A 144,179-nucleotide genomic window follows, 5' to 3' on the forward strand; every position below is an offset into this window, starting at 1 on the left:
ACCATGAGAGGCATCATGAACATTTCTTTCTTACGTTTTTTTGAGATGGAGTTTCACTCTTGTTGCCCAGGCTGGAGTGCAATGGCACAATCTTGGCTGACTGCAACCTCCACCTCCCAGGTTCAAGCGATTCTCCTGCCTCAGTAGCTGGAATTACAGGGGTGTACCACCAAGCCCAGCTAATTTTTTTATTTAGTACACATGGGGTTTCATCACGTTGGTCAAGCTGGTCTCAAATTCCTGACCTCAGGTGATCCACCCGCCTCAGCCTCCCAAAGTGCTGGGATACACGGATGAGCCACTGCACTCAGCCAATACTGTATGTTTCTAAATGATTCTAGATCTAAGTTTATATTTCCCTTTGAGTTTCTTTTTTTTTTTTTTTTTTTGAGATGGAGTCTTTCTCTGTCATCCAGGCTAGATACTGCAGTGGTGCAATTTCAGCTCACTGCAGCCTCTCTCTCCTGGATTCAAGCAATTCTCCTGTCTCAGCCTCTGGAGTAGCTGGGATTACAGGCATGCCACCATGCCTGGCTAATTTTTGTATTTTTAGCAGAGATGGGGTTTCGCCAGGTTGGCCAGGCTGGTCTCGAACTCCTGACCTCAGGTGATCTGCCTACCTTGGCCTCCCAACATGCTGGGATTATAGGCATGAGCAAGGAGGCTTGAGACACTGCCCTGGCCTTCTGTTTTTTTTTTTTTGTGTGTGTGTGTGATATGTCTCTCACCAGGCTGGAGTGAAATGGCATAATCTTGGCTCACTGCAACCTTCGTCTCCCAGGTTCAAGCGATTCTCCAGCCTCAGCCTCTCTACTAGCTGGGATTACAGGTGCCCAACAGGACACCCAGCTATTTTTTTTTTTTTTTTTTTTTTAGTAGAGATCGGTTTTTGCCATGTTGGCCAGACTGGCCTCAAGTGATCCACCAACCACTGCCTCCCAAAATTCTGGGATTACAGGCGAGGGCCACCGCTGCACCTGGCAGGCATGGAAGAGGTTCCCTTGGGTCCTGCTCAGAGGAGTCACGCTGGGGAAAGCAAGTGGAGGTGCTCCTTGAAGAAAATAGGGAATCTCACATCTCAGCAGTTCTGTCCTGGCCTGCCGCCCTGGATCGTCCAGCCTGGGTCGGGGTGGAAGACCTCGCCCTTCTTGACTGGGGTTGAGTGTGAGGGTCCCATTTCGCCAAAGGTCTAGCCCTGGATTCCCAGTCCCTGGCACTACCCAGCAGCTCCCGGCTCCCCCTCCCCTCCAGACCTGGCACTCGCCCTCAACCAACATGGCGCCGATGGCCTCAGTACGTCAAGCGACGTGCCCGCCGGCCTCCTCCCGCGCTTCCTGCGGAAGCCGAGCAGCAGAGCGGAAAGCCTGGCTTCCGGGCCGGAGGTGGCCTAGGCAGCGCCAGGGTGGTTGATGTGTGGCTGCGCCGTGGCGAGGCAGGCCGGGATGCGGTACCCCCGGGAGAGCCCGTCACGGAAGCGCAAGGAGCTGGACGACCTCTGGAGCTTCCGCGCCGACTTCTCCGACGACCGGCGCCGGGGCTTCCAGGAGCGGTGGTAGCGGCCGCTGCTGCGGTACTTCGGGAAGGGCCGGGAGGCACACAGAAGCCGGGCGGAGGGAGTAGGGGAGCCCGGGCCGCCTCGCAGACTCTTTCCCCTGGTCGCCCGGGGGTTGGGGGCCCACAGGAGGTTAAAGGTCAGTGGGCTTGGGAGCGCTGGGTTGGGGGAGTGGGGCAGGGAGGGGGCCCAGGAGGACCGCTGCGGAGGAGGTGGGAGGAGGAGGAAGCGCCCCTGCCGGGCCCCCTCCCCCGGCGAAGGCTGAGCCCGGGCAGTGTCCTTTTTTTTAATGTTTGTTTTTAATTTTTAAAATATTTTTTGAGACTGGGCTTGGCCCTGTTGCCCAGGCTGGAGCGCAGTGGCGCAATCCTAACTTCTGAGCTCAAGCGATCCTCCTGCCACAGCCTTGCAAGTCAGCTGGGGGCTCCACGCCTGGCTAATTAAAAAAAATTTTCTTTTAGATATAGGGTCTCACTACTTTGCCCAGGCTGGTTTCGAACTCCTGGCCTCAAGCCATCGTTTTATGTTGACCTTCCAAAGCACTGATTACCGGCATGAGCCACGCAAACACTCCTCCCAGTAGTCGGGCCAGAGCGTCTTGGGCTGCACAGAGCTGGACGTGAGGATGGGGAGGTGGAGACAGTTTAAACATCCTGAGGTCAGCTCTGCAAAGAAGGCAGGAATGTACCTTGGTCCCAGATCTGTTTGGGGGCCTAGGAGCTGAGCACCGCCCTTCTCTCCACAGTCTGGCCCCACCCTGGACATGCAGGTTCTCTCCAGCTTCAAGAACATCTGCCAGGACTGGCGGCTATCGCATTTTGTCAGCTGGGTGTGGCACAAATGGGAAGTGACCTTGCCAGAGTGGTGGACCCAGGACCTGCAGAGAAGAGTGGTGCTGAGGATTGGCAGTGCCCACTCCTATGCCATTCTGGTGAGTGCAGCCAGGAGCACGTAGGGCAGGTGGGTGGGTGTGGCTGCTGTACCGCATGGGAGTCCCAGGTGCCACCCACAGCCTGTCTCCTGGGATGGAACGGTGAGGGGCCCTTCCTTGCTCTGCCCTGGAGGCTGTGCCCTGTGTAGGGGGATAGGTGACCTCCTCTACCCCATTGGGATGCCATTCTTCCCATCTGGCTGGCAGGCCTCAGCTCTATGCTGCAAGTTATGAGGGAGTGCCCGATAACAGGGCCCCTCCTCATGCACTGAGCTGCTGCCCCCTCCCCATATCTCCAGTGTCTGCAGTGGGTGAATGGGGTCGATGCGCTAGAGCATGGGGGGTTTACCTCTCCTTCAAGGCCAACATCAGCAGCCTGGTCCAGGTGGGGCCCCTGCCCTCCCTCCTTCCTGTCACTATTGCCATCAACAACACACTCCCTCCATCCAACCACCGGGGATCATCTGCTACATGACTGACACCTGCAAGTCGCTACCATCCTGCCTCCACCACACGCCCCCACCTCCCCGCCCCACCCCATAGTCTTCCTGCTAGGGACAGATTTGCCTTCACAGAGTGGAGGGGCCTGGATCTGGGGAGGCCACAGACATGTGGGCTGAGGTTAAACAACCCACAGCAGGGGTCCAGCAAACCACAGTTCTCCCACCCTGGATATCCCAAGGGTTACTTTGTCCACAACACAGACTTTGACTTCAGCTCGGCGGGACTGCAGCGGTCTGTGCTTCTGTTCACGACACTCACCACCTGCATTGATGACATCACCATCACCGTCACCACCAGCGTGGAGCAAGACAGTGGTGAGAGCTTCCAGTAGGATCCTTTCTCAGCGGGGCCCAGGGTGGCTCTGTTTGTTCCCTGTTTGGAAAGCTCTCCCAGGAAAAAGGTTCTCCCAGCATCTCTAAACCCTCCCAGGTTCCCATCCACCTACAAAGCTCAAATCCAGACTGTCTGAGCGGGCACCGGCTCCCAAAATCACCTGTGTGGTTGACCTCATTTGGAGAAGAGGGGTCTTCTTGCCTATGGTCACACAGCTCAGGGTGGCAATCCTGTCCCTTTCCCATGGAGCTACCCTCACTCCAGCTCCCCTTGGTACACATTGTGCTCAAGGAACAGGCAGCTTACCAGGTACTCCCTGTGGCCTGAGGCCCCTCCCTGTGGCCCCAGGCTCCCACCAAATCCCTGAGCAAATAGTGCAGTGTTGCCAGTGTGTGGTTTCATGTTGAACTAATTAAATACTCAAGTGCTGCTTAACTGCATGCCTTGATGAGTGCCTCTCTCCATCCTTTAACGACCCCGATGCCCACATGGCTCATGAGTGAAGGTGTCCCCACCCGAGATGCCCCATCCCAGGGTGTGCTTTCAGGAGTCAGCTCCTAGACAGGGACAGTCAGCCATTAGGGATAGGGTGGGACCAGGGCAGGGGCTCTCCTGACTCCTGATATCTGTTCACTTGCCCCCCAGCATTGCTGCCACCTGCTATAGGTGACTGAGAAGTGAGCGTGGGGCACCTTCAGACTCAACCCCAATGATGAGGACATCCACACAGCCAGCGAGCGCCACCTGAAGGTAAGACCCCTGCAGCCCCACCGCTTTCCTGGCCTCCTGTCTCCACCTGGCCCTGGGCCACTTGGAGCATTAGCACCATTTTTCCATTTACTTCACCATTGGCAGACAGCAGTGGAGACCTCAGGACATGGCCAGTTGCAGTGGCTCATGCCTATAATCCTAGCACTTTGGGAGGCTGAGGTGGAAGGATCACTTGAGGCCAAGACTTTGAGACGAGCGTGGGCAACATAACAAGGTTTCATAACTACAGAAAATTGAAAGGAAAAAAAAATAAAGAACAGCAGGGCTAAGCAGAATTGGTGAGAGATTTGGGCAAGACCTGGGGTCCTTGGGTAGAGAGGGAGGTTGGCAGGGCTGATAAAAGCTGCCTTGCCTGGATTGACTCCTCTGGGCATCTAGACTGTGACCCTGGACCTCCCTTCACTTCCAAGAGCTCATTGGCAAAACTGCTGGGAAGCTGCTCACGGGATGCAGCCGGAATAACCAGGTGCCTCTAGCCCCTCCACCCCCCTGCTTTTTGCTGTCCCAACCTTGGGGAGCCCAGGGGGCAGTTAGAGCTCAGCAGGGTCCTGGCTCCCCAGGGAAGCAGCTCATCAGCCTCCCTGAGCATCACCTCCTGCTTGCACAGGTGGTCATGGAGCTTAGACTATGGATTCGGCAGACCTGCTCGATGCTCTCCGGCCTCCTGTGGGAGCCCATCAGGACCATGGTGGATCCCACAGAGGTGTGAGTTCCCAAGGGATACCCAGGGGTTAGAGAGAGGTGTGATGGCATCCTGAACAGCAGACTAGGTGGCAGGGACAAACAGGGTGGAGATGCCAGGCCCTGGGGGACGGGTATTACAGAACGCCGAGATTGAGGCAGAACAGCCAGGAGTGGGGCATTTCCTGCAGTCCCCAATACTCCCATGGCAGTCTAGCTTATCAGGCAGGGAAGAGTCACCCTTCGTGGGGCCTGGTGTGGTGGCTCCTGACTGTAATTCCAGCACTTTGGGAGGCAGAGGCCGGTGGATCACCTGAGGTCAGGAGTTGACAACCAGCCTGGCTAACATGGTGAAACCCTGTCTCTACTAAAAATACAAAAATTAGCCAGATGTGGTGGTGTGCACCTGTAATCAGAGCTACTTGGGGGGCTGAGGCAGGAGAATCCCTTGAACCCAAAAGGCGGAGATTGCAGTGAGCTTCGATCGCATCACTGCACTTCAGCCTAGGAGACAGAGTGAGACTCCACCTCAAAAACTAAAAAATAAAAGGGAAGAGAACTCACCCTTTGCAGATTTGAGGGAAGGAAACTAAGGCACTAGCTTGGCTGTGCCTGGAGCAGCAAGAGTCTCTCCCCACTCTGCCTGTGTCCCACGTCTCCCGCATTATGTGTCCCCACCCAGCCCATCTGGTGAAAGGCAGAGGCAAAGGCTGCCTCCTGCTGGCCTCATCCCAGGCTTTGGCTTCTGGGACCTGGTGTCTTTGGGTCTGGATTTGTTCCTTGCAGACCTGGAGGAGGAGCTGCTGGGGAGTCTCCACGTGTTGTCAGAGACCCCTCCTCTTGGTCAACTCCCTGTGACCCCTGTTTCTCAGACTTGGAGGGAAATAAGGGCACACAAATTGTGACCATGGAGGTGGCGCAAGGCTGCTAGGAGGAACAGGGAGTGTCTGCTACAGAGTTCAGGGTTTCTTTAATTTACTTTTTTTTTTTTTTTTGAGACAGGGACTTGCTCTGTCACCTAGTCTGGAGTGCAGTGGTGCAATCTCTCCTACCTGCAAACTTTGCCTCCCTGGTTCAAGTGATTCATCTACCTCAGCCTCCCAAGTAGCTGGGATTACAGGTATGTGCACCACATGCAGCTAATTTTTGTATTTTTTTTCAGTAGAGATGGATTTTACCATGTTGCCCAGGCTGATCTCTTGAACTCCTGAGCTCAGGTGATCTGCCCACCTCAGCCTGCCAGAGTGCTGGGATTATAGGCATAAGCCACTGCGCCCAGCCTAATTTTAAAATTCTTAACTTTTTTTTTTTTTTTAGACAGAGTTTTGCTCTTGTCACCCAGGCTGAAGTGCAGTGGCACTCGGCTCAGTGCAACCTCTGCCTCCCAGATTCAAGCAATTCTCCTGCCTCAGTCTCCACAGTAGCTGGAACTACTGCCTCCCAGATTCAAGCAATTCTCCTGCCTCAGTCTCCGCAGTAGCTGGAACTACAGGTATGTGCCACACCCAGCTAATTTTTGTATTTTTTAGTAGAGACAAAGTATTACCATGTTGGCCAGGATGTTCTCAATCTCCTGATCTTGTGGTCCACCCATGTTGGCCTCCCAAAGTGCTGGCATTACAGGTGTGAGCAACCACACCCGGCCAAATTTTTTCTGTTTAATTGTCTTTAGAGACAAGCCCTTGCTCTGTCACCTAGGCTGGAGTGCAGTGGCTCAGTGATAGCTCACTGCAGCCTCAAACTCCTGGACTCAAATGATCTTCCCACCTCAGCTTTCTGAGTAGGTAAGACCGCAGGTGTGCACCACACCCTGCAAAGATTTTACATTTTTTTGTAGTAACGGGTTTTCACTATGTGGCGTGGTCTGGTTGAACTCCCAGCCTCAAGTGATCCTACCATCTTGGCCTCCCAAAGTGCTGGAATTACAGGCTTGAGCCACCGTACCTGGTCTTGAGTACAGAATTTCCTTAGGGGGTGACGAAAATGCTCTAAAATCGGTGATGGGTGTGCACTAAAGTGTGAGTGATATCTCAGCAAAGTTGGTTTATTTAAAACAGCAACAGGCTGGACGAAGTGGCTCATGCCTGTAATCCCAGCACTTTAGGAGGCCAAGGTGGGTGGATAATCTGAGGTCAAGAGTTTGAGACCAGCCTGGCCAACATGGTGAAACCCTGTTTCTATTAAAAGTACAAAAAATTAGTAACTTGAATGAGGGGCAGGGTATCCCACCTGCTCCGAGCAGCTCTTTATGAGCCCCATTTATTTCTGGGGTCCTCAAATGAAACCTCCCAAGTCATACCCAACATGGGCCTCCTCCCCTTTTCTAGCCCCCTTCTGGGAGATGCTGCGTGACAGAGGCTCAGGCTTTGGGTATTCCTGGCAAAGCCTCACCCCAGGAGCCCCACAGCTCAGGCCCAGTCCATGGTTCACATGGCCCCATTTCATCCTCTTTTTCCCTTGAGAGCAATTAGTCCCTGGGAGATCCTGGATCCCTCGTTCAGGTGCAGTGCTGTAGGGCAACACTTCTTCCTGGGATGACCCAGGCCTGCAGTGTCCCAGTGTCACTGGCAGGCCTTGACCTGGCCTCCACCTGAGTCCCTGCTCCTCCTTTCCCACAGGGAACATAACATCCTCTTCCCAGGGTACACCCACCTGCAGAGGGCCCAGCCCCTTCACTGGAGCCACTGGATCCTGAGGTGAGCTGGGTGAGGTACTGGGGCTGTACTGGATGGGAGGACCCTGGCTGCCCTGACTCTCCTGCCCTTGGCTTCTCACAACGGTGCCATGGTGCTGACCCTAGACTCTGAGCGGCTGCTGGAGGTGCAAAAGCTGATTGGTGTCCTGCCCCTGGGGAGGTGGGTGAAACTCCAGTGCCCTAAGGGCCTGGTGGGGGTGGCTGCTGCATAGCCTAGGGATTCACACATGAGCTGGGAAGGGCAGAGAGGGCTAGAAAATCAGGTTGTCTGCTCAGAGGGGTCCCTGCATGGAGCCCCAGCTATTGCTAAGGTGGGGATGTCCAAGCCAGTGAATGTGTCTGAGCAGGGCTGGAGCTCTTCAGTGAGGCTCTAGTGAGTCCAGCCCACTGCCCTCAGCCTGACATATGGGGACATGTGTCAGGAGACAAGGGTTCTGCACCCATGGTTTCTCGGTGCCTGGGGATAAGCATTCAGGAGACATTAGGGGACAAGGGAAAAGGTTGAGCTCCAGACAGTTGCCCTGGCAACTAGGACTTCATTCTGTTTGTGTGTGTGTGTGTTTTTCTGTCTGTCAGGGCTGCCTGCCAGGAGCCCTGGTCACCATGAATCCCTGTCCCTGCAGCGGGGCCATTTTGGGCAATCCTGTGGGTATAGACAGAGAGCTGCTCTGAGCAGGTGAGATACCCTGCCCCTCCTCCCTAGGGAGAGTCACCCTCAGCACTGGCCAGGAGATGCAGACACACCAGAGGGCAGGAGCCGGTGGCCCCTGGTGAAACCATCATTCATTGCCTATGGGCACTGAGCTTATCTAGGCCAAGGGTCACCCATGGCACGGGTGCCTGGTACTGAGAGACTCAGGGCTCCTACCTCCCTCCTGAGACTGTGGAAAAGATGCCTTCCCCCAGCTCCCACCCCACCCACCCTAATCCTCTTTCCTGATCCTCTTTCCAGGGGGAGGGGGCCAGGCAACCAGCTTAGGGGAGAGGAGGCCACACTCCCTGTTCTCCAGCCCAGCCCTGCTTCCTCCCAACCCCCAGAACTCAACTTTGGTGCCATCACTCTTAACAGCATGGATGCCACCAGTGAGCGTGACTTCATGGGTGAGTGTTGGGGAGCCAGTCCCCTGCCCTGTGCCTCACTTCTGTTCCTCAGCCCAGCTTCTCTTCAGTCTTCTCCTACTCCTGTATGTTCAGACTGTTTGTGGTGGTGATTGTACACTAAAGTGTAAACTTTAAATGAGTAAATTGGGCAGGGCACAGTGGCTCATGCCTGTATTCCCAGCACTGGCCAACATGGTGAAACCCCATTTCTACTAAGAATACAAAATTTAGCCAGGTGTGATGGTGGGCACCTATAGCTACTTGGGAAGCTGAGGCAGGAGAATCGCTTGAACCCAGGAGGCCAAGGCTGCAGTGAGCTGAGATCACACCAGTATACTCCAGCCTGGGCAACAAGAGTGAAACTTTATCTCAAAAAATAAAATAAAATGAAAATAAATAAATGGGTAGATTTATGTGAACAACACATCGGTAAAGCTGGTTTATCTTATTTTTTTGTTTTGTTTTGCTCTGTTGCCAGAGGCGGTGGGGGGGAGCTGGCTAAATTTTCATTTTTTTTCCAGACAGAGTCTGTTCTGTTGCCAGACTTGAGTGCAGTGGCACGATCTCGACTCACTGCAACCTTCACCTCCTGGGTTCAAGTGATTCTCCTGGCTCAGCCTCCCAAGTAGCTGGGATTACAGTTGCATGCCACCACACCCGGGTAATATTTTTGTATTTTTAGTAAAGACGGGGTTTCACTGTGTTGGCCAAGATGTTCTGGATCTCCTGACCTCATGATCTGCCCACCTTGGCCTCCCAAAGTGCTGGGATTACAGGAGTGAGCCACCACACCCAGCCAAAGCTGGTTTATTTAGAACAACAAAAATAACAAAAAACAGGCTAGGTGCAGTGGCTCACATTTGTAATTCCAGCACTTTGGGAGGCCTAGGCAGGAAGATTACTTGAGCCCAGGTGTTTTAGACCAGCATGGGCAACATAGCAAGACTTCATCTTTACTCAAAATGAAAATTTAGGTCAGGCACAGTGGCTCACACCTCTAATCAAGAACTTTGGGAGACCAAGCCAGGTGGATCATGAGGTCAAGAGATCGAGACTACCCTGGCCAACATGGTGAAATCCTGTCTCTAATAAAAATAGAAAAATTAGCTGGCCATGGTGCCAGCTACTCAGGAGGATGAAGCAGGAGAATTGCTAGAACCTAGGAGGTGGAGACTGCAGTGAGCCAAGATCTCACCACTGCACTCCAGCCTGGCAACAGAACAGGCTCTGTCTGGAAAAAAAAATGAAAATGTAGCCAGGTCCCTTCCACTGTCTAACTTCCTCTTTCTCTCTGTATGGTCAGGCTGGGTGAGTACCAGAGAGGCTTGGTGACTGGGAATCTTCTTTCTCCCAGCTGAGTTCCTGTTCTAGGCTTCATTCTGCATGACCTATCTCAGCAGGATGGCCAGGGACCTCATCTATGGCACCAAGGAATTCAGCTTCATGTAGCTCTCAGATGCCTACAGGTAAGCGCTGAACTGCCACTTCCACCTGCCCCTCTCAGCCTCTGCATTCCCCATGCCCCTTAGGCATGGCTTTCTTCCTCCCTGCCCTCCACCAGACCTGGCCAGTGAGCTGCTGGACCAGCCAATGGCCCAGCCCCTTCAGTGCCTGCATCTCTGTCCACAGCACCAGAAGCAGCCTAATGCCCCAGAAGAAAAACCCTGACAGCTTGGAGCTGATCTGGAGCAAAGCAGGGTGTGTGATTGGGCAGGTGAGCATGGCAGGGAGAAAGGAAGGGTGGATGTGAGGTCCCCAGGGAGGGGGCAGAATTCTTGGTCAAACCCCGTGCCTCCCTCTTCTTGCAACATGCTGTGCTCCTGATGACCCTCAAGGAACTTGCCAGCACCTGCAACAAAGACCTACAGTTGTGAGGCTTGGGATGGTGGCTTGGGGAGGTCTGCCTGCCTACACACCATGTGCCAGTTCTCGGGGTTCTGGCATACCCAGACAGGGACCCTCAAGATTGCCGGACCTACTCCAATCCTGTGTAGTCAGCCCCATCTGTGGCTGCTTTTGGAGCTCTCGGCCCTTCCTTTGGGTACTGAGTATTCTTCCCATGGAAGGCAGCAGGGATGCCTCAGTGTGGGGTGTGGCTGTGGGGACCCTGGGTGCCAAGAGGAACATCTTCTGCCATGTTCCTCCCAGGAGGACAGGAAAGCTTTGTTTGAAGTGTCAGACACCATGAGTGCTGTGCTTCAGGTGGCCACTGGCATCATCTCTACACTGCAGGCAAGACCACACCCACCTGCCTCTCCTCCCCTAGATCCCAGGCACTGGGGTGGGCTTGCCAGGAGAGTGGCCTTGGGGGGAGGCAAGGTGGGGCCGGAGGACCTGCGCAGGGAAGGAGATGTGTGCTCAATCCTGTTCCTGGGGAACAGGGAAGGGACAGAAGCTGCTGCCATGCAATGGAAGTAAATGAGACTCAAGGGACCTGGGGCCTGTCAACTGACCCAACCAGAACCCTTTTAAAAAAGAAAATTTATATAAAAGATTGTCATGGTGGCTCACGCCTGGAATCTCACACTTTGGGAGGCTGAGGCAGGTGGAGCACTTGAGTTTAGGATTTTGAGACCAGCCTGGCCAACATGGCGTAATCATGTCTCTTAATAAAAATGCAAAAATTAGTTGGGTGTGGTGGTCCACACCTGTAATCCCAGCTATTTAGGAGGCTCAGGTAGGAGAATTGCTTGAACCTGGGAGATGTAGTGAGCCGAGATGATGCCACTGCATTACAGCCTGGATGACAGAGTGAAACTCCATCTTCATATATGTAAATTAATGAAATATCTTTAAAAAATTATTTTTTAGAGACAGGGTCTCTTTTTGTCACCCAGGCCAGAGTGCAATGGTGCAGTTATAGCTCACTGCAGCCTCAAACTCCTGAGCTCAAATGGTCCTCCCACTTTAGCCTCCAAAGTAGCTGGGACTACAGGTGTGCACCACCACGCCTGGCTAATTTTTTGAATTTTTTGTAGAGACAGGGTCTTCCTGTGTTGCCCAGGCTGGTCTCAAACTCCTGGCCCCAGGCCATCCTTCCACTTTCATCTCCCAAAGTGCAGGAATTATAGGCATGAGCCACTTTGCCTGGCTAATTTCTTTTAAAATCAATTATTATGGGAATTTCTGTCTATAACAGCTAGAGAATGCATAATGAACCCTATGTACTGACACCCAGCTTCAACAATAATCAGCTCACGAACATTCTGGCTCCAGCTGTCTTTACACACTGCCCCACACTGTGGGTATTGGGTAATCCCAGCACTTTAAGAGGCCAAGGCAGGTAGATCACCTAAGGTCAGGAGTTTGAGGCCAGCCTGACCAACATGGTAAAGCCCCATCTCTACTAAAATGCAAAAAAATTATCTGGGCGTGGTGGTGCATGCCTGTAGTCCCAGCTACTTGGGAGGATTGAATCATTTGAGAATCACTTGAACCCAGGAGGTGGAAGTTGCCGTGGGCCAAGATTGCACTATTGCACTCCAGCCTGGGCAATAAGAGCTAAACTCTGTCTTAATAATAATACTAAGGCTGGGCACAGTGTCATGCCTGTAATCCTAGCACTTTGGGAGGGCAAAGTCACACAGCTTGCGGTAGGACCTCCAGTCATTAAAGGTACCTGGTATAACAGAGACTACTGAGTTACTCACCGATGACCAGAAGTGAAATGTGGAGCCCAGACCTGCAAAAGGCTGGGATGGCACTTAAAGAAAAAAGAGGGGGCGGGGCACGGTGGTTCGTGCCTATAATCCCAGCACTTTGGGAGGCCGAGGCGGGTGGATCATGAGGTCAAGAGATTGAGACCATCCTGGTCAACATGGTGAAACCCTGTCTCTACTAAAAATACAAAAAATTAGCTGGACATGGTGGCACGCGCCTGTAGTCTCAGCAACTCAGGAGGCTGAGGCAGGAAAATTGCTTGAACCCAGAAGGCGGAGGTTGCAGTGAGCGGAGATCATGCCATTGCACTTCAGCCTGGGTAACAACAGGGAAACTCCGTCTCAAAAAAAAAAAAAGAAAAAAAAAGAGGGATAGCATATGCTATAGACTGAATGTCTGCCTCAAAGTTCATGTTGAATCCTAATCCCCAATGTAACGATATCAGAGGTGAGGACTTTGTGAGGTGATTGCAGCTATTGAGGGAGGAGTCCTCATTAATCAAATTAGTGCCTGGTAAAAGAGGCCCTGGAGTGCTCTGTTACATCTTCTACCACCTGAGAACACAGCAAACAGGCACCATCTAGGAATCAGGGCTTCCCCAGACAACAAACCTCCTTCCTCCACCCTGACCTTGGGCTTTCAGCCTTCACAAATGTGAGAAATAAATTTCTGTGGTTTATAAGCCACCCAGTCTATGGTATTCTGTTATATCAGCCCAAACAGACTAGGATAGTACAGTAGCTTTCGAGGGCAACTGGAACAAGGGGAAGGAGGACTGACTTTATTTGTTAAAGATGTGAGCAACTGGCCGGGTATGGTGACTCATGCCTATAATCCCAGCACTTTGAAAAGCCAAGGGGAGCAGATCACCTGAGGTCAGGAGTTGAGACCACCCTGACCAACATGGTGACAACAAAAAAATTAGCTGGTTGTGGTTGTGCACACCTGTAATCCTGGGCACTCGGGAGGCTGTGGTAGGAGAATCACTTGAACCTGGGAGGTGGAGGTTGAAGTGAGTGGAGGTTGTTGCAGTGAGGCGAGATCGTGTTCACTGCACTCCAACCTGGGTGATAGTGACTCCATCTCAAAATAAAAAAGATGTCAGCAACTTAAGTATTTTTAACGGCTGGGCAGAGGGGACCAATGAAAAAGAGTAGGACATCGTGATCTGAGGGGAGGGTTTGGCTCAGGAAGGAGGAAGTACACCTCTTCCTTGGATACTGGAAGGGAAGGTGTTGCTGATGAAAACTCCAAAGGAAGAAAAGGTCCATGGAGGATACTTCATCACTGGGTTTAAGTTTTTTAACAAAATTGGTGAGGAAGACATCTGCACAGAATCTAAAAAATAATGAATGCAGCCATGGTACCTTAGGGCGCTGGAAAAGGCAATGCACCTGACCTCTGGGGAAGCTGAACTGAGAGGCACACGGGACGTCTTGGTGTGGGGAATCTGTGTGGAGATACGTCTGGAGACAGTGAGTCATACTTCCTGACCTTATAACCATGCAGCTCAGCAGTCTCTGCGAGAGTCGGCTCCCTGCAATTTGTGTTCCAGGTACTGCTCTCGTTCGTTAAGACTTCTACAATGGGGAGGGTAAAAGAAATACATTTTAATTTGTAAGAAAATGAAGCATTCAAAAATAAAATTACCTGCTCTATTCAGGGTATATTTGCTTTCCAGCCTATCTTAGCAGTTACAGAGGATAACTGCTAAGTACACTTGACTCGTTCATTTGAACATCATGTGAGCACAATTGACAACCCATCTTAAAAAAAAAATCTTGAGAAAAAAGTATTTCATTTCTTGACTAAATTTAGCTTTCAGAAGGGATCAGTGATTCTGTTGATGGTGATTGAGACGGTTAATATGTAGATGTTTTCTTCTTGGCATGTGAGAGACATGTTTGTTTTAGTGGGAGCAGCAGGTGTGTATAGAAGGAGACCTGGAGTCCCAGGCCACCACACTACTTGGGCTGGTAACATGTATTTTTCAAGTTCTGCTCTACCAGTCTGAGTACCATGTGTTGATAACTGACATCTGTGCTTCTATCAAATTAAACCTGAAGTGCCTTTCTCTTTTCATTTCAAATAACTTTGCTCTTTCTTTGCTTATGCCATTTAAAGTGAGATTTGTACCAAAGTGTTAAAATGTATTTAGTGTATTCCTTAATAACATGAATATATACATTACAATCTTTGATTTAATCATATCTTAAGTCTTTAGTAACAGTGTACTCTTGCACTGGAAATCTTTCAGCTGACTATCTTTAATCTTTATCAAGTTTTCAGTTTATTAGTCTGTTTAATCTCTTATGCCACTTTTACACTTATGCCATTTAGACTATCAATTAATAAACATTGAGAAAAATAATTATTATAATTGTTACATTGAATTCAGAAGAGTGACACATGTTTAATATTACATTCTATAAAAAATCCTAAGCTTAATTTCAGGAAAGATTCAGTTTTATTCTTATAAGTATTTACAATTAGTCAAAACTCCCCCTACCCAATCCCTTATCAAAATCAATGTTCATAAACCAACAGGTGAGGTTTTTGTGTGCCCACTAGATACTTATATGTCCATGGGCAGGAATGATCACAGGAATTAACGCATCCATCCAGCTGGACTGTGGAGATGTTTCTAATGTTTGATAGAGATCCTGTTATTCACGTAACTGTGGAGTGACTTGGCTAACTGACATATTTTCTTTAGGATCCATGGAGCACGTAACACATCCTGATGCTGTTCTCAGCCTTCTATGGCCTCTTGGTCACCGTTTCCTACCATCTGAGCTGGCAGAGCAGTGACCCATCTGTGTTCATGTGAGTGATCTACACCTGTGCTGTCATCACTGAGCAGGGGGTGCGGTTCCCACAGCGTTTTGCCCTGACTGAGGTGGGGAGATGGCAAATCACTGCCTATTGTAATTTGACTCTCATTATTAAACTAGCTGGTCATTCACCAGAGGAGGGCAGGAGAAATACAGGACCAGCCAGAAATTAGTAACAGTTAAAAGTGAACATCCAGCAAACATTTTGGCTTTGCTCCTTTGATTTTGGAGTAAAATGCACAGTGGCAGGAACAGATGGCCAATAGCACCCAAGCCCTGTTGTTACTTTCCCTTGGGTGAGTTGGGTGAGAAGCTACCACCTCAACAATACTTTCTCTAGATCCATTAAACTGCATCCCTGCATTGAGGCAGTTACCTGTGGAGACTAAACCAGCACCTCTGAAAGGAAACGTTTTTGTTCTATTTTGTTGTGATGGTGTTGGTTCTCAATCTGGCCAATGCCCTCTGGATTTAAAGTGAGATTTGCACCAAAGTGTTAAAATGTATTTAATGTGACCCTTGGTAACGTGAATGTATACATTACAATCTTCCCTTTCATCATATCTTTTAAGCCTTTGGTCACATGTACTCTGGCACTGGAAGTCTTTCAAGTGATGCCAGAGTGAGTTTCAGATACTGACAGTAGCATCTTATGTAATGTGTTTAAATTTATGAAAAACTTTGATTTAAGATAACCATACTCTTGGAGGACCAGAGACAGCATAATTTTAGGCTATTAGATGCGGCAGTATCAAAGGCATGAAAAATGGAAAAAAGAAAAGTTAAATGGTTCTCACACTTTTTAGTGTCAGTTGTATTACTTCAGTGTTCACTTTCTGCTGCTAATTGTTTGTGAAGATGAAGCTCTAGTGGGCTGTCAGAGATGGAGGACCGTTCCTTTGTCCCACTGCTGACAGTAGAGGGTGATGCTGCTGCTGAGGTACTTGACTGCTCTCAGTAGGGTGAAATTTAGAATTATGATCACTTGAACAAGTACCTCTTTTTAGATTTTAAATGAAGAGAGCGCTGCTTTTGTCATGTGTGGGTGTGAGATTTAAGGTGAAGTTATTTACCAAAAACACTGCCCCAGGGACGTCATTGATAAAGTAAAACCTATGTGTTTTTCCACTTTCAGGTCCTTCATTCAATGCAGACTGTTTCCTAAGTTTTTACATCAAAATCTGGAAGACTCAGCTGCTGATCCTCTCCCCAAGAAGATGAAAGATTCTGTGCTGAGACATTTGTGTTGTGTAACATAGTATAGGAGGGCCTCACCTTTTCAGCAGAGCTCGGGCTCTCAATGGGCCTCTAGGCAGGTGGACATGAGAAGGGCTAGGACAGAAAGAGACACCTCAGCATGTCTCTGGCACACTGAACTGTTGAACTGCCTGCCAGGGTACAGCCCTTCAGAGCATCTTGATGGCGGCCGTTATGCACACATGGCATGGGTGGTTAGGTGGCCTTCAGTTGGTTGCAGTTTGCCAGGATAGTCACATGAATCACAGTGAGTCAGTTTTGTCTATTGCTGGTACCAAATAGCAGGTGGGATCTGCACAAATGAAAGCTTTTCAGATAAATGTTTAGCCAACCTGCCTTCCTGATGTGGTCCACATACAACTCTTCTCCATATCTTCTTCCTGCAGCTCCACACTGAGTTCAGAGCACTCTTTCAAAGTTGATGTCTGCACAGCCATTACTTGGGGCACGTGGGCTTTAGACTTAGGGCTGGGTCACAGAGAAGTGGGTAACCACACTGGGGAGCACAGGAGAAGAATAGGAAGAAGGAGAGGGAGACAGGAAGAAGAGAATCCTACAGCTATAAAATAATGATGCCGTTTCCTTGTTCATCAGGAAAATGGCTCTGGATAGCTTCAAACTTTTTTCTTTTTCTTTTTTTTTTTTGAGATAGTCTTGCTCTGTTGCCAGGTGCCAGGCTGGAATGCAGTGGTGCGATCTCAGCTCACTGCAACCTCTGCCTCCTGGGTTCAAGCAATTCTGCCTCAGCCTCCTGGGTAGGTGGGACCACAGGCGTGTGCCACCATGCCCAGCTAATATTTTTGTTTTTTTAATAGAGATGGGGTTTCATCATGTTGGCCAAGATGGTCTCAATCTCTTGACCTTGTGATCAGCCCACCCTGGCCTCCCAAAGTGCTGGGTTTAGAGGCTTGAGCCACCGCACCTGGCTCAAGCACTCTTTTAGCAAATGTAGTTTCTTTGGTATCAACTTACAAACATTCATATGTTAAAAGCCAATGCTCCTTAATTGTGTAAGCTCACATACATCTGAGTATTGAACTTGGAGCTGTCTAATGTCCTTGACTCACACTTTTCCTGGTTTTCTTAGGAATAAGATATAAAAGGAAAAGGGAATAATCTATTGATCCAACAAGGACTGTGTCTCATTTGTCCTGATATCCACAGAGCCAGTGCATGGTGTTCTAGTGGGTGCTCAGTACAGTTCATGGAATTTAGACGAGTTTAATTGCAGTCTGCCATTTCAAGGCAATGTATGGACTCACAGCCAACATGAAAGCCTTTAAAAGAAATTCATACTCAGCTTTTGTGCCTTTAAATGTGATCACAATTCAAGCTAATGTATAAAGGCTTTTTTTCCACCATAAGGGAATCAAAGGACAAATCACTTAATATCAGTAAGGGCATAGTTCATGAATTTTAAGAGCAGCGATACATTTAAAAGCAAGTTAGAAGTCAAAGCAGTTGGCCCTGATGAGATGGCAGCCCAAAAAAAAATATTTGACATAAGCCTCGCATCCTCAACCTGACTGCTAATATTTATACCTGGAGACTTACAGGGAGAAGGTCAAACTAACATTCCCACAATACTTTTTGTACAAGCTGTAGGGTAGCCCAGAGTCTACCCAAAAGTCTCCCCATGAATATCTGAAAAACTATGCCCTTCTGTCTTCCTTGATTTCATGACTAATGAAGATGCATCTCTACTTTCTGATTTATTGTAGCTTTTTAAAAGTTTTTAACCTACACATGGAAGTAAGGAACCAGCAGAAACAAGTCTATAACTACTTCAGTTGTTGGAGGTATCAGACACAGATTTTAAAACAACTATTCTTATTCTTGAAGTAAAAGGCAAATTTAAAAATTTATAGGCCATAGAAAATATTTAAAACAATCCAGCAGTTTTGAAAGCCAAATAGAATTTTTGAAACAAGTAAACAAGTGAATCAATTGAATTATACACCACCACCCCACCCCACACATGGGAGATTAGATACATCTGAAGAGAGAATTCGTAAACTGAAAAATAGAGAAGAAAATATTCAGAACATAACACCAATTGACAAAAAAATAATCAAAAAATATGAAAGAGAAATGAAGGATAGATTGAGAAGATTTAAAATATATCTAATCAGAATTCCTAGAAAGGCTGAAGCATAATTAATACTTGGTGAGATAATATCTCAAAGTTTACCAGAATTGATAAAAGATACTTATCTTGAGATTCAGGAATTTCAGTGAATCACAAGTAGGGTAAATTGAAGAGAAAGAATCCACACCAGCCAAGCCATAGAAACTGCAGCATGCCAAGCACATATACCAACTTAAAGCAAGTAAACAGAATGAACAGATTACATTCAAATGAATGACTGCAAGCTCCCTTATTGAGAGCCATCATGGAAGCCAGAAGATAGTTTTTTGATGTACTTAATGATGTGTAAAGAAAGTAACTACCAAGCTAGAACTTTACTCCTGCTGAAAGTATCCTTTAAGGATAAAGGCAAAATAAAGTTTAGAAAAAGAAAAGCTCAAAAATCCTCATTACATGTAATCTGAAGATATTTTCAGTAGTAGAAAGTGATCTTGTGGTAAAAGTTTCAGGAGAAAAGACAAAAAGGAAAAGTGATCTTGGCTGGAAGTTCTGATTTGCAAGTGAACAAAAAAAGTGGCAGGTACATTGGCAAATCTGAATAAATATTAGCTGCATAAAACCATGATAAATCTGTATAATTGGCTTTAAAATATAAAGTAGAGTAGCTGGGCATGGTGGCACATGCCTGTGGTTTCAGCTACTTGCGAAGCTGAGGCAGAAGAATCCTTTGAACCCAGGTGGCGGAGGTTGCAGTGAGCTGAGATTGTACCACTGCACTCCAGCCTGGTGACAGAGTAAGACTCTATCTCAAAGTATGTAAATAAAGTAAAATTAAAATACATGACTATAATAACATACAAGTTTGGACGAGAAGAGAAATGAACTTCAAGTTGTCAGAGGTCTTAGTAATGTCCAAGAGAAGAATAAAGATATAGATTGAATGTCCCTAATCCAAAAATGCTTCAAAATCTAGAACATTTTGAGCACCAATGTGACACGCAAGGGGAGTATTTTGGATTTCGATTTTCGGATGAGGGCTTCTCAGCCTGTATAGTGAACTTCAGCTTGTGATAAATTAGATATGCATGTTGGAATGTTTTGTGCAACTACTAAAGGAATAGAAACAAAGCATGTAGGTTCCAATTTCAAACAGAAGGAAAAAATAGAAAACTAAAAATAGAAGTTATTCATAAATAAGAAAATGAAATTGGGCTACTATGTCATACTGTACTTAAAAGCAATTTCAGGTAAATTATAAGCCTAAATATGAGAAAATAAAACCTGAAAGCACTTAGGGTCACAATAATGGAAACTTCTTTCATGATATTAGTGTAGGAAATAAGTTTTTAAAAGAACACAAAAGATTTAAATTAAATTATGACTTGATTTATTATTTTAAATTATACAGAAAAGCTACTAGTGTCTAGATGAATATAAAATTTCTCTAAATCAATGAGAAAACCATATCTCTCCATTGAAAATAGTTGCAGAAGAATTGCACATACACTTCACAATTGAGGAAATATAAATGGCTAAAAGGCGTGAATATATGGTCAACTTCATTAATTATCAGAAAACTCCAAATTGAAATCACACTGACTTACTGTTTCAGAACTACCATACCAAGAAAAGTAAAGTGCTCACAATATTAAGTGGTGAGAAGTGTAGAGCAAGGTAATTCTCATGTATTGCTGGTGGGAGTGTGAACTAGTATACACATATTGGAAAAAAGTTTGGTTATATAAAAGTTTAAGATATGAGTAGACTGCAGCCAGCAGTTCTACTCCCAAGTACTTTTCTGGAGCAAATCTTGCACATTTGCACTAAAATACACGTATAAAGTTGTTCATAATAGCACTTGTTCATGGAAATGCCAAATGAGTAGTCCGTAGCAAAGGAAATGAACTTACAGCTAAATGCAATTCATGGGTAATCTTAACCACATAATGGTGAGCAAAGGAAACATAACACAAAATAATGCATATAGTATGGTACAATATTTTGGGTAAACATGGACAAAATTAAATCGGTTACAGTTGAATATTTAAGTCCTAAGTAGTGAAATCATTTTTTTTTAAGCAAGAAAATGATTTTCACCAGTCAGGTTTGTTTATGGGAACCTCCAGGAGGGGAAAGAAGGATTGTGATCAGACAGCCACATGCAAAAAGCATCTAGAATGCTGGAAATGTTAGATATATTGAATTAGTTGGTGGTTACAGAGGTGTTCACTTTATAATTATTAAATTGTGCATACTTATATATACTTTATGGTTACCTGTGTCACATTTTAAAAATATAAAAAATTTAAAAAAAAAATTAAAATCAAACATTTATCCAAAATATATAGAGAAATGAGTTTTTCAGGCTTAGGATTCATAAAATAAGTAACACATATACAATACCCCGAGTTAGATTTAAGAATGTAAAAATATTAAACTTGTATTAAAAAAGGTAATAAATAACTTGGTACAATACTTATGGCAAACTTAGCAAAATTAAATATCTCTCTAATATCAACAATCCTTACGATTTGATTTTTAAAACCCTATAGGCAAATTATATGTGTATCATTTTTATATAACTATATAAAAATATATATCTGAGCTCCAAAATGAAGCCATTTGAAATTTTATATAAAATTGAGGAACAAATTAAGTAAATGTATAAAATAATTATCCTTTTTATAAATTAATGCAAATTAAAACTACTTGGCATTTTTTTGTACACACCATTAGCACTGGGAAAATTAGTGATGGTGCCAATTGTGTCAAGATGCAATCCTGTAGACGTCATTAGTATTTATGTAAATTATCATCTGGAAAAGCATAATTTATCAAGGATCATAAAATGTTTACAACCTATGATAGAGTAAATCTATTTGTTAGAGTTTTTCTAGGAAATCAATTCAAATTATGAAAAAAGTTTTAGGTACATAAAGATAATGATTTCAGCATAATTCATCATGATAAACAATGGAAGGCAACCTAATAGTAACAGTCAAGGGATATTTGCAATAACTATATATTTCATTAAATTTCATTCACTAAATTAATGTTTTGAGCAATCACATGGCATCATATGTGTGTATATGTGTATGACATCACAAGATAGAAAATTATTTAGTCACTAAATATTAGTGAGTCTATACAATTTTATCTATATATGTATGCATGTGTGTGTTATATATATATTAGATAGTATGGTAGAAAAGATAGAAAATTGTTTGCACACTAAGATTAGACCCTTATGAAATATGCATAGAAATACTCATATACATAAGGATTATAGCTAGAGCCATGGTTTAACATCCACAGAAAAATACAGGCTTGGGAAACACAAAAATGCAAATACTGTTAATGTCAGGCTATAATCATTGTGAATGATTTTTCCCTCATATATGTTTTAGGGTGCTGCAGTGTTATTGTTATTCTATAATAGAAAATTAACAATAAAAATTACAAAGATCTAAATTTGCGATTTTGTTCCATCTTGCAGAACATTCCCTTTCACATTCATTTTTGTAAGACCTAACAGTACAATTTACTATTAAGACATAGGGCATTTGTTTGTTTGTTTGTTTATCTTAGAGGGGGTCTTGTTCTGTCACCAGGCTGGAGTGTACTGGCCCAATCTTGGCTTCCTGCAACCTCCAACTCCTGAGTTCAAGTGATTCTTCCTCCTCAGCCTCTGGAGTATCTGGGACCCCAGGCAAGTGCCACCGAGCTTGGCTAATATTTTTATATTTTTAGTAGAGACGAGGTTTCACCGTGTTGGCCAGGGTGGTCTTGATCTCTTGACCTCGTGATCCATCGGTCTTGGCCTCCCAAAGTGCTGGGATTACAGGACTGAGCCAGCTCACCCAGCCTTTATTTACTTATTTACAAAGTTTCTGATTTATTTACTTAGAGACAGGAAGGCCAGCTTGCATTTATTTATTTATGTTTTAATTAATTTATTTAATTATTTTTACCTTTTTTTAAAAAAAATAGACACAAGGATTGTTTCACCATCTTGGCCAGGCTGGTCTCAATGTCCTAACCTCAGGTGATACAGCCAGCTCAGGCTCCCAGTGGGTGGGGTATTAAAAACATAAGCCACCAAGTGGGGCTGCTTATTTATTGATTTATTTATCTATTGATTTATTTGGAGGCAGACTTGCAGTTATTTATTTATTTATTTGCTGGCGTAGTAATGGAGAAGCAGGCCGAATTTATTTATTTATATATTTATTTAAGTATTTGGAGGCAGACTTGGATTTATGTATTTGTCTAGCTTGCTAGCTGATTATTTAGAGGCAGGCTCACATTTACTAATTTATTTTATTTAGACCCAGGCTCACAACATTATTTTTATACTTATGTATTTGTGTGCAGGCTTGCATTTATTCATTTTCTTAACTATCTGTATAATGATTTAGAGGCAGTCTTGCATGTATTTACTTATTTATTTATTATTTACTTTTCTTTCTTTTTTTCATTTAAAGGTGGGGTTTCACCATATTTGTCAGGTGGGTCATGAACTCTCGCCCTCAGGTGATCCGCCCGCCTTTGCCTCCAAAGTGCTTGGATTACAGGCGTGAGCCACTATGACTGGCTGATTTGTTTATTTATTTTAGACAGATTCCGGCTTTGTCACCAGGCTGGAGTGCGCTGGCCCAATCTTGGCTTACTGCAGCCTCCACCTCCTGGGTTCAAGCGACTCTTCCTCCTCAGCCTCCAGAGTATCTGGGACCACAGGTAAGTGCCATTGTGCCTGCCTAATATTTTTCTATTTTTAGTAGAGGTGAGGTTTCACCATGTTGGCCAGGATGGTCTTGATCTCTTGACCTTGTGATCTGCCCGTCTCTGCCTCCCAAGGTGCTGGGATTATAGGCTCCCGCCATGATGCCTGGCTAATTTGTTGTATTTTTAGTACAGATGGGGTTTCATCATGTTGTCCGGGCTGGTCTGAAAGTTGTGACCTTAGGTGATCCACCCATCTCGGCCTTTGAACATGCTAGGATTACAGGCATGAGCCAGGCAGTTTTCTAAGTTGTAAAATTATACTATTTACCCCTAGCACCAAGATTGTAGTCTCAATATAGTCTCAAAATACCATTGCCCAATGAAAGAAAAGAAGCCTTCTTGGAGAAAGTGCTGATTTTAGGTCTAGGCCAGAAATGTGTAAGGAGCCTGGAACATATTGTCACTCTGGATAGCAAAGAATCCATCAAAGATTATTAGGATGATTTCAACATGTCTGAAGGGCCAATCTGAAGGGACTCCTAACCAAAGATAGGACATTTTATACATTAATAAGGATAATAGTTGCAGTGAATTGAGATATATCAGATACATTTGAATATCTGCATTCATAATGATCCTTTTGAAAAAATAAAAGTGGACTGGCACAGTTCCTCATGCCTGTAATTTCAACACTCCAGGAGGCTGAGTTAGGAGGATCACTTCATCCAGCAGTTCAAGACCAGCCTGTGCAACATAGGGGGACTCTGTCTCTACAAAACATTTTTTAAATTACTCAAGTATGAGGGCATGTGTCTTTGGTCCCAGCTACTCAGAAAGCTGAGATGGGAGGGTCACCTGAGCCTAGAAGTTTGAGGCTATAGTGGCATGACTGCTTCTCTGCATACCAGCCCAGGCAACAGAGCTAGACCCTCCCTGTCTATAGATAAATACAAGTGGTCACCATTGAAGGATATAAATGAAACAGCCCATCATTTTGAAAAATGGTTAAGCAGAAGAAATCAAGCCATGAACTGGCGTTTTCTATATAAGTTGTACAAGTGAGTAACACAGTTTATTAGAAGCAGCATCTCTTTTTTACATCTGCTTCATTTTTTTCTTCATGTAAGACCCTTCAGGTAGCAGTATCTCTTTCTGGAAGTATGGCAGCTCATAAATGAAGAAGGAATGATACAACAATACCTTCATTGTTCAATCCATAATTGATCAATGGCCATTAACATCACCAATTAAAAAAAAAGATGTCCAGAAACTACACAACTCCTCCCAGAAGAAACTAGCACAGTCTTTGCCCTGACCCTCAAGTCCAACCTGAATCTCACCATGTCTTTAGATAAAACTACTAATTTATCAAAGCTAGAACAAAGTGAAGAGCAAGTTAACCAACATCACAAGATACAATTAGCAAAATTCACAGTATGAGAAACAGCATAATAAGAACACACTTAGCGTAATCCAAACTATGGGGAAATGACCTGATTTATTCAATAAATGGACTGCAAGGGACAGCACAGAGATCAAAGTGGGAAGTTGTCAGGATCAAGAAAACCCTAAGAGGTGACTCAAACAATCCCAAGGAGAGACTTTATTTGGATCCTGATTCATACAATAAATACATGAAATGACTAGAAATTTGGAGCTAGGAGGAGAGTTGACTGTGATAAGGAGCAATGGTGTGAGATGGTTGGTTGATGATGGTATTGGGATTATTATATTTTTTAAAGAGTTCTTGTCTCTGGGCATGGTGCTTCACACCTATAATCTTAGTAGTGTGGGAGGTCAAGATGGGAAGATCCTTTGAATCCAGGAATTCTAGACCAGCCTGGGCAACATAGCAAGACCCTGTCTCTACTAAAATACAAATAAAAAAATTAGCTTGGCATGGTGGTGTGAGTCTGTAGTTGCAGCTACTCAGGAAGCTGAGGCAGGAGAGGCCACAGTGAACCAAGATCATGCCACTGAACTCCACCCTGGTTGAGAGAGACCTTGTCTTGAAAGAACAAACAAGAATCATATCTTTTACAGACATATACCAAGAGAGTCAGGGAGGAAATTATATGATGTGTGGGATTTGCTATAAAATCATGAGAGGGAGAGGAGAAGCATGTAGGAGTATACATGTAACGAGATTGGCCATCAGATAACAAGTATCTGAATCTGCTGCCGAGTAGGTGAAAGTCACCACACTAGCCTCTTGTTCCAAAAAGCTTGAATAGAAAGTTTGCGTAAAAATCCACTTCATGGATTTGTAACAAGCATTGAATAAGATCCTGTATACAGAGTGTTTTATCACCATGGCTTGCAGGTAGTCAGCACACAAACATTGTTTTTAGTTTTGTATAGTCCCTGTCCATTAATCACACCCACAAAAGGTATGTTGTTCACACCAAGAGCTCTGGCCCATGGACCTTTGTCCACTTGGTGGTAATTTATTGGAATTTGAGGTTTAGAATGAGGAAATACCAGCCTTCAAAGCCCCAGGCCTACTATGAAATAGCAAAGCCAATGGTCCCAGATGCCTTCGTAGCACACCTAGTAAGTAGGACCATTTTTCTCTCACCTTGTAGGCACACTTGAGTTCATTCACTCATTTTTCATTCATTTCTCATATGCCATGTATTCGGTACTAGGGATCCGTAATACAGTTGGCCCCTAATTGAATGGAAGCATCACTTTCAAAGCATCACTGCAGGATGAGTATTTTGTGTCAAGTGGATTCAAGGGACAGTGCAAAGGATCCATGGCCTCAGTCGTGAAGACCCTCCCAAGAGCCAACCGTCCTGGGCACATATAAATGAGTGGAGACATGGAACTCACCCTTACAAGGCCTAGAACCTGACAGAGCATACAAGACTGAAGCCCAAATAACCAAGAACAGGAAGCTGAAGGTGAGTGGTGGGCCCCAAAGGATTCTGTGAAAATCCTGTGTGTTTGTGGATTTATCATGCCGAACAAAACCTTTGTTTTTATTCACAGGTTAGATACACTCTCTATATAGAATCTATGAAGGGACATTTCTGGGTTTTCTGAGGCCTATGGTGAAAAATGGAGTATCTCAGGCCACTCAGGATGAATAATGCAGTCACCAAGAGGGGCAGGGTGGCCACAGGTGGCCAGCAGCAGGAATGGGCATTGTGAGCCTTTGGGTGGGGTTGTAGGAAGTGGCATTGTGAGCCACTGGCCTGACTTTGTTGTTTCCTGGTAACCAGGTGACATAGGAGGCTTTGTGGGTAACAGGCATCAGCCAGGGCCAGCAGCCTTCAGTCAGAAGCTGGTAGTGGGAGGAGGAGGAGCTCTGACTACTCTAACGGAAGTGTTTGTGCCCTTGTGGCTTGCTCTGTTGCTTTGCTTTTTCTTTCTTTGCCTTTTTTTATTTTGTGTGTTGCTTGGTTTTTTTTTGTTGTTGTTGTTTATTTTGTTTGTTGCTTTGTTTTTTTTCTTTTTCTTTTTCATTTTCGTATTGTGGTTACATGTGAAGAACATGCAAGGTTGTTGAATAGGTACACACGTGGCAGTGTGATGTGCTGTCTTCCTCCCCATCACCTATATCTGGCATTTCTCCCCATGCTATCTTTCCCCAACTCCCCAACCCCTGCTGTCCCTCCCCTATTTCCCCACAACAGACCCCAGTGTGTAGTGCTCCCCTCCCTGTGTCCACGTGTTCTCATTGTTCTTTTTTGTGTTTTTTTTTTTTCTGATTTTGTGCATTGCTTTGTTTTGAAAGTCCCCTTATAGGTCACCTATGGGGAATTGCCTAGGCCCCAGGGCTGGCCTCATTTGTGCCTGGTGCCGGGAGGCAGTGGCGTCATGTTGTGGGACTCAGTCTGTGGCAGCTACACCACCAGAATCCACGACTGCAGAGCCTGCCATTTTACATCCCGGAGTGGTGGAGGTCCAGCACGTGCAGCCCAAGTCAAAGCGGCGCAAAGGTAAAGAAGCCACAGGTGCCATTTTCTTTCTGGCCGCCACCTCCCCCACCTCCTTCCCATCCCCTCACCCCAGAGACATCCTCAGCTCTCAGCTCCCTCCTGCCTATAGCCAGCTTTCCCAGGGCTGGGCATGGGGGACAAAGGCTAGTCCTGCCTCTTGTCTTTGTTGTTGAGCCTTCTTGCTTGAGGCATTTGGGGTCTAGTCTTTCCCTGTCCCCAGTGAAAATTCAGATACTCCAGTTTTGGAGTCTCCATCCCATTCTCTAGCCTTACCTATCCAGCTACTATGGTACCTCAGTGAAGGAGCCGGTTAAAGGCCCAATCATTTCTTTTCTCCTATTCGATAAGGAAGCTAATAATTGGGAAAATTCAGACTCAAATATTTGGAAAGTTCTTAAATTTAAAATAGAGCTATGGAAGAGATTATATGGTGTTCTTAAGAGATGGTTTGAAGTCACCTTGACAGAAGCAGCTTTATTTCTTCCAATTGTAATTTGAAAACCAAAGGAAAAATTGAGGGACATGCTTAAAATGACTGCAAAAGGTATGAAATATTACTGCCAGAGCTGTAGAAAAGTTGTTTTTGCTGTGGTTTTACCCAAAGTTTAGCCCTGGAGCTCTGATTACTTAAAAATTCCCACTATGATGTGAATGTCTCTTTGGCACTACTCCAGTAACTTCATGGGCTTTACCTCCTTACCTTCTGAAAGACAGGTAGAGCTAGCTCATGGTTACAGGTTCCAAAAGAGATGAAATGACTTTCGACTTGAATTTGTAAGGTAAAGACTTGAGAGTTAGAAGGCCAGACTCTGCCTGTGGAAAAGAATTGTTTCCATGGCTCCCCTTCCTATAGGATGGGAAAGGGGAGGATAGAGGAAGCATTTCATTTTTTTGATGTGGTCAAATTGAAGACAAAAACTAACACTTGTAAGACAGGAGAGGAGCATTTAATTACAAAATCAGTCAAACATTTGTGTATCACTACATTTGTTGAGCAAATGAAAGCTACCAGACTCAGAAAACCAGAGATGCTAATGGAACTGACATTAGTAACCAGGGTTTTCTACTGAGTTCAGCACCCAGGGTGACTTCCAATAACAACCACCCTTCCCTCCACAGACTTTTCTCATGATTGGAAAGCTCAGGCAGCCCAGGATGAATAATGCAGTCACATGGGGGGAATGGTGACCATAGGTGGGCAGCAGCAGGGATGGGCATTGTGAGCCATTGGGTGGGGCTGTGGGGCAGGGCATTGTGAGCCATTGGGTGGGGCTCTGGGGCAGGGCATTGAGAGCCAGTAGCCTGACTTGGTTGTTTCCTGGTAACCAGGTGACATAGGCTTTTTGGGTGACAGGCATCAGCTAGGGCCAGCAGCCTTCAGTCTAAAATCCTTTCTATATTTTAGAAATAGATGAATCTAGCAAAGATAATTCTGGGTAACCAGTTCCTTGAACAAACACTAAGTCCACTGAAATAGAAAACATTATATCATAAAGACATAAAAATATGATCAGCTCATTTCTTTCATTTTAATGGCAGAGATTTTATTAGTATGGAGAAAATGTCTTACAGGTCTTGTGTTTAAACTTCAGTTTGGCTTTTACCTTATTTCACAGAATAATTAAGCCCCATGATGGGTGTGCCTTTGTAACAAGGAAGTGCTGTACTCCCTTTTCAGAGTATTGAAAAATTGTGTAAGAATAAATAATTATGAGACTTAATAGATTGTACCTTATACACAAAGCATGCAAGTACCTGTGGAAACTCCTTGCTTGGTGATGTATGGCAAGCCTCTGTGTGATATTCTGTCTGATTTGGCAGATGAGGTAGTGAGAGAACAAAGTGAGCCTTTTCCTTATTCTTTAGGATGTAAAACATGTTTTCATGTATATCTTACTGGAAGCTTCCAAATACAAATAAGGCCTGTGTATATTCTAGCTATGTTGCTGATGCAGAAGGGAAGGCTTAGAGATCTGAAGGGACTGTGTGAGACGGCTGCTGAACAGGACTGAGGTTCTAAGTCATCAAAGTAGACATTGGAGGTCGTAGTGATGCCAAACTCAGTTCTTAAAGAACTTGACAGACTCCAGAATGTCTTATATTTTAAGGTCTACCCATAACATAGACCTCTCTTAGAACTTACTTTCATCTTGATTAGTTCCTTTTGCATCTTATTTTACACATTTACCTCTCCATTTTTCCTCCTAAAGAGATGGGTCCTCACTGTGGGCACAGAGCCCAGGCTTCTGACTCCTGGCCTGGGCTCAAGCACTCCTGCTGCCTCAGCCTGTAGGAAAGCTGACAATACAGGCATGTGCCATCTCTCCTGGCTCTACCTTCTGTCCGTACATTTATTAAAATGGATAAGGACAAAAGTAGGGGTGACAAAATGGCCTACATTTACCAGTCAAATCAACAGTTTAATAAATGTGGAAGGGTTTCATCTGCTAACTGATTTGAAGCTGAGAATGCCCTGGTCAGGAGAAAGGAGAAGCTGGCAGGAGGGCAAGCAAGGCCCCGAGTAAGAAGTGTTAAGTCAGAGCAGTTGAAGAAAAAATAGTTTGTGAGCACAGAATTTACCATTTTATGTGTACGTGCATGACAGTAAGTTTCTATATGTCTCTTCAAACGTGTTTTTGTTGTATTCAGTAAAGGGATAACAGAAACCTCAATTTCAGTGTTCATTCTTTGGCCAGGCACGGTGGCTCATGCCTGTCATCCCAGCATTTTGGGAGGCCGAGGTGGGCGGATTACCTGAGGTCAGGAGTTTGGGACCAGCCTGGCCAACATGATGAAACCCCTTCTCTACTAAGTATACAAAAAATTAGCCAGGCATGGTGGCACATACCTATAATCCCAGCTACCTGGGAGGCTGAGGCAGGAGAATCACTTGAATCTGGGAGTTGCAGGTTGCAGTGAGCCGAGATCGTGCCAGTACACTCCAGCCTGGCTGGGCAAATAAAATGAAAGAAACATGTTCAGAACACAATATAAAGTATAGACACATTCAGAGTTTGTTGTTAATATCTTTATTTCAGAAAATTGTGTATCACTTTTCTTGGAAAATGATAAATTCCTAGTTAGATGTGAAACATTTTAGCCTTTCTATAATGACGAGTTGAATTCTTTTGGTAACCTAGACAAGTATCACAGCAACCAGTGCTCCAACCATTCTGTGGCACACTAAGCAGTCATTTAAAGGCATCAGGCAGAGCAGGGCGCACTGCTGTAGAAAGACATCCTGGAGTGCTCTCTAGGTGGCAAGTCCTGTTTCAGGAACTTATGCCATAAATAATGCTCTGCTTCATTGTTCTCTTCTGAAATATTTCAAAAGAACATTGTGTCTTGAAGCCATTTCAACGAGAAGCTCTAAGAACCCAGTTTAGATCTCAGACTCAAACATATTTTGTCCTATCATGCCTTTATTTAGCAGTATATCTAATAAGACTAGGGGTAATATAAGTAACAGATTAAGATAGTAGGAGCTCATTATCCAATTTTATCACTACCCATCGACTTTTCATGCAGCCTTTTGTGTTCTTACCATAGGAACGCTGCTGGTTTGTTGGCTCTCTCAAGTGAGGGGTCAGGGAAGGGAAAGCATGGGCATATGATGTAGAGACCTCTGAGCAGCAGGTCTTTCAGCTTTCTAGTACCTATTTTGAACCCTCCTTTTAAAATAACTATCAGTATGTTTCATGTAAAAGATGTAGAAAATAAAGAAAAGTTATTTATTACACTCAGAATACCCATAGATCACTTGTGTTACAGTTTGAGCACTGTTTTTCTGGAAATTATTGCTATGCATTTGAATATAATATTTTATTTCACAAACTTTTTTGTAAAATAAAACTTTCTGATTATTTTGTATGTGCTGCCTTGTAACTTTTACTTAAAGCAGTGAGATAATGGCGTAAGTTTCTCAAACAGTACTTGACACCCAGAGAGCACTCCAGGATGTCTTTGCCTGCCAGGGCACCCTGCTCTACCTGATGACTTTGAATAACTGCTTAGTGTACTACGGACTGGTTAAAGCACTATTTATTTACCTACCCCTTTGCGATTGGCTGTCTTTTTTCGTAAAGTCAGAAACAGTCCTGTCATGTTTGATTCAGAACACACATAAAGCACATTTTGATGACAGGTGCGTGATATCTTGTTATAAAATTCAGATAATATATTTTGTCTAGTGACATAATTAAACTGATGAAATGAGTCACTTTGTATTTAAGGTATTTTAGTTTTAAATATACTTGTGTCAAACTGCAGTTACCATTGACTTTTAGACATTAACATTCTTCATTTATATTTTTGTGGATCTTGATAGCGTGTGTCTTTAATTCTAAATAGCTACCAGTTTTAAAAATCTGATGCTGTCTTAGATGATAAAACAAAAGACAACTTTAGCAGATCTGGGAGAATTGGGAGAAACTTAACTAGTTTGGGGTAAAATGAAATATATGTATTGAGCAGTTTTAAATGGCCAACAGTGGAACACAACAGAGAGCCCCATTCTAAGACTGACCCTTACATTCAATAGGGAAGTAAGGGCAACCAGCACTTGAATACTCAAGAATGGCAGGTGGTGACATGCTGGGAAGAAAGTAAAGCAGGGTAATGGATTAAAGAGGAGGGCAGTTTGATGGAGGGTTGGCGCTAAGAGCAGGATGTTCTCTTTAAGTGACATGTGAACAGTCTTAAAAGTGAAATGGGCTGGGTATAGTTGCCCCCACCTTTAATCCCAGTACTTTGGAAAGCCAGAATGAGGGGATTCCTTGAGGCTGGAAGTTTAAGACCAGCCTGGCCAACACAGAGACACCCCATCTTATTTAGTTTTAAAAATAAAAAAGTGAGGGGAACCCTGCGAGCATGATGGGAGAGGGCTTCCAGAGAGGGATATCTGCTTTGGAATTCCTGAAATTGAAACAAAGTTTTGATTTGAAACTTTGAAACAAAGTTTTAGGCAAAGGAGGGAAAGACACAATGGTGGCTGCAGCAGAGTAAAAGGATGCTGGGATGAATAAGGTGGGTGAAGGCCTTGTACATGTAGTGAGCACTCACAGAAAAGATGGACTTCAGTTGAGATGGAAAACCACTGGAGGATTATAGCCCAGGATTACTGTTAATTCTCTAAGAAAAAGACTGAGCAGCAGCTCTGTGAATATGCTGTAATAAAGGCAAGGGTGGAAGCAGGAAGAGCAGCTAGGAGACTGGTGGAGTGGTTCAGGTGAGAGCCGACAGTGAAGAGAAAAACAACAATGACCTGAAAGAGGCGGACTTGAGAAAAATCAAGTGACACTAAAAGTGGATAATAAAGTGGTAAATAGACAAGTCACAGAAAAAGAAATACAGGTGATTTTTAAACACATCTTCACTCATAAAAGAAAGGCAAATGACAGCTCTACTGCAGGGTCTCTCCTATTGAGGAAAATCCCAAAACCATGGCAGAACATTCCTTGGTGTGGCTGTGAGGAAAGTTGCATTCATGTATTGCTGGTAGAAATGCAAAAAGACTCAACTCCATGAAGGGGAATTTGGCACAATCTCACAACCGTGAAAATGCATTTGAACCAGACATTCTACTTTGAGGAATTTTATTCTGAAGTTATGCTCCATAAATATAAAACAAACTATTTGCAAAGTTCTTGTTGCATTATTTTCAATAGTTAAATATTGGAAATAACTGACATGCCTAGTAAGGGACTAGTAAAATAAGCTGGTACTTGTACATAAAGGAGAAGTATGGAGCTGTGAAAAAGGGTAAGATGTCTTTTTATTGCTGTGGAGTGATTCCCAAGATAGGGTATGCAGAAAAGCCAAAAGGAGAACATGCGGTAATATACATGAAAGAAAGCAGGAGAAATAATGTGTATTTCATTATTTAAAAGTAAAAGACAACGTTGGGGAAGTCTTGATGACCTGTGACAGTTTTCTCCTAACTTCACTGGGTAGCCAAAGTGCATAGTTTCTCAAAACATTATTTTGCTATGGGTTCTGCAAAGGATGTTAAGTGTGCACTTTTCACCTTTGAGTTAGAGAAAGCTTTGGTTTGTAATCTATTGTGCCTTGTGTAGTATACAGACTGCTCTTTGATTTTATGGCATATAAAACTAGAATCTATAAAAAGGCATGCATATGGCCTGCTGTAAATACTACCTTGTCTAAAAAACTTTCTTTTAGCTTACTAAAGCAATTAAGCCTCAGGATGAAAACAGCAATATTAGTTAATGAGAAACAAAATGGGGATACTTGTAACACAGTAATGCTTTTTATTTTGAAGAGACAGGGTCTTGCTTTGTTACCCCGGCTGGAGTGCAGTGGTGTGATCATAGCTCACTGCAGCCTCAATCTTCTAGGCTCAGATGATCTTCCCACAACAGGTTTCCATGTAGCTAGGGATACAAGGGCTCACCACCACATCTGATGACATTTAGAAGCTTTTTGTAGAATTGAGGTCTCACTGTGTTGCCCAGGTTGGTCTTAAACTTCTGACCTTAAACTAATCCTCCTGCCTCAGCCTCTAAAAATGTCAGGATTATAGCCGTGGGCCAGCACACCTAGCCCAGAAATGTTCCTAAAAAGTCTGAAAAAAATAAGTTAAATATTATTAAGAAATATATAAAAAGATAAACATATAGTATGGTATATGAAATGTCACAGTTCAGTCATGGTCACTACAACAATGATTAAAATATCCAACAGTTGAGGCAAGTCTGAGAACTGAGAGGGACATACAGGATTGGTTTGGAAGCCAGAATTAGGATTGTCAGAGCTGGGAAAGCAGAAGCAAGGCAAGAATGTGCCCAGGATTGGGGTATGGAGCAGCCCCGTGGTATGCCACGTGCACAGGAGCGTGGCACACAGCAGCTCCATAGTATGCCATGTTCACAGGAGCGTGGCACGCAGCAGCTCCGTAGTATGCCATGTTCACCAGAGTGGGGCACGCAGCAGCTCCATGGTATGCCGTGTGTTATTTTTTACATCAGGCCAGCTCTAGCCCAGCAGATGAGAATCACCTGATGGGTAGAAAGAGTGGACTTAGGTAAAATCTCTGACCATGCATAACTGAGAGACTTAAAATGTTTGCCTTATGGGTCATAAACTAATAAAAGTGACAACATGGGGATAATAGAGTAGGTCAGTAAATGCGGTAAGCCACCTGCCACCTCTCCAGAGCTTCAACCATCCCACAGAAATGTTGGGGCAGCAGGATTTGACAAAGCTTGTGAGAAGAGCTCTCAGTCCAGGGTTCAGGGCATGATCTAGAGGACTCAGGTGTTCCAGGATCTCTATCCCCGGGGAACCAACTACATTATTACCTCAGATCTATCACTCCTCACTGTGGTGACTCTGGGCAAGTCACTCAAAATGTCTGAGTTTTAATACACTGAATTGGAAAATATGGGTTGTAGCCCCTTCCCTGCCTGTCCCTTGGGGCTGATGTGGGGATCAGGGCAATCACAGATCTCTGTCATGAGCTGGAAATCATGTGTCCATGGAAACTCTGAAGTCACTTTCCATCCTACCCTGCACAGGAGACATGCAGGCTTCCTCTCTGTATTCAACCACTACCAAGTATCTGGATTATCCTTCTCGACATTGAATGATTGAACATTTTAGGGCATTTACAAAAGAAAAGAGTCTTTTTAAGTCTTTATCTGCATTTCATTCTTTTAGGTGCTATAGACCTTAGTAGGTCTATAGCATAGATCTACTAATGTTTCTACATCTCAGAATAGGGAAGAGAGGCACAGATGGGTTCATATCCCTCTCCCAGGTATGCGCAGATTCTAAGTAGTATTTGAACCCAGCCTATTCTTGGTAACTTGGGTCTTCTGCTTTTCTATTGTCTCATCTGAATAAAGGTATCTGCCTGGACAAACAAATCTTCCTAGAACCCAGATCTAATTCAGGTAGCATTGAAAAGCAGTCGATGAAAACTAGGATCAAAAGTTTAAACTGAATAAGTTTTTACTAATTTCTCTGTGGTCTTCTGCCAGCAAGATGTCAAGAATTGTCTTTATTATAATACATTTCTACCTTGCAGGTTTGGCTGGCCGTGTGAGGAGCTGGGTACAAAAACGGAGGCGTAAAAAAAATTGCCCCACTGAAAATGAAGGTAGGGTGGAAATTATATCATTAAGTTGATTGAAGCAAATAATTCCAGTTTACTCATCCAGTGTCCCAGAGAAACTCAGTAAATGCTATGTGATGTTCTTCATTTATTTCATTTGTGCCCATTTAAATGCATTAAATTAATGGGTGATGCAACTACACAAGTAAAGTTACATTGGCAGCTTAGAGGTTGGTTCTTTTTGTTTCTTTGTTTTTGTGAAAAGGTCTCATTTTGTCACCCAGGAGTGCACTGGTGCAATCACAGCTCATTGCAATCTTGACCTCCACGTGTTCAGATGATCCTTCTACCTCAGCCTCCCAAGCAGATGGCTATAATGCACATGCTTTATACCAAGCTCTTTTTTTAAATTTTATTTTTTTTTTTTGTAGAGACGGGGTTTCACAGTGTTGCCCAGGCTTGGTTCACTTTTGATAGTAAAGGACATCTCAAATGTTTAGACATTTGCTTTCAGTTTGGGCAATTATGAATACAGCAATTACAAACCTTCTTGTGTCTTGTTTGGAAACATAATTTTAAAATGTAAGGAAATACTAAAATTATGGTTACTTGCTTGTACGGTAAGACTACGTTTCTTTGTAAGAATTTTGGTAAAATTTACTGGTGAAATCATCTGAAGGTAGTGTTTTTGTTCTTTTGAGAAGATACTAATTATTGATTCAATTTCTAATATAAATATAGGCCTATTCAGATGATTCATTTATCATGAGAAGATGTTTAACCTTCTGAAACAGATCCAAAAAGTTAGCTCATTTCATATAATGTTTCCAAGTGTGAGCACAGATGTGTTCACAACATTCCTTTATTATTATTTTTTGATTCAACTCGTCTTGAACTGATATTATTAGTACATTGTGACTTCCTTCTTTTCCTTTGAGGTTAGAAAAGGTAGAGGTTTATCAGTGTTATTGATCTTTCCAAAGAACTGTTTTTGTTGTTGTTGATTTTCTCTGATGATTTCCTGTTTTTTATTCCATTAATTTCTGCAGTCGTTATTTATTTTTCCTCTATTCGAGATTATACTGCTGTTTTTCTTTCAATGCCCAAGGCGGAAGCTAGATTATGAATTTAGATTTGATTTTTCTCATTTTTGACACAGCATCATGAATGTTACTCACTAAATATATCATTGAAATGCACAATAATTAAAATAATAAATATGTAAGCTTTTAAATTTAAAAAATACAACAGGACAGATGATAAATGTAGCAGCAGGATATGTAGATCCACAGAAGTTAAATAATCCTGTAACGTTTCATAAAATGTTGGGATTTGCCTACACCTTCACATGGGCAGCAGGTGTGATGAGATGCTCTCACTGAGCCATACAGTGCCATTCTGTATTAACCGGTTCTCAGACTATTTCACACTGATGAGGTTGCCCTAGCTAGAAAGCCAAGGCTCTTTCATTTCTTTCTTCCCCTCTCCTATGCCTTCCTTCAGCACCAAGGAGAGTGGCCGAGCAGGAGCTCAGTTCATGCTTGTCAACAGCCCCCCTCCATACACTGCAGCTTCTGTCCACATCCCCCAAGACTTCTTGTGGGATTCCTCAGCATCACCAGTGTACTTACTGTCTCTCTGTGTTCTCCTAGCTCCTCTTCAAGACCCAAAGGAGTTTACACGTGAAAACCTTAAGGAGACATCACCTGACATAGTAAGATGCATTTCTTTGTCTTGAAGACAAATGTCTTTTTTGGGGGCTTCTAGAATATCAAGTGAGTATCATTTCTGACTGCCATTGTGAATCAGGCCTCAGCTGTCATAAACTCTAGCTACCAGTCACTGGAATGTATGACAAACTGAAGCCTGATTGATGATGTCAATCAGAAGATGACATCACTGAAAACCTAGTAGTGAGCGTATTTCTCAGTAGCAACATATTCTTCCTGAAAAATAATTTTGTATTTTTCAGCCAGCATAGATACCTGCTAAGTATTCCAAACCCACTGCATTTTCTGCAAGCATCCCCTGTTCTCCATTGGAGCCTGTGACTTCATCACTGTTAGACATCTGGTTTTTTGTTTAGTTTAGTTTTGTTTTTGAGACAGAGTCTCTCTGCCACCAGGCTACAGTGCAGTGGTGTGATCTCAGATCACTGCAGCGTCCTCCTACTGCATTCAAGCAATTCTCCTGCCTCAGCCTCCCGAGTAGCTGGGACTGAAGGTTCTCGCCACCACCATGCCGGGTTTCTTGTAGTTTTTAGTAGAGACGGGGTTTCACCATGCTGGCCAGGATGGTCTCAATCTCTTGCCCTCATGATCTGCCCGCCTCAGCCTCCCAAGGTGCTGGGATTACGTGTGTGAGCCACCACGCCCAGTCTGCCGTCTGGTTTCCTAATGTCACCAAGTAAATACAAGACCTGTGCCAATGGGACCCAGCATGATATAATCCTCATGGTGTTTCTTTTTCTCTTATTGCAGGAGAAGCCTGCAGCCCAGTATCACCACTGTACGTACTCTTTTCCTTTTAAACAGTTACCGAGACATAGTTGACATGCAAACTAATTCACCCATTTAAATTAGGTGATTCAGTGTTTTCACTCTATTTACCGGGTTGTGCAACCATTGTTAGAATCTAATTTTAGAAGCTCTTGGTTTCCAATCAGAAAACCCCCTTAGTAGTGACTCCTCTGTTTCCCCCAACCCCCCCACACCCCTGGTTCTAGGCAGCCCTAATCTACTTTCTGTTTCTATAGTACACTGCCTTTCTGTATTAACCGATTCTTCAAATGAGGATTTCACGTTGATGAGGTTGCCCTAGCTAGGAAGCCAAGGCTCTTTCATTTCTTTCTGCCCCTCTCATTTTCCTTCCCTCAGCACCAAGGAGAATGGTCCAGCAGCAGCTGGGTCCCTGCTTCTCATCGCCCAGCTCCATACATTCTAGCCCGGTCCACATTTCCCAAAGCTCCTTGTGAGATTCCTGAGAAGCACCAATGCACTGACTGTCACTCTGTGTTGCCTTAGGTGGTGTTCAGGTCTCAGAGGACCTCATTTTGCAAGACATGGAAGACCATGAGCTACCCCGTGATGTGGTAAGATGCATTTCTTTGTCTCGAAGAGAAATATTTATTTCTGGGGCCTCTGGAATATCAAGTGAATATCCTTTTTGACTGCCATTGTGAATCAGACCTCAGTCGTCATAAACTCTAGTGACCAGTCAGTGGAGATTCTGACCAACTGAGGCCTGATTGACGATGTCAGTCAAAAGATGGCATAACTTAGAATCTGGTCTTGTGCATATTTCTCAGTAGCCACATTTTCTCCTTGAAAAATAATTTTGTACTTTTCAGCCAGCATAGATACCTGCTAAGTATTCCAAACCCACTGCATTTTCTGCAAGCATCCCGTGCTCTATTTGGGGCCTGTGACTTCATCACTGTTTGACATTTGGTTTTTTGCTTAGTTTAGTTTTGTTTTTGAGACAGAGTCTCTCTGTCACCAGGCTACAGTGCAGCGGTGTGATCTCAGATCACTGCAGCATCCTCCTACTGCATTAAGCAATTCTCCTGCCTCAGCCTCCCGAGTAGCTGGGACTGAAGGTTCTCGCAACCACCATGCCAGGTTTTTTGTAGTTTGTAGTAGAGATGGCGTTTCACCATGCCGGATTTTTTGAAGTTTTTAGTACAGACAGGGTTTCACCATGTTGGCCAGGATGCCCTCAACCTCTTGCCCTCATGATCTGCCCGCCTCAGCCTTGTCACATGCTGGATTACATGCGTGAACCACCGCGCCCAGCCTGCCATCTGGTTATCTAACGTCACCAAGTGAACATTAGACCTGTGCCAGCGGGACCCAGCATGATGTCATCCTCATGGTGTTTCTTTTTCTCTTATTGCAGGAGAAGCCCACCGCTTGGTGTCACCGCCGTACGTATTCTTTTTCTTTTAAACAGTTACCGAGACGTAGTGCGTATGCAAACAAATTCACTTATTTAAAGTAGGTGATTCCGTGTTTTTACTCTATTTATAGGGTTGTGCAACCATTGTTAGAGTCAAATTTTAGAAGCTGTTTTTCCCCCTCAGAAAACCCGCTTAGTAGTGACTCCTCTGTTTTCCACAACCGCCCATGCCCCTGGTCCTAGGCAGCCCTAATCTACTTCCTGTTTCTGTGGTACACTGCCTTTCTGTATTAACCGGTTCTTCAAATGACGATCTCACATTGATGAGGTTGCCCTGGCTAGGAAGCCAGGCTCTTTCATTTCTTTCTGCCCCTCTCCTTTTCCTTCCTTCAGCACCCAGGAGAATGGTCCAGCAGCAGCTGGGTCCGTGCTTTTCAAACGCCCCGCTCCATAGCCTCCAGCCCGGTCCACATTTCCCAAAGCTCCTGGTGAGATTCCTGAGCAGCACCAATGCACTGACTGTCACTCTGTGTTCTCTTAGGTCCCGTTGAGGTCCCACAGGACCTCATATTAGAAGACATTGAGGATGATGAGCTACCCCGTGATGTGGTAAGATGCATTTCTTTGTCTCCAAGAGAAATTTTTCTTTCTGGGGACTCTGAAATATCAGGTGAACATCCTTTTTGACTGCCATTGTGAATCGGACCTCAGGTGTCATGGAGTCTAGCAACGAGTCAGTGGAGTTTCTCACCAATGAGGCCTGATTGACGAAGTCAGTCAAAAGATGGCATAACTTAGAATCTGGTCTTGTGCATATTTCTCAGTAGCCACATTTTCTCCTTGAAAAATAATTTTGTATTTTTCAGCCAGCATAGATACCTGCTAAGTATTCCAAAGCCACTGCATTTTCTGCAAGCACCCCCTATGCACCATTTGGGGCCTGTGACTTCATCACTGTTTGACATCTGGTTTTTTGTTTAGTTTAGTTTTGCTTTTGAGACAGAGTCTCTCGGTCTCCAGGCTACAGTGCAGTGGTGTGATCTCAGATCGCTGCAGCATCCTCTTCCTGCATTCATGCAATTCTCCAGCTTCAGCCTCTCGAAAGCTGGGACTGAAGTTTCTCGCCACCACCACGCCGGATTTTTTGAAGTTTTTAGTACAGACAGGGTTTCACCATGTTGGCCAGGATGGCCTCAACCTCTTGCCCTCATGATCTGCCCGCCTCAGCCTCGCCACATGCTGGATTACATGCATGAACCATCACGCCCAGCCTGCCATCTGGTTATCTAACGTCACCAAGTGAATATTAGACCTGTTCCAGCGGGACCCAGCATGATGTCATCCCCATGGTGTTTCTTTTTCTCTTATTGCAGGAGAAGCCCGCCACTTGGTGTCACCGCCGTACGTATTCTTTTTCTTTTAAACAGTTACCGAGACATAGTGTGTATGCAAACAAATTCACTTATTTAAAGTAGGTGATTCCGTGTTTTTACTCTATTTATAGGGTTGTGCAACCATTGTTAGAGTCTAATTTTAGAAGCTGTTTTTCCCCCTCAGAAAACCTGCTTAGTAGTGACTCCTCTGTTCTCCCCAACCCCCCACGCCCCTGGTCCTAGGCAGCCCTAATCTACTTCCTGTTTCTGTAGTACACTTTCTTGCTGTATTAACTGGTTCTTCAAATGACGATTTCACGTTGATGAGGTTGTCCTGGCTAGGAAGCCAGGCTCTTTCATTTCTTTCTGCCCCTCTCCTTTTCCTTCCTTCAGCACCCAGGAGAATGGTCCAGCAGCAGCTGGGTCCGTGCTTGTCAAATGCCCCGCTCCATACCCTCCAGCCCGGTCCACATTTCCCAAAGATCCTAGTGAGATTCCTGAGCAGCACCAATGCACTGTCACTCTGTGTTCTCTTAGGTCCCGTTGAGGTCCCGCAGGACCTCATACTAGAAGACATTGAGGATGATGAGCTACCCCGTGTCGAGGTAAGATGCATTTCTTTGTCTTGAAGAGAAATTTTTCTTTCTGGGGCCTCTGGAATATCAAGTGAATATCCTTTTAGACTGCCATTGTGAATCAGACCTCAGGTGTCGTGGAGTCCAGCGACCAGTCAGTGGAGTTTCTCACCAACTGAGGCCTGATTGACAATGTCAATCAAAAGATGGCATAGCTAACAATTTGGTTTGGGGCATATTTCTCAGTTGCAATGTTTTCTCCTTGAAATACAATTTCGTATTTTTCAGCAGGCATAGATACCTGCTAAGTATTCCAAAGCCACTGCATTTCCTGCAAGCGCCTCCTGTGCTCCATCTGGGGCCTGTGACTTCAACACTGTTGGACATCTGGCTTTTTGCTTAGTTTAGTTTTGTTTTTGAGACAGAGTCTCTCTGTCTCCAGGCTACAGTGCAGTGTTGTGATCTCAGATCACTGAAACGTCCTACTGCATTCAAGAAATTCTCCTGCCTCAGCCTCCCGAGTAGCTGAGACTGAAGGTTCTGGACACCACGATGCCGGGTTTCTTGTAGTTTGTAGTAGAGATGGCGTTTGGCCATGCCGGGTTTTTGAAGTTTTTAGTACAGACAAGGTTTCACCATGTTGGCCAGGATGGCCTCAACCTCTTGCCCTCATGATCTGCCCGGCTCAGCCTCGCCACATGCTGGATTACATGCGAGAAACACTGCGCCCAGCCTGCCATCTGGTTATCTAACATCACCAAGTGAATATTAGACCTGTGCCGGCGGGACCCAGCATGATGTCATCCTCATGGTGTTTCTTTTTCTCTTATTGCAGGAGAAGCCCGCCGCTTGGTGTCACCGCCGTACGTATTCTTTTTCTTTTAAACAGTTACCGAGACGTAGTGTGTATGCAAACAAATTCACTTATTTAAAGTAGGTGATTCCGTGCTTATACTCTATTTATAGGGTTGTGCGACCATTGTTAGAGTCTAATTTTAGAAGCTGTTTTCCCCCTCAGAAAACCCACTTAGTAGTGACTCCTCTGTTCTCCCCAACCCCCCACGCCCCTGGTCCTAGGCAGCCCTAATCTACTTCCTGTTTCTGTAGTACACTGCCTTTCTGTATTAACCGGTTCTTCAAATGACGATTTCACGTTGATGAGGTTGCTCTGGCTAGAAAGCCAGGCTCTTTCATTTCTTTCTGCCCCTCTCCTTTTCATTCCTTCAGGACCCAGGAGAATGGTCCAGCAGCAGCTGGGTCCGTGCTTGTCAAACGCCCCGCTCCATACCCTCCAGCCCGGTCCACATTTCCCAAAGCTCCTGGTGAGATTCCTCAGCAGCACCAATGCACTGACTGTCACTCTGTGTTCTCTTAGGTCCCGTTGAGGTCCCGCAGAAACTCATACTAGAAGACATTGAGGATGATGAGCTACCTCGTGACGAGGTAAGATGCATTTCTTTGTCTCCAAGAGAAATTTTTCTTTCTGGGGCCTCTGGAATATCAAGTGAATATCCTTTTTGACTGCCATTGTGAATCGGACCTCAGGTATCGTGGAGTCCAGCGACAAGTCAGTGGAGTTTCTCACCAACTGAGGCCTGATTGACGATGTCAATCAAAAGATGGCATAGATAACAATTTGGTTTGGGGCATATTTCTCAGTTGCAACGTTTTCTCCTTGAAATACCATTTTGTATTTTTCAGCCAGCATAGATACCTGCTAAGCATTCCAAAGCCACTGCATTTTCTGCAAGCGCCCCCTGTGCTCCATCTGGGGCCTGTGACTTCAACACTGTTGGACATCTGGCTTTTTGCTTAGTTTAGTTTTGCTTTTGAGACAGAGTCTCTCTGTCTCCAGGCTACAGTGCAGTGTTGTGATCTCAGATCACTGCAGCGTCCTCCTACTGCATTCAAGCAATTCTCCTGCCTCAGCCTCCCGAGTAGCTGGGACTGAAGGTTCTGGCCACCACGATGCCAGGTTTCTTGTAGTTTCTAGTAGAGATGGCGTTTGGCCATGCCGGGTTTTTTGAAGTTTTTAGTACAGACAGGGTTTCACCATGTTGGCCAGGATGGCCTCAAACTCTTGCCCTCATGATATGCCTGGCTCAGCCTCGCCACATGCTGGATTACATGTGTGAACCACCGCGCCCAGCCTGCCATCTGGTTATCTAACGTCACCAAGTGAATATTAGACCTGTGCCAGCAGGACCCAGCATGATGTCATCCTCATGGTGTTTCTTTTTCTCTTATTTCAGGAGAAGCCCGCCGCTTGGTGTCACCGCCGTACGTATTCTTTTTCTTTTAAACAGTTACCGAGACGTAGTGCGTATGCAAACAAATTCACTTAAAGTAGGTGATTCCGTGTTTTTACTCTATTTATAGGGTTGTGCAACCATTGTTAGAGTCTAATTTTAGAAGCTGTTTTTCCCCCTCAGAAAACCCGCTTAGTAGTGACTCCTCTGTTCTCCCCAACCCCCCACGCCCCTGGTCCTAGGCAGCCCTAATCTACTTCCTGTTTCTGTAGTACACTGCCTTTCTGTATTAACCCGTTCTTCAAATGACGATTTCACGTTGATGAGGTTACCCTGGCTAGGAAGCCAGGCTCTTTCATTTCTTTCTGCCCCTCTCCTTTTCCTTCCTTCAGCACCCAGGAGAATGGTCCAGCAGCAGCTGTGTCAGTGCTTGTCAAACACCCTGCTCCATACCCTCCAGCCTGGTCCACATTTCCTAAAGCTCATGATGAGATTGCTGAGCTGCACCAATGCACTGACTGTCACTCTGTGTTCTCTTAGGTCCCGTTGAGGTCCCGCAGGACCTCATACTAGAAGACATTGAGGATGATGAGCTACCCCGTGACGAGGTAAGATGCATTTCTTAGTCTCGAAGAGAAATTTTTCTTTCTGGGGCCTCTGGAATATCAAGTGAATATCCTTTTAGACTGCCATTGTGAATCGGACCTCAGGTGTCGTGGAGTCCAGCGACCAGTCAGTGAAGTTTCTCACCAACTGAGGCCTGATTGACGATGCCAATCAAAAGATGACATAGCTAAAAATTTGGTTTGGGGCATATTTCTCAGTTGCAACGTTTTCTTCTTGAAATACAATTTCGTATTTTTCAGCTAGCATAGATATTGGCTAAGTATTCCAAACCCACTGCATTTTCTGCAAGCATCCCCTGTTCTCCATTGGAGCCTGTGACTTCATCACTGTTAGACATCTGGTTTTTTTGTTTAGTTTAGTTTTGTTTTTGAGACAGAGTCTCTCTGCCACCAGGCTACAGTGCAGTGGTGTGATCTCAGATCACTGCAGCGTCCTCCTACTGCATTCAAGCAATTCTCCTGCCTCAGCCTCCCGAGTAGCTGGGACTGAAGGTTCTCGCCACCACCATGCCGGGTTTCTTGTAGTTTTTAGTAGAGACGGGGTTTCACCATGCTGGCCAGGATGGTCTCAATCTCTTGCCCTCATGATCTGCCCGCCTCAGCCTCCCAAGGTGCTGGGATTACATGCATGAGCCACCGTGCCCTGTCTGCCATCTGGTTTACTAATGTCACCAAGTGAATACAAGACCTGTGCCAACGGGACCCAGCATGATATAATCCTCATGGTGTTTTTCTCTTATTGCAGGAGAAGCCTGCAGCCCAGTATCGCCACTGTATGTACTCTTTTCCTTTTAAACAGTTACCGAGACGTAGTTGATATGCAAACTAATTCACCCATTTAAATTAGGTGATTCAGTGTTTTCACTCTATTTACCGGGTTGTGCAACCATTGTTAGAATCTAATTTTAGAAGCTCTTGGTTTCCAATCAGAAAACCCCCTTAGTAGTGACTCCTCTGTTTCCCCCAACCCCCCCCACACCCCTGGTTCTAGGCAGCCCTAATCTACTTTCTGTTTCTATAGTACACTGCCTTTCTGTATTAACCGATTCTTCAAATGAGGATTTCACGTTGATGAGGTTGCCCTAGCTAGGAAGCCAAGGCTCTTTCATTTCTTTCTGCCCCTCTCATTTTCCTTCCCTCAGCACCAAGGAGAATGGTCCAGCAGCAGCTGGGTCCCTGCTTCTCATCGCCCAGCTCCATACATTCTAGCCCGGTCCACATTTCCCAAAGCTCCTTGTGAGATTCCTGAGAAGCACCAATGCACTGACCGTCACCCTGTGTTGTCTTAGGTGCTGTTCAGGTCCCAGAGGACCTCATTTTGCAAGACATGGAAGACCATGAGCTACCCCGTGATGTGGTAAGATGCATTTCTTTGTCTCGAAGAGAAATATTTATTTCTGGGGCCTCTGGAATATCAAGTGAATATCCTTTTTGACTGCCATTGTGAATCAGACTTCAGTCTTCATGAACTCTAGTGACCAGTCAGTAAAGATTCTGACCAACTGAGGCCTGAATGATGATGTCAGTCAAAAGATGGCATAACTTAGAATCTGGTCTGTGCATATTTCTGAGTAGCCACATTTTCTCCTTGAAAAATAATTTTGTACTTTTCAGCCAGCATAGATACCTGCTAAGTATTCCAAACCCACTGCATTTTCTGCAAGCATCCCGTGCCCTATTTGGGGCCTGTGACTTCATCACTGTTTGACATTTGGTTTTTTGCTTAGTTTAGTTTTGTTTTTGAGACAGAGTCTCTCTGTCACCAGGCTACAGTGCAGTGGTGTGATCTCAGAGCACTGCAGCGTCCTCCTACTGCATTAAGCAATTCTCCTGCCTCAGCCTCCTGAGTAGCTGCGACTGAAGGTTTTCACCACCACCATGCCAGGTTTTTTGTAGTGTGTAGTAGAGATGGCGTTTCACCATGCCGGATTTTTTGAAGTTTTTAGTACAGACAGGGTTTCACCATGTTGGTCAGGATGGCCTCAACCTCTTGCCCTCATGATCTGCCCACCTCAGCCTCACCACATCCTGGATTACATGCGTGAACCACCGCGCCCAGCCTGCCATCTGGTTATCTAACATCACCAAGTGAAGATTAGACCTATGCCAGCGGGACCCAGCATGATGTCATCCTCATGGTGTTTCTTTTTCTCTTATTGCAGGAGAAGCCCGCCGCTTGGTGTCACCGCCGTACGTATTCTTTTTCTTTTAAACAGTTACCGAGACGTAGTGCGTATGCAAACAAATTCACTTATTTAAAGTAGGTGATTCCGTGTTTTTACTCTATTTATAGGGTTGTGCAACCATTGTTAGAGTCTAATTTTAGAAGCTGTTTTTCCCCCTCAGAAAACCGGCTTAGTAGTGACTCCTCAGTTCCCCCCAACTCCCCACGCCCCTGGTGTTAGGCAGCCCTAATCTACTTCCTGTTTCTGTAGTACACTGCCTTTCTGTATTAACCGGTTCTTCAAATGACGATCTCACATTTATGAGGTTGCCCTGGCTAGGCAGCCAGGCTCTTTCATTTCTTTCTGCCCCTCTCCTTTTCCTTCCTTCAGCACCCAGGAGAATGGTTCTGCAGCAGCTGTGTTTGTGCTTGTCAATGCCAAGCTCCATACCCTCCAGCCCGGTCCACATTTCCCAAAGCCCCTGGTGAGATTCCTGAGCAGCACCAATGCACTGACTGTCACTCTGTGTTCTCTTAGGTCCCGTTGAGGTCCCACAGGACCTCATATTAGAAGACATTGAGGATGATGAGCTACCCCGTGATGTGGTAAGATGCATTTCTTTGTCTCGAAGAGAAATTTTTATTTCTGGGGCCTCTGGAATAACAAGTGAATATCCTTTTTGACTGCCATTGTGAATCGGACCTCAGGTGTCATGGAATCTACCAACCAGTCAGTGGAGTTTCTCACCAATGAGGCCTGATTGACGATGTCAGTCAAAAGATGGCATAACTTAGAATCTGGTCTTGTGCATATTTCTCAGTAGCCACATTTTCTCCTTGAAAAATAATTTTGTATTTTTCAGCCAGCATAGATACCTGCTAAGTATTCCAAACCCACTGCATTTTCTGCAAGTGCCCACTGTGCTCCATTTGGGGCCTGTAACTTCAACACTGTTTGACATCTGGTTTTTTGCTTAGTTTAGTTTTGTTTTTGAGACAGAGTCTCTCTGTCTCCAGGCTGCAGTGCAGAGGTGTGATCTCAGATCACTGCAGCATCCTCCTACTGCATTCAAGCAATTCTTCTGCTTCAGCCTCTCGAATAGCTGGGACTGAAATTTCTCACCACCACCACGCGGGAATTTTTGAAGTGTTTAGTACAGACAGGGTTTCACCATGTTGGCCAGGATGACCTCAACCTCTTGCCCTCATGATCTGCCCGCCTCAGCCTCACCACATGCTGGATTACATGCATAAACCACTGCGCCCAGCCTGCCATCTGGTTATCTAACATCACCAAGTGAATATTAGACCTGTGCCAGCGGGACCCAGCATGATGTCATCCTCATGGTGTTTCTTTTTCTCTTATTGCAGGAGAAGCCCGCCGCTTGGTGTCACCGCCGTACGTATTCTTTTTCTTTTAAACAGTTACCGAGACGTAGTGCGTATGCAAACAAATTCACTTATTTAAAGTAGGTGATTCCGTGTTTTTACTCTATTTATAGGGTTGTGCAACCATTGTTAGTCTAATTTTAGAAGCTGTTTTTCCCCCTCAGAAAACCCGCTTAGTAGTGACTCCTCTGTTCTCCCCAACCCCCCACACCCCTGGTCCTAGGCAGCCCTAATCTACTTCCTGTTTCTGTAGTACACTGCCTTTCTGTATTAACCGGTTCTTCAAATGACGATTTCACGTTGATGAGGTTGCCCTGGCTAGGAAGCCAGGCTCTTTCATTTCTTTCTGCCCCTCTCCTTTTCCTTCCTTCAGCACCCAGGAGAATGGTCCAGCAGCAGCTGGGTCCGTGCTTGTCAAACGCCCCGCTCCATAGCCTCCAGCCCGGTCCACATTTCCCAAAGCTCCTGATGAGATTCCTGAGCAGCACCAATGCACTGACTGTCACTCTGTGTTCTCTTAGGTACTGTTGAGGTCCCGCAGGACCTCATACTAGAAGACATTGAGGATGATGAGCTACCTCGTGACGAGGTAAGATGAATTTCTTTGTCTTGAAGAGAAATTTTTCTTTCTGGGGCCTCTGGAATATCAAGTGAATATCCTTTTAGACTGCCATTGTGAATCGGACCTCAGGTGTCGTGGAGTCCAGCTACCAGCAAGTGGAGTTTCTCACCAACTGAGGCCTGATTGATGATGTCAATCAAAAGATGGCATAGCTAACAATTTGGTTTGGGGCATATTTCTCAGTTGCAACGTTTTCTCCTTGAAATACAATTTTGTATTTTACATCCAGCTTAGATACCGGCTAAGTATTCCAAAGCCACTGCATTTCCTGCAAGCGCCCCCTGTGCTCCATCTGGGGCCTGTGACTTCAACACTGTTGGACATCTGGCTTTTTGCTTAGTTTAGTTCTGTTTTTGAGACAGAGTCTCTCTGTCACCAGGCGAGGGTGCAGTGTTGTGATCTCAGATTACTGCAGCGTCCTCTTACTGCATTCAAGCAATTCTCCTTCCTCAGCCTCCCGAGTAGCTGGGACTGAATGTTCTCACCACCACCATGCTGGGTTTCTTGTAGCTTGTAGTAGAGATGGCATTTGGCCATGCTGGGTTTTTTGAACTTTTTAGTACAGACAGGGTTTCACCATGTTGGCCAGGATGGCCTCAATCTCTTGCCCTCATGATCTGCCGCCTCAGCCTCGCCACATGCTGGATTACATGCATGAACCCCCGCGCCCAGCCTGCCGTCAGGTTATGTAACGTCACCAAGTGAATATTAGACCTGTGCCAGCGGGACCCAGCATGATGTCGTCCTCATGGTGTTTCTTTTTCTCTTATTGCAGGAGAAGCCCGCCGCTTGGTGTCAGCACCGTACGTATTCTTTTTCTTTTAAACAGTTACCGAGACGTAGTGCGTATGCAAACAAATTCACTTATTTAAAGTAGGTGATTCCGTATTTTTACTCTATTTATAGGGTTGTGCAATCATTGTTAGAGTCTAATTTTAGAAGCTGTTTTTCCCTGTCAGAAAACCTGCTTAGTAGTGACTCCTCTGTTCTCCCCCACCCCCCACGCCCCTGGTCCTAGGCAGCCCTCATCTACTTCCTGTTTCTGTAGTACACTGCCTTTCTGTATTAACCGGTTCTTCAAATGACGATTTCACGTTGATGAGGTTGCCCTGGCTAGGAAGCCAGGCTCTTTCATTTCTTTCTGCCCCTCTCCTTTTCCTTCCTTCAGCAACAAGGAGAATGGTCCAGCAGCAGCTGGGTATGTGCTTGTCAAACGCCCCGCTCCATACCCTCCAGCCCGGTCCACATTTCCCAAAGCTCCTGGTGAGATTCCTGAGCAGCACCAATGCACTGACTGTCACTCTGTGTTCTCTTAGGTCCCGTTGAGGTCCCGCAGGACCTCATACTAGAAGACATTGAGGATGATGAGCTACCCCGTGATGAGGTAAGATGCATTCTTCTGTCTCGAAGATAAATTTTTCTTTCTGGGGCCTCTGGAATATCAAGTGAATATCCTTTTAGACTGCCATTGTGAATCGGACCTCAGGTGTCGTGGAGTCCAGCTACCAGCAAGTGGAGTTTCTCACCAACTGAGGCCTGATTGACGATGTCAATCAAAAGATGGCATAGCTAACAATTTGGTTTGGGGCATATTTCTCAGTTGCAACGTTTTCTCCTTGAAATACAATTTTGTATTTTTCAGGCAGCTTAGATACCGGCTAAGTATTCCAAAGCCACTGCATTTCCTGCAAGTGCCCCCTGTGCTCCATCTGGGGCCTGTGACTTCAACACTGTTGGACATCTGGCTTTTTGCTTATTTTGGTTCTCTTTTGAGACAGAGTCTCTCTGTCACCAGGCTAGGGTGCAGTGTTGTGATCTCAGATCACTGCAGCGTCCTCCTACTGCATTCAAGCAATTCTCCTCCCTCAGCCTCCCGAGTAGCTCGGACTGAAGTTTATCACCACCACCACGCCGGGTTTTTTGTAGTTTTCTGTACAGATGGCATTTCACCATGTTGGCCAGGATGGCCTCTACATCTTGCCCTTATGATCTGCCTGCCTCAGTGTCCCCACATGCTGGATTACATGCGTGAACCACCGCGCCCAGCCTGCCATCTGGTTTTCTAACCTCACCAAGTGAATATGAGACCTGTGCCAATGATACTTAGCATGATGTAATCCTCATGGTGTTTCTTTTTTTCTTATTGCAGGAGAAGCCTGCGTCCCACTATCATCGCCGTACGTATTCTTTTTCTTTTAAATAGTTACCCAGACGTAGTGCATATGCAAACAAATTCACGCATTTAAAATAGGTGATTTCATGTTTTTACTCTATTTATAGGGTTGTGCAACCATTGTTAGAGTCTAATTTTAGAAGCTGTTTTTCCCTTTCAGAAAACCCACTTAGTAGTGACTCCTCTGTTCTCCCCCTTCCCCCATGCCCCTGGTTCTAGGCAGCCCTAATTTACTTCCTGTTTCTGTAGTACACTTTCTTGCTGTATTAACCGGTTCTTCAAATGACGATTTCACGTTGATGAGGTTGCCCTGGCTAGGACGCCAGGCTTTTTCATTTCTTTCTACCCCTCTCCTTTTCCTTCCTTCAGCAACAAGGAGAATGGTCCAGCAGCAGCTGGGTCCGTGCTTGTCAAACACCCAGCTCCATACCCTCCAGCCCGGTCCACATTTCCGAAAGCTCCTGGTGAGATTCCTCAGCAGCACCAATGCACTGACTGTCACTCTGTGTTCTCTTAGGTCCCGTTGAGGTCCCGCAGGACCTCATACTAGAAGACATTGAGGATGATGAGCTACCCCGTGATGAGGTAAGATGCATTTCTTAGTCTCGAAGATAAATTTTTCTTTCTGGGGTCTCTGGAATGTCAAGTGAATATCCTTTTTGACTGCCATTGTGAATCGGACCTCAGGTGTCGTGGAGTCCAGCGACCAGTCAGTGGAGTTTCTCACCAACTGAGGCCTGATTGACGATGTCAATCAAAAGATGGCATAGCTAACAATTTGGTTTGGGGCATATTTCTCAGTTGCAACGTTTTCTCCTTGAAATACAATTTTGTATTTTTCAGCCAGCATAGATACCTGCTAAGCATTCCAAAGCCACTGCATTTTCTGCAAGCGCCCCCTGTGCTCCATCTGGGGCCTGTGACTTCAACACTGTTGGACATCTGGCTTTTTGCTTAGTTTAGTTTTGTTTTTGAGACAGAGTCTTTCTGTCTCCAGGCTACAGTGCAGTGTTGTGATCTCAGATAACTGCAGCATCCTCTTACTGCATTCAAGCAATTCTCCTGCCTAAGCCTCCCGAGTAGCTGGGACTGAAGGTTCTGGACACCACCATGCTGGGTTTCTTGTAGTTTGTAGTAGAGATGGCGTTTGGGCATGCCTGGTTTTTTGAAGTTTTTAGTAGAGACAGGGTTTCACCATGTTGGCCAGGATGGCCTCAACCTCTTGCCCTCATGATCTGCTCGCCTCAGCCTCACCACATGCTGGATTACATGCATAAACCACTGCGCCCAGCCTGCCATCTGGTTATCTAACGTCACCAAGTGAACATTAGACCTATGCCAGCGGGACCCAGCATGATGTCATCCTCATGGTGTTTCTTTTTTTCTTATTGCAGGAGAAGCCCGCCGCTTGGTGTCACCACCGTACGTATTCTTTTTCTTTTAAACAGTTACCGAGACATAGTGCATATGCAAACAAATTCACTTATTTAAAGTAGGTGATTCCGTATTTTTACTCTATTTATAGGGTTGTGCAACCATTGTTAGAGTGCAATTTTAGAAGCTGTTTTTCCCCCTCAGAAAACCCACTTAGTAGTGACTCTTCTGTTCTCCCCAACCCCTCACGCCCCTGGATTTAGGCAGCCCTAATCTACTTCCTGTTTCTGTAGTACACTGCCTTTCTGTATTAACCGGTTCTTCAAATGACGATTTCACGTTGATGAGGTTGCCCTGGCTAGGAAGCCAGGCTCTTTCATTTCTTTCTGCCCCTCTCCTTTTCCTTCCTTCAGCACCCAGGAGAATGGTCCAGCAGCAGCTGGGTCTGTGCTTTTCAAACGCCCAGCTCCATATCCTCCAGCCCGGTCCACATTTCCCAAAGCTCCTGGTGAGATTCCTGAGCAGCACCAATGCACTGACTGTTACTCTGTGTTCTCTTAGGTCCCGTTGAGGTCCCGCAGGACCTCATACTAGAAGACATTGAGGATGATGAGCTACCCCGTGACGAGGTAAGATGCATTCTTCTGTCTCGAAGAGAAATTTTTCTTTCTGTGGCCTCTGGTATATCAAGTGAATATCCTTTTTGACTGCCATTGTGAATCGGACCTCAGGTGTCGTGGAGTCCAGCAACCAGTCAGTGGAGTTTCTCACCAACTGAGGCCTGATTGACGACGTCAATCAAAAGATGGCATAGCTAACAATATGGTTTGGGGCATATTTCTCAGTTGCAACGTTTTCTTCTTGAGATACAATTTCGTATTTTTCAGCCAGCATAGATACCTGCCAAGTATTCCAAAGCCACTGCATTTTCTGCAAGTGCCCCCTGTGCTCCACCTGGGGCCTGTGACTTCAACACTGTTGGACATCTGGCTTTTCACTTAGTTTAGTTTTGTTTTTGAGACAGAGTCTCTCTGTCACCAGGCTACAGTGCAGTGTTGTGATCTCAGATTACTGCAGCGTCCTCCTACTGCATTCAAGCAATTCTCCTGCCTCAGCCTCCCGAGTAGCTCGGACTGAAGTTTCTTGCCACCACCACGCCGGGTTTTTTGTAGTTTTTAGTACAGACGGCGTTTCACCATGTTGGCCAGGATGGCCTCTACCTCTTGCCCTCATGATCTGCCTGCCTCAGCGTCCCCACATGCTGGATTACATGCGTGAACCACCGCACCCAGCCTGCCATCTGGTTTTCTAACCTCACCAAGTGAATACGAGACCTGTGCCAACGGTACTTAGCATGATGTAATCCTCATGGTGTTTCTTTTTTTCTTATTGCAGGAGAAGCCTGCGTCCCACAATCACCGCCGTATGTATTCTTTTTCTTTTAAATAGTTACCCAGACATAGTGCATATGCAACCAAATTCACTCATTTAAAATAGGTGATTTCGTGTTTTTACTCTATTTATAGGGTTGTGCAACCATTGTTAGAGTCTAATTGTAGAAGCTGTTTTTTTCTTTCAGAAAACCCGCTTAGTAGTGACTCCTTCTTTCTCTCCCACCCCCCACGCCCCAGGTTCTTGGCAGCCCTAATTTACTTCCTGTTTCTGTAGTACACTTTCTTGCTGTATTAACCGGTTCTTCAAATGACGATTTCACGTTGATGAGGTTGCCCTGGCTAGGAAGCCAGGCTCTTTCATTTCTTTCTGCCCCTCTCCTTTTCCTTCCTTCAGCACCCAGGAGAATGGTCCAGCAGCAGCTGGGTCCGTGCTTTTCAAACGCCCAGCTCCATACCCTCCAGCCTGGTCCACATTTCCCAAAGCTCCTGGTGAGATTCCTGAGCAGCACCAATGCACTGACTGTCACTCTGTGTTCTCTTAGGTCCCATTGAGGTCCCGGAGGACCTCATACTAGAAGACATTGAGGATGATGAGCTACCCCGTGACGAGGTAAGATGCATTCTTTTGTCTCGAAGAGAAATTTTTCTTTCTGTGGCCTCTGGTATATCAAGTGAATATCCTTTTTGACTGCCATTGTGAATCGGACCTCAGGTATCGTGGAGTCCAGCGACCAGTCAGTGGAGTTTCTCACCAACTGAGGCCTGATTGACAATGTCAATCAAAAGATGGCATAGCTAACAATTTGGTTTGGGGCATATTTCTCAGTTGCAACGTTTTCTCCTTGAGATACCATTTCGTATTTTTCAGCCAGCATAGATACCTGCTAAGTATTCCAAAGCCACTGCATTTTCTGCAAGTGTCCACTGTGCTCCATCTGGGGCCTGTGACTTCAAAACTGTTGGACATCTGGCTTTTCGCTTAGTTTAGTTTTGTTTTTGAGACAGAGTCTCTCTGTCACCAGGCTAGGGTGCAGTGTTTTGATCTCAGATCACTGCAGCGTCCTCCTACTGCATTCAAGCAATTCTCCTGCCTCAGCCTCCCAAGTAGCTCGGACTGAATTTCTCGCCACCACCACGCCGGGTTTTTTGTAGTTTTTAGTACAGACGGCGTTTCTCCATGTTGGCAAGGATGGCCTGTACCTCTTGCCCTCATGATCTGCCTGCCTCAGCGTCCCCACATGCTGGATTACATGCGTGAACCACCGCGCCCAGCCTGCCATCTGGTTTTCTAACCTCACCAAGTGAATACGAGACCTGTGCCAACGGTACTTAGCATGATGTAATCCTCATGGTGTTTCTTTTTTTCTTATTGCAGGAGAAGCCTGCGTCCCACAATCACCGCCGTACGTATTCTTTTTCTTTTAAATAGTTACCCAGACGTAGTGCATATGCAACCAAATTCACTCATTTAAAATAGGTGATTTCATGTTTTTACTCTATTTATAGGGTTGTGCAACCATTGTTAGAGTCTAATTGTAGAAGCTGTTTTTTTCTTTCAGAAAACCCGCTTAGTAGTGACTCCTCCTTTCTCTCCCACCCCCCACACCCCAGGTTCTTGGCAGCCCTAATTTACTTCCTGTTTCTGTAGTACACTTTCTTGCTGTATTAACCGGTTCTTCAAATGATGATTTCACGTTGATGAGTTTGCCCTGGCTAGGAAGCCAGGCTCTTTCATTTCTTTCTGCCCCTCTCCTTTTCCTTCCTTCAGCAACAAGGAGAATGGTCCAGCAGCAGCTGGGTCCGTGCTTGTCAAACGCCCCGCTCCATACCCTCCAGCCTGGTCCACATTTCCCAAAGCTCCTGATGAGATTCCTGAGCAGCACCAATGCACTGAGTGTCACTCTGTGTTCTCTTAGGTCCCGTTGAGTTCCGGCAGGACCTCATACTAGAAGACATTGAGGATGGTGAGCTACCCCGTGATGAGGTAAGATGCATTTCTTTGTCTCGAAGAGAAATTTTTCTTTCTGGGTCCTCTGGAATATCAAGTGAATATCCTTTTTGACTGCCATTGTGAATCTGATCTCAGTTGTCGTGGAGTCTAGCGACCAGTCAGTGGAGTTTCTCACCAACTGAGGCCTGATTGATGATGTCAATCAAAAGATGGCATAGCTAACAATTTGGTTTTGGGCATATTTCTCAGTTGCAACGTTTTCTTCTTGAAATACAATTTCGTATTTTTAAGCCAGCATAGATACCTGCCAAGTATTCCAAAGCTACTGCATTTTCTGCAAGCGCCCCCTGTGCTCCATCTGGGGCCTGTGACTTCAACACTGTTGGACATCTGGCTTTTTGTTTAGTTTAGTTTTGTTTTTAAGACAGAGTCTCTCTGTCACCAGGCTACAGTGCAGTGTTGTGATCTCAGATCACTGCAGCGTCCTCCTACTGCATTCAAGCAATTCTCCTGCCTCAGCCTCCCGAATAGCTGGGACTGAAGTTTCTCGCCACCACCATGCCGGGTTTTTTGTAGTTTTTATTACAGAAGGCGTTTCTCCATGTTGGCCAGGATGGCCTCTACCTCTTGCCCTCATGATCTGCCTGCCTCAGCATCCCCACATGCTGGATTACATGCGTGAACCACCGCCCCCAGCCTGCCATCTGGTTTTCCAACCTCACCAAATGAATATGAGACCTGTGCCAATGGTACTTAGCATGATGTAATCCTCATGGTGTTTCTTTTTTTCTTATTGCAGGAGAAGCCTGCGTCCCACTATCACCGCCGTACGTATTCTTTTTCTTTTAAATAGTAACCCAGACCTAGTGCATATGCAAACATATTCACTCATTTAAAATAGGTGATTTTGTGTTTTTACTCTATTTATAGGGTTGTGCAACCATTGTTAGAGTCTAATTTTAGAAGCTGTTTTTCCCTTTCAGAAAACCCGCTTAGTAGTGACTCCTCTGTTCTCCCCAACCCCCCACGCCCCAGGTTCTAGGCAGCCCTAATTTACTTCCTGTTTCTGTAGTACACTTTCTTGCTGTATTAACCAGTTCTTCAAATGACGATTTCACGTTGATGAGGTTGCCCTGGCTAGGAAGCCAGGCTCTTTCATTTCTTTCTGCCCCTCTCCTTTTCCTTCCTTCAGCAACAAGGAGAATGGTCCAGCAGCAGCTGGGTCCGTGCTTGTCAAACGCCCCGCTCCATACCCTCCAGCCTGGTCCACATTTCCCAAAGCTCCTGATGAGATTCCTGAGCAGCACCAATGCACTGACTGTCACTCTGTGTTCTCTTAGGTCCCGTTGAGTTCCGGCAGGACCTCATACTAGAAGACATTGAGGATGGTGAGCTACCCCGTGATGAGGTAAGATGCATTTCTTTGTCTCGAAGAGAAATTCTTCTTTCTGTGGCCTCTGGAATATCAAGTGAATATCCTTTTTGACTGCCATTGTGAATCTGATCTCAGTTGTCGTGGAGTCCAGCGACCAGTCAGTGGAGTTTCTCACCAACTGAGGCCTGATTGATGATGTCAATCAAAAGATGGCATAGCTAACAATTTGGTTTTGGGCATATTTCTCAGTTGCAACGTTTTCTTCTTGAAATACAATTTCGTATTTTTAAGCCAGCATAGATACCTGCCAAGTATTCCAAAGCTACTGCATTTTCTGCAAGCGCCCCCTGTGCTCCATCTGGGGCCTGTGACTTCAACACTGTTGGACATCTGGCTTTTTGTTTAGTTTAGTTTTGTTTTTAAGACAGAGTCTCTCTGTCACCAGGCTACAGTGCAGTGTTGTGATCTCAGATCACTGCAGCGTCCTCCTACTGCATTCAAGCAATTCTCCTGCCTCAGCCTCCCAAATAGCTGGGACTGAAGTTTCTCGCCACCACCATGCCGGGTTTTTTGTAGTTTTTATTACAGAAGGCGTTTCTCCATGTTGGCCAGGATGGCCTCTACCTCTTGCCCTCATGATCTGCCTGCCTCAGCATCCCCACATGCTGGATTACATGGGTGAACCACCGCCCCCAGCCTGCCATCTGGTTTTCCAACCTCACCAAATGAATACGAGACCTGTGCCAATGGTACTTAGCATGATGTAATCCTCATGGTGTTTCTTTTTTTCTTATTGCAGGAGAAGCCTGCGTCCCACTATCACCGCCGTACGTATTCTTTTTCTTTTAAATAGTAACCCAGACCTAGTGCATATGCAAACATATTCACTCATTTAAAATAGGTGATTTTGTGTTTTTACTCTATTTATAGGGTTGTGCAACCATTGTTAGAGTCTAATTTTAGAAGCTGTTTTTCCCTTTCAGAAAACCCGCTTAGTAGTGACTCCTCTGTTCTCCCCAACCCCCCACGCCCCAGGTTCTAGGCAGCCCTAATTTACTTCCTGTTTCTGTAGTACACTTTCTTGCTGTATTAACCAGTTCTTCAAATGACGATTTCACGTTGATGAGGTTGCCCTGGCTAGGAAGCCAGGCTCTTTCATTTCTTTCTGCCCCTCTCCTTTTCCTTCCTTCAGCACCCAGGAGAATGGTCCAGCAGCAGCTGGGTCCGTGCTTGTCAAACGCCCCGCTCCATACCCTCCAGCCTGGTCCACATTTCCCAAAGCTCCTGATGAGATTCCTGAGCAGCACCAATGCACTGAGTGTCACTCTGTGTTCTCTTAGGTCCCGTTGAGTTCCGGCAGGACCTCATACTAGAAGACATTGAGGATGGTGAGCTACCCCGTGATGAGGTAAGATGCATTTCTTTGTCTCGAAGAGAAATTTTTCTTTCTGGGTCCTCTGGAATATCAAGTGAATATCCTTTTTGACTGCCATTGTGAATCGGACCTCAGTTATCATGGAGTCCAGCGACCAGTCAGTGGAGTTTCTCACCAACTGAGGCCTGATTGACGATGTCAATCAAAAGATGGCATAACTTAGAATCTGGTTTTGTGCATCTTTCTCAGTAGTCACATTTTCTCCTTGGAAAGTAATTTTGTATTTTTCAGCCAGCATAGATACTTGCTACTTATTCCAAACCCACTGCATTTTCTGCAAGCATCCCCTGTGCTCTATTTGGGGCCTGTGACTTCATCACTGTTTGACATCTGGTTCTTTGCTTAGTTTAGTTTTGTTTTAGAGACAGAGTCTCTCTGTCACCAGGCTACAGTGCAGTGGTGTGATCTTAGAGCACTGCAGCGTCCTCCTACTGCATTCAAGCCATTCTCCTGCCTCAGCCTCCCTAGTAGCTGGGACTGAAGGTTCTTGCAACCACCATGCCGGGTTTCTTGTAGTTTGTAGTAGAGATGGCGTTTCACCATGCCAGGTTTTTTGAAGTTTTTAGTATAGACAGGGCTTCACCATGTTGGCCAGGATGGCCTCAACCTCTTGCCCTCATGATCTGCCTGCCTCATCCTCCCCACATGCTGGATTACATGCATGAACCACTGCGCCCAGCCTGCCATCTTGTTTTCTAACATCACCAAGTGAATACCAGACCTGTGCCAGCAAGACCCAGCATGATGTAATCCTTATGGTGTTTCTTTTTCTCTTATTGCAGGAGAAGCCTGCATCCCTGTATCACCGCCATACGTATTTTTTTTTATTTTAAACAGTTACCAAGACATAGTGCATATGCAAACAAATTCACTTATTTAAAGTAGGTGATTCCGTGTTTATACTCTATTTGTAGGGTTGTGCAACCATTGTTAGAGTCTAATTTTAGAAGCTTTTTTTTATATCAGAAAACCCGCTTAGCAGTGACTCCTCTGTTCTCTTCAATTCCCCATGCCCCTGGTCCTAGGCAGCCCTAATCTACTTTCTGTTTCTCTAGTATACTCTATTTCTTTATTAACCGGTTCTTCAAATATGACGATTTCAGGTTGATGAGGTTGCCCTGGCTAGGAAGCCAGGTTCTTTCATTTCTTTCTGCCCCTCTTCTTCTTCCTACAGCACCAAGGAGAATGGCCCAACAGCAGCTGGGTCCATGCTTGTCAAACACCCAGCTCCATACCCTCCAGCCCAGTCCACATTTCCCAAAGCTCCTTGTGAGATTCCTGAGCAGCACCAATGCACTGACTGTCACTCTGTGTTCTCTTAGGTCCCGTTGAGGTCCCACAGGACCTCATATTAGAAGTTATTGAGGATGATGAGCTACCCCGTGATGAGGTAAGATGCATTTCTTTGTCTCAAAGAGAAATTTTTATTTCTGGGTCCTCTGGAATATCAAGTGAATATCCTTTTTGACTGCCATTGTGAATCAGACCTCAGTTATCGTGGAGTCTAGTGACCAGTCAGTGGATGTTCTGACCAACTGAGGCCTGATTGACGATGTCTGTCAAAAATGGCATAACTTACAATCTTGTCGTGGGTATCTTTCTTAGGGGGAACTTATTCTTCTTGAAAAATTATTTGGTATTTTCCAGCTGACATGGCCACTTGCTAAATTTCCAAATCACCCCACTGTTTCTTTCAGAAGTATCTTCTATGCTTCATTTGGGGACCAGTGATATGCTTCATTTGGGGACCAGGTTTCTAATGTCACCATGTGAAAAGTCCTGCAGCAACAGCACCCAGCATGACATGATGCTTACGATTGTTTGTGTGGTTTTCCCTTGTACCAGGACATTTAGACAGCCCCAAATTACCTCAGTAAGTATTATTTATTTTTTAAATCACTTTATTGTCATGCAGTCGACATGCAAAACTATTCACTTATTTAAATTTTGTTATTTAGGGTTTTTAGTATATTTACCGGCTTGTGCAGCCATTGTCACATCCAAGTTTCGAACCTTTTCATTTTCCCTCAGAGAAACCCTATAGCCATTAGTAGTCACTTTTTTTTCCCCAAGGCCCACAGCCCTGGTCCAAAGCAGCCGCTAAGCTACATTATGTTTCTCTGGATTTACCTTTTCTGGCAATTTCTTTTATAATTTAAATTTGATTTTAATTTTTCGGATACATGTGCAGGACATGCAGCTTTGTAACATAGATAGAAGTGTGGCATGGTTTGCTGCAGCTGTCAACCCATCACGTAGTTATTAAGCCCTGCATACATTAGCTCTATATTTTGAGGCTCTCCCGTTTACTTCCCCCACAATGTGTGTTGTTCCCTTCTCTAACATTGTGCATATTCTAATATCACTTTCTTCGTAATGACAAATCTAGGTGATAAGTCAGGGGGGATTTTCTTGCTTGCTTTTGTCTGGAGAACCTTTCTAGCTTCAGGTTTCTGATAGGTGTGAGGATCTGGGGCATGCTGTGAGAAACAGATGTCTCCATGAAGAACTCAGCTCTAGACAGTAGAATCTCCATCATGCCCTATTGATGCTACTGTTAAAATAGATTTTTGTTTTCTTCTGAAAACCTTCACACCGAGAGCCAAGGTAGCTGCTTTAAGTCATGATCAATGTCAAGTAGACCACATGATGGTTTGAGGGTTTTTTTGGAGCGTTTATTCTGAGGAGATGCCTTGCTTTTCAGTAAAATTTGATTGTCTTGTATGTGTCAGTATTTTTCCAATGGAACAAAGGAATGAAACTGTTTTGTTTTGCAATGTCACTTATTCACCCCAGAAGTGATGTTCTCGTGACCAGATTGTTCTTGACATCTTTAATCTCTAGACGAAGCTTCCCATTGGTGCTTCGGGGGTGCTGTTGTGTAAGTCAAGGAAAATATTAGTATTACCAACATTGAGGTTCTCTGAATTCATTGACACCTGCTTAGTGGGCTTCATGGGAGAGAGCAAGGGAGAGCCTCATGCTAGACCTGAAGGGGAACATGATTTAGAGGATCAGAGAGGAAACAGGACATTAGGGACATTGTTAAAAGAGAATGTCAAGGTTGCAATGTTAGGGGCATTAGTTCAGTGTCATCACCAGGGCCCAGGTAGGATATGAGACCCCTTCTGGGGAGGAGTGAGTAGGACTTGGCCTTCCTCTCTGTCGAAAGCTTTGTGTGAACATCACCCTAAATACCTTGAGAAAAGAGCTTCCTTCCTGACCCACGTCTTCTCCATCTTTTTGTGCAATGATGGCAATGATACCAGCAGAGTGTCATTGCGGAGAGGGGCAGAACAGGAATCAGGTTTCCATTTTTCTTACACAGAGCAGACAGGACACGAGTCAGTAGGAATGGACCTCAGGGTCAGACCAGACACAGAGAGGTCCCAGGCCTGATCTTCCTGGGGCTGAAACAGAGAAGTTTTTATTTTTCACCTCTTCTGGAAATCTCCTGAGGAATGATTCTTCAGTAGACCCTGTTGGCCAAGGGTCTTCTGGCCAAGAAATGCTTTTCAACTGGACCGAGTCTTCCAGCTTTTGGCCTGGGCAGCTGCAGCACTCCAAAGTAGCAGGGTAGGTGGGGAGGGACATGACTTCCAGTGCAGGGTGATCTCAGCAAAGGGCTGGGGACTGACCCCGGCCTCCAGGTCATTCTTGCAACTCTTCTGTGCAATCCATAACATCTCAGTTTCCACTTATTTTGGAGATGGTTTAAAATCTTCTGCCTCAAAGTCTGAGTCTTCCCACAGGTGAATAGAGGAACCCTGGCTATGGGTATTTACTCGCAGGGCAGTGACTGTGTCTTCATTTGTCCTTACCCCAGAGCTCAGTCCTGGGATGGACACTTTAGGCTCCATGGATGTTTCAATGAACACACCCCTGGGATGAGCTCTAGGTCACCCCTGGGCTGGGATCCAGTGCAGGTGTGGAAAGGTTTTCTTCTCAGACTGTCCAGCCTGTTGAGCCACACACTCATCCTGGAGCCTGCCCAGCTTCTGAGTCAAGGTCTCTGGAGATGAGGGTGAGCTCCTGAGGACAGTGAGATGCCCCCACCCCCCTGCTCCTGCTGCTCTGATCTAGTCTGGACAGGGTGTGCAGGGCCACGCTCTTCCACTGGGTGCAAGCATATCCCTGTTGGAATCCCTCTAGACCTGGATGTTGTCCTCACTGTCATATCCTCAGCCCCATACAGTGACGGGCCCTTGTGCATATGCCCAGGAAGTAACCGTAAATGTGTGGTAGGATCTGAGCAGCAAACGATTCTGCAAAAAACACCAGGAGAGGGGAGTCGGGTCTTCCTCATGTCTGGATCTCTGGAGCTGTCCCATTTAGTGTGCTTCTCAGTCATGTATATACCTCTTTATACTTAAATAAACAAATATATACAATGAAATATTCAAAATCTCATCACAACAGCCACCATGCGATGGCCCAGCAGCTGTACATCAGAGAGCATTTCCTTCCCCGCAGAATGCTGTTTTGCATGTCTGCTGTGAGCCTGGCCCAGGGTCTAATTGTAAGTTGGGATCTCAGTGTTATGAGATTGGAGGTGAGACCGATAATGGGCCAGTGGAAGGAAAAATGGGAAGGTGTTTCCTTCAGCTTCTCTTTCTTACTTGAAGGCTGGAAAGTGTAAGCAATGTTTTGTTGAAGACCTCTGGCTCCACAGAGCCTATAGAGAGTCTGAGAACACGGAGGAAAGCTCAGAGTGATCTCATGTAATCCAGTGTGGCCTCACCTGGAATAGGAGAGTGGGTGAGTCACTCTCTCAAATAACTTCTTGCTGAGATTTGTGTCTCTAAAGATTGGCCAGTTGGCACCATCCATGAGGGAAGCTGCAATAGGACAATTTCTGCAGGTAGAAAATGATACCCTAGGCCGGGTGCAGTGGCTCAGGCCATTAATCCCAGCACTTTGGGAGGCTGAGGTGGGCGGATCACGAGGTCAAGAGATCAAGACCATCCTGGGCAACATGGTGAAACTCTGTCTCTACTAAAACTACAAAAATTAGCTGGGCATGGTGGTGTGTGCCTGTAGTCCCACCTACTCAGGAGGCTGAGGCAGGAGAATTGCTTGAAACCAGGAGGCAGATGTTGCAGTCAGCCAAGATCCCACCACTGCACTCCAGCCCGGTACCTGGTGAGCAAGACTCTGTCTCAAACAAACAAAAACAAAAATGATACCCTAGGAGTATTTCTGGGAGCAGTTGGGTTACACCCATTGCTTTGGAACCTAGGAAAGGGGCTATGAAGCCAGAACCCCCCCCAAAAAATAGCTGTAGAGGTCTGACTTATTTCTGTTGTATTTCAATAAGATAGAGATGAGAGGATGTGTGTCCATGGGCTTTGTGGGCTGCTTTTGTAACCATCGTTTTTTGCTCTGGTATTTAATGATTACTTTTCCCAGGAGACCAGTTTTTCCTGCCTATGTCACAGCAAACATCTAAGCCTTGCTTTTTGATTGGTTAATATCTTTTGGGAATTGGGAATGCAAGAGTATTATTAGGTCTTGGCATTGTCTAAGATGAAAGATATCTGGTGAGACTCCCTCACGGTACATAATTGTTTCTCTGAGATGGTCTCAGAATCTTCAGTCCCACACTCCATATGCCACACCCAGCAAAGCTCCTTGAGTTACTCACAGTCTCCAGCCACCAGGGTACTGACTTTTACTCTGTCTCTCTCCAGTTCCTTCTGAGGATTGCAGGAGCATCACTTCTCAGGATGATGGTGAGGTAAGAACCCCTTTTTCTGTCCTCTAAAGAATGCCCTGTCAGGTGGGGATTGGGGAGGGAGAGCATCAGGATAAATAGCTAATGGATGCAGAGCTTAAACCTGGGTGATGAGTTGATAGATGCAGCAAAGCACCATAGCACATGTTTACCTGTGTAATAAACCTGCACAGTCCTGCACATGCATCCTGGAACCTAAACTTCAAAAGAAAACGAAATGAAAAAAGAATTGTTTCTTTTCTGATTTCTTTCCTTCTGTTAATTGTGATAATCTGAGAAGGCACATTATGTCTGACATGTCCAACTCTCTTTTTGGGGTTGGAATTCAATGGGAGTGTCTTCCCATCGGATACATGATATTTTAGAATGTTTTTAGATGACAGCGTTCATTATCAACTGTAACGCAGAGGAATTTTCCTCAACACCAGTTTTCCTCTTTCATTTAGGCATTGTGTATTTGCCAATGTAAATCAACTTCTAGATAAATTCTGTGGGAAAAGGTCTTGTCTTTTCCACAGGTGTCCTCTATTCTAGCATGTTGGATTGTTGGCCTTTGTAAGACTCAACCATTGTCTTACAACTAGTTTCCTGAAGTCATCAAGAGACTGACAGATCTGTGGGGGTGGGGGCGGGGGTGCAGAAGAATTCATCTGATTCTCATAGCATCTTGTTTTGTCTAATTACAGAGTTCATCACTCACTGTTTGCGGTACGTACCCTGAAGTAGCTCACTTGTTGTGGAACAAACTTGCTGGTTTTAATATATAGAAACCTGATGCTGGGTTCTGGTTAAAGAATATTGGGGGTCTAGTGAGAGCAAATAATTTTGCAAATGTATAACTATGATCAGAGGGACTGTATGAATGCATATGAACCCAGAGGACCAGCCAGGGGATGTTATGTGAGCCGACGTGGCTTCAGCTGGAGTATAAGTGAGTGCACCTCTCTCTGACTTACTCTGCTGTTGGTGGTTCTAAAGAGTGGATTCTGGAAAATCTCAACAGCGAAGAAGACACCTTTCCAGGTAGGCAACAAGATTACAGGTGGAATCTAATAAAGCAGGTTCCTAGGAGCCTTCAGCTTCTGCCTACTGTTTGGGAGGGTGAGCGAGCATGTAGAAAGAGAAGAAAAAGAAAACATGGATGAAGTTTGTTCTTGTCAGAGTTTAATGTCATAGTGGTGAGAAGTGTGAGTACCCTGTCGGTGATCACCTCTTTTTTTTCTTCTTTTCTTGTGTGTCCCCTGTTCTTGCTTTATTATTTGAAGAAGGTCTTTCTGAGGATACCTCTTTTCTGCCTCTGCCACTGCAAAATGTTAAAGCCTTTGGTTTGGGACACAGTTCTGTCATGGCAGTTACTTAATCCTGGAGACAACAAGTCTTCCACAGTGTGCCCAGATACTTGGGACGAACTGATCCTCACCTTCTGAACTGTTAGGTTTCATGGCAGCACATTCATTTGTCTGTCCTTGCTGTTTACTCCTGATATCCAGGGCTCTCTCTGGGCATGGGGGACACGATGAAGATTTTCTCTGGGGTCACTGCAAAGGTCCAGTGTCTTGTAAATGGAGGAAGAAGTACACCCTTGAGCACGCTGCTCAATTTTATTATTTAAATGAGAATATGGAGTTTTACCATCATTTGTTAAAGAGGTCTTCCTTTTCCCATTGTGCATTCTCGGCACCTTTGTTGAAGATCAGTTGGCTGTGTATGCATGCATTGAATTTTGGGATCTGTATTCCATATCTCCAATACTTATGGGTGCCCCCATGCTAGGACCCTGCTGTCTGAATTTCTGTATCTTTTCCTCATAGATTTCAATCTCATGAATGCGTATCTTCCAACGTTATTCTTTTTCAACATTATTATGATTGTTTGAGACATATAAGAATTCAAAAAAAATGTTGGGTTATCTTTTCTATGTCTGCACATAGAAAAGTGCATGTTTGATAGTAGTTCTTGTGCGTCTTTGGATCATTTTGTAGTATTGTGTATTAGTCAGCTTTTGCCTTCCTGTCTGTGAATACGAATGCCTTTTCATTTATTTTTACCTTCTCTACTTCCTTTCAGTCACATTCTGTTCTTACCAGGCTATGAGTATTTAATCTTATTGGTTAGATTCTAAGTATCTAATGATTTCAGAAGTTATTATCCATGGAATTACATTTGTAATCTTGCTATTGGATCGTTGATATTGAGTGCATATTAACACAACTGCCATTTGAGTGTTAACCTTGTACTCTGCAATTTTGATGAATTTATTAGCATGAATAGCATTCTTGTAGACTATCTCCGATTTTCCATATGCAGAATGTGAAAGAAGTTCTCAGCTTCATACCTCTATTCTCATGTATATTGTTACTGTGAAGGTCTATTCATAATTCACCTACTGAATGGTGTCCTTCCAATTGGTGTAGTAAGGTTGTTCAGGAAATACTTCACCTACTTATTCCATCATTTATAGTTTTAATTTTTTGTTCATGCTATTGTATGTTTATTATTTTTCCAAAAAGTAAAATGCAGTATTTCTGATTAGATTCTGCATACCTGACTTCCCTCTTCGTGTTGACTGAAAGCATATAGGGACGTCTCTTGTGCTTCTGTCTTTCCACCATCAATTATCTTTTAAACTCTAGACTTCAGAATCTGAAGTGAATCCAGAATGTGGAAATGTGAAGGAAAACGCACAAGAAAGAAACCTAATATTGCTATTTTCATGGCTTCCCTCCTTTCATCAGCCTAAATGTACATTTAGTTCACAGTATTTGAGAGTGTGTTACTTCTACTCATATCACACGTTTTCCCAAATACATACTGATAATATCTATGTCTAGGCCAGTTTACCTACCAAAACACAGTTTTAAACTTACTTTTGTGGATTATTCAAAATTCCCTATGTACAGAGATATGAATAATATGCTTTCACCCAACCTGTTACCCTCCTCAGAAGGAAGGAAGGCACAAATCAGGTCCCTTGTGACACTATCCAGAGCACTTTGCCAAGGCCAAGCCACAGTCATCTCCATAACTTGGCAACAGCCTCAGTTTGAGCCACTTTACATTTAAGAGAAATAAATCATACAGGATATGATATCACATACTTGGAATCTTCCAATATGGTAGATAATTCTCCTCCCCAAGTAAACTGATGTTCATTCCATTTGACGAGGTCTCTGTTGATTTTTCATCAGGTCACTGACTCATTTTGTAGACAGCATGCACTTAAATTTTCTTTTATTCAGATGTAGCTACTGTGTGGAATCGGATGTCACCAAAAGCATTTTTGATACTCATATCTCATTCTTTTGTCTCAAGGTTAGAGTTAAGTTGAAATGACTATTTTTGGACAGAGCAGTTGTGCATTATGGCATCACCCCTGACTTGGGACCTTATCTCTTGGGTATGCATGCAGGTCTGGAATGTGTTAAGCTTTGAGATATCAAGCAAGTCAGTTCTTTTTTAATTGACCATTCTGAAGATCTACAATACACAGTTTATTTTAATAAACCCATTCACTCCTCACTACAGAGCTCACCTAAACAGTGATTGTTTACTATCCACAATACACAGTTTATTTTAATAAACCCATTCACTCCTCACTACAGAGCTCACCTAAACAGTGATTGTTTACTATCCACACACTCCTTGGATGGAGAAACCGAAGGGCTAATGAATGTGCCCATGCTTTTAAGCCCCTAAAGGAAGGAGGCAAGATATGAACCTAGGGTTATAGCTCTAAAGCTGAATTGATAATGAATTGTCAAACTGCAGTTATTACCCTGAGGAGGATGGCTCTCAACCCTACCATCATGGGTAGCTGTAAGTTGGTTCCCTCACACATGAGTCTACAGAGATCCCAAACACTGCCTATGATTCCAAGATGGCTGCAGCAGTCACGTGGCTTAGGGCAGACAACAGTGATTGTAACTGCAGGATATGGCATGGCCATTGGTGTGAATACTACAGAGCTGCCTTAGATACCCCTGACAACAGGGTCAAGTGCAAGTTCTGAATATTAGGAAGTGGTACTTAGAAATATTGAGAAACTCCTTTCAGTGCTGGGGACATTCCTCAGCAGTTGGCCCCAAACAAATAAGATGAATGGGATATTTTTGAGATAGCTGAAAACTTTTATCACCACAAGACCTAGAAATGATCAAATTCTGCAAACTACATTCATTAGACACAATGACAAGACAGAAAAGAAGCATAGGTATCCTCCATAGGCAATTACTGCACCTCCATGACAAAGGAAAGGTGGACTGAAGAAGGAACTATTCGTGTGATTAACACCAGTTGTTTTATAGAATATAATTTCAATGTTTCCAATTCTTCCATCATTGACTATAACAAAAGTTCAGTACGTAACTAAAATAGACTGTTTTGCCTAGAATTGAATCCATCTGTCTGATCAACTTAGCTTTTATTCAAGGATTGAAAATTCTAAAAAACAGAACTGCAGCGACAGCTATTTCCCTTCATGTGAATCCATAAATGGAAAAATGTTCTTGGGACATAAATCACATAAACATTTATTGTTACTTCTGTTTGACATAATAAATCCCTAGTGTCCTCTTCTAAAAAATAAACCTCACTATGATTATACATTGCAAACCAAAAGATTATCTAAAACCAGTCTCAATCAACTTAGAAGTTTAATTTGCCAAGGTTAAGGACATGCTAGTGACACAGCCCCAGGAGGTCTTGAGTACACATATCCAAGGTGATCGGGCTACAGTTTGGTTTTTACATGTTTTAGGGAGACATAAGACATCAATTAATGCATGCAAGATGTCAATTTCTTCCATTGAGAAAGACGGGACAACAGAAAGTGGGAGAAGTTTGGGGCTCCAGGTCATAAGGAAGATTTCAAGATTTTTTGATTGTCAATTGGTTGAGTTTAAAAACCTGGAATCAATAGAAGAAAGTGGGTTCAGATAAGGGGCTGGGTAGACCCAGGTTTTTATTATGCATCTTTAAAACTGATGCTAAATGTAGCACCAGCATGATTGGGTCCTAGAGTACTGGTGTAGTCTTGAATATGCTGTTTGTTTAAAAGAGCTTCAAAATGTGTGAGAGACAGAAAGGCACTCTTCCATTGAACCTTAGTGTGCATTTGAGTTTCCCTTTTCTGTTGACTCTTCTGTGTTGCTGCATGATGTCTCTAGTATGAGGCGGAGACTTCCATGTCTCATCTCTTTCCCGCTGCCCTCCCTCGCCAGCCCTCTTCCACCCAGGGGGACAGCCCAGCAGCAACTCAGTCCATGCTTGATAATCACCCACCTCCATACCCCACATTCAGCAAATCTCCCTGAGTAACTCACAGCCACCAACCACCAGGGTACTGAGCTTTCCTCTGTGTACTTCCAGTGTCTTCAGATGACCAGGTCAGCATGGTCGGACTCAGACCCTGGACAGAGGAAGAAGATCTGCAGGAGGAAAACCTCTATGTAAGACTCCTTTTCTTTGTCTTCTAAAGAAATTTTGCTTTTGTGATTTCTTCTCAATCTGGATATGAAAATCTGAAAATGTACATTATGTACAGCATATGCAATTCTCTTTGTGGGGGTGAAATTCAGTGGGAATGTCTTCCCAACTAACACACAATACACTGGGAGGTTTTCAAATGACAGCATCCATTATCGGCTGTAATGCAGAGGTACTTTCCTCAACATGTTTTCCTCCTTGGATTAAGCATTGTGTATTTGCCCATTAAATCAACTTTAAAGATGAATTCTGTGAATGAAGACCTTATTTTTCCATAAGCATCCTCATGGTTTTGAGGATGTTGACCTATGGCTCAGCCGCTGTGCCACTTCTTGTTTTCTACCCTTGCCAAGGCAATAACAGATCTATGTGAGGTGCACCACAGAGTCTCAGCCTCATAATGTTTTCTTTTGTATAATTGCAGAGAACAATCCAGCAAAGGATGAAAAGTAAGTACCATGAAGTAGCTCACATCATGAGGGACCAACTTGCCGCTTGAGTGTATAGAAACCTGATTCTGGGATCCTGCTGGGAAGGAGGATTGGGGGGTCTCCTGAGAGGAAGTGATTTGGCCAATACAGAACTCCAGCCAGAGAGGCTGTAGGAAGGTTTATCAACTCAGAACAAAGACCAGGGAATGATGTGTGAGGCCGCGTGGCTTTAGCTGCTGGAAGAGGAGTGGGTGAGTCACTCTTTCTAATGACTTGTCCTGATGTTATTTTTTCTAAAGACTGGCTTCTGTGGAGCATCTTCAAAGTCATCAAAGGCATACCCCAAGGTAGGGAACTACTTTCCAGGTAGGACCTAATGTGAAAGGGTTCCTAAGAATCTTTGCCTTCAGGTTATCCCCGCTGCTTGAGGGGCTGAAGCAGGGGGTATGAAATCAGAAAGAAAATGAAAATGTGTGTGAGGTTTGGTTTGCTCTTTTCAAAGTTTGTCGTCATGAAGGTAGGAACTGTGTCTCTGGGCTGTGAGGGTGCTGTGTTCATTAGAGATGATCTCTGCAGTACGCCTGCTCTTTTCTGCCCAGTGAAACATCAAAACCTTTGGCTCGGATTAATCAGCACTCCTTGGGATTATGCACAAGGGATGTAGGGCTGGGCATTGAGTGTCATCTGTAAGGAAAGGAAGGAATCTGTGGGTGCATTTTTCTCACAGGCATTTACTTGAACTTAGAAAAAAACTCTGCTGTGTGCTACGGGGAAATTGATAATCACCCTCTGAACATTTAAGACTTGTTATAGCACGTTTATGTTTCTGTCCTCTCTGTGGGTTTAAAGGGATCTCCCAGGGGTGGATGGCAGAGTGAATGTTCACTCTGGGCTCGCTGGTAGGTCTCCAGTCTCCTGAGAAGGCAGAGAAGGAGTCTGACCTTGAGCACATTTGTAGCCTCCACTTCCCACCCCTACCGCAGATTCTGAAACGAGGCTTCTTTTCTCCAGTTCTGTAATTTTTGGGGAAACCAAGAGTTTCTTCCCACAGAAGATGGCATTACACTATTTTCTGTCTTCAAAAATTAGGCTTTCGTTGTTCTCTAATATCTCTGATATTTATAAGTTAAGTTCTGGACCTTTTATTCACAGATTGCTAAAAGGTGTGCAGGAAACTCCATAGGATAAAGCGTGCTGATAGCATATAATTCTGTCCATGCTGTGCTATGGATGACATTTTTATCTCTGGAGGATCCTCATTTTACATAAGATGCAAAACTAAGTGCACACCCTCGATCCAGTCTGGAGCACTTCATTAAAGAACTGAGTTTGCTGCTGTCTGTCATTTGCTTTTCTTCATGAGACCTTTGAACCACCTAAATATTGCCAGCACCCTCTTTTGGGACCCTGACATCTGAGAGGGTGAGATGGCACAAGTGCAGACATCCCTGGTTCCTCCCTGAAATTTCCCTCCTCCTTTATTCATCTTCTTCCTTAAGGGACCTGCTCTGACTGCTAATGACTTGTTTAGACCTCTCCAGGTTTGGACTGTCATACATAGAATAAGTCAATATGTGATTCTCGGAGTCTGGCTTTTCACTCACATTATGATTTGAAATTCATTCATGTTCGTAAGTGTAACCGGCTTTGGAATAATACTGGCACTCGTTTCTGTGAAGTAGATTGTTAGAAAGGAACATATCTTTTATTGCCATGAATAGTGACAAATATTATTCAAAATGGTGTCGCTAATTCATGCTCCTGTGGCAGCATATGTGAGGAGACATTTCTCCAAATCCTTGTGCACTTTTAGTTTTATCTCTCCCTGAAACTTCTATCACTGTGGTTAGTCTTTCAATTGTATAGCATCTTACTTAAAATTTTTAACAAAAAATTTTGTTTTAATCTAATGATGCAGGCCAGTAGGTTTGTGTACGCCCATCTGACCCCAGCCATGTAAGTAATCATGGATCAAAATGTCACTATGCCACATGACTGTACTTGATAACAGCTGCTTAAGTTATTAAAATGTAAAGGATAAGTGATACACATCTGAGTCTTGGATACTATGTGGTCACTTTTCTATGTTGCCTCTTTGAAGCATCACAATCACTTTGAGGCATAGTTTGGTTCTATTCATTATACAGATGAGGAATGTGAATCTCAGTTAAGTAAATTATTCACGGGACACACCCACAGCTGGACCTCTCTAACACCAAAGGCTAATCTATAAACTAACATGCTGCACTGCCTGTAGTGGCAAAGTAGACTTGCCATAAAGTGAAGTTTGCTTCCACAGCTGGGCGTGTGAGCTTAGCGGGGTTGCTGCGACCCATTGCTTTATGGGTTTGAGATTGGTGTTGCAGAAACCCAGATGGAGAAGCTCTTGGCTGAGGGAGTGAAAAATTACTGAAAGGATAGATTAGTGCATTTGAAGGATCATGCTTCCATAGAGCATGTTGTTGAGCCTCTTGGAATAAAAACATACAATCAAACAATCACCCAGTCCTCAGTTGTACCATTCAGTAAGCATCAGCATGCCATGAAGTGTGCTCACTGCTGTGTTGTGGGGACATAAAATCTATCCCAGGCTTCTGTGGCCTCCCATTCTGTCCTGTCCAATGAACCTCTTTTCTGTTCCATTGGTCTACATCTCTGTTTTGGTACCAGTACCGTGCTGTTTTGATTACTGTAGCAGCTGACTAAGTTTGTGATCAGGTTTTCAGTATTCATTGAGAGAAACAGAACCTTTTGCAAACAGTCCACAGCACGACATGCCCCTCATAAAGCTTTGTTTCTGTGTTGCAGGTAGTGCCGGTGTTTTATCTGAAGTGTGACTCTGGTAAGTATTCTGGAATTATTGTCAAGAAAAAAGCTGGTTTCAATATGCAGTGCCACGCTGATTCTGGGATTGTGATAGGAATAAGCATAGTGAAAGTGTTTTTTAGAAACCTGAGTTCCCCGGGGAAAAATCATGGCCAAATTTTGAGGCAGCATCTGTGCTCCCTTTTGGCTGGTACTGAGTTGGGTGCTCTAGGATTGGTGGTGTCTTGTGTGAGGCTGCATCATGTGATGTGAACGTGTGTGCTTCTGTGCAGGTGAGGCTGTGTGTTTTCTCAGGAGAGATTTCCCATTTACACAGCCCGTTCTCCAGTGTCTACTTTTAAAGAATAAAATCCAGCCCCACTCTACTCTGTCTGTACAGTGACTCCTCCACCCTCACCAGAGCCATCCCTGGGTCTGGTTTATTATCCTCACAGCTCAGGTGGAGAACCTGAAGGGCCAGGAGTTGGCCCCAGCTCCTGAGTTCCTGAATGAAAAAGTGAAAACACAAACCCAGGAGTCTAGGCCAGTGCTGACACTGGCAACTACTGGTATGCTCTCAGTCATGGGGTGTCGACCACCATGCAGGGAGTCCAGCATTCGTGTTTAAGCCCTAAGGAATTCCCAGACACTGCCCATCGTTATAAAGTGGCCTCCATGGTCACACAACCCAGGGCAGTTACAGGTACATCTCCCCACAGACCGGCGTAGTCATCAGTTTGAAAAGCACAAAGATGTTTGTTTGGGTCGGCTCACAGGTCCTTTTTTGTTTAATTTTTAAGTTCAGGGGAACCTGTGCGGGATGAGCAGGTTTGGTACATGCGTAAACGTGTGTCATGAAGCATTTGTTGTGCAGGTGATTTCATCATCCACGTATTCAGCTTAATATCAGTTATTTTCCTGATCTTCCCCCTCCTCCCACCGTCCACCCTCCAGCAGGCCCCAAGCTCACAAATTCTAAGAGGAGTGGGGGACCGCACAGGCCAGTGCGGCCCACTTCAGGTGTGAAGTTAATTTGCTCAGCAGCTGGCCAAAGCACATAAGGATCCGTGATGATTTTTAGTAGATGTAGTAATATCTTCCCAAGCCCTAAAATGCTCAAACCCGGCCAGCTGAAAATGGTGAGGGAGAGGGACAGGTAGGAACTCTGTGCAACACTTGGTTTGTAGCCTGGTTTCCATCCCCTCATGGCAACTCTCTTGTGCATGCGGGTTAAAGGCCCTCAGCCTCAACCCAAGCCTCCTCCATGAGGAGACTCCCACTATTGGCTGGCTACTGCAGCACATGAACACCAGCCAAAGTGAAACAAAACGTTGCTTTAAAACAAGTTATGTATTCATAATGTCCACTCATTGTTTTGTAATCTCTGCTCTCTCTGTGGTTATGTGTTCCTATTAATTTCTGATATTAATTTTGTGATTTCCGTTTTTCCTTGATAAATCTCATTAATGACTTGTGTACTAGACTTTTCTTGAAAACAACTGTTGGCTTTTATCCATGGCTGGGGCATCATCCACAGCTGAATAATCATCCATGGCTGAGACATCAGGGACATTCACAGATGGGCATCATCCACGCCTGGGGCATCATCCACTGCTGGGACATCATCCACACCTGGGGCATCATCCACGCCTGGGGCATCATCCACTGCTGGGACATCATCCACGCCTGGGGCATCATCCACTGCTGGGACATCATCCATGCCTGGGGCATCATCCACTGCTGGGACATCATCCACACCTGGGGCATCATCCACACCTGGGGCATCATCAACTGCTGGGACATCATCCACTACTGTGGCATCATCCACTGCTGGAACATCATCCACTGCTGGGACATCATCCACTGCTGGGACATCATCCACTGCTGGGACATCATCCACGCCTGGGGTAACATCCACTGCTGGGGCATTATCCATCCCTGGGGCATCATCCACTGCTGTGGCATCATCCACGCCTGGAGCATCATCCACACCTGGGGCATCATCCACTGCTGGAACATCATCAACTGCTGGGACATCATCTACTGCTGGGACATCCACACCTGAAGCATCATCCACACCTGGGGCATCATCCACTGCTGGAACATCATTGACTGCTGGGACATCATCCACTGCTGTGGCATCATCCATGCCTGAAACTTCATCCACTGCTGGGGCATCATCCACTGCTGGGACATCATCTATGCCTCAGGCATCATCCATTGCTGGGGCTTCATCCACTCCTGGGGCATCATTGATGCCTCGGCCATCATCCACTGCTGGGACATCATCCACGTTTGGGGTATCATCCACTGCTGGGGCATTATCCATCCCTGTGGCATCATCTGCTGTGGCATCATCCACAACCAGAGCATCATCCACACCTGGGGCATCATCCACTGCTGGGACATCATCGACTGCTGGTACATCATCCACTGTTGTAGCATCATCCACGCCTGGGGCATCATCCATAGATGGGCATCATTTATGCCTGGAGCATCTTCCATACCTGGGGCATCATCCACTGCTGGGACATCATCCACACCTGGGACATCATCCACACCTGGGGCATCATCCACTGCTGTGGCATCATGCATGCCTGGAACGTCATCCACTGCTGGGACGTCATCCACTGCTGGGACGTCATCCACTGCTGGGACGACATCCACTGCTGGGACATCCACACCCGGGGCATCATCCACACCTGGGGCATCATCCACTGCTGTGGCATCATCCACACCTGGGGCATCATCCACGCCTGGGGCATCATCCACTGCTGGGACATCATTTACTGCTGGGACATCATCCATGCCTGGGGCATCATCCACTGCTGGGACATCATTTATGCCTGGGACATCATCCACGCCTGGGGCATCATCCACTGCTGTGGCATCATCCACACCTAGAGCATCATCCAGGCCTGGGGCATCATCCACTGCTGGGACATCATCCACTGCTGGGACATTGACGCCTGGGGCATCATCCACTGCTGGGACATCATCCATGCCTGGGGCATCATCGACTGCTGGGATATCATCCACGCCTGGGGTATCATTTACTGCTTGGGCATTATCCATTCCTGGGGCATCATCCACTGCTGTGGCATCATCCACGCCTGGAGCATCATCCACACCTGCGGCATCATCCACTGCTGGAACATCATCGACTGCTGGGACATCATCCACTGCTGGGACATCATCCACTGCTGGGACATCCACGCCTGGGGCATCATCCACACCTGGGGCATCATCCACTGGTTGGACATCATCCACTGCTGTGGCATCATCCACTGCTGGGACATCATCCATGCCTGGAACATCATCCACTGCTGGGACATCATCCACTGCTGAGACATTTATGCCTAGGAAATCATCCACTATTGGGACATCATCCATGCCTGGGGCATCATCCACGCCTGGGGCATCATCCACCGCTGGGACATCATCCGTGCCTGGGGCATCATCCACTGCTGGGACATCATCCACTGCTGTGGCATCATCCATGCCTGGGGCATCATCCATAGATGGGCATCATCCACAGCTGAAGCATCATCCACACCTGGGGCATCATCCATAGATGGGCATCATTTATGCCTGGGGCATCTTCCACACCTGGGACATCATCCATGCCTGGGGCATCATCCACTGCTGGGACATTTACGCCTGGGGCATCATCCACTGCTGGAACATCATCCACCGCTGGGACATCCACTGCTGGGACATTTATGCCTGGCACATCACCCACTGCTGTGGCATCATCCACGCCTGGGGCATCATCCATAGATGGGCATCATTTATGCCTGGAGCATCTTCCATACCTGGGACATCATCCACTCCTGAAACATCCACGCCTGGGTCATCATCCACTGCTGTGGCATCATCCACGCCTGGGGCATCATCCACTGCTGGGACATCATCCACCCCTGGGACATCATCCACTGCTGGGACACCATCCATGCCTGGAACATCATCCACTGCTGGAACATCATCCACTGCTGGGACATCCACACCTGTGGCATCATCCACACCTGTGGCATCATCCACTGCTGGGACATCATCTATGCCTTCGGCATCCATTGCTGGGGCATCATCCACTCCTGGGGCATCATCCATGCCTGGGCCATCATCCACTGCTGGGACATCATCCACGTTTGGGGTATCACCCACTGCTGGGGCATTATCCATCCCTGGGGTATCATCTGCTGTGGCGTCATCCACGCCCAGAGCATCATCCACACCTGGGGCATCATCCACTGCTGGAATATCATCCACTGCTGTGGCATTATCCACACCTGGGGCATCACCCATAGATGGGCATCATTTATGCCTGGAGCATCTTCCATACCTGGGGCATCATCCACTGCTGAGACATCCACGCCTGGGGCATCATCCACTGGTGGGACATCATCCACGCCTGGGGCATCATCCACTGCTGGGACACCATCCACACCTGGGACACCATCCACTGCTGTGGCATCATCCATGCCTGGAACGTCATCCACTGCTGGGACATCATCCACTGCTAGGACATCGACAGCTGGGGCATCATCCACACCTGGGGCATCATCCACTGGTGGGACATCATCCAGTGCTGTGGCATCATTCACTCCTGTGACATCATTTACTGCTGGGACATCATCCATGCCTGGATCATCATCCACTGCTGGGACATCATCCACGCCTGGGGCATCATCCACTGCTGGGACATCATCCACTGCTGTGGCATCATCCACGCCTGGGGCATCATCCATAGATGGGCATCATTTATGCCTGGGGCATCTTCCACACCTGGGGCATCATCCACTGCTGGGGCATCATCCACTGCTGAGACATCATCCACTGCTGGGACATCCTCGACTGCTGTGGCATCATCCACGCCTGGGGCATCATCCACTGCTGTGGCATCATCCACGCCTGGGGCATCATCCATAGATGGGCATCATTTATGCCTGGAGCATCTTCCATACCTGGAGCATCATCCACTGCTGGGACATCCACGCTTGGGGCATCATCCACTAGTGGGACATCATCCACGCCTGGGGCATCATCCACTGCTGGGACATCATCCACTGCTGTGACATCATCCACACCTGGAGCATCATCCACACCTGGGGCATCATCCATAGCTGGGCATCATTTATGCCTGGGGCATCTTCCACACCTGGGACATCATCCATGCCTGGGGCATCATCCACTGCTGGGACATTTATGCCTGGGGCATCCACTGCTGGGACATTTATGCCTGGGGCATCATCCACTGCTGGGACATCATCCACTTCTGTGGCATCATCCACGCCTGGGGCATCATCCACTGCTGTGGCATCATCCACTGCTGTGGCATCATCCATGCCTGGGGCATCATCCACTGCTGGGACATCATCCACTGCTGGGACACCATCCATGCCTGGAACATCATCCACTGCTGGGACACCATCCATGCCTGGAACATCATCCACTGCTGGACATCATCCACTGCTGGGACATCCACACCTGGAGCATCATCCATGCCTGGGGCACCATCCACTGCTGGGACATCATCCAGTGCTGGGACATTTACACCTGGGGCATCATCCACTGCTGGGACATCATCCACTGCTGGGACATCATCCATGCATGGGGCATTATCCACTGCTGGGACATCATCCACGCCTGGGGTATCATTTACTGCTTGGGCATTATCCATCCCTGGGGCATCATCCACTGCTGTGGCATCATCCACACCTGGAGCATCATCCACACCTGGGGCATCATCCACTGCTGGAACATCATCGACTGCTGGGACATCATCCACTGCTGGGACATCACCCACTGCTGTGGCATAATCCATGCCTGGAACGTCATCCACTGCTGGGACATCATCCACTGCTGGGACATCCACGCCTGGGGCATCATCCACACCTTGGGCATCATCCACTGGTGGGACATCATCCACTGCTGTGGCATCATTCACGCCTGTGACATCATCCACTGCTGGGATATCATCCCCACCTGGGACATCATCCACACCTGTGACATCATCCACACCTGGGGCATCATCCACTGCTGTGGCATCATGCATGCCTGGAACGTCATCCACTGCTGGGACGTCATCCACTGCTGGGACGTCATCCACTGCTGGGATGACATCCACTGCTGGGACATCCATGCCTGGGGCATCATCCACACCTGGGGCATCATCCACTGCTGTGGCATCATCCACACCTGGGGCATCATCCACTCCTGGGGCATCATCCACTGCTGGGACATCATCCACGCCTGGGGCATCATCCACTTCTGGGACATCATTTATGCCTGGGACATAATCCACGCCTGGGGCATCATCCACTGCTGTGGCATCATCCACTCCTAGAGCATCATCCACGCCTGGGGCATCATCTACTGCTGGGACATCATCCACTTCTGGGACATCATCCACTGCTGGGACATTTATGCCTGGGGCATCATCCACTGCTGGGACATCATCCACTGCTGGGACATCATCCACGCCTGGGGCATCATCCACTGCTGGGACATCATCCACGCCTGGGGTATCATTTACTGCTTGGGCATTATCCATCCCTGGGGCATCATCCACTGCTGTGGCATCATCCACGCCTAGAGCATCATCCACACCTGGGGCATCATCCACTGCTGGAACATCATCGACTGCTGGGACATCATCCACTGCTGGGACATCATCCACTGCTGTGGCATCATCCACACCTGGGGCATCATCCATAGATGGGCATCATTTATGCCTGGAGCATCTTCCATACCTGGGGCATCATCCAATGCTGGGACATCCACGCCTGGGGCATCATCCACTGGTGGGACATCATCCACGCCTGGGGCATCATCCACTGCTGGGATACCATCCACACCTGGGACATCATCCACACCTGGGACATCATCCACACCTGGGGCATCATCCACACCTGGGGCATCATCCACTGCTGTGGCATCATCCATGCCTGGAACGTCATCCACTGCTGGGACATCATCCACTGCTGGGACATCCACGCCTGGGGCATCATCCACACCTGGGGCATTATCCACTGGTGGGACATCATCCACTGCTGTGGCATCATTCACGCCTGTGACATCATTCACTGCTGGAACATCATCCATGCCTGGTACATCATCCACTGCTGGGACATCCACTGCTGGGACATTTACGCCTGGGACATCATCCACTGCTGGGACATCATCCACTGCTGGGACACCATCCATGCCTGGGGCATCATCCACTGCTGGGACATCATCCACTGCCGTGGCATCATCCACGCCTGGGGCATCATCCATAGATGAGCATCATTTATGCCTGGGGCATCTTCCACACCTGGGGCATCATCCACTGCTGAGACATCATCCCTGCTTGGGGCATCATCCACTTCTGGGACATCATCCACTGCTGGGACATCATCCACTGCTGTGGCATCATCCACGCCTGGGGCATCATCCATAGATGGGCATCATTTATGCCTGGAGCATCTTCCATACCTGGGGCATCATCCACTGCTGGGACATCCATGCCTGGGGCATCATCCACTAGTGGGACATCATCCACGCCTGGGTCATCATCCACTGCTGGGACATCATCCACTGCTGTGGCATCATCCACACCTGGAGCATCATCCATGCCTGGGGCATCATCCATAGATGGGCATCATTTATGCCTGGGGCATCTTCCACACCTGGGACATCATCCATGCCTGGGGCATCATCCACTGCTGGGACATTTATGCCTGGGGCATCCACTGCTGGGACATTTATGCCTGGGGCATCATCCACTGCTGGGACATCATCCACTTCTGTGGCATCATCCACGCCTGTGGCATCATCCACTGCTGGGACATCATCTATGCCTTCGGCATCCATTGCTGGGGCATCATCCACTCCTGGGGCATCATCCATGCCTGGGCCATCATCCACTGCTGGGACATCATCCACGTTTGGGGTATCACCCACTGCTGGGGCATTATCCATCCCTGGGGTATCATCTGCTGTGGCGTCATCCACGCCCAGAGCATCATCCACACCTGGGGCATCATCCACTGCTGGAATATCATCCACTGCTGTGGCATTATCCACACCTGGGGCATCACCCATAGATGGGCATCATTTATGCCTGGAGCATCTTCCATACCTGGGGCATCATCCACTGCTGAGACATCCACGCCTGGGGCATCATCCACTGGTGGGACATCATCCACGCCTGGGGCATCATCCACTGCTGGGACACCATCCACACCTGGGACACCATCCACTGCTGTGGCATCATCCATGCCTGGAACGTCATCCACTGCTGGGACATCATCCACTGCTAGGACATCGACAGCTGGGGCATCATCCACACCTGGGGCATCATCCACTGGTGGGACATCATCCAGTGCTGTGGCATCATTCACTCCTGTGACATCATTTACTGCTGGGACATCATCCATGCCTGGATCATCATCCACTGCTGGGACATCATCCACGCCTGGGGCATCATCCACTGCTGGGACATCATCCACTGCTGTGGCATCATCCACGCCTGGGGCATCATCCATAGATGGGCATCATTTATGCCTGGGGCATCTTCCACACCTGGGGCATCATCCACTGCTGGGGCATCATCCACTGCTGAGACATCATCCACTGCTGGGACATCCTCGACTGCTGTGGCATCATCCACGCCTGGGGCATCATCCACTGCTGTGGCATCATCCACGCCTGGGGCATCATCCATAGATGGGCATCATTTATGCCTGGAGCATCTTCCATACCTGGAGCATCATCCACTGCTGGGACATCCACGCCTGGGGCATCATCCACTAGTGGGACATCATCCACGCCTGGGGCATCATCCACTGCTGGGACATCATCCACTGCTGTGACATCATCCACACCTGGAGCATCATCCACACCTGGGGCATCATCCATAGCTGGGCATCATTTATGCCTGGGGCATCTTCCACACCTGGGACATCATCCATGCCTGGGGCATCATCCACTGCTGGGACATTTATGCCTGGGGCATCATCCACTGCTGGGACATTTACGTCTGGGGCATCATCCACTGCTGGGACATCATCCACTGCTGTGGCATCATCCACTGCTGTGGCATCATCCACTGCTGGGACATCATCCACCGCTGGGACATCATCCACTGCTGTGTCATCATCCACGCCGGGGCATCATCCACCGCTGGGACATCATTCACTGCTGTGGCATCATCCACGCCTGGGGCATCATCTACCACTGGGACATCACCCACTGCTGGGACACCATCCATGCCTGGAACATCATCCACTGCTGGGACATCATCCACTGCTGGGACATCATACACTTCTGTGGCATCATCCACGCCTGGGGCATCATCCATAGATGGACATCATTTATGCCTGGAACATCATCCAAACCTGGGGCATCATCTATGCCTGGGGCATCATCCACTGCTGGGACATCATCCATGCCTAGAACATCATCCACCGCTGGGACATCATCCACTGCTGGGACACCATCCATGCCTGGAACATCATCCACTGCTGGGACATCATCCACTGCTGGGACATTCACACCTGGGGCATCATTCACTGCTGGGACATCCACGCCTGGGGCATCATCCACTGCTGTGGCATCATCCACGCCTGGGGCATCATCCACTGCTGGGACATCATCCACCGCTGGGACATCATCCACTTCTGGGACACCATCCATGCCTGGAACATCATCCACTGCTGGGACATCCACACCTGTGGCATCATCCACACCTGGGGCATCATCCACTGCTGGGACGTTTACACCTGGGGCATCATCCATGCCTGGGGCATCATCCAATGCTGGGACATCATCTATGCCTTAGGCATCCATTGCTGGGGCATCATCCACTCCTGGGGCATCATCCATGCCTGGGCCATCATCCACTGCTGGGACATCATCCACGTTTGGGGTATCACCCACTGCTGGGGCATTATCCATCCCTGGGGCATCATCTGCTGTGGCGTCATCCACGCCCAGAGCATTATCCACACCTGGGGCATCATCCACTGCTGGGATATCATCCACTGCTGTGGCATCATCCACGCCTGGGGCATCATCCATAGATGGGCATCATTTATGCCTGGAGCATCTTCCATACCTGGGGCATCATCCACTGCTGGGACATCCATGCCTGGGGTATTATCCACTGGTGGGACATCATCCACGCCTGGGGCATCATCCACTGCTGGGACATCATCTACTGCTGAGACATTTATGCCTGGGACATCATCCACGCCTGGAGCATCATCCACTGCTGTGGCATCATCCACGCCTGGGGCATCATCCATAGATGGGCATCATTTATGCCTGGGGCATCTTCCACACCTGGGGCATCATCCACTGCTGGGGCATCATCCACTGCTGTGGCATCATCCACGCCTGGGGCATCATCCATAGATGGGCATCATTTATGCCTGGAGCATCTTCCATACCTGGGGCATCATCCACTGCTGGGACATCCACGCTTGGGGCATCATCCACTTGTGGGACATCATCCACACCTGGGGCATCATCCACTGCTGGGACATCATCCACTGCTGTGGCATCATTCACACCTGGAGCATCATCCACGCCTGGGGCATCATCCATAGCTGGGCATCATTTATGCCTGGGGCATCTTCCACACCTGGGACATCATCCATGCCTGGGGCATCATCCACTGCTGGGACATTTATGCCTGGGGCATCCACTGCTGGGACATTTATGCCTGGGGCATCATCCACTGCTGGGACATCATCCACTTCTGTGGCATCATCCACACCTGGGGCATCATCCACTGCTGTGGCATCATCCACGCCTGAGGCATCATCCACTGCTGGGAAATCATCCACTGGTGGGACACCATCCATGCCTGGAACATCATCCACTGCTGGGACATCATCCACTGCTGGGACATCCACACCTGGAGCATCACCCACACCTGGGGCATCATCCAGTGCTGGGACATTTACGTCTGGGGCATCATCCACTGCTGGGGCATCATCCACTGCTGGGTCATCATCTACACCTGGGGTATCATTTACTGCTTGGGCATTATCCATCCCTGGGGCATCATCCACTGCTGTGGCATCATCCATGCCTGGAGCATCATCCACACCTGGGGCATCATCCACTGCTGGAACATCATCAACTGCTGGGACATCATCCACTGCTGGGACATCATCCACTGCTGTGGCATCATCCACGCCTGGGGCATCATCCATAGATAGGCATCATTTATGCCTGGAGCATCTTCCACACCTGGGGCATTATCCACTGCTGTGGCATTCACACCTGGGCATCATCCATGCCTGGAACATCATCGACACCTGGGGCATCATCCACGCCTGGGGCATCATCCACTGCTGGGAGATCATCCATGCCTGGAACATCATCCACTGCTGGGACATTTATGCCTGGCACATCATCCACTGCTGTGGCATCATCCACGCCTGGGGCATCATCCATAGATGTGCATCATTTATGCCTTGGAGCATCTTCCATACCTGGGGAATCATCCACTGCTGGGACATCATCCACAGCTGTGGCATCATCCACGCCTGGGGCATCATCCACTGCTGGGACATCCACGCCTGGGGCATCATCCACACCTGGGGCATCATCCACTGCTGGGATATCATTCACTGCTGGGACATTTACGCCTGGGGCATCATCCATGCCTGGGGCATCATCCACTGCTGGGACATCATCTACACCTTAGGCATCCATTGCTGGGGCATCATCCACTCCTGGGGCATCATCCATGCCTGGGCCATCATCCACTGCTGGGACATCATCCACGTTTCGGGTATCATCCACGCCTGGGACATCATCCACACCTTGGGCATCATCCACGCCTGGGGCATCATCCACTGCTGGGACAGCATCCACTTCTGTGGCATCATCCACGCCTGGGGCATCATCCACTGCTGGGACATCATCCACGCCTGGGGTATCATCCACTGCTGGGGCATTATCCAACCCTGGGGCATCATCCACTGCTGTGGCATCATCCACGCCTGGAGCATCATCCACACCTGGGGCATCATCCACGCCTGGGACATCATCCACTGCTGGGGAATCATCGACACCTGGGACGTCATCCACTGCTGGTGCATCATCCACTGCTGGGATATCATCCACCCCTAGGGCATCATCCACTGCTGTGGCATCATCTACGCCTGGAACATCATCCACGCCTGGAACATCATCCACACCTGAGGCATCATCCACAGGTGGGGATCATTTACACCTGGGGCATTATCCACGCCTGGGGCATCATCCACTGCTGGGGCTCCATGCATGCCTCTGGTAGCTCTGCAGGAAGGTTGCCCACTTCACCATTGCTTTCTCCAGGTTCCAGAGGCTTCCATTTAAAGGAGCGACTCTCCCCTCTCTACTGGAATCTAATGGAAACTGTTTTAAATAAAGCCATCCCTTATTTAGCACTAGAATATTAAGCCATTCATGTTTTTAACAGAACTTTGAGATATTATTCAAATGTTTTGTATATGAACATATATGTGTGTATATGTATATATACAACTATATACATATGTGTGTATGTATATACATGCACAGTTGTATATACATGCACATACATGTGTATACAGTTAAGTATATAGTTTGTGTGTGTGTATATATATATATATACACATATGCATATATGTATAGTTTTAGGACACAAAAATACTGATCTTGAGAAGAAAGCATTGGTCTACATAAATATTGAAACTATCTGGCATAGCAGAAGTCCCCTTTAAGAATATGACTTACAAAGCACAGAGTGACAGAAAATGCTCACAGCATGTACATGTGAAGAATGTGTCATGTTGGCCCCAGCTGTCAACGTTGCCAGTGTTGCTGCTGTCCTCGGTCCAGACAGCTGTGACATTGAACCTTCGGATGCTGAGGGTGGCTGAGTTGGCCCTACCTGGGCCACAGACCCTAAATTGGACAGAGGGGAGGGACTGTGGGTCAGAAGCAGCATAGTGAGGAGGGAGGGTGCATGGAGCAGAGCTGACTGTGGATCCCTGTCCCTAGGTGGGGTGCCCCCTCCTCTGTGCAGTGAGGGAGGAGGGTAAAGACAAGCCCTGGGGATGGTTCAGATGCCGCTCTGCTTCCTGACACCCTTGCTGTGGAGCCTCAGCTTTCCGAAGCCACCTTACATCTCCCAAAACCTTCATGGGAGCAGAGCCACTGCATTTAAGAGCTGCGTCTTCCTGGGCCCCTCTGTTCTGAGTTCTCACAGCTAACCTGGTGGGCTGAAGGTGTGTCCTAGCAGTTAGTGTTGCCACCCAAATCTACCCAGTGGGCTCCCTGATGACCAAACTCCCATGGAAGCTCTGAGTCATTTTCCAGCTGAAAGAGGCCATCTCAGGAGTGTCCCTCACTGTTGAAGGGAGGTCACTTGTTCCTGCCAGCTGTGCCAGCAGAGCATGTGTGGCAGGCACTATCTGTCGGTTTTTCCTGGGACCCAGAAGTACAGAGTTTACTCACATTATTAACACTCTCACCATCAGCCACCTAAAGGCCTCTCTTTCATATATTTTATAACCATTTCAAATCATGTTTTCCTCCATCTCTGAATCACCAACTCAAGTGTAAATCATGTGGTTCCATTTCGACTTCCAAATCATCTCTACACATACTTAAAGATTCTATTTCTTAAGCAAATAAGTTTTCCTTTTTAGACCTCATCTGGTTAATTTTTTATTTTTTATGAGATTTAAACTCAGACTTAAACATTTACTTTCATCCATATGTGCATATGAACCATTTCCATCCCTTCCAACAGGTCAGCATTGCGTAAGCTACACTTTACTTATAAACCCTTGTGCTGAGCAGCCAGGTTTGCTGCCAATAACACGTGACCAGTGAGGACTTTCTTCTGCTCATTTCCCTCCATCTCTGAACCACAGTGGACTAGCTGCATGGAGGGTGCACAGTTAATGTTACTATGTGCTGAGGGACGTCCTGCCGGATGGCTGACCTTATAAATATCCCAGTTTTAAGAGCTTCTGAAGCTCCACAGCCTGACTGGAAATTTGTTTTATTTTTATTTTTTAAATTGCAACGTTAGTTGTCTGCTCAACACTGACTGGTTTCATGCCTCACTCAAAAGTAACTGCACAATTCTAGGGCATCCACAGGAACCTATAGGTTTTGCCGGCCCCTGACCCTGGCTGTCTGATCTCCAAGCCCTCCTCTCCCTGGCTTCCTGCTGAGGGGGCTCTGGCAGCTCCTGCCACTCCCATTTTGCTCCCCCCAAGCCCTTTTGCCTTGCTCTCTGCTGTTCCAGGCAGCTCCTCCCACACAGACGTGCTGGGTTCCACAGGGGTTTCTTTCACCTCAGGTGGGTCAGAACGTGTTCATTTGACTTTTATTCATCCACATTTTGCCTTCTTTAAATTGCTTTGTTGTGATATTTGTCCATTTTTAGTGACATTTCCATTTTATCTGTCTTTTCTATTTTTTTTCTGAAATCTATATTGTCCTTGCTAATATCTTTCCATTGTTCCATATCCCTCTGCAATTTGGCCTATTGGATCCTTCTTCTAATAAAGGACCTTAAATAGCCATTCAGGAGCTCATAAGGTTATGTGCCTTATCAGAATCCTAGAAACCTCAGCGAGTTCAGCACATGAAAATGCACTCAATCCCAAGTCATTAGCAGAGTACACATTGAAACTAGTTTCTCACTCTTACACCCACCAGAATAGGCACGCTATCAGAGACAAAAATGCAAAGGGTGGTGAGGATGTGGAGGAACTTGAACTGTCATGTTACTCTGGGAACATACTTAAGTTTCAACCACTTTGATAAATGGCTTTCTAGTGTGTACCACAGTCATCAGCACCTGTGACCCCACAGTCCCACTCCCGCCACCTATGTTCAAAAGACATGAGCCAAGGATGATGTTGTCCACCTGGGGAACTTTACAGCCTTGTTTCAAGCAACCATCATGAGAAACAGCAGAGTGAATGTAAAAAACACAGAGGTGTGAACTAATTGTGCCAACTTTCTACAATGTTATATACTGACTCAGCAGTACAAAATGACAGATGTTTCATCACGTGGAACATGGGTGAAATTCACATATTCACATATAATTTTCAATCAGAAACAAAAGAGTACATGCTGTAGGTTTGCATTTGTATGATGTTTAAAAATAAATTTAAAATATATTGATCATGATCAGAGTAGGTATCTCCTGGGGTTACTGCCTGGAAATTAGCTGAAGAGGGACTGCCAGGAGATTTACATCTGGGTGCTGGTAACAGTGTTTGTAAGAAGGCAGCAGTCTGTGCATGTCATATATGTGCACTGTGCCACAGATAAAACAGCCATCACCTTGCAAAACGAATGCAAATCATCTTTCCATCATGCAAACGTCCATCCTTATTGTCTCCCTAGGAGTCTATCTACATTTTAATTAGAAGTCACTTCAATTTTGTATGTACAAGAACACGCTCACACTGCTCTCTTTTAACTGGGAAAATCATGATAGCAAATTCTGTAAAAGACTTGACAAGAAAGGTGAATTAAAAGTCAAATGCTTTCGAATGCTGTTGCTAAAATCCAACACAATGTTAGCAATCTTGATTCCGAGGTTTGTTTTTAAAATTTTTTTTTTAGTTTGGGATACATGTGCAGAATGTGCAGGTTAGTTACACAGGTATACATGGGCCATGGTGGTTTGCTGCACCTATCAACCTGTCATCTAGATTTTAAGCCCAACATGCATTAAGTATTTGTCCTAATGCTCTCCCTCCCCTTGCCCCCTACCCCGACAAGCCCCAGTGTGTGGTGTTCCCCTCCCTTTGCCCATGTGTTCTTACTGTTCAACTCCCACTTATGAGTGAGAATATGCGGTGTTCGGTTTTCTGTTCCTGTGTTAGTTTGCTGAGGATGATGGCTTCCAGCTTTATCTATGTCCCTGCAAAGGACAAGAACTCACCCTTTTTTATGGATGCACAGTATTCCATGGTGTATGTGTGCCACATTTTGGTTTTGTAAAGGAAAGACAGGGGTTTTGATATGGATATAAATGTGGTGGGATGAGAACAGGATCCCTACTGTTTAGGGTCCTTCTGGGGAGAGAAGCAAGAAGAGACAGAGACGTCGGGTTAGAGGAATGGACATTTGGTTAGAAATAGGACGTGGGTGGTCCTCAGGGACAGTCCTGGGGTGGGGTCTCCAGGCTTTAGCTGTGGAGGGTTCCCTCTAAGAGGAGAAGGAACTCTGTGCATTGTCCCTGAAGGGCTCGGGATAAAATAGGAGCCTGAAAATGCTGACCTTTGGTTTGGAAGAAATTGACAGGAAGAAAGGTCCACTCTGTGCTGGTGCAGTCACTGCCTATCCCCAGCCAGGCCTTAGTCCAGCTGCACAGACAGTGGCTCGGATCAATAGTAAGTCAGGCGGGAAGCTTTATAAACTGAGTTCATCAAGCCACTGACACTCCAGCCTAGGCGCCTCTTATCAGATAAGCTCATTAGCTGCTCACCCAGGGTTGGCCAAGTGGAGGGAAGTGAAGTGGTCATGTGACAGTGTAGAGTGTTGCTTTCTAAAACAGTTGGGTGTTACAAAGCCTAATACAGTTAGGGGTCAGTTGGCTGCAGGGGTCCCTTGTAGCCAACTGATCATTGAAAACGTGAAGCCCGTGGCAGCTGTGATGCTGGTGTGAAAGGATTGCCCTGTTTTGAATCACCCTCGTCTTTCCAAAAGGCTTCATTTGAGATAAACCGCATCCTGTTTGGAGTCTGGGATGGAAAGGGAGAGACAGAGGCTGGGTCTTGTGTCCAAGCTGTTATCTGGGCTCAGGCATCTATTCCAGGACATCAGCCCTCCCACAGAAACCTTGGGTCAGGACATCGTGAGAGTCAGGGGAGTTCATGTTTTTGGGGGGTCTTAGAGCATGATCTGGAGGTCTGGAGTGTGCAGACATCTCTGGCCCCGAGGCCTCAGGTACGCTTCTGCCCCAGGTGCATCACACAGCAGTGTGGTGACTGGAAAGACACATGTCTTTAAGAGAATTTCTTCCAACTATGAAGTGCAGGCCAGAGCTCCTGTTGTGCCCACCTTCAGGGCTGACGTGGGCATCACAGGAGATGATCACATGTACTATTTGTGCACTGTAAAGCCTCCCACACAGGCAAATGAAGTAAAGCCATTCTCCACCCTCCCCTGCCCTGGAGCATCCATGTCCCCTCTCTGGTCACCCACTGTCAAGTGTGTAGCTTCTTCTTCCAGGCATTTAATGATGGAGGAATCATGGAGCATTGAAGAATCAGCCACGTTTTCTAAAGCTTTAACTCTTCAGTGATCGTCGGCCTCATCATGCTAACCAGTCAGCCCTATTAAAGTGTTTAGATGGCAGTGCAGAGAACTGGAGGCTGAGGGGTTGCAGGATGTTCCCCGGTTCTCGTGGCTCTAAGTGAAATTGAGCCCAAGCCCTCAGGCCCCAGCCCCCATGCTCAGTCACTCTGCTGAGATGCCTTTCTGGACCGTCTCATCATAAAGGCATTTTCCACAAAACCTTTCCCTTAGGTGTTTCAAGTGCACGTGAGGACCCAAGATCTTCCCAAAGCCCAGCGTTGGCTCAGAGGCTGTGTTGGGGAGTCAGTGCAGTGGGATCCACCGTTTGAGCTCTGCATCAATTATGTCCATTTCCTCTGGTCTTCTGCCAACAAATTGTCATTGGCTCTTACTGTGAGTGCATTTCCCAGGTCCTTAGCTGATGAATTTGAGGAGAAAAGCAATTTCCTCCTTCAAGAATCTATACAGCCTAGACCAACAGCAAGTCAAGAAAGGGCCCCCGGCCAAGCACAGGTGCACCTGCAGACAGTGAGCTGGTGGCACTATGGATACCCAGCCCTTACGTTGATTCACGAATAATGATTGTATTTGTTCCAAAGTTGCATATTTAAAATAAATCAATAAAAATGCTAAACCATATTGTTATTCATGTGAGAAAATTTTAATTTAGTATTTAATCAGTAATGTTTCAACCACATAAAGATACATTCACAGCTCAGCTTTGGTTCACATTTAGTAGTGAAACACATCTGAAGCTCCTGTTTAGACATTAACTGATTGTTAAACATTTGCTGCAATAGATCTGCCCCTAGAATAGTGTTGCCAAATGACTCTTTAATTAATAGACACTATTATTTGGATAAGTTTTGCATTAGCAAAAAAATAGAGCAGATACTGAAATTAGCACCAGCCCCTTTTCTCCATTTCCCCTGTAACTGACATGTCAGTATGGTGCATTTGTTATGGTTAAAAAACCAATATTTACACATTATTAACTAAATGTCTTAGCATTATGGATTACTCTTTCTATTGTGAATTTTCAAGGTTTTTTTTTAATTTGCAATGTCTTGCTCCACCTTGCATGCACTCATCGTTCTGTTGCTGACCATCCCCTGTGCTTCAACTGTTAGTCCTTCTGTCTTTTTCTTGGAAACAGCTAATTTTTTGTTTTAGATCAATCTCACTCTGTTACCAGGACTGGAGTGCAGTGGCATGCTCTCGGCTCACTGTAACCTCCACCTCCCAGGTTCAAGTGATTCTTGAGATGCTGATCCTCAGCATCTCTAGTGGCTGGGATTACAGGTGCCCATGACCACACCTGGCTAAGTTTTGCATTTTTAGTAGAGACGGTTTCTCCCTGGCCAACATTTTTCATAGAGACAGGGCTTTCCCATGTTAGCCAGGCTGGTCTCTAACTCCTGACCTTGAGTGATGTGCCTACCTCAGCCTCCCAAAGTGCTGGGATTACAGGCATGAGCCACCACACCCAGCTGGAAACAGCTGGTTTTTTTAAATTGTGTCTAGAGTTTGCCTTTTTACAAAATGACACCTAGTTTGAATCACAGATTATGTATCTTCAACAGACAATCCCAGCCTCCAGAATGGTGAGAAAGAAAAAACTGTGTTTATACCACCCAGCTCATGGTATTTGGGTTACCTTTTCTTTTCTGGGGACAGGGTCTTCTGTGTTGCCTAGGCTGGAGCGCAGTAGCGCGATCTGAGTTTATTGAAGCCTTGACCTTCTGGGCTCAAGTGATCCTCCCATCTCAGCTGGGACCGCAGGCACACACCACCATGCGAGGCTAATTTTCTTTGTATTTTTGTAGAGATGGGGGTCTCACTATGTTTCCTAGGCAGGTTTTGATCTAGCCTCAAGCAATGTTGGGATTCACTCAGGGTGGCTGGAAAAATATTAAGGGAAATATCAGGGAAAGTTATAAGATATACTTTCAAATGTTTTGGAAGAACAAAAGGTTTTTACAACTTGTAATAATGGAACAGACTGAAGGCAGCTGCTTCTTACCTTAGAGTATTAGGTCATGGGTAAAAATTAGGGATAATAGAAGCTTCCCCAGTTCAGTCTGTTTACCTCACATTCCTTTGTCTCTACTCTAACTCCCTTGTTTACTCATGTGGTCTTAAAACTAACCTTTTAGCCAATGGCTTTATTGGGGGAGGTCAAAGGGAGATTACCCCATAATGGTGTTTTCTCTGGGCCCTGGAACCAAATCTTTAGCCGTGTTAATTATTCACAAGCATGTTGAATTAGAGCTTCTGTCATTAAATCTAAACTGAATAAATGTGAGGAGGGACAGCTATTGAAGTGTTGGATATCTGCAATGGCCCTCTGAGAGCAGCTGACTTATTCACTGTACTTCGTGTGTGGAGGGTACTTACTCATCTGTCACAGAATCAGGGTTTGCAGGACAGGCCCCCGAAGGTGGTGATCAACCTCTCAAAGCAATCCACCTGCCTCGGCCTCCCAAGATGCTGGGGTAAGAGGCAGGAGCCTCAGCACCCAGCCAGCCTTGTTTTAACAGCCTGAACTGACCCTAGCTGACTCTTCCGGAAGACAGTGGTTGGAGATGGCAGTCAGGAGGGGCAGCATCAGGCTTTAAGCTGTGTGAAAGAGAAAGTTTTGCTCAGCAGCAAATTCTCTCCAGATTAAGAGTTTTGTGATTGGCGGCCACGGTGAACTAGAGAGACACATCCTCCAGGGAAAGCCTGCAACATCCCCAAGGTGTCTGTGCTGGCTTCCGGGGCCTTTGACCACTGCTTTCCATCTGGGATTCTGTGTTCACAGTGGAAGAAAAAGACCTGAGAAACACCATGCAGTGTGACTTGGTCCTCATGACCCCTTCTCTCCTTTAATTGTAGGTGGCCTCAGGAAAACAGCCTGTATTCTGGAATCACTGACTCACTGATAAAAAAAAATCCAGATGAAAAGCAAGGCAGGATTTTTCTGCTGGCTTCAATTTGATTCCAGCTTCCCATTGGGCACAAGACAGGGGTGGTGTAAGGAGTGATTTTTGGAGGCAAAGGACCCTGGCCTCCTTGTACATTCCCTGGGGCAACCATATCTTTCTAGGTTTGTGTGCATAAGACTCCGGAGGGGTCTTTGTGGGTGTCATGCGGTGTGACTGAATGTGTGGGTGTGGATGGGAGTGTGTCTCCTCAGGAGAGGTGTCCCACCTACACAGCACAGGTGCTACATCAACGTTCTCTAGGGGATCCCCACAGCCACTGTGTGCTTCCCACATGTTGACATGTTCATGGCTCACCACAGCCTTGTCCAGGGGCTCACTTTCCAGTCTCATGCCCTGGAAAATGAGGCATAGAGAATGATCCACACTCCTGAGCTTCTCTGTGAAAGAGATGCAGGGTGAGTGAGGGTTGGGGCCCCATGTGGAAGCTCAGGACCACTGGGTGGCATTCCTCACTGAGTAGCGGACTCATGGGTCACAGGGCAGGGGAGACCCAGCCCCGTGCATATGCCTGGAAGTACCTGGGTGTGTGGAGTTCCAAGATACCACCCATGGTTAAAAGGCAGCCCCTGTGCTGACATAGCCCAGGACATCTTTGCAGATATCATAGATTTTCCCTCAGCTATTAGCCTAAAAAGTTCAAGTCAGGGAAACAGAGTAGAAGGGTGGTGTCAGAGAGTGAAGAAAATGGAGAGCTGGTGAAAGGACACAAACTTTCAGTTATGTGATGAGTACATTCTAGAGACCTGGCACACAGCATGGCAACCATAGTTCACAGTGATGAACTGCACACTTGGAATCTGGTGAGAAAGCAAACCTGGAATATTCTCACACACACGCAAATGGCAACAATGTGAAGGGATGGGAATGTTTATGAGCCTGATGCTGGTCATCATTTCACATTGTTTGCATATATTAAAACTACACATTTCATGCCTTATATATATGTATTTTAAAATTGTTCAAATATGTCTCAGTAACGCCAGGAAAATATCCTCAGAAATACTCAGATTCTGTGAGCTACACATCCTAGAATTGATTAATTAGAACCAGCAGGACTCCTGCTGATCAATGAGCCCCACTAGCCTGGCTGAGGCACTCCAGGACAGCAGAGTTAGAGCACCAGCTCCAGGCCCACATCTCCCCCTGTAAGGAGCCACCCGTCCAGCCTATGTGAGCAGGTCTAGGGAGATGTCAAAAAGATACTGGCAATTTAGAGGCAGTTAAACATGGCAGGAGAGGTCAAGAGACTTTCTTTTGCATTACAGTGTAGAGTTGGGCACATGGAGAGACTGAGCATTTCCTGTTGAATTAGTGGCCTCTAGATCCACAGCTGAGGACCCTGAGCCTCATCCCAGTCCTGCTTTTCTTTTCCAAGCCTCTTCCACTGAGGAGGATGACCCAGCAGCAGCTGAGCCTATGTGGTAAGCCCACCGTGCCCACACAGGGCTGTGTCCATCTCAAGCCAGTGCCCCAAGTCATCCACAAGCAACACCGTCAATGCACTGCCAGCCAGCCACTCTGTCCTTCTAACGTCCCTGAGAGGCTGCTGGAGGAAGAGTCACACCTCACAGCAAAGAAGGATCACCTACCTTTGTCCAAAATAGACACAACACTTTGTTGACTTATTTCATTTCAAATTTATTCATAAATGAAAATCTGGCAATATACATAACATGTGATACATACTGTTTCCTGGCAGGACAGGGTCAGTCATGAATGGCAGCCTCAGCTTATTAACAAATCGGGAGAGGGCCTTCCTTCAGCACTTGTACTTCCTTCTTCTGGGAAGAATTTTCCAATTGCCAGCAAAAATAGACTTAGGAGACCCATACTCCAAGGAAACCTCCTGCATGTCCTACGGGTGTCCTCACACTCACTGCGGGGCTTTGACTGGGCTACAGTTTCCCATCTGTTTTTCTAAAGCAATCTGTTCTGTAATTATGATACAGAAGTGCTGGGAAGGGATGAGTGTCTTTCCTTTAAATGAAACAAAATGGGGGAAGGGAAGGGCTGGGTAGAGGAAGGTGAGGTCCCTTGTAGGGCTCCACCCCCATGGACCTAGGTGAGGACAAGCACCCCTGCCTTCATGCCCAAATGTTGCATTTCCCAAGACCATCCTGGCCCACCATGTTGAGAGAAGCATATTGGTGGAGCAACACAAAGGTGGCTGGACATTGAGAGGAACTGTCAGGCACCAGCACGAGGGAAGACCACTGGCAGAAGCAGAATGATGTGGAGTTTGGCCAGAGTGGTCAAAGAAGAGTCCAACCACTGGAGAAAAGCTGGGCCGCCAATGTCCGACCTCTAGGGGAAATCCATCTCCTTCCTGGCTCCCTGATCTGCTGAGAGCTACTCCCACTCAATAAAGCCTTGCACTCATTCTCCAACCCCACATGTGATCCGATTCTTCCCCTGCACTAAGGCAAGAAACCCTGGGATTGAGAAAGCCCTCTCTCCTTGTGACAAGGTACAGGGTCTAATTGAGTGGGTTAACATGGGCCACCTGTAGACAGCAAACTCAAAGAGCACCCCATAACACACTCTCAGTGGTGCCTCAGATGTAAACATTCACCCCTATACACTGCCGTGGGGTCAGAGCCCCACAACCTGCCCAACTGAAGAAGTGAGCTACACCCCCATTGCATGCCCTGTGAGGGAACCTTTCCTGTTTCAATTACAGATCATCCCAAGAGTGAGTAAAAGTGGTGCATGTTCTGGAATCACTCCGTTGCTGAGAAATAGTGGAGGTGATGTGGAAAGTGGAACTTTCCTTTTGGCTTTGGTTGGAGAGGTTCCTTCATCCTGGGTTCCTATTAGGGGTGAGGATCAGGGAAGTGTTGATGGATGCTGATTTTCCAGATAAAGAGTAATGGACGCGTTTCAGGGAGCAGCTGTACTCCCCTTCAGATGGTGGGAGGCTGGTGTACGGAGCTGGCACTCTGAGTGTGAATGCGCCTGCTCCTCTCTGAGTGTGGCTGTCTAGGAGTTCTTGCATTCATATCCCCTCTAGCAGCACAGCCACTATCGTCAGTTTCCAAATGAAAAACTCGCATCTCCATGATTGCATATATATATATATATATATATATTTAAAATTTATTACGTTTTACACTTCATATGTGTGTAGTTCATCACACTCCAGGCTGTGGTCAGGGCCAGGGGAGATTAAGGTGGGCTCCTGGGGACAGTGGGGTATTCTCTCCCCTCTGCTGCAGCTTCCCTGATTTTCCAGCACAGGTTTGCAGGGCCACGCTCTTCACTCTGCTTACAGTTTTCCACAGCTCTGAACCCCTCTAGGACTTGGATACAACCCACTGTTTAGCACCCCCAGGGCCTCAAAGTGGCCAATACTTGTACCTGTGCACAGGAAGTACCTATTAGAGGAAAGATAGCACTTGTCCATTGACTGCTACTCTGCAAAAAAAACCAGGGGAGGCAGAGTGATGTCTCCCACATCTCCGGATCCCCAGTGCTATGCTCTCCAGGGTGTCAGCCATTAGCCAGGGGTATCTATTTTAATTCATTTTTTTAAAAATGTAATATTTAGTCCCTCATCACACTAAACACGTTTCCAGCACACAGTAGCCCTGCACACAATGCATAGAGAACATTCCCATCTGCACAGCATAGTCTTGCGCACAGGGTCTGTTTGTTGGATCACGGACCTGAAGCCGGCCTGTAACAAATGGAGCCCCGCATCGATCAGACTGGTGCTGAGAGCTGTAATGATCTAGAGGATAGGGGAGTGGAAGGTTGCAAGGAGGTCCTCTCTTGATGGGAAAGTTTGTAAATGTGACCATTGACCTGATGAAATCCTCTAATGCCAGAGAACCCAGATGAGTTCTGAGAAGGCTGAGGACAGAGTAGGGAGTTCCTGTGGGAGCTGGTGTGGCCTCCCCTGCAGCAGGCAGGATGGGTGATCTCCTCTGGGTAACACCTTTCTTGCTGCTGTTTGTGTGTCCAGAGCTTAATTGGCCACATTCCAGCCATGACAATGAAGGCACTCCACGCGGATGCACACACTGGAGAGAGGGAGCCACAGAAGAGGCTCGAGACATCAATCGCCACCAACAGAGGTCTGTCCTGCAGTCCCTGAGTCAAGGATGGGTTAATAAATTCACTCTCACACTTGGTGTTTCAGTGATTCAAGTGGGCTAGGGATGGTCATCTGCTGCTTTCAGAGGGTGACTGCAGCCAATTGACCAGACCCCTGTCCATCCTCACATTTATTCAGTATGAATTTCATAACAGAGGTTCTAAGTCAACATGCTTGTGGATAATTAACACGGTGAAAAGAGTGGTTTATGATGAGAAAAGCTTTGGGTTCCAGGGCCCAGAGCAAACACCATTAATGGGTAATTCCCCTTTCACCTCCCCCGAGAGGACCATCCAGCAAAATGCTAGAGACAAAGGGATGTGGGATAAACACACTTAACTTGGAAAACCTCTCGTCTCTATCTTTTCTCTAACATAATGGACCAGCTGCCTTCAGCCTGTCCCAATAAATCCTTTCAGCCTTCCAAAAGGTTTGGGACTAATCTGTAACTATCCCTAATATTTTGCCAGCAACCCCAAGTGAATTCCAACAGAGGCTTCCCAGGGGCAGCCCAGCCAGGCCTGCTGCTATGAAGATGAAGAAGGAGGAGGGGGATAAAACCAGAAAAAAGGGAAATATGTGTAATTTGTAAAATGTTAATGATACAGTTTAAGAAACGATTATGCCTATGGCCTTTAAGTGTCATGTTTGTCATCTTTTCTTGCTTTGCTTCTCAAAAATTATCTTTGCCACATGACCTGATCTTTTCTGCCCCTGCCACCACCAAATATCAGACACGTGGGTTTTGTTGGTTATCGTCTGTTGAGAATTGAGCATAGAGAGATTGGGCTGGGTGTTGGTGCTGGCCTGCACTGCAGGATATCCATGGGCACAGCTCTCTCCCAGACACTAGAACCTGGGACTGAGCTCTCCCAGAGTGTGTCAGGTGGGGATTGGAAGTGGACCTCTCCCATCTGCACTGCACTCCCAGGTCTTGTAGCAGCAACTTGGTGTTTCTGTCCCCTCTGCTTACTTCTAGTTTAACGACACTCCTGTGGTTGTGGAACTTCCAGTATCAGCTTCAGTGTGGAGCAGCTGTAGCAAACAGCCCCTTCTATGATAACTTCTGGTGCTGGAATGGTCCCTCCAAGTCCTCAACTGGGTGAAGGGCTAGGGCTTCATCACTGCACACAGCTCAGTCAGGGAGTGTAGGCAGTCCCTGAAAGTGCAATTGTGAGTGACCCCTTATCCAATTGCAAGACCCATATGGCATCTCCAATGACACTGGTTGAGCAGTAATATTCAGGCATTTAGAAAAGCACACACAGCCCTGAAGAGGCATCATGATGAACACCATCAACTTCACTAATGTCCACCCTTGCACTGTTTACACACACTCATTTCAAGTAGTTTCTCCAGGAATCTGCCTGGCCCTTTTTTCCCAGAAAAAAAAAAATGTCAAGAGGTCATCAGTGGAAGAAACCATAGGCCCTGCTGATCTCCAGTGGTAACTGATGCTCGCTGTCCTCCTCCTCCACTGCCCCTCAAGCTGCCCCAGCTGGACACTGAATGTGTGTCCACAAAGCCATGTGTGGCTATCCAACACCCAGTGTGATGGCCTCAGGAAGCACAGCCTGTATGCAGCGATTAAGTCATAAGGCCTGAAGCCTAACAAAAGAGCCTCCCATAGCTTCTCCCACCCCTGCCCTGCAAGGACACAGCAGAAAGCTGCCCACAAAAAAGCAGGCCCTTCCCAGGCATCACCTCACCCAATGCCTCCATGTTGGACTTCCCAGCTTCCAGAACAGTGAGAAGTAAATTTCTGTTGCGTGTGCACCACCTAGTTTACAGAATGTTACTACAGCACCCTGCATGGGCCATCTGTGTCATGTGAAGAGGCTTACTGTGCCATGGAGCACAGCAACACCCAGCCTCCTACTCAGGCTGGGCCCTGTTACATGGCAGCCTTGTCACCAAGCAGGGAGCCTAAAATCAGATGGGGACCCCTGGGCCCGGGTTGCTTGTGTCACCTGTGAGACCCTGGGCTAATAGATTAGAGTGGGCTTCTGTTGGATGCAGTGGGCAGAGCACTGGTGATAATGGCCCCAGCACTGCCACCACAGGGGAGTGTGAGCGGCCCTCCAGGAGCTGTGGACAGTGATGCTTCCTGAGTCACCACAGCCTGGGAGGTGGCTCCTGAAAACAGATGCAAGACCTAAAGGTCAGGAGGGGAGATGGGGCAGGAAGCCTCAGTGTTGCCTGCCCTTCCCCAGCGCAGAATCTCCTCCAAGCTGCACAGGCAGCCAGGACCATGAGCAGGAGAGGAGCCAAGCCTTAGTGTAGATGGACGAATGTGATGCTGTTCTAGACCTTCTGCCACAGGGCCAGCCCCAGTGCCTGGGGTCACGCCAGAGCCCTGTGGAGTGGGGCTCAGACAGAGCAGCTCCTTTCCAGGGGACTCATGGGACAGTCTCCACTACTGAGTCGCTGCATATCAGCCACTGTGGGCTCATGTTACCTGGGCCTGGAGGAGCCTTCCCACTGTCCTTGCTCTGCAGAGCCCTGCCCAAGGTGCCTGCTACAGTCCCAGAGGCATAGGGTGCTGCCCTTGCTCATGCAGGCCTTTCCTGTCCCCAGTGAGCACTGCACAGGCCAGCGTGGAGGACGCAGGAAGAAGAGCAGCAGCAACATTGGCAAAACCACGAGGGACTGCTCGGGGAGATGTGTGAAGGGCGCTGCACAGCCCCTTGGCCGGAGAATCTGTGCAGATGCCCACTAAGCATATAACGTATAGAGCATCATGAGTCTCAAATGGAAAATTAAGTCATCATGCTGTCTCATTACGCAAACACATTGATGGCCCAGAGGGAGTCAAGCATGAAGATCTCTTGATGGGATGTGGACAAGCGCACCTCTGAGACCTGCTGCCAGGAGCACAGCCGCTCTGCAAATGCTTGCTCACTCTTCCCGAAGCTCACATAGACTCTGTCTGAAGGTATTACATTCTAGCCTGAGTGAATTGCACAAGAGAAACAAAACTGTGTGTCCACATAATGATTTCCAGAGGAAGGGACGTTGAAAGATTGTTCATAATGGATTAAGCTGGACACAACCCAAGTGATTGCTGGTAGGTGAAGAGATTAAAATACGTCCATCCAGTGCAGCCCTGCACAACATAAACACACAACAACACGAGTGAATTTCAAAGCTTCCATGGTGAGGGCTAGAAGGTTGGCATGACAAAGGACATGTTACATGTTTCTACCAAGATGAAATCCTACACAAGAGAAATCTCGTCTGTAGTGACAGAAAGGAAATTCCTGGCACTTGGAGCCAGGGATGGTGGGATAGTCTCTACTTTCATTGTGGAACAGTTAAGAGATTTTCCCTGTCTCTCTCTCTCTCTCTCTCTACACACACACACACACACACACACACACACACACACACACACACACACACACACGTTTATCCATTTCTACATAATAGTCATTTCTCACAAGCTGTGCTTTTAATATAGACACATATGGCTTCATATGAAGCCTACCTCAGTAACACTGATTTCAACACAGAACTAATGTGCTATTTGCATCAAAGCAACCCATGGCTGAGTCATGGAGAGGTGGAGAAAAGAGGGGATGTCATTCTCAGGACTGTCGGGCCTTGTACCCTGGGTTGGGGTGGAATAACTCAGCAGAGGTGCAGCCTGGCTGGAGTGGGGGACAGCCCCAGCCCTGACAGCTCAGGGGAATTTAGTGCTTCCATTCCCATGGTCTCAAGCACTGTGTGATCAGCACTGAGGCTGCTGTCCCATATCAGTGTCATCATCAGCCTCCTGCACTTACTGGATCCCAGAGAAGCTCTGGGAGGCTGAGCTGCTGACTGCAGAGGAGACCCGCCCTGGGATTCAGAGCAGGCTCATCCCAGCAGAGCAGATGTTGAGGCATTTCCCAGCTGTCCTGGCAGCAGGACCCCAGTTACCGCCGATGTTGCCAGTGTTCCCTGCTGGTGGAGATTCTGCCTCCTGAAGGCTCAATCCTGAGGACCACTGGGTCAGCACCGGCTGAGACCTGACTTCTGGAGGGACAGAGAAGCTGAAAACTGCAGAGTCCAGGACAGTGTGTGCTCAGAGAGGAGAGAGGGGTGTGTGGGGGTGAGAGAGGGAGAGAGGAATGACCATGCCCCTGTGGTCTCAGGGAGCCGTTCCCTCCAGGCAGATGTAAGTGGCCTTCATTCCTCCCAGCAACTCCCCACACCGAGAGGGCAGCTCTCCATGCACATCCATCTCTGGATTGGTTCTTCTCTGCGAGACCTGTCTTGGAGCAGTTTATATTTTCAGTAGGGAGGAGGAATGTAGAGCAGATGAGCCAAATGTTAACAATTCCACCTCCTCAGAGTGCCAGGCCTGGCAGAGTGACAAACACCATCCACTGTCTTCCCTGCAGGTCTGGGCTGCAGGTGCAAGACCCACAGCTGTGGGGACTTTGGGTCTCAGGAAGCCCAGGGCAGCAGGGACCACACGGACCCACCTTCCTGCTCCCCACACCACAGCCATGCCCACCGTGCCCTGCCATCACCAGATGTCTCTCAGTGGGTGACCAGAAGAGATTCTCTACTTTTATATTGTAAAAGGGTTTGTGCAAGGGACTTCAGGGGCCTGCACCAAATGGTTTGTGTGACTGAGGTGCTGTCCTGGGAGTTCTAGGATAACTAATTGTGGAGCCAAAACATAACAGTGCCCTGCAGTGAGAGACGCTGCCCACCCTCCATCAGCTGAGACTTCACTTCTCACCTTGTGCAGGGCCTGAGGCAACTCCCAGGGAGGTTAGTTCATTGTTTGGAAAGGAGACATAAGAGAGAAAAAATAAAAATAACAAAGAAGAAATGCATCAACAGCCCCCATCTGCAAATGCTCTCTGGCTGGAGGAACACAACACTTGTAGGAAATCAGCAAGAATTTACTGTCTTATTAAAGAGATTGGCCAAGGGTGTGGAGCAGAGAGCCCGGCCATAGGGCTGGGAGGAGGAGTCAGGCTGTAAAGGGCCGTGGGCTGCTCTGATGTCGGGAGATCGTCTTCCCTAGAGAGGAGTCCCTAAAGAAGGGAACCCACAGCAGGAGCAGGGTCATGTGGAGCTGGATTAAGACCTGAGAGGTCCTAGGAGAGAGCAAGAAGCCTGAGGAAGGCAGCGGCCATGGAGAGAAGAGGAGGGTGAATCCAGGGGCTGTTAGCAGTGAGGGTGGTTAGTGGCTGTGTCCTTGTGTTTTCTGTGCAGATTCAGATGCTGAAGCACATGTGCAGATGGATGTGGCTGTACTGACCAGGATTTCCAGGCACAGAAAACAGTTCTGACTCCTACTAATTTAGTCCAGATCCTAGGGGCTGGGCATTGGGCTGTGTTGCCTCATCCGTTTGTGCATTCCTCAGATGCCTGAGGCTGCCTTGTAATAAGCCACCACCTATTTGCTTGTCTCTCTCCTGCTCATGGGCATGTCTCACTAAGAGGCAGGTGGCTCCTGAGGGGCTCCACAGAAGTTAGTGGAAAGATGCTCACAGCCACCGTGTCTGGGTCCAGGGGTTTTGTCTTACACTCTTTTTGTCTGAACATGGTGAGGAGCTAAAGCAGCTTCCACTGTCAAGAGCAGTAGCTCAGTGAAAATCAGACTCAGCTGGAGCTCTGGTGCTTGCCTGAGTCTGGGTCGTATCTCAGGAGGAACCAGGGATGTGTCCCAGCATGTCATATAGTCACCAACACGAAAGCCACTGCTCAGGGTGCAGGTGAAAAAATGCCCCTGGGGACACACAGGTGGGGAGTGGCCATATCAGCACAGGGTCTAGGTGAGCAGATTCCCCTGGGGATGCACAGGTGGGGAAAAGCCACATCAGCACAGCGTGCATGTGAGACTGAGACACCCCCAGGGATGCACAGGTGGGTAGTTGTTGAGTCAACACAAGGTGAAGGTGAGCCTGAGATACACCCAGGGATGCACAAGTGGTGGGCAGATGAGTCAGCATAGGCCAGGAGAGGGAGCCTGCATGTGCAGATGGGTGAGTGTGGGCACCCACTAGTGTAAAACTCATTTATACCCACTAGTGTAAATGCTGCCCCTCCATTCATTAGAAGTCACCCCTGTGTCAACCCCGCCTGCCTTCCTCAGTCCAAGGTGAATAGCTGAGGTGGAGGGAACTTCACCCTCCTGACCAGGAGCCTGACACCACCCGGCCACACTGGAAGGTGTCACCAAAGTGGTGACAGCCTCCTTGGGATGCTTTAGTTTGCATCCGGGCCCCAAAGGAGTCCCTTCTGTAATGGGCATGAGTCCAGTATTCCCACAGTGACCCTGTGCAGAACAGAGCCTGAGAACAGGGCTAGCCTCCTCCAGCCATGAGGATGATGCCCTGCAGGGGACCAAAACGCCCAAAACAGGGAGGGTCAACGTCATGAACTCTGTGCTTTTAGCAATGCTCCCCACACATCTAAGGATCCAGGGCCTTGAGTCCAGGTCCAGGGTCCTGGTCCATGCTCCCAGAGGAGGGACACAGCCCCTGCACAAACCCCTGATCCTCCGTCAGTTCTCTGCGAAATGGGTCTTCATGTGACAATGTCCCTCATTCCCTAGTGTCCCCAGGCCCACTGAAGACTGGGCATGAGCAGCAGATGACCTTGGGGTGAGGGGAGATCTCCTTCCTCTGAGCCTCAGGAGAGGAAGTCCCAGAGACTGGAACGAGCAATTGGAGGGAAGGCAACCTCACTTGGAGCTGCTCAGTGGAGCTGGGCTTGGGGCTTACTGGACCCAGTGAGCATCCAGGACCTCTCAGACCACACACATCCTAGACCCTGGGCTGGCATGGATGGGGCCATCATGTCCTTCCTCATCCATCGTGCCCTTGGAGGCTGCTGAGCCCTGATGACTGATTGATTCCTGTTTGGATATAATCAGAACTGGCCAGGCACGGTGGCTCACACCTGCAATCTCAGCACTCGAGAAGATTGAAGCAGGAGGACTGCTTGAGGCCAGCAGTTCAAGAGCACTCTGGGCAACATAGTGAGATTCCATCTCTCCAAAAATAAACATAATTTAAAAAGTAGTAGGCATGGTGCCATGTGCCTGTAGTCTCAGCTACAAGCAAGAGAATCACTTGAGCACAGGAGTTCAAGGCTGCAGTGAGCCATGATCTCACCACTGCACTCCAGCCTGGGCAACAGAACAAGACCTCATCTCTGCAAAAAGAGAAGGCCATGTGCAGATGGAGGCGGTGGCTGGAGTGACACAGCGGTAAGCGAATGAATGACAATTGCTGGCAAGAAGCAGAAGCTGAGAGGCAGGGAACAGGCCTCCTCTGGAGCTTCAGGAGTCAGCCCTTTGTGCCCCTCAAATGTGGGCTTCTGGCCTCCGGGGCTGGGACACCATGCGTTTCTGTCATCGTAAGCAACCCAGTCCCTGGAAGTTAGTTACAGATGCCCCAGGATGCTCAAGCAGCCATCTGACAAGGGCAAACTCCAAGGAAGGGATTCCCTCCTTATCTATGTTGTTTGAAGATTTTACAATAATTTACTCTTGTATGGCTAATCATTGTTAACCAACACGAATAAAATAGTAAAGAAATGACCTACATCTTCAGTTGGGAGTTTTGTCGGCCGCTTATGAAGTGTGGAATCTTGAAAAAGGGTTAAACATCTGAATGTCTCCATCACATCATCTGTAAAGTGGGGGTGCTCACACCCACGGGGCTTACCTCCCAGGTTGGTGCCAAACTCTCCCTGGGCCCCTGTTCTCTCACCAGCCACGTCCACTCTTTCCCCAAAATGGCACTAGTGACTGTGATGGCTTTCAATTCCCACCACATTTGTCTCTAACCCCAGCAGCATATCAATGTCAGCAGGACACAAGTGAGTGTTCCTTTCCTCATGCTCCTTCAGGGGTTCCTCACCACCCACCAGATCAGGTGCAAGTTTCCAAGCCTTGCTGGATACCCTCCACATTCTGAGCTCCACCTGCCTTCCCATCCCCAGCCTTCCCCACTCCTGGTGGAAAAGAGCTGGGTGTGTGGATGGTTTATGAATGCTGAGCACGGCCTTTTGCAGCCAGTCCACTCCTTATGCTGTCCCTATCAGGGTCTCCACCCTAAGCCTTTCCATCCTGGAGCCTCCTCCTAGGGCCCCACAACAGAAGTGACTTCCCTGTCCTCCACTCTCTTATGAAGAACAGATTGTCAATAAATATTTGCTGAATAAAAGAATAACAGTTACAAAACGCTTGTTTTATATGGATTAATACTGGTTCTAAAACTGAGAAATTACCAACAGCACTGATATTCAGCCAGTATGCACAAGTCTGGGCACAGCAGTTGTAAAATACTGAAATATCCACTGCCACTGACCCTTAGCATCCAAATGTCCCTGACTGCCACTGTTCTCCTCCCTGGAGTGCCTGAACCTCCCACAGGCTCCTAACTAAAGGGATGATCACAGCTGGGAGCACCCAAGACCCAGCAGCCATGTGGCCAAGTCCATTGGTGAAAGCATCTATCCTGACTGATCAGATCCTGCAGGGTTTCAGTGTTAAATATTTTGATAATATCCCTGATTATAAATAAGTCTCAGTTATATAGTTGGAAAATGATGCTTCTCCTCATTGCAAAATCTCTTAGAAGACTCCGTAGATACAGGACGGAAGTGGAAAATGACAGTGTGTCCATCTCTGAAGGTTTCAGGCATATTCATTAGCACTCTGTCTTCATGTAAACCAGAAAAAAACAGAAAGCTGTGCGCAGTGCTCACACCTAACTTCCCAGCACTTTTGAAGTCATGGCAGGAGGATCACTTGACACCAGGAGTTCGAGGCCAACCTCGGAAACATGCATCTACATTTAATTTTTAAAAATATTTTTAAAAAGAAAAACAATAGAAGAGAAGGCCAATCCCAAGCTAGAGATTTTTGTTTGTTTGTTTTGTTTTTTTGAGACAGAGTCTCGCTCTGTCGCTCAGGCTTGAGTACAGTAGTGCAGTCTTGGCTTACTGCAACCTCCACCTCCTGTGTTCTAACCATTCTTCTGCCACAGCATCCCAAGAAGCTGGGACTACAGGTGTGTGCCACCACGGTGAGGTAATGTTTGTATTTTAATAGAGACAGGGTTGCACCATATTAGCCAGGCTGAACTCAAACTTCTGACCTCAAGTGATCTGCCCACCCTGGCCTTTCAAATTGCTGGGATTACAGGCATGAGCTACCATGCCCAGCCCCTAAGCTGTCATATATTTGCTCTTAGGAGCCACTAATGATCCTTCGAATTTCTGTGATATCAGTTGTAATGTCTCCTTTTTCATCTCTAATTTTATTTATTTGGCTATTTCTCCTTTTTTTCTTAGTTCTGTTCAAGGTTTGTCAGGATTATTTAATCTCTTTAAAACCAACTTTTTACTTCGTTGATCATTTAGATTACTTTATTTGTTTCAACATCATTTATTTATGCTCTGATGTTTATTCTTTTTATTTTTCTATTAATTTTGGGTTTGGTTTGCTCTTGCTTGTCTAGTTCTTTAAGGCATGTTAGGCTAGGGAGGATCCCAAGATGGGATAAAAGGCAGCTCCAGAAACCAGCTCCCAGCAAGAGAGATGCAGAAGCCAAGTGGTCTCCACAATTCCAAACAATGTATTAGGTTTATTTTGTGGATCTGGTTGGACAGTGGGTATAAACCAAATAGGGCAAGTTGAGGCAAGGTGGGGCACTGCCCCACCCAGGAGGTGCATGCAGCCAACTGGAGGACAGGGGGATCTCCCCCTCTGAGACTTTGATTTGGATACAGCACTCCACCCATGCCCTCTACAACCCACAGAACAGGAGATCTTCACAGGCTGAAAAGCCTCAGTGAGCTGCCTGAAAAGGGCAGAACAGCAACACTGACCAGTGCCAGGGATGTCAGCAGAAATTTGGTGGAAGCTCTGGCTGATGCCAAGAAAGCCAAAAAGCCAGTGGGACAGAGCTACCTGACCCCCAGGAAAAAGGGACATTGAGCACAGGGAAACAGCCTATATGTTTCCTGTAAGTCTCCTATCCCAGCTGGCACAAAGCCCAGCAGGCTGAAAAACCCTCACTCCAAAGTTACACACCCAGAACATCAGTTAGAGAGTGACCAGGAATGATCGAGCTCAGCTGGGGGAAGGGAAGCTGCCATTGCAGAAGCTGGCCTAATTTTCCTGAGGACATAAAAGACAAAAAATGCAGCAGCTACACTGAATCTGTGGTGGCCTAGCAGCACCTCTGCAGGCAGACAAAGGAACGGTCACCTCCCCAAGAAGCTACCTGAGATTAAAACTGTGTAAATTCAATGAGATGGGAAGAAACCAGTGCAAGAAGAATGAAACCATCAAAAATGAGAATGTCTCTCCCCTACCACAAGAACACAACTCTCCACAAGCAAAGGAACAAAACAGGATGGAGAACGAATTTGACAAATTGACAGAAGTGGGTTTCAGAGGGTGGGTAATAACAAACTTCTCTGAGTTAAAGAAACATGTTCTATCCCAATGCAAATAAACAAAAAACCTTGAAAAAGGTTAGACAAAATGCTAACTAGAATAACCAGCTTAGAGAAGAATGTAAACGACTTGATGGAACCGAAAAACACAGCATGAGAACTTCATGAAGCATGCACAAGTTTCAATAGCCGAGTAGATCAAGCAGAATAAAAAATATCAGAGATTGAAGATCAACTCAATGAAATAAAATGAGAAGGCAAGAAAAGAGAACAAAGAGTGAAAACAAATGAACAAAGCCTTCAAAAAATATGGGATTATGTGAAGAGACCTAATCTACACCTGATCAGTGTATTGGAAGATGATGGGGAGAATGATTCCAAGCTGGAAAACACTCTTTAGGATATTATCCAGGAGAACTTTTCCAACCTAGCAAGACAGGCCAACATTCAAATACAAGAAATACAGAGAACACCTCAACAATACTCCTCTAGAAGAGCAACCTGAAGACACATAATCATCAGGTTCACGAGAGTTGAACTGAAGGAAAAAATACTAAGGGCAGCCAGAGAGAAAGGTAGGGTCAACCACAAAGGGAAGCACATCAGTCTCACAGTGGATCGCTCGGCAGAAACCCTACAAGCCAGAAGAGAGTGGGGGCCAATATTCATCATCCTTAAAGAACTTTCAACCCAGAATTTTATATACAGACAAACTAAGCTCTATAAGTGATGGAGAAATGAAATCCTTTACAAACAAGCAATTGCTGAGAGATTGTTGTCACTACCAGACCTGCCTACAAGAGCTCTTGAAGAAAGTACTAAACACAGAAAGGAAAACCCAGAACCAGCCACCCCAAAAATAAAAAACAAATGTTAAAGACCAATGATACAATGAAGAAATTACGCCAACCATAGGGCAAAACAACCAACCAGCAGTAAAATGGCAGGATCAAATTGACACATAATAATATTAACATTAAATGTAAATGGGGTAAATGCCCCAATCAAAAGACACATACTGGCAAATTGGATAAAACGCCAAGAACCATCAGGGTGCCATATTCAGGAGACCAATCTCATGTGCGAAGACACACATAGACTCAAAATAAAGGGATGGAAGAAGATTTACCGAGCAAATGGAGAGCAAAAACAGCAGGGGTGGCAATCCTAGTCTCTGATAAAATGGACTTTAAACCAACAAAAATTAAAAGAGACAAAGAAGTACACTACATAATGGCAAAAGGACCAATACAACAAAAGAGCTAACTATTCTAAATATTTATGCACCCAATACAGGAGCACCCAGATACATAAAGCAAGTTCTTAATAACCTACAAAGAGATTTAGACTCCCGCACAATAATAGCGGGAGACTTTAACACTTCACTGTCAATACTAGACAAATCAACCAGACAGAAAATTAACAAGGATATCCAGGACTTGAACTCAGACCTGGAACAAGCAAACCTGATAGACATTTACAGAACTCTCCACCCCAAATCCACAGAATATACATTCTTCTCAGCACCACATCACACTTACTCTAAAATTGACCACATAATTGGAAGTAAATCGCTCCTCAGCAAATACAAAAGAATGGAAATTATAACAAACATTCTCTCAGACCACAGTGCAACCAAATTAGAACTCAGGATTAAGAAACTAACTCAAAACCATACACAACCTTCATGGAAAATGAACAACTGGCTCCTGAATGTAGACTGAAAATCAAAGAAATGAAGGCAGAAATAAAAATGTTCTTAGAAACCAATGAGAACAAACACACAACATACCAGAATTTCTGGGTCACATTTAAAGCAGTGTCTAGAGGGAAATTTATAGCAATAAATGCCCACATGAGGAGCAAGAAAAGATCTAAAATTGACACCCTATCATCAAAATTGAAATAGTTAGAGGATCAAGATAAAAAAACTCAAAAGCTAGCAGAAGACAAAAAATAACTAAGATCAGAGCAGAACTGAAGGAGATAAAGACATAAAAAGCCTTCAAAAAATCAACAGATTCAGGAGCTGGTTTTTTTTGAAAAGATCAACAAAATAGACACACTGCTAGCCAGATTAATAAAAAAGAAAAGAGAGAAAAATCAAATAGATGCAATAAAAAATGATAAAGGGGACATCACCACCAATTCCACAGAAATGCAAACTACCATCAGAGATTACTACAAACAACTCTATGCACACAAACCAGTGAATCTGGAAGAAATGGATAAATTCCTGGATATTTGCATCCTCCCAAGACTAAACGAGGAAGAAGTTGAATCCCTGAATAAACCAATAACAAGTGCTGAAGTTGAGGCAGCAATCAATAGCCTACCAACTAAAAAAAGCCCAGGTCCATACAGGTTTAGAGCTGAATTCTATCAGACGTACAAAGAGGAGCTGGTACCATTCCTTTTGAAACTATTCCAAACAATACAAAAAGAGGGAATCCTTTCCAATTCAATTTATGAGACCAACATCATTCTAATACCAAAACCAGACAGAGATGCAACTAAAAAATAAAACTTCAGGCCAATATCCATGATGAACATTGACACAAAAATCTTCAATAAAATACTGGCAAACAGAATGCAACAGCGAATCAAAAAGCTTATGCATCACAATCAAGTAGGCTTCATCCTGGGGATGCAAGGCTGGTTCAACATACACAAGTCTATAAATGTAATTCATCACATAAACAGAACCAAAGACAAAAACCACATGATTATCTCAATAGATGCAGAGAAGGCCTTCGACAAAATTCAACAGCACTTTATGCTAAAAACACTCAATAAACTAGATATCAATGGTATGTATCACAACATAATAAAAGCTATTTATGACAAACCCACAGCCAATATCATTCTGAATGGACAAAACTTGGAAGCTTTCCTTTTGAAATCTGGCACAAGACAAGAACGCCCTCTCTCATCACTCCTATTCAATATAGTATTGGAAGTTCTAACCAGAGCAATCAGGCAAGAAAGAGAAATAAAGCATATTCAATTGGGAAAAGAGGAAGTCAAATTGTTTCTATTTGCAGATGACATGCTTGTATATTTAAAAGAAGACCCCATCATCTCCGCTCAAAATCTCCTTAAACTGATAAGCAATTTCAGCAAAGTCTCAGGATACAAAATCAATGGGCAGAAATCGCAAGCATTTCTATACACCAATAACAGACAAACAGAGAGCCAAATCAAAAGTGAACTCCCATTCACAATTGCTACAAAGAGAATAAAATACCTAGGAATATGACTAACAAAGGATGTAAAGGACCTCTTCAGGGAGAACTACAAACCACTGCTCAAAGAAATAAGAGAGGACACAAACAGATGGAAAAACATCTCATGCTCAGGATTGGAAAGAATCAACATAGTGAAAATGGCCATACTGCCAAATGTAATTTATAGATTCAATACTATCCCCATCAAGCTTCCAATAACTTTCTTCACAGAACTGGAAAAAAACCACTTCAAACTTCATATGGAACCAAAAGAGAGCCCACAGAGCCAAAACAATCCTAGGCAAAAAGAATAAATCTGGTTGCATCATGCTGCCTGACTTCAAACTATACTACAAGGCCACAGTAATCAAAACAGCATGGTACTGGCACTAAAACAGAGACATAGACCAATGGAACAGAACAGAGGCCTCAGAAGCAATACCACACATCTAAAATAATCTGATCTTTGACAAATCTGAGAAAAACAAGCAATAAGAAAACGATTCCCTGATTAACAAATGGTGTTGGGAAAACTGGCAATGTGCAGAAAGCAGAAACTGGACCCATTCCTGACACCTTAGACAAAAATTAACTCCAGATGGATTAACGATATAAACATAAGACATAACACCATAAAAACCCTAGAAGAAAACCTAGGCAAAAACCATTCAGGACATAGGCATAGGCAAGGACTTCATGACTAAAACATCAAAAGCATTGGCAACAAAAGCCAAAATAGACAAACGGGGCCTAATTAAACTCCAGAGCTCCTGTACAGCAAAGAAAAAAATCATTAGGGTGAACCAGCAACCAACATAATGGGGGAAAAAATTTGCAATCTACCCATCTGACAAAGGGCTAATATCCAGAATCTAGAAAGAACTAAAACAGATTTATAAGAAAAAAACAAACCCATTCAAAAGTGGGTGAAGGATATCAACAGACACTTAACAAAAGACATCTATGAGGCCTACAAATGTGAAAAAATGCTCATCATCACTGGTCATTAGAGAAATGCAAATCAAAACCATTTTGAGACACCATCTCATGCCAGTTAGAATGGCAATCATTAAACAATCTGGAGACAACAGATGCTGGAGAGGATATGGAGAAACAGGAACACTTTTACACTGTAGGTAGGTGGGAGTTAAATGAGTGCAACTCTTGTGGAAGACAGTGTGGTGATTCCTCAAGGACCAAAAATAGAAATACCATTTGACCCAGCAATCCCATTACTGGGTATATACACAAAGACTTGTAAATGGGTATATACACAAAGACTTGTAAATTGGTCTATTATAAAGACACATGCACATGTATGTTCATTGCAGCAGTTTACAATAGCAAAGACCTGAAACCAACCCAAATGTCCATCAGTGATAGACTGGATAAAGAAAATGTGGCACATATACACCATGGAATACTATGCAGCCATAAAAAAGATGAGTTCATGTCCTTCATAGGGACATGAATTAATCTGGAAACCATCATCCTCAGCAAACTGACACAAGAATACAATACCAAAACCACATGTTATCACTCATAGATGGGTGTTAAACAATTAGAACACATGGATACAGGGAGGGGAGCATCACACACTGTGGTCAGTTCGGGAGGGTTAGGGGAAGGACAACAGGGGGTGGGGAGGGTGAGGAGGGATAACAAGGGGAGAAATACCAGATAATGGTGACGGGAGGATGAAGGCAGAAAATCACTTTTCCATGCCAACGATCTGCATGATCTGCACATGTACCCCAGAACCTAAAGTACACTAAAAAAACAAAATAAATAAAAAAAATTAAAAATAAAAATAAATAAATAAAAACCGGTTAGGCTATTTATTTGAAGTGTTTTTTTAATGCAGGCACTTATACCTGTAAATTTTCCTCTTAACACTGCTTTTGCTGCATCTCATAGGTTTTGTTATACTGTGTTTCCATTACCATTTGTTTTCAGAAATTTTTTTATTTCCTTCTTAATTTCTTCATGACCAACTCATCATTCAGGAGCATATGTTTAATTTCCATGTGTTTGTATAATTTCTAAAATTCCTCATTATTTGTTTATAGCTTTATTTCATTGTGGTCAGAGAAAACGCTTGAGATGATTTTAACTTTTTGAGTATTTTCAGACATATTTTCTTAGCTGACATATGGTATCTACTTGAGAATAATCTATGTGCTGAGAAGAATCTTTATTCTGAAGCTGTTCGGTGAAATGTTCTGTAAGTATTTATTAGGTTCATTTGTTCTAAGGTGCAGATTAAATACAATGCTCTTTGTTGATTTTCTTCCTGGAGGATTTGTCTAATCCTGAAAGTTGGTTGTTGAAGTCTCTAGCTTTTCTTGTATTGAGGTCTGTCTCTCTCTTTAAACTCCCTTTAGCATTTCTTGTTGGACAGAACTGGTGTTGATGAAATCCCTCAGCTTTCGTTTGTCTGGGAATGTCTTTATTTCTTCCACCAGCTTAAAGCATATTTTCACTGAATATACTATTCTAAGATAAAAGTTATTTTCCTTGAGCACTTTAAATATGCTGTGCTAGCCTCTACCGGCCTGCAAAGTTTCCATTGAGAAGTTTGCTCTCAGATGTATTGGAGTTCTGCTGCATGTTATTTTTGTCTTTTCTCTTGCCAGTTTTAGAGTTCTTTCATTGTCTCTGACCTTTCGAAGTTTGTTAAATGCCTTGAGGTTGTTTTCTTTAGGTGAAGTCCACTTGATGCTTTATAATCTTGTATTTCAATGTTATCTTTCTCTGTTTTGGAAGTTCTCTATTATTACTTTGAATAAACTTTCCACTCATATCTCTTTCTCTACCTCCCCTTTTAAACCACTAACTTTTAGATTTGCCTTTTCAAGGCTATTTTCTAAATCTTGAAGTGTGTTTCCTTATTTGCTATTCTTTTTTCTTCTGCCTCTTCTGTGATTTTCTAATAACCTGTCATCAAGGTAACTAATTCTCTTTTCTCCTTCACAGTTCTGCTATTAGGAAACTTTGATACATTCTTCAGTATGTCAGTTGCATTTTTCAACTCTAGAATTTCTCCTTGATTCTCTTAAACTATTTCAATCACTTTTTGAAATTTATTTGGTAGAATTTACATTCCTTTTCTGTGTTGTCTTAAATCTCTTTGATTCAAACCATCTACTTTGAATTATCTTTCTGAAAGATCAAACCATCTACTTTGAATTATCTTTCTGAAAGATCAAACAATCTACTTTGAATTATCTTTCTGAAAGATCAAACATCTGTATTTCTCCAGCACTGGTCCTTAGTATCTTATTTATTTCTTTTGGAGAGGTTGTTTTCTTGGATAGTCTTGAAGTCTATGGATATCTGTCAGCATCTGGGCATTGAAGATAGGATGTTTATTGTAGTCCTCACAGTCTAGGCTTGTTTGTACCCTTCTTTACTGGGGAGACTTTCCAGCTATTTGATAGGACTTGGGCCCCAAGACCAATAACACTGTGATTTTTGCAGACTGCCTTGGTGGCCTGGAATAAGATCAAAATAATTCTCTGATTTTCAAGAAGACAGTTTTGTTCTCTTCTCTTACTTTTTCCCCAAACAAATGAATATTCCCTCTCTGTGCTGAGCAGCTTGGAGCTGGAGGATGAGTGATGCAAGACCACTCTGGGCACCACCATTGGGACTGCACTGGGTCAAACCTGAAGCCAGCAGAGCAGAGTGTAGCTCAAGGCCAGTTGTGACCACTACCTGGCTACCATCTAGGGTCACTGAAAGCCCTAGGGCTCTACAGTCAGCAAGTAGGAAGGTCAGCCAGCATAATGTCCTTCACTTCAGGGCCGTGGGTACCTCCATGCCCCAGAATGGTTCTGATATGCTTTCTGGGGGACTAGAGTAAAAATAATCTAGGGGTGCAGAGGATCATGCCTGTAATCCCAGCACTTTAGGAGGCTGAGACAGGAAGATCACTTTAGCTCAGGAGTTTAAGGCCAGCCTGGGCACATGATGAAACTCACCTGTACTTACAAATACAAACATTAGCTGGGCATTGTGGCACATGCCTGTAGTCCCAGCTGAGGCTCTGGTGGGAGGATCGCTTGAACCTTAGAGATGGAGGTTGCAGTGAGCCAAGATCAAACCACTGCACTCCAGCCTGGGTGGTTTTTTGTCAAGACCCTCTTTCAAAAAAGAAAAACAACAACAATAAAAAAAACCTTAGAAATCTACCTGGGTGTTCTATTCTGCCATGGCTAAGATGGCTCTCAAACTACAAGACAATATCATTCCCACTTTTCCCTCCCCTTTTCACAGGCAGGGGGGTTCTGCTAGGCTACCACCAATGGTCACTTAAAGCCCAAGCGCTCTTCAGTGAGCTTGTGGTGAATGCTGTCAGACCTTGGAGTCATTCTTCAGGGAAGTGAGCCACCTTCTGCTCCAGGGCATGTTCACAAATGTTCAAGAGTCTAGGCCTGGATTTAGCGACCACAATAGGCTGCTTGGTGCTTTACCCCATTGTGGCTGAGCTGGTTCCTAAGGTGCAAGACTAAGTCCCATTTATTCTTTCCTATGCTTTTCTCAAGCAGAAGTCTTTCACCCTAGTCACAACAGCTGGAAGTGTATTGGATCTTACCTGAGGCCAGCATGTCTTAGGGTGTCATCAAAAGCCATGGCATACGAGCAAGGTATCACGGCTGGTTATTCATGGCCCAAAGTCTTTTTAATCATCCCCAGACTGAGGCCCTCCCTTCAAGGCAGTGCATTTCCCTCTGGCCCAAGGTGTGTCTAGAAAGGTTGTCTGGGAGCTAGGGCCTGGAATGTGGCCTCACAACTGTGCACTCTGCCCTGTCCTATTGTGGCTGAGCTGATATGCAAGATTTAAGACAAAGTCCTCTTTACTCTTCCTGCTCCTGTCTTGAAGCAGGAGCCACTTTTATTTCTGAGAGCTGCACTGTCTGGTGTTGGGGGAGGAGTGGTGCAAGCCTTCCCTTACCTGCCTTGCTTGGTATCTCCCTAGGTCACTGACCTAGCACTCCCTAGGTCAGTGCTGGGCTGGGGTTAGAGCCAGTGCTCAGCCCAGCACTAGGATTTGTCTAGGAATTTCAGTCCTTGTGGCTTAGACTGTCTTTTAAGTTTACTTAGGATGCTAGAGCATTTTAGACTGCAGTGGTGAGGCTTGTCAAAACTCAGGTTCTGAGGTCTGGGATGGGTGATTTCTTTCTAACTGGTCCAAAAGTTCCCTATATGGGCAGGCACAAGCTGAGCACCAGTCTTTGCTCTTCGTTGTAACAGTGTAGCACTGAGTTTAATGCCAAGCCCCCCAGTCACTGGGCTCTTCCCCCAAGTGTACAGATTCTGTCTTCACACCATGAAGCCATTGCTAAAGGATGGGATTGGGGTGGTCTCGGTGATTCTGAATTTTCTTTTCTACCCTCTTTGGTGCCTTTTTAACAATATGAAGTTAAAACCAGGTACTGCTGTTGTTCACCTGATTTTTGGTTCTTATCATGGTGCTTTTAGGTGTGTTGTTGTTGGCTAAAATTTAGTGTTCCTGTTGGGGAGAGGGGATTATCTATGGAGACTTTTATTTAGCCATCTTGCTCTGACCTCACTGAAAAAAAAATAAAGTAACACAAAAATTAAAAATAAATGAAAACAACAATCTTATTTTCGTTCTTGATTCTATTTATGTGATATCTTATGTTTGTTGATTGATATATGTTGAACCATCTTTGAACCCTTTGGTGAATCCCACTTGATCATAGTGAATGACCTTTTCAATGTGCGTTTGAATTTCCTTTGCTAGTATTTTGTTGAGAATTATTGCTTCTGTGTTCATCATAGATATTAGCCTGCAGTTTTCTTTTCTTTTTTGTTGTTATATTCTTGTTTTTACTGAAAATAATTTTGTCTACTCTGGGATTTTGCTCTTTCTAAATAAAAAGAAATAAATTAACAATGTATGGACTTTTTCAAGAGTAGTTGGGTATTTTTGAAATTGCATTGAATCTTTCAATTTAGGAAAGCTGAGATATTATGAATATTGAGTCTTGAGATCTTTGAAGATAGGCTAGCTCTCCAACTTTCTTAGAATTTAAAACATTTCTCTTAGAAATCATTTTAGTTTTTGGTGTTCAGATATCATGAATATGTTATCAGATTTATCCCTAAGTGTTTTTTTTTATATTTTAATATAAATGACAGATTTTTGATTTTTATATTGATTTAGCTTCGTGCATTATTTCTAAAATGACTTCTAAGATGTAGAAACTGTAGACAATACAAATATTTTTAATTCTTTATTTCATTTGGATACATTTTATTTCTTTTTAATAATTCATGGCATTCTTGGCACTATGAGATTCTCCAGTATAATGCAGAATATAACTGGTGAACATGCACATTTATACTTTGTTTCTGATCATAGAGGAAATAACTAAATATTTCAACATTAAGTATGCTATTAGCTAGATGTTTTTTATAAATGCCTTCTATCATGTTGATGAAATACCTTTCCATTACTAGTTTGTTAAAACGTTTTTATCAGAATAAAAGTTGAATTATGTCAGATGCCCTTTTCTGTGACTATTAATAACTATACTGGTGCTTATGTCTTTTATTCTATCAATATGCTATGTTCTATTAATGTATTTTTAGATGTAAAACCAAGTTTGAATTTTGGAGATATATGCCACTTAATCATAATGTTTTTATCCTTTTTATTTATTGTTGGACTCATTTTTCTAAAATAAAAAAATTTGAGATATTTTTCAGCTGTGTTTTTGAGTGACATTGATGTGTAGATTTCTCTTCTTTTAACATGTTTATAAGAAACCAAATTTGATAAGCTACATTTTATTTACATTGCCCTCTAAGATAGTTTCTAACTTACTGTTCACTTTTTATTTTACATGTGAATATTTGGAAGTGTTTAATTTTTAAATATTTGGTAATGTATGTGATCTGGTATCACAGTAATGGTTACTTTCTAGATTGAATCAGAAAATATTTACTCTTCCTAGATTTTCTGAAGTTTGTGTAGCATGGGTTTTATTTATCCATTATCCAGTAAAATTCTCTCAGTTAAACTATCTAGTCCTGGAATTTTGTTTATATGTAAGTTTTTAACTAAAATGTATGTTCTTTTAAAACTACAGGGCTATTCAAGTTATCAAACTTATTTTTGAGTAAGCATTGGTATTTTGTGTCTTTCTAGAAATTCATGCATTTCATTTTTTTAATCTAAGTCATTGGCACATATTTATTTGTAATATTCTCATATAATACTTTCATGGTTTTTTTTTCTTTTGATTTTGCTAATCTGTGACATTTTACTCTATTTATCAGTCTATATAAAGGCTTACAATTTTGTTGATTTTTCCAAAGAGCCGTATTTGATCTCTTTGATTTCTTCTTTGCCTTTATTTCTTTTTTACTGTTTTCATTCTGATATTTATTTATGGATATTTATTATTTTCTTCCATTTTTTCATTTTATGTTTGATTTACTTCTCTTTTTTTAGCTTCTTGAAATGTAACAAAAGTTTTACATCTTTAAACCTGACATATGTTTTAAAAGCTATGAATCTTTTTCTGAAATACTGCTTTACTGCATCTCATTGAATTAGATGCTGTGCTTTCCTTTATAAACTAATTCACGGTAATTTGTAAATTTACCTGTGATTTATTTTTCTTCTACCGTGTCTATTTAAAAGGGTAGTATTGCTTAATTTTCACTTTTTTGAAGCTCCCTTTTTTCAATATTTCTAATTCAATTCTGTTTTCGTCAGAGAGCATATTTCATGTGATTACAAATCTTTCAATTTCATTGCGGTTCATCTTACTGTTTCTGGATTATGTTTCAGGTATGTTTATAAAACATAGATATATACTCTGACTTTGGAGTGAAGAGTGTTTTTCAAATCTCAAGTATGCCAAACTGATTGATAGTGTTGTTCAGGTTTTTTATATTTCTACTGACTATTCAATTAGTTTTTCTATCAATTACTATGAGAATAATATGTAAATCTTCAAGTCTCATTACTTATTTTTTTTCTTTTAATTCTGTCTTATTTTGCTTCATTGAGTTTCTCTTGTTAGTTACTTACATATTTATAATTGCTATCTATTCAAAATATATTGACATTTGTGTCATCATGAAATGTCTTTCTTTTTCTCTGTAAGATTTCTTGGCTTAAAATCTATTCTCTGTGATGTCAATATTGCTTTTCCATCTCTCTTATGGTGGCTACTTTCTTGCAATAGAAAGAAAATCTTTTAGTTTCAATCTGTTTTTCACTGGTAAATCGAATGCACATTTGTTCTAGTCAGAATAGACTTGGATAGTGGTTTTTTTGTTTGTTTGTTTGTTTTAATCTAGTCGGAAAGTATCTGCCATTTGATTACGATGTTTCAGTCAATTACATTTCAAGTAATTATGAATATGCTTGGATGTATGCTTGCCATTCTTCCACTTTTTTCCAGATGTTTTGTGTCTTTTTTATTTCCTGTCTATTTCTTTTTACTGTCTAAGTTAGTTAAACAGATTGTTTCAGTGTAGTGCTTTGTCTTTGATTTTTTTAATGATATACTTTGATTTTCAATATTTTGCTGCATTGTAGTATAGATCTATTTCAAGCTATTGTTGTTGCATATTGCATGTATGTATAAACTCAATAATACAGGGTGATTCCTAATTTTTTAAACAAAATTCACATTTTATTTAGATTGAAATAAACTATACAAAATTGATTTTCTTCACCAAAAATAACAGCAATATTTTCCATATTTTTCTAGATAAACCACAACACTTATTTTTCTAGGTTTTCCAGGTTTTGCTTATAAATCAAGATGAGGCAGTAGATAAGTCATGGAGAAAGACAGAAAAAAAAGACAAATCGGTTGTCAGTTTCCACTGCCTCTGATTCTGTCTTAACCATGAAACAGAAGTGTTCAACATATACCTGCTAAAAAGCTTAGGAAGATGCAGGCTCCACAAAGGAATGTAAACAGCCAACAATGAGATGTGGAACAATGACAGACTCCTCCATTCAAACTTTTACTGTCATTTGTTCCTTAAGTTCATTTCAGAAAGACAGAATCTACACTGAAATCTTTTGGCAAGCTCACAAGCTTTTCTCTGGTAATTTCTTATAACTGTCCAGTACAGATTTTTAACATACTTAAAAATTCTATTAGTCAAAGGTCAACTGTGGACTTCACTATAATATTTTATAAAATATATTTCTTTCTCCCACACCTCTTCAAAATATATTTCTTCAAAGAATTCATAACACTCAACAAGTAGAGATCCACAGTGATAATAAATGCTATGTCTAAAATGACTTAACTAAAACAATTCCAGAGTGCCACCAGCAGAGATCACACAGAAGGAAACATGGCACTTTCAATGTTCTCTTCTGGAAGAACAGATAGGCCTTCAAAGCAGGAGAGTTCAAATAGGGGCCATTTAAACAGGTCAATTATCAATGGCTAATGTATTCAATAAAGTCCTACAGGCAAAGATATTTAGTGATTAAGTGGCCTACATACACCTTACAGCTTTTCTTGCAAATATAAAATATAAGAAAATCTATTTTTAAAAGTCTCTTAGGTATTTTCCATGGTTTCTGAATTCTCTGTGAGAAGCTCTGACTTACTTGTATAGAGTTTAATATATGTGTCCACCATTAAATCCAGGTCGTGTTTTATATAAAAATTTATGTTAAGCAAAGCCAAGTTACTCGACCTTTGGTCTGTCAAAGTGTTCCTCAAATATGCTTTAAGACGTTTTCGTCCATTTTCATACCGCTCATTTTCAACCTTCATCACAGGAAGAATACACAGGACCTTTAGCAATGCATATACATTAGGAAAAAACTTGATGTCAGGCAGGTGGAGGGCTTCATAGATAGTGGATGGAAGCTCTATATCTTTCCCCCTGTGTTTCCATTTGATTCTCCAACAATGAAGCTCAGCTGAGAGTGTGTCAGGATTGGGTAAGTCCCTTTTATACATATAAGCATGGTGTTCTTCTGATGTATTGAATTTGAGTTGTTCCATGACTGAGGGTACCAGAGATAAGCATTTAAGAGCTTTCAGGTGCTGTTCTGAGAATATATCTTTAAGCTCCTGAATAATGTGCTCCACTGTTGGGACACTGAGGGTTTTCTTATAGTAACTCTCAGGGGTTAGCTGAGATTCCAAGTTACCCTGGTGAGCTCTGCAGAATTTCCCAGGGAGTTTCATTTGAATATCAAGCTTGGTTGACAAATTTGTGGCTTCCTCAAACCAAAATTCATGATAAACTTCAATATTTTCCATCACTTCATTAAGTGAATGCAGTACTGTGGTCAAACTACCAGCTGCAAAGAAGACATCTGAAGTTTGCCCCTGGAGATTTTTCCCAAAGGCCCTTGTAAAAGATAGGACATTTTTAAGAACAACAATAGTAACAATGAAATCAAAATCTGTTACTGCACTGCAGAGTACAAATGCTCGGCCAGCTATACAGTTATTCCATCTAATATTTTTCTCACTATTTATACCATCTAAACATAAAACAAGTGCTTGCAGGAGTTCTACTAAAATTTCAAAAGCATCATGCCTGCCTGTCCACCGAGAATGGCAGATTTCCTTCAGTTCTTTACCCCTTTCTTTACTGTTCTGAAAAAGAACAGAAATTACATTATCAAGTTCCAAAAGCAGTTCTGGTGATCGATGGAAAAAAGAACAAACTTCCTCAAGTGTTCCTAATGCAACAGATACCCTCATAACAGGTACTGATTTTGCCAACCACATATTTAAGGCACAGGAAGAGGAAAGAGTGTAGATAGCCTGGGGATATTTCTCTAAAAGTCTAGAAGCAACAACTTTCATTTTGGAAGAAAATCCACTAGACACAATGTAAGCCTGGCCACGACAATACTCCATATTTAATCCCCATTTCTCAGTTATCATAGTGTGAAATTTCACAGCCAAAATTTTGGCATCAGCTTCATAAGGCAGGAAGCCTACAAATTCCTCTCTTAGGTTATGAGATTCATCAACAAACCTCACCAGCACAGGTAGGTGCTCTTCCCTGCTATGTCTACTACATCGTCAGTGATAATGGAAAAGAAGTGTGAGTCTCTCACTTCCCTGAGAGTTTCTTCCCGAATACAGCTCTCACAGATCTCTAGCATCTGCCTCTGTTGTGTTTTTGAACAAAACAATATGTTAACTGCTGTTGTCTCAAAGAGTTTTCTCAGGACCTCTTCACCAGAATTTATCCGGCACTCCAGCAGTGCTTGAAAGTTATCTGGAGTAAAGAGAACTTCTGGGATTTCATCAGCCTCATGTCCATCCAGAGGTATATTTTGCTTTCCCATAAGAATCAAGATTTCAAATAGAGATTTTAGGTATTGTTTTCCTTCTCTTCAAGGGTTAAAGGTAAAATGTCCTCATCTTGCCCTTCATCCCCTTCACTGGGATTCCGAGCATTGCTATTGTTGGTTTATGTTTTTGTTCCTGTTCAGAAATTTCATCAATTTTTTTCTGTTTCAGTGTCCTGATTTCGTCTTCACTCAGTTCTTTTATTCGTTTTCTGTGTCTACTATGCGGGTTGTTCAAATGACTGGTAAGATCAAATATTGTTGGTATTGCATTATCTCGAAGAACTGTCCTATAAGGACTCTCCCAATGACTTCACAAGTATCTGCTTCAATTAATTTTGAGGAATAAAATAACCCAATCATTCTTTAGTTTTCTGATGCCTCTGCAAAATGTATAGTTCTACAGGTCATAGAGGTCTCAAAATGTTTGGCACATAATCGATGATGTTTATTTAGCTGATCAGGTGTTTTATCTTCTAAGTCTGCTCTCCTACAATTCTCCACCCACTTCTGGCATCTGGCCGGTCCCGTGGGAACCTGAAGAAGGCCAGGTCGGGCTGCGTGCTCTTCCGGGTGCAGTTGGGGGCAGCGCAGAAGTTCGGCATCATAGCTCGCCCGCCGGCCGGCCCAGCCCTCCCCTCCCCGCCTCCTCAGGGCAGTCCACCCGCCCGTCGGGGCCGGGGAGGGAAGCCAGGCCTGCGCGCGAGGGAGGGGCTGGCGGACGGAAAGCCGCGAGGGCCAGGAGGGGTGCCGCGGTCCGAGGCCGGGCTGGGACGCGGTTCCACAGTGCTGTGAGCGGCCGGGAGGGTTTACCGCCGCCGCCGCCGCCGCCGCCGCTTCCGCACCTCCCGCCCGCCCGAGACGCTGCCGCTTCCTTCCCACAATGCACCCTGACGCCCGGGGGTGCCCTCTCTTCCCTCTGCCTTCCTCCCCCGCCCTTCCTTTTCGCCTTCCCCGCAGGCGGGCATGATAGCTAATGTTTTAAGCAATCTCATCTTGTTTTTTAAGTTATTAAAAAAGAAAAGTTCCTTTTTTTTCTTTCCCTTGAGAAAGAGTCTTGCTCTCTCACCCAGGTTGGAGTGCAGTGTCTTGATCTTGGCTCACGGCAACCTCTGCCTCCTGGGTTCAAGCAATTCTCTTGCCTCAGCCTCCTGAGTAGCTGGAATTCTAGGCACATGCCACCACAGCCAGCTTATTTTATATATTTTTAGTAGCGATGGGTTTTCACTGTGTTAGCCAGGATGGTCTCTATCTTCTGACCTTGTGATCTGCCAGCCTTGGTCTTCCAAAGTTCTGGGATTACAGAATTACAAGCATGCACCACTGCACCCACGACCCCCCTTTTTTAAAAAATAAAAACAAGTAACAGCTTAATTATTCTTTCCTTTCCTGTGAATAAAAGTTGCTGCCTGGCATTAGTGTTTGTTTATCACTCTGTTGGACTTCTGTATTTCATGTGGTGAATGTCTTGCAGCTGTAAATTCTCTCACTTCTTGTTTTTCTGGTAAAGCACTTTGTTTCAACTTCTGAAGAATAGTTTTATTGGAAATTGAAATCTTGGTTGGCCTTTTTTGTTTGTATAAATCAACACTTTAAATTTCACTCCAATCTTCTGGCATTCATTTTCTGATGCAAAGTTAGATGTAACACATATCGATACTTTCCTATATTTCATAAAAGGTTTTTGCTTTCAGTATTTTATCTTATCTTTGTCATCCAGAAGTTTGAGTTGTGATGTACCTACACGTATGCCTTTTTGACTTTATTCCACTTGAAACTTGTTGAATTTCTTGAATCTCCCAATTAGTGTTATTTCTTGATTTTTTAAAGTTGTCAGTTATGATTTCTTTGGATATTTCTTCCTCTTCTCTCTCCTGTCTGCTTTGAGTATCAATACACCTATATTGATATGCTTAACACTTTTCCATGGGTTTCTAAACCTGTCCGTTTCTTCAATCTATTATTCATTCTGCCTTTCAGATTGGATAATTTCAATTGATCTTTTAGTTTGCTAACTCATTTTCTTTGCTCTGTTTTCTATTTTTTTCTACTCTAAAAACTTCATTTGTTCTGAGTTTGTAATTTCTGCTTCTCTATTAAACTTGGCTATTTGTTGAGACATTGCCATAATAAATTATTTGAACATATTTAGAATAGCTTCTATACATTTTTGTTTGCTAAATGTATTATCTTTTTGCATTCAGAGTCACTTTCTATTGACTGCTGTTTTTTTTCCCACAGAAATGAATCACACTTTTCTTTTTTTTCCTTGTTTGATCATCTTTGGTTGAAAATTAGACATTTTCGATAATAAACATGATCAATTCTGGATTTTTTCTGATTTTTTTCATTGTACCTTATTGTAATATACCTGATCATTAACAGTAGCATCTGTCTCCCCTGTGGTGTGCAGCCACTGATGTCTATTCATTTTAATTCTTGTTTTTACTTTTTGCTCGACTTCTTGGTGGTCAGTTTTATATTTAATGGCTAAGGATTTGGAAAGAGGTCTGTGAAGACATCCTACACCCATAGCCTTGCACTATTTGCTGATCAATCTGTTTAGGTTAAGGGGTGTATTCAAGATTCAGCCAGTTCTCAAATTCTCCTTGGCGTCCTCCACACTGTGATTTGGGGCTCTTCTCTCTGCATGTGCTTAGCTTCCTACTCAGCCAGGTGTGTGGGGAGCTCATTTAGTCCTTATTCGACTTTCTCATCTCTAGGGTCAACCTGTTAAATTTGTCTGACAATTTCCTCAATGAGCATCACAACTTCACTGCACCAAACTGTGAAATGTGCCCATTTGTAAACTACCAAATTTGTAATTTTAGTTGTTGAACCCACAAGTTTATGCTCCTCACTACCATTTGATTCCAGGCCATCTGATACCAAAGCTGTTGGGTTTCATGTCATGTTCACGTGAACAAAGTGAGTAATTTCATTGACCACTGAAGCAGTATGACAACAGACTCCTACTGCTCTTACCCAAAGTAATAGCAGTTTGTGAAAGACAACACTTCTCAGTTTATAGACTGCCTCAGGTTGATTATGAAGCTCCCAAATGCTTGTTTGTGACTGTTCATTTTTCAGCTTTGCATTTGTTTTATGTACTAGGATTCCTTTTTTGTATAATTCACTTCATAGTATTGGTAGATAAGACATAGCAAAAATAATTAAACTTTTAACTGAAGGATATTAAAATTAAGAAACTATTTTAAAATGCATAGGACTTTTTTTTTGAGAAACTCAAAAGGTTATATATGGTCATGGGTGAGGCACTTACTCGTCCTGAAGAAGAAAGGAAAGGGAACTGTTATATTAGTTATTAAACAGTGGTTATAGATCTATGAATGCCTGAGAAAAGATGTATCCTTTGGCAAAGGGTCCTGATCCAACCCTGGCATTCTCTGCAGGGACAGAGTTAGAAAATATACAGCATCATATCACTGTCCTTTTCCCCTTTCTCTCTGACTAGTTTATCTGACAGAAGGACTCCAACAGATAGCTAGAGGGCAAAGACATTTCTTCATGAACTGCATAAAAGTCAGAATCCCAGACACAGAACAGAGGGCAGGAGATTAAAACTGTACTTAGTGTGGGGAGGGGTGGGGAACTGTGGATACACAGAGTACTTTGTACATACCACCATATTTGATTGTTTTCACTGTCGGATTATAATCAACTTGCTGGAATTTTTTTAGTAAAAAATGCATAAAATAGTGACAATGGCATTTATTCTATTTAATACCATAGTAAATTTATATTTAAAAGCAGCAAAGACTATATTTTGCTTTTACTACTGTGATATCTTTAAAATGTTAAATAGGCCATGTGTGGTGGCACATACTTATAGCCCCAGCTACTCTGGAGGCTGAGATAGTAGAATTGCTAGAGTTCAAGAGTTTGAGTTTAGCGAGACTCTGTTTTTATTTTATTTTATTATTTTATTTTACGTTGACACTGTCTCACTCTGTCACCCAGGCTGGAGTGCAGTTGAATTATTTTGGCTTACCACACCCTTGACCTCCTAGGTTCAAACAATCCTCCTGCCTCAGCCTCCTGCATAGCTGGGACTATAGGCACTTACCACCACACCCAGGCGATTTTTTGTATTTTTGTAGAGACTGGGTGTCCCCATGTTTCTCAGGCTGGTCTAGAACTCCTGGATTCAAACACTTCATCTACCTCTGCTCCTAAAGTGCTGGGATTACAGGTGTGAGCCTCCATTCCCAACCAAGACCCTGTCTTTAAAACAAGAAAAATCTGAAGCACATGTGAGAGAATAATGTTCATTATAGTAACTTTACAGTAAATAAAATTAATACTTAATGCTATAATTTGCAACCATCTGGTCAACCTTTGTGTTTTCTAAGAGTTTTTGAAAACCTTTATCTCTCTAGTAACAGCTGAAAGATTTTTTGAATGTAGTGAGATATACAGGAGCTTTTACACATTCTTTATTCACAGAAAAAAATATTTCATTTAAATATGTCTAGATTTAGTAAAATATTTGAATACTATATGAATGCTCTAAAAGGTACTCATTTGTGTTACTAGATATATAATTTTATTCAAACTCTTTCTCTAAATTTCTCTTCATAATACATTAAATTTCAACTAACACGAGGGAGAATTCAGCTATTCTCCTTTGTCATTTTGCATTAATTCTGTAATATGTTAGACTGCATATTAGAAAAGAATGATCAACCATCAGTTTTCTTTTTTCTAAGACACTCCCCTATACAGAGACAGAGGGAGGGGGGCTCCAAAGCTGAGAGAGGGAACCCCCAACCTTCAGTTTTCTATGTAAAATGAATGTGACATTAGGAAGTGGACAGTGGGCTAGCAGTTGGAAAGTTAGAGTCATGCCTATGTTCCCTACTATGCCTATAATGTTAAATGCATTCTGGTATATAAGCTTCACTATGTAAATCTGACTTATTTGCTATATTACTTGAGTACAAAGCCAAGACTTCTAACTTATTATAAAGAAGTCCAAGCAGATAAATTTTTCAGGGCATAAGAGCAATAGAGTCATGGACAGTTTCAGGTAGCCATTTAGAGCCTGGACTCTATAGGTGTAGTATTATCTTACTAGCAGTTGCACACGGAGACATGGATATCTTGCAGCAGATGTGGTTCAGAAATGCAGGTGATAATTTAGTTGCAGAGTTCAATTCCTGGGTGGTTAAAGAAACCAGTAATAAGACGAAAGCCCAGCATACAGGAAGCAAACACTAGACAGGATTACTGAGGTTACCAACACTGCTTCCCAGGCTTATAAGATGAAAAGTGTCCCACTTACAAATTGCACAAGAGGGAGAAGGACATCAGTTAAAATCCAAGAGCAATATTAGAATTCAATAATAGGAACATTGAAAGTTCATGGTGAGTCTCACTTTCTTGCTAGAGTGCAATTCAAATTAATGTTTTCTTCACATAGAATGCATACAAAAGTCTCTGGTGAAGTTCGTGTTAAGCCTGTTGTGACCCAAATGTAGGGTATTGATGACCCACAATTTCCAGAGTTTGGGATACATTTATTTTGAAATTTGGAACAAGTTAAAGATGTGTCTTCTAACAAAACATAGAATATTCCTTGAACTGATGTATTTATCACCAGAAATGTATTCCTTCAAGAGCAATGATAAATTGCAATAATGCATTTGAAAATTCAAAACAAATAATATGAATTCAATCATTTATGATTTAATTATGGTCAAGTGAAATATAGAGACAGAATGCAGAAGATACTTTTTAGCTATACTCTTTTATATTTTAGTGAGTTGATCAATACAGGTATTTTGGGAAGCACAAATATCGTCATTTAGATGTAATTAATCTGCTTATGTTTATAAAAACATACATTATTCAAAATACACATACATGGTTGCTGAGAGTGTGAATTGTTATATAAATTTTGGAGGACAGTTTTGTACTGAGTATCAAAATTCAAATTGCACACACCATTTTTTGAGATGGAGTCTCATTCAGTCACCCAGGCTGGAGTGCATTGGCGTGACCTATGCTCACTGCAACATCTGCCTCCTGGGTTCAAGCGATTCTCCTGCCTCAGCCTCCCCAATAGATGGGATTACAGTCACCCACCACAATGCCTGCCTACTTTTTCTGAATTTTTAGTTGAGAAGGGGTTTTGTCATGTTGCCCAGGCTGATATTGAACTCCTAACCTTAAATGATTTGCCCACCTCAGCCTCCCAAAATGCTGAGATTGCAGGCATTAGCCACTGCACCCAGCACCAACTTTTCTTTTTAAAAAAATAATTTAAAGAAAATATTACATGTAATAGAAAAATGAATACCACATAATTGTCTTCATTGTATAAATGATAACATATTTTGTACAGTCAATCCAAAGATTATACCAACATCCTTAAGTAGGTCCATATGTGTAGAAATAAAAGTTCTAAAATAAAATACTCATGCATTCCCAACATAACTCCCTCTGTTTATGTCATGTTATGCCTGTAAACACAAATTTCAACTCGTGTTTTTGAATGTTATTTATGAAATTGTACACTCTGAGTGACCCTAAAACAGACACTGGAGCTGGAGGGGAGAAAGGACTAAGTTTCCATGTTTTATTTGGGGTATTTTTGTATGTTTGACTTATTTTTTTTTATCCTTTAAAATTTTATTTATGTTTATTCTTTTTTTTAAATTTTTTATTGCATTTTAGGTTTTGGGGTACATGAGCAGAGCATGCAAGACAGTTGTGTAGGTACACACACGACAGTGTGTTTTGCTTCCTTTCTCCCCTTCACCCACATTTGGCATTTCTCCCCAGGTTATCCCTCCCCACTTTCCCGTCCCACTGGCCCTCCCCTTTTTCCCCCAATAGACCCCACTGTTTAGTACTCCCCTCCCTGTGTCCATGTGTTCTCATTTTTCATCACCCGCCTATGAGTGAGAAACCCGCCTAGCCTGATCACCTGGGTCCCTGCCTCAGAGCCTTTTTTTAAAGTTAAACAGCTGACTCTTTCCCAGGTGTTCCAGTCGCCTGCTGAAAGGGTGCTGGGATCTGTGTGATTTTCTGTGCAGTGACCCACTGCACTGGCTGAAACAACGGCACTGCCCTGGAATGTCCTGGCCAACTTAAAAGGGCAACCAGACCAGTATATTATGTATGGAGAGCTGCCACACCACAGTGCTGGCAAAACAGCTGCACCAGCTAAAACAGCCATGCTGGCCAAAACAGCCATGCTGGAGACCCATAGGGCCCTTTTGCCTAGGTATCTCCTGGGCTATGGGCAATAAAGATCCATTTGGAATTGTGGCATCCACTCGCCCTCTGCACTTTTACTGGGAGCTGCAATCCTGAGCTTCTCCTAAAAGGGCCATCTTGGATCTTCCTCCTCCAGAAATTCTGTTCTTTCTTTCTAAAAGCTTCAGCATTTCTCTTGCTCTTTTTTAATCATGCATTAACTTGTCAATTTCTCTAATATTACCACAGATTAAGGACAATAACCAAGGGGTTTGTCTAAGCTCTTCATATATATTATGTGATTTAATCGCATCACATGTATATGCTAAGTTTGATGACTTTGCCTTACAGATGAGACCCTACAGCACATGAAAATAAAGAAACAGCAGAACTACACAGTTAGTTGTTGACATGATTAGTTGCTGGGCCCTATCAATATATTCCTTCCTCAGATGTGGCAGATCAATGCAGATACAAGGGGTTTACCACTTCCCTTTGTGTAAGCCCTGTATTTAATGAATATTATGAAGGATGCGTCAACAGTTCTGATGACTATGTCAGATGAAGTCATGGATATGGCGATCAGCTTGGTTTAGCCATCCCACGACACATGCATATAACAAAACACACTGTAGAACACCATAAATAATTTGTCAACAACAACAAAAAAAGTAAGAGACATAGAAAGAACTAATCATGTGCTTGTATTCATAATTGTTAGTTACTTTTTTCCTGAATCATAGATTATCATAGATAACACCACTCATACCTGTGAAGTCAACTTGTTAAAAGTAAATTAATACTTTTCATAGTCTTCAATCCCATCAGTTTGTTTCAGTATGACAAAAAGAATTAGACTCTTTCCTTTCAACTCTGATGCATTAGTGAATATTCCCAAGTTTGTACCAAGGCAGTTTTGATAAGAATATTTTCTGTTTCCATCTAAATGTATCACACAATTATTAAAAATGACTAGAGTTTTCAGATATGTTTAGATAAGATACATGCAATTGGAATAGAGGTAAGAGTAGATATTTACTGAATTATTTTTAAAACTCTTTTTGGAAGATGGACACCCCACGTGTGCTTTTCTTCTCAGTGAGACTGTAGTGATGGATTTTGTACACAGCTCACAGCTACACATATGGCTTCAAACCAGTTATATAAGTTGTTCAAAGCTTTTTATGATATGAGAATTCAAAACTAGGTGTGTCTGGTCTGCCAGCATATGCTTTTTCATAATATTCTTCTAGATCCAGGGACTTCCTACACATATTCTGGGGCATTACCATTCTGATGAGAATATATGGGCTGAACTTCATTTGTACATCAGCCTCGTTTTACTATGAAGTTCTTCTTAGGATCTATTGAGGTATTTCAAAATTATGCTGAAAGTATTTGTTGCAGGAAGCTACTGACTGCATATTGAAGTAGAAAACAATGGCAAAAGTGCAAGTGTACATTCCATAGTTCAGCTCGAGAAACTAGGTATAATGAGTTGTTGAACAGGAAAGATCAAATTCGTTTAGGTTATTACTTATATTTTATCTTATTGAACCATTATGGAAAAATATATATATTAAGGTCTCATCTTGTATCTCATTACAATCCTCAGTTGTTTTTCACTATTGATGTTGATTGTTGATATTTCTATTTGTGTATTGATGTTGTTGACTGCACAGCTTATTATTTTAAAGTGGCTTTCTTAGCCTCATTTAATCCTTTTTGCCTGAATTCTACTTTTTCTGATTTAAACACCTCTCTTCATTTTTTCCATCTTCCAAGAATGTCTGTCATTGTCTATCTTTTCATTTTTAACTTTCCTGAGTCACTTTGTTTTCCATGACTTTTTGTAGGTATTACAAAGTTGAGTTTCATTTAATGACTAAAACTGAACTTTTATATTTTAACAAATAAATTTACTTTACTTATGTTAATTTTAAATATATATTTTAATTATATGAATATATCATTACCATGTTTAATAAATAATTTTATTACCATCTGGCACAATGGCTCATGCCTTTAATCCCAGAACTTTGGGAAGCCGATGGAAGCAGGAGAATCACTTGAGCCCAGGAGTTTGAGACCAACCTAGGCAACATGGGGAGACCTTTGAAAAAAAAAATAGCCAGAAATGGTGATGCCCACATGCATCTTGGGAGGCTGACTGGTAGGATCACTAAAACCTGGGGGGTTGAGGCTGCAGTGAACCATGATGACACCACTGCCCTCCAGCCTGGGTGGCAGAGTAACACCCTGTCTCAAAAAAAGAAGACAGAATTTTATTACATAACACTTCCCTTTTATATTACTTACAGTTGAAAATATTTACTCTACTACAATTCTGCAATTCACAATAATTTCCTCTTCCCTTAGACTTCAACTATTGAAACTCTAATTTAAAAAAAAGAGAAAGTATAAACGGATTCTTTCTTCTTCCTTCACTACTTTCTTATTGCTTTAATGAATAACTTTTATAGCTTTAATATATTTGCTCCTTTATTTTATGATCTTTCAGCATTAATGGTATATTTGATAACTGCTTATTCAGCAGAATTACAATACTAATGGTTCCCTTTCTCTGACCACTCCCAACTATGCTTATTTATTTTATTTTCTCCAGTACAATAGAGTGTAACATTTAAATTCTCTTCTGTAACAATAATCACCAATTCAATTTTAATCTTCATTTTTACAGAAAGTATAGTTTCTACCACATAATAGCATCCCGGTTTATTTTTTCCCACTTATCTTGTTTCTCTGATTGGTAGAAGTTTGTTCTCTTGTATTTTCTTGTAGTGCTCATGGGAACAGTTGTTACTTTCATTTTCACATGTTCAGAATGTTTCAACTGTGTCCTGTATAATTGATATTTATAAGACAGGTTAAAAAAATCACTGCCTTTCCATTCTCTACCCTCCAATCAACAGAACCCTTCTGACACTAGGTGTGGGGGATTGCCCACTTGTCCACCACATAGTTCTCTTGTGCACACGAGTTCAGAGTTCTCCAATTCACTACTATTCTTATATTATATACCTGTAGCTCCCACATCAGCTGTCACAGGTTGAACGCTCAGAACCATAAGACCTCTCTCCTACACTTCTGATGCCAGTTACAAGTAGTGGGTTGTCACTAGTCATGGTTTGAATACTTTTGTCCCCTTAAAAACTTGTCTATTGAAAATATAATCCCCAATGTCACAGGGCTAGGACCTGGGCCTAGTGGAAGAAGCCATCAGGAGTGGATTGAAGCTGCTATAAACAAGGCTTGCAGGAGTGGGTTCTCTCCTGCTTTCTGTCATGTAAGGACAGTGTTCCTTTTCTGTGGAAGATCCAGCAATCACAACAGCATTTTGGAAACAGACAGACTGTGCCCAGCTTTTCAGAGCCTTGATGAGAAACTTTCTAGCATTTAGAACTGCGAAGAATAAATTTTTGTTCTTTTTAAACTACCCAGTCTTAAGAATTCTGTTAATGCAGCACAAAACAGACTACAACATCAATTGTGCTTCTAGTCAACTGGCTATAAACCAGGGTTCTCATAACCCCATCCTCAGGTTTAATTTGCTAGAGCAGCTCCCAGAATGGAGAAACATTTTACTCTAATTATCAGTTTATTATAAAAAATGTTACAAAGTCCACAGATGAACAGCAGATGGAAGAGATGCGTGGGGCAAGGTGTGAGAGAATGGGAGCTTCCATGTCTCCTTCAGGAACATGATATGCTACCCTCCAGGAACATGTTCAGCTATCTGGAAGCCTTTACACCTCCTGTTCTTTGGGGTTCTTATGGAGGCTGCATTACATAGGTATGATTGATTACATTATTGGCCATGAATGATCAACTCAGTCTCCAGCTCCTCTCCCCTCCTTAAAGCATGGGCTGAAAATCCTAACACTGTAACCAAGTCTTGGTCTTTCTGGTAATCAGCCTCATTCTGAAGCTGCCTAGGGGCTACCAGCCAGCAGTCATCTCAAGGAAACAAAGATCAAATATATATTTTACATTATTACAGTACTAAGAAAGTTTGTCTTTTCTTTCTTCCAGAACATCACTATCTTATCATGTTACATTTTACTGTCTGGATTGCTAAAGCTACTCTCTTTTCTATTCTATATATATATATAGAATATATAAAAAATATATAAAATATATATATATATATATATTTTTTTTTGTATTGGCCTGGTTGACTTAAAGAGTCTGTCCTTTTTGAAGTTTAATATTTGATTAATTTAAGCCTCAGAAGTGATTTTTCCAATTTCACTATTTCTGAAACAAGATGTGTTCATTTAATTGTTAGATGCAAGTTATCTTATAGTTTGTGCATTTTTTCTATAATTGTATGTTTCTATTTGTTTCCTGTTGATTGTTCTGATCTTACTTAGGGTCACTAATAATGTAATGGAAGGTCTCCTTTGCTTCTCTTCCATAATTGTCATGTTCTAGTCAATTCTTTTACATTTTTCATTTGCTTCCATTTTTTTTTTTCTAATTTTCTCAGTCCTGTTGTTCATTCTCTGAATATTCATCAGAATCTTTTCTGGTTGTACCTTTCAATTTCACCTTCATTTATGTGAATTTAGAAACTTTTGTTTCCACTTTCTTCCAATCTGAACAAGCTATTTTTTTTTCCTTTTTGCTGTATCTTATTTGTGGTCTTTAATAATAACAAGTGAAGCAAAACTAAGAATCACATGCACAAGTGTTGAGGTGTCTTTGTTGTGTTTTGACAAATTCAGGTGACTGTGTAACACAATTTCCTATCGATGTGTAGAATATTACCAGAATCCTTTACTGATTTCTGCATAACCCCTTTCTAGTAAATTCGTCTCCTGTTTATAGTGGTAATCCATGGTCTGACTTTTTTCTCCACAGAAAGACAAATACTGCATGGTCTCATATATATGTGGAAGTTAAAGTGTTGAAATTGTAGAAGCAGAGGGTACAATGGCAGTTGGCAGGGCCTGAGGGGAAGGCAGAAATGGTGAGCTGTTGATTAAAGGGTACAAGCTTTCAGCTGTAACTGCAATATTTTCGGTTAAATATTTTTATGTTTTGAAATAATATTTTCTGTTTATCATCTCCTTTATGTTGTAGTAAGTTTACATAGATGCTATGCTTGTTCCTTCAAATGAGATAATTGTTTTTCTGGTCAAACCTATAGAGAAAGAGATAACTCAATTTAGATATTCAGGTAATTATCTGAAACAATTTAGCAACACTACGTAATCTAGCAAATCCTGACTGCCCACATTCAGTTAACTGATACAGAATTCTGGTAAGATACATGACATTTGCTAATATTGTATGCGTCTCATGTCTGGAGGTTATTTGAGTGAGTCCTCAATGATATTGACTTATTTTATATCCTGAGTGGTCAAATCCATAAAATTAGAAATGGAGTTTCTGTTCATAAAACATTCCTTTTCTCTGCTCTTGTTACACCTCTGTAAGATTTACATGTAGCATGTACTTTAGTGACTTAAGACATTAGTGGTTGTGTAATTTCCTCTGTGCATGTAAACTATAAATTCTTCATTTTCTCTACTTTTTAAAATGATGTGCTGTATTTGATACATCTTATAACACCAAAATATAAAGAAAATAAGTTGCTTGATGAATTTAGCTACTGTGTCAAAAGCAATGCATAAAACCGCTGCTTTGGTATTATGAATACATGTGACATTAGTACCTAGGCCAGGGCTTATGCAACGATAGGCATTTGACATTTTTGTTCAATCAGTAAATCAGTGGATTTTTTTAAAACATCTGGATCATTTTACAATTGCTTTCAAGACTCAATTTCTGTTTTGCATGTGTTAGTAAAAAATTATAGGTGATAAGAGCTAAGTAGAACTTTATATCTTGCATGTTCTTCACATGTACCCCAAAACCTAAAATGGAAATAAAAAAAAGAAGAAATGGGGGACTGCCAAGATGGCATGGTAGGAGCAAATCAGGATTGCAGCTCTCAGTGAAGATGCAGAGGGTGAGTTCAATCCGCATTTTTAGACGGATCTTTGTTGCCCACAGAACAGGGAAATTTCCAGGTGCAGGAGAAACACAGGAAGCCAGTGCAGCTGTTAAGGCTCCCTCGGCCTGTTTTGGCCGGTGCTGCAGTGCAGCGGCACTCAGCACAGAATGCACTGGTCTGGATGCCCTGTTAAACCAGCAATCTGAAATTTGGGAGGGCAGATTAGCATATCCATCTGATTAAATGAGACTTGGACAGCGAGTCACACCAGGAGATTACTGGAAGAGAGGTTTGAGCTGGCACAGTGGGTAGCTGCACGGGAAATCACACAGATCCCAGTGCCGTATCAGCAGCCGACTGAAATACCTGGGAGAGAGTCTATTGTTAAACTTAAAGAAAAAAAGAGGGCTCTGAGGCAGGGAGCCAGGTGATCAGGCTCAGTGGGTCCCACCCCCACAGGGACAAACAAAACGGTGATTCGAAACGCTTGGGGTTGAGAGTTTCACTGCAGGCACAGCTGAACCCAGGACAGTGCAGCTCGGGATAGTGCAGCTCAGTGGGGGAGGGGCGTCCGCCATTACCGAGGCATACTGCCCCTACTGAGGTACACTCCCATTGCTAATGCAGCCTGCCATTGCCGAGGCAACCCGCCATAACAGAGACTCCGTCAACAAGGTGGAGCCCATGGCAGCAGGGCAGAGCCTCGACAGGCAAATAGTGAGTAGACTGCCTCCTAGCTGGGCAGGAAGGGGCAACGGATACTCACAAAGAAAGCTCTAACTCCCTGAGACAGAGCATCTGAGGAAAAAAAGGGGTTTTATGAGTTCTGCTGCAGCAGACTTAAATGTACTGGCCTAACCGCCCTGAATGATCAATGGAGCTCATAGCCCAGCACTTGAGCTCCTATAAAGTACAGACCGTCTCCTCAAGTAGCTCCCTGACCCATGTATATCCAAAGAGTCACCTCAAAAAGGACTGATCAGACTGACATTTGGCAGGCATCATTCTGGGACAAAGATAGTGGAAGAAGAAACTGGTAGCATCCCTCACTGTTCTGCAGCTGCTGCAGGTGATCCCCAGGAAAGCAGGGCCTGGAGTGGACTTCAGCAGTCCTACAGCAGAGGGGCTAGACTGTTAGAAGAAAAACTAAGTAACAGAAATACTTCATCATCAACAATCTGGGCGCCCACTCAGAGACCCAATAGAAAAGTCAGCAACTACTCAGACGACAGGTGGATAAACCCACAGAGATGGGAAGAAACCAGCACAAAAAGGAGAAAAACACCCGAAACCAAAAAACCTCGCCTACTACAAAGGACCAAAACTCCTCACCAGCAAGAAAACAAAGCTGGATAGAGAATGAGTGTGATGAAATGATGGAATCAGACTTCATAAGGTGGGTAATGAGAAACTTTCATGAGCTAAAAGAACATGTTCTAACTCAATGCAAAGGAACTAAGAGCCTTGAAGAAAGATTTGAGGAAAAGATAACAAGAATGGACAACTTAGAGAGGAATATGAATGAACTGAAGAAGCCGAAAAACACAACATGAGAACTTCACGAAGCATGCACAAGTTTCAACAGCCGAATTGACCAAGCAGAAGAAAGAATATCAGAAGTCAAAGATCAACTCAATAAAATCAAAAGAGAAACCAAGATTAGAGAAAAAAGCGCAAAAAGGAATGAACAAAGTCTTCAAGAAATGTGGGACTATTTGAAGAGACCTAACCTATGTTTGATAGGTGTACCAGAATGTGATGAAGAGAATGAATCCAAGCTGGACAATACTCTTCAGGATATTATTCAGAAAAATTTCCCCAACCTAGCAAGGCAGGTCAACAGTCATGTCTGGGAAATACAGAGAATACCTCAAAGATATTCCGCAAGAAGAGCAACCCCAAGGCACATAATCATCAGATTCACCAGGGTTGAAATAAAGGAGTAAATACTAAGGGCAGCCCTTAGAGAGAAAGGTCAGGTTACTCAGAAAGGGAAGCCCATCATACTCACAGCAGATCTCTCGGCAGAAACACTGCAAGCCAGAAGAGAGTGGGGGCCAATATTTAACATCCATAAAGAAAAGAATTTTCAACCCAGAATTTCAAATCCAGCCAAACTGAGCTTCATAAGTGAAGGAAAAATAAAATCCTTTGCAAAGAAGCAAGGACTCAGAGATTTTGTCACCACCTGCTTTACAAGAGCTCCTGAAAGAGGCACTACACATAGAAAGGAACAACCAGTACCAGCCATTCCAAAAACATACCAAATGCTAAAGAGCATCAACAAAATGAAGAATCTGCATCAACTAACTGGCAAAACAGCCAGCTAGCATCAAAATGGCAGTATCAAATTCACACATAACAATATTAACCCTAATGTAGATGGACTAAATGCACCAATCAAAAGACACAGACTGGCAAATTGGATAAAAAAACCAAAACCCATCAGTGTGCTCTATCCAGGAAACCCATCCCACATGCAAGGATACACCAAGGCTCAAAATAAAGGGATGGAGGAAGATTTACCAAGCAAATGGAGAGCAAAAAAAAGCAGGAGTTGCAATTCTCATCTCTGATAAAATTGACTTTAAAGCAACAAAGATCAAAAAAGGCAAAAAAAAGGTCATTACATAATGGTAAAAGGATCGATACAACAAGAGGAGCTAACGATCCTAAATATATATAAACCCAATACAGGAGCACCCAGATATATAAGGCACGTTCTTAATGACTTACAAAGAGACTTAGACTCCTACACAATAATAGTGGGAGACTTTAACACTCCACTGTCAATATTAGACAGATCAACCAGAGAGAAAATTAACAAGAATATCCAGGGCTTGAACTCAGACCTGGAACAAGCAAACCTGATGGACATTCATTGAACTCTCCACCCCAAATCCACAGAATATACATTCTTCTCAGCACCACATCACACCTACTCTAAAACTGACCACATACTTGGAAGTAAAGTACTCCTCAGCAAATGCAAAACAACTGAAATTATAACAATCGTCTCTCAGATTATAGTGCAGTCAAGCTAGAACTCAGAACTCAGAAACTAACCCAGAACCGCACAATTTGATGGAAACTGAACAATTGGCTCTTGAATGTTGACTGGATAAACAATGAAATGAAGGCAGAAATAAAGAAGTTCTTCGAAACCAACAAGAACGAAAACAGAACATACCAGAATTTCAGGGACACATTTAAAGCAGTCTCCAGAGGAAAATATATAGCTATAAGTGCCCCTATGAGAAGAGTGGAGAGATCCAAAATTGACACCCTATCATCAAAATTGAAAGAGCTAGGGGAGCAAGATCAAAAAAACTCAAAACCTAGCGGAAGTCAAGAAATAACTAAGATCAGAGCTGAACTGAAGGAGATAGAGACACGAAAACCCCTTCAAAAATTCAATAAATCCAAGAGCTGGTTTATTGAAAGATTAACAAAATAGACAGACCACTAGCCAGACTGATAAAAAAGAAAAGAGAGAACAACCAAATAGATGCAATAATAAACGATAAAGTGGAGATTACCACAGATTCCACAGAAATTCAAACCATCATCAGAGAATATTACAAACAACTCTATGCACATAAACTAGTAAATCTGGAAGAAATGGATAAATTCCTGGACACCTGTGTCCTCCAAAGCCTAAACCAGGAGGAAGCTGAAACTATGAATAGACCAATAACAAGGTCTGAAATCGAGGCAGCAATTAAGAGCCTACAACTCAAATAAAGCCCAGGTCCAGATGGGTTCACAGCCGAACTCTACCAGACACACAAAGAGGAGCTGGTACCGTTCCTTCTGAAACTATTCCAAATAATCCAAAAAGAGGGAATCCTTCCCAAATCATTTTATGAGACCAACATCATCCTGACACCAAAATCCGGCAGAGACTCAAGAAGAAAAGAAAAGTTCAGGCCAATATCCATGATGAACATAGATGCAAAAATCTTCAATAAAATACTGACAAACCGATTGCAACAGCACATCAAAAAGCTTATCCATCATGATCAAGTAAGATTTATCCCGGGGATGCAAGGCTGGTTCAACATACACAAGTCTATAAACATAATTCACCACATAAACAGAACCAAAAACAAAAACCACATGATTATCTCAATTGATGCAGAGAAGGCATTTGACAAAATTCAGCAGCCCTTTATGCTAAAAACCCTCAAGAAACTCGGTATTGACGGAACATATCTCAAAGTAATAAAAGCCATTTATGACAAACCAAGAGCCAATATCATACTCAATGGGCAAAAACTGGAAGCATTCCCTTTGAAATCTGGCACTAGACAAGGATGCCCTCTTTCACCACTCCTATTCAATATAGTACTGGAAGTTCTAGCCAGAGCAATCAGGCAAGAAAAAGAAATAAAGGGTATTCAAATAGGAAAGGTGGAAGCCAAATTGCCTCCATTTGCAGACGACATGATAGTATACCTAGAAGATCCCATCGTCTCATCCCAAAAACTCCTGAAACTGATAAGCAACTTCAGCAAAGTCTCAGGATATAAAATCAATGTGCAAAAATCATAAGACACCAAAAGCATTGGCAACAAAAGCCAAAATAGACAAATGGGACCTAATCAAACTCCACAGCTTCTGCACGGCAAAAGAAACAGTCACTAGGGTGAATCGGCAACCAACAGAATAGGAAAAAATTTTTGCAGTTTACCCATCTGACAAAGGGCTGATATCGAGAATTTATAAAGAACTCCAACAGATTTACAGGAAAAAAACAAACAAACCCATTCAAAAATGGGCAAAGGATATGAACAGACACTTTACAAAAGAAGACATACATGAGGCCAGCAAACATATGAAAAAATGCTCATCATCACTGGTCATTAGAGAGATGCAAATCAAAACCACATTGAGATACCATCTCACACTAGTTAGAATGGCAATTATTAATAAATCTGGAGACAACAGATGCTGGAGAGGATGTGGAGAAATAGGAACACTTTTACACTGCTGGTGGGAGTGTAAATTAGTTCAACCATTGTGGAAGACAGTGTGGCGATTCCTCAAGGACCTAGAAATAGAAATTCCATTTGACCCACCAATCCCATTACTGGGTATATATCCAAAGGACTATAAATTGTTCTACTATAAGGACACATGCACACGAATGTTCATTGCAGCACTGTTTACAATAGCAAAGACCTGGAACCAACCCAAATGCCCATTGATGATAGACTGGACTGGGAAAATGTGGCGCATATACACCATGGAATATTATGCAGCAATCAAAAATGATGAGTTTGTGTCCTTTGTAGGGACATGAGTGAAGCTGGAGAACATCATCCTCAGCAAACTGACACAAGAACAGAAAATGAAATACCGCATATTCTCACTCATAGGAGGGTGATGAAAAATGAGAACACATGGACACAGGGAGGGGAGTACTACACACTGGGGTCTATTGGGGGGAATAGAGGAGGGACAGCAGGGGGGAGCTGGGGGGAGATAGCCTGGGGAGAAATGACAAATGTGGGTGAAGGGGAGGAAGGCAGCAGAACACACTGCCATGCTTGTACCTTTGCAACTATCTTGCATGTTCTGCACATGTACCCCAAAACCTAAAATGCAATAAAAAAATAAGAAAGAATCAATGAATTACTAAATAAGTGGATGGATAAATGAATAAATTGATTAATAATTTAATAAAAGAAAAAACTTTTGAGATTTAAAGTATAGTTCTACAGCAACTTTCTTGAGAAGGTATGTTAGTTAAATCATGGGAAAAGAAAATACTAAAATTTATATAAACAGATGTGTGCCTATTAAGCAACACATTAACTGCAAGCAATTTCATATGTAAATTACCTATAATTTGAATGTAATTTTCTAAATTTTTTTTAATGTGAGTAGTTCCAAAAGTTCTTTGGTGTTTAATAACATGTGCTATTGTTAAGACAGTTGTTAAAGTGCAGATGTTTTGTTCAATGCCTGACCTTTTCAGTGTACTGTCTAAGAGAATGTTGTTACTTAGAACCGAAGCTAACTATATTGGGCCTTTAGGCTTCCTTTCTCCTCAACATTAACTTTATATGTCTGAAGCTTTGGTAGGCAATGGAGATTCAACTGTGAATAAGTCCTACCATAGGGTTGTACAGAATTTAGTCACACAAATATTCGAGTGTCTGGTGTGAGTCCGGCCCTGTCCTGAGAATTTTAAAGGAAAAGATTCTCCAGATGCTTGAAGAGCTTCTGAGTTCTTATCCTCTTGAGTGGTATTTTCCTGATAACTTCACAGCAACTTTCATGGACTTATGTACCTGGTTTTCTAAGAGAGGGGAATTGAGAACAGTCAGAGTCAGTCAGCTTCTTTTCATTTAAAACTAGGTATCAATTTAAGCTGAGGAAAATCACAGTGTCAGAAGATTGGTTAAAATAAAAGATACTATTTCTCCTATTAAAAAAAGCTAAGTAGGAATTTGTGAAAGACCTAAATTACTTATATAATCTTCATATTTATCCAAGATTATAAAATGAGACTTCAAATATTAATTTGTGTATTATCTGTATTTTACTCTTATTGAGTGATACAGAAAGAATATCATGCATTAATTCTGCTTTCAAAGAGAGAAAGAGAAAGAGAGAGAGAGAGAAAAAAAAATGGTAGGCTTATCTTTGTTTAAATTATTTAAGACAATAGAATGCAGCATTCATATGCCTTGAGCTCCTAAATCTGGTAAATGTCATGTGTGATAAAGGCAGCCTAGTAATTAATGCCATGGGTTTTGGAGTTATGCCAATGAAATATTTTCTCCACAGTTCTTCCGTTCTTACTGGCCAAATGTTCTCAGTAGACAATCTATATATACTGTGTCTTCTAATTGCCTTATGTATAAGATTGATTGTTTTAAAACGTAATGTAACTTAACAGATGTAAATAGCACAGAGTTTATTACATATAAATACTACAGAAACACAAAGCACCTCCTCTTTATTCTTTATGTAGATGCAACTATATCTACAGCAAAAGTAATCTCAGTGTCAGTCACCTGCACCTAGACCTGGAGGAAATGCGATGAGAACTGATGGAATTTTTTTACTTGAGTGTCAGGTTACACCCCTAGAAGACAGATGAAGAAGAATGAATTTTCTTTTTTTCTTTTGAGATGGAGTTCCTCTCTTGCTGCCCAGGCTGGAGTGCAATGGTGCTATCTTGGCTCACTGCAACCTCCATCTCCCGGGTTCAAGAGATTCTCCTGCCTCAGCTTCTCAAGTGGCTGGGATTACAGCAGCCTGCAACAATGCCCTGATAATTTTGTATTTTTGGTAGAAATGGGGTTTCCTCTATGTTGGCCAAGCTGGTCTTTAACTCCTGACCTCAGGTGATCCCCCACCTTGGCCTCTCAAAGTGCTGGGATTACAGGCATAAGCTACCACACCCAAGCAAATATTCTTTATTTATGCACAAGTGAAGAACAGATGTCAAACTGCAGTCTACTGAAAGGCGAGAGAGATAACTTGTCGTTCGGAGCCTGGATGGAAAGGATCCTAGGATTTCTGCCTAACTTTCTGGAATGCCAGTCTCTCTAAATGTCAGATGAATCTTAAGTGTCTCTGGGTTTTATGAACTAGAGATGCCTCCAAGATTTCTCCTTTACCAGACATACATATCCAGGGAGAAAGCTTTCTAGTTATCCAGGAAGCTTCAGGAATAAACCTAGGAATCTAGTCTGGTTGTAACCTCTTGGCCGTCTCAGGGAGATATTCATTGTCTTTTCTGCTCAGATCAGAGCAATTCACTAGAAAAATAGCTCCAGATCTAATTCTTATGGTATGTAAAAAGAAAAAGCAATACTTCCAGTAGAAGTGAAGGCAAATATTCTTGTCTTTTTCTGCACATATTTCCAGTCTCAGGAAGCTGGGGCTTTTCATAAGCACACACAGTAATCTAGAGAAGTTTCACTTCCTCACAGCACCAGAGATGGGAACCAATATTTTTAATGTAAATGTAATATTGTTTGAATGCCATTTCTTCATAGGCACCAATTGTGATTCTGATTATATTATGTTAGAGAGACATGAATCTAGTTTAACCAGAACTCATTTTGGGTGCTTGCCTGAGCAACATTCTTTTCATATTTTGGAATCGTTTTTAACATTTGCTTGACCTCATCAAATTAACAGTGAATAATTCTGAATCCCCAAACTAAAAGGCTTATTTGAGGGGATGATCACATGTTATAGGGGCAAATTCAAGAAGGATAAGTAAAGGCAACCCCCATGGTGAGAACTTTTATGCTTTTATTTTTTTATTTTTATTTTTATTTTTTTTTTAGGGAAAAAGAGAAAAAGAAGGGGAAAAAAAGAAAAAGAGGGAAAAAGGAATATTACTTCATTCCTAAAATGGGTTTCAATAATGGCCGATCAATATTTTGAGTGTTTAAAGTGGTTAATGCATATTTTATGTGTTTAAAATGGGGACCTCTATTGTGTTTATTTGTTCTGGCTCTGAGTTCAAGTCCTGGATATCGTTATCAATTTGTTGTCGCGTTGAATCTAAATCTCATTATGTGTCTTATGTATCTGGGTGTTAAGATCTCTTATTGTTACATTGATCCTTTTACCCTTGCATCCTTGTAGCTTTGAAATCTATTTTATTAAGTGTGAGAATTGCAACTCCTGCTTTTTATTTATTTATTTTTGCTCTCCATTTGGTTGGTGAGTTTTTTTCCATCCCCTTGTTTTGAGTCTTTGTATATCTTCAGATATATCGTTAGATTTTGTGGATAATATATATTTTGTGTGTTTAACATGGAGAGCTCTATTGAGTTTATTTGTTCTGGATCTTAGTTCCAGTCCCGGGTATCGTTATCAATTTGTTGTCTCATTGAATCTAAATCTCATTATGGGTCTTATGTATCTGGGTGTTAAGATCTCTTATTATTACATTAATCCTTTTACCCTTGTATCCTTGTAGCTTTGAAATCTATTTTGTCAAATGTGAAAATTGCAACTCCTGCTTCTTATTTATTTATTTTTGCTCTCCATTTGGTTGGTACGTTTTTGTTTTTTTTTTTTCCAACCCTTTATTTTGAGTCTATGTATATCTTTGGATATACCGTTAGATTTTGTCTGTATCTTTTGATTGGGAGATTTGGTCGATTTAAATTTAGGGTTGCTGCCATTTGTTGTTAACTGGCTATTTTGTCCTTTCGTTGATAAAAATTCTTCTTTATGTTAATGCTCTTTACTTTTTGATGTATTTTTAGAAAGGGTCATACTGGTTGTTCCTTTCTGTGTATAATGCTTCTTTTAGAAGTTCTTGTAAAGCAGGCCTGGTGGTAATAAAATCTCTGAGTACTTGCTTGTTCCTAAAAGATTTTATTTTTCCTTCAAATGTAAAGCTTAAATTGGCAGGATATGAAA

The 144,179-nt window shown here is 44.2% G+C and overlaps 2 protein-coding genes across 51 annotated transcripts; one reads left to right on the top strand and one right to left on the bottom strand.

The window, feature by feature from the left end:
• Positions 1 to 1,381: 1,381 nt before the first annotated feature.
• LOC100404408 (uncharacterized) lies at positions 1,382 to 84,639 on the top strand. Of its 50 annotated transcripts, none has more exons than XM_078350099.1 (59): positions 1,382 to 1,570; positions 2,014 to 2,210; positions 2,298 to 2,483; positions 3,201 to 3,301; positions 3,966 to 4,070; positions 4,176 to 4,369; positions 4,470 to 4,794; positions 5,775 to 5,892; positions 6,090 to 6,264; positions 7,391 to 7,468; positions 8,044 to 8,143; positions 8,420 to 8,568; positions 9,090 to 9,229; positions 9,923 to 10,034; positions 10,198 to 10,282; positions 13,601 to 13,783; positions 14,945 to 15,054; positions 16,198 to 16,566; positions 22,020 to 22,117; positions 22,893 to 22,916; positions 23,025 to 23,145; positions 25,782 to 26,039; positions 26,876 to 27,080; positions 35,128 to 35,199; positions 36,807 to 36,868; positions 37,635 to 37,662; positions 38,178 to 38,245; positions 39,052 to 39,079; positions 39,593 to 39,660; positions 40,425 to 40,452; positions 40,962 to 41,029; positions 41,835 to 41,862; positions 42,375 to 42,442; positions 43,252 to 43,279; positions 43,789 to 43,856; positions 44,620 to 44,647; positions 45,164 to 45,231; positions 46,037 to 46,064; positions 46,577 to 46,644; positions 47,410 to 47,437; positions 47,949 to 48,016; positions 52,992 to 53,019; positions 53,533 to 53,600; positions 54,366 to 54,393; positions 54,907 to 54,974; positions 55,741 to 55,768; positions 56,282 to 56,349; positions 57,116 to 57,143; positions 57,657 to 57,724; positions 59,074 to 59,141; positions 59,449 to 59,624; positions 63,442 to 63,488; positions 64,172 to 64,193; positions 68,853 to 68,932; positions 69,394 to 69,418; positions 69,700 to 69,747; positions 71,319 to 71,356; positions 72,209 to 72,242; positions 73,688 to 84,639. In XM_078350099.1, exons 23-50 carry the CDS (start codon positions 26,894 to 26,896, stop codon positions 59,104 to 59,106), a joined length of 1,506 nt encoding a protein of 501 aa, XP_078206225.1. In that variant the 5' UTR covers positions 1,382 to 1,570; positions 2,014 to 2,210; positions 2,298 to 2,483; positions 3,201 to 3,301; positions 3,966 to 4,070; positions 4,176 to 4,369; positions 4,470 to 4,794; positions 5,775 to 5,892; positions 6,090 to 6,264; positions 7,391 to 7,468; positions 8,044 to 8,143; positions 8,420 to 8,568; positions 9,090 to 9,229; positions 9,923 to 10,034; positions 10,198 to 10,282; positions 13,601 to 13,783; positions 14,945 to 15,054; positions 16,198 to 16,566; positions 22,020 to 22,117; positions 22,893 to 22,916; positions 23,025 to 23,145; positions 25,782 to 26,039; positions 26,876 to 26,893; the 3' UTR covers positions 59,107 to 59,141; positions 59,449 to 59,624; positions 63,442 to 63,488; positions 64,172 to 64,193; positions 68,853 to 68,932; positions 69,394 to 69,418; positions 69,700 to 69,747; positions 71,319 to 71,356; positions 72,209 to 72,242; positions 73,688 to 84,639. The 50 variants fall into 50 exon arrangements, with proteins under 50 accessions (XP_078206225.1, XP_078206233.1, XP_078206197.1 ...); XM_078350107.1 differs by having other exon boundaries at positions 8,506 to 8,568; XM_078350071.1 differs by lacking the exon at positions 8,044 to 8,143 and adding an exon at positions 18,041 to 18,118.
• A 34,252-nt stretch (positions 84,640 to 118,891) lies between these two features.
• LOC100403797 (52 kDa repressor of the inhibitor of the protein kinase) lies at positions 118,892 to 122,485 on the bottom strand. The gene is given in 2 exon segments (XM_078350067.1): positions 118,892 to 121,273; positions 121,276 to 122,485. Coding segments are annotated over 2 exon segments (1,758 nt in total). The 5' UTR covers positions 121,565 to 122,485; the 3' UTR covers positions 118,892 to 119,804.
• Positions 122,486 to 144,179: the final 21,694 nt, after the last annotated feature.

This window comes from Callithrix jacchus, chromosome 15, assembly GCF_049354715.1.
Source record: "Callithrix jacchus isolate 240 chromosome 15, calJac240_pri, whole genome shotgun sequence".
Lineage (NCBI taxonomy): Eukaryota > Metazoa > Chordata > Mammalia > Primates > Cebidae > Callithrix > Callithrix jacchus.

Coding starts and splice junctions, on each gene's coding strand:
- LOC100404408 (XM_078350078.1), top strand. CDS start 26,894: ATGGGGAATTGCCTAGGCCCCAGGGCTGGCCTCATTTGTGCCTGGTGC. Junction 39,661..40,424: donor ATGAGCTACCCCGTGATGTG/GTAAGATGCATT, acceptor CTCTTATTGCAG/GAGAAGCCCGCCACTTGGTG. Junction 54,975..55,740: donor GTGAGCTACCCCGTGATGAG/GTAAGATGCATT, acceptor TTCTTATTGCAG/GAGAAGCCTGCGTCCCACTA.